The sequence below is a fragment of the Amphiprion ocellaris genome, chromosome 10, assembly GCF_022539595.1.
Source record: "Amphiprion ocellaris isolate individual 3 ecotype Okinawa chromosome 10, ASM2253959v1, whole genome shotgun sequence".
In the NCBI taxonomy this organism is placed as follows: domain Eukaryota; kingdom Metazoa; phylum Chordata; class Actinopteri; family Pomacentridae; genus Amphiprion; species Amphiprion ocellaris.
This window is the reverse complement of record NC_072775.1, coordinates 18,719,707-18,863,885: the sequence shown is the minus strand read 5'-3', so window position 1 is coordinate 18,863,885 and position 144,179 is coordinate 18,719,707. Positions and strand designations below refer to the sequence as shown.

The window sequence follows — 144,179 nt, the reverse complement described above, 5'->3', positions numbered from 1 at the left end:
ACTGCAATTTCACTCGCTCCTTAAATTCAGGTTACAAGTTTAATTGTTTTGCTGATCACCACAGAAGTTGCTGCAAAAACTCCATAAAACAGAACACTCAGTCGAAACCAAATCAGAATAAATTAGTCCCTCAAAGCAAACTTTTTAAAAATAGGGAATATAGAAAGTAGTAAAGAAGTAAAGAAAAGTTAATATAGCCATAAAATAAACCTCATAGCATAACTGTGTCTTTCTGGTTTCTTTCTGATAGTGTGTAGCCCATGAATGCATTAACTGTTGCGATTCACCAGTAATGCTGCCGAGATCAAAGACTGAGATGAAAGTTAACCTGGCCATGATTTTTTCAATATGTGGCACAGCCATAGAATTCATTATGAGAGACTCCTTATGTTGTTGTGTCAGAAGCACAGATAATACATGAACGGCTGCTTATATACAGGTACTAATAAAATACATATACATGGTAAATACAGACAGAAATGACAGATGTATACAGTAGGTGTTACATACAGGTGAAAGTGGAATACAGAACAGTTATAAAACAAAAATGAAGTTGCAAGGCTTTACGTTGTGCTGTTTTCATTCATCGTGTTAATAATTTCAACTTGAGCTGACCATTGAGCTTAACTCAACTGTTCGTCTGTTCAGGAATAATAATACAAAAAAATGGATTTCCATTTCTGCAGACTCAACTCACCAAAAACTGAGTAGATCACAGCCACAGTTATGTCCAGCGGCACAGGTATGTTGGAGTGAAATGCAATGTCTTCAGTCAGCAGACCCATCTGAAAACAGTTTGAAGAGCAATGTTTCAGCAATTGTACAAGCCCAGATTATATTAGCTTTAAAACCTTTTATGTCTAGGGTTTAAAAATTTCAGATTGTGTCGTCTTTGGGTTTCTTATCAAAAAGCTTTTTCAGCTCTGAAATTCATGCATTTACACACGTAAAAGTGATCAGGAAATGCAGATTTCTAATTTTAATAGAGTTTTGTCAGAGGGGAGTCATAGAAGAGAGTTTAGTGAATGACTGTATTAATTGTGTGAAGATTGCTGCTTCCAACCACCACTAACGGAGAGGAGACTGATATATCAAAATGTTTGCAAGATACTGGAGTCATCAGCACTCTCAGTTTTCACTTTTTCATTCTGCTTCAGCAAGCAAAGTCAGATAGTGACTGACAGGCTTTAATCAATGGATGACATGAGGGTCAGTAAACGTGGTTTAATAATAGGTAACAAAGAAACGCACCTCAAACACATCCTCACATGCAACTGTGATCAGACCACAATGCAGAACCATCTGCATTGTTCTCCAAGCCCCAGCATTAGAGATTAACAGACATCTGTACTAATAATAATGTGCCACCAACTGTAATTATGTTCATACACAGATACACATAATTGGTGTCTATTCATTTCACTCTCAACAGTGTAGAAACCATATTTTTCTGGATATTTGTATTTCCAGACCAACAAAACACTTCGACACTCCACACTCTGAATTACACATGACAGATGAGCAGGAACTGCTCAAATGCTAATGTGTTTATCATGGTATTACTGAAATATGGGCCGGTTTTATTTCTTACAATGCAACAAAATGTCCCCCAACCATCCAGAAAATTCTCATTTATAATGGATGCTGTCCTGTCTCAGTATCAAAGAAGTTTACTTGGAGTAGCTGAACATGAAACATTGACTGAGGTGTCAGTTACAGGTGTTCAAAACTATTTTTTTCTCTTTAATGAGCAGTAGGTTTTGTAATTGGTCAATTCTCCCCTACTTTCACTATTGTGTATACATGATTTCATCTTTCTCACCTACTTTCGAACTGCTTCTGTCCACCTGTTGCAGTTTTACCTGTCCACAGTGTTGCCCAGTTCGGAGACAGCCATCACCAACTGTTAACATCAGTTTTGCCACTGCTTTTATGGAGTATCTCCTTCTTACAGAGACAAACTATGTCTTTAGATCTTATTATAATAATGGTGTCAGATGGAGGAAAAAAATGCAAAACCCTGTTAGAGACGTTAGAGGTGTGAACATGTGCACTGTTGGTACCTCTCCAACCTGTACATTATCTGGCTTAATCTGTCACTGATTGGTTAGTAACAGAATGCAGAAGCACACATGCACGGCCATGAGACAAAGGAAGATTGTTGTCATTGGTTGTTGGGTTCATGTCCAAGAAAGAGCGAGGTGGTGAATAAAACACATCCGAACACTTTGTGGTAAAAACAAAGCGTGTGGATCCAAAGCAGAATTAAACATGTGCCTACAGAACACATGATAAAACCACAGATCTGTCTGAGGAACCATTAGATTAGTGCGAAGTTGCACAGTTGTACTTGGTCATTTAATTTTCAGCAGCAATTACAGTCTCCCTTCGTGCGTATAGGCGCAAAAACTCATCCAGACGCGCTGTTACGCACGCTTTACCGGCTCCAAGAAGCTGTGAGCACGGTTACATCCACCTGGATGTTTGAGCGCTTTAGTCAAACGACTTCAACACATTGAACTCGTATAGGAAGAAGGCACAGCTTGTGTTAGCCACCTTCTGTCCGCTCTCAGCAAGCAGAGAACGAGTAGAGGCGCTTGGACAGGATGCGCACGTTAAAGCAGACCGCTTGTAGCTACAGTTAGCAAAACTAAGGTGTCAGCTTTTCGAAATTGAGATAATAGTTTCACTTTCAAATAATTTTCAAAACCAGTAAATTTTTCTTGAGTAATTTACAATCTCCTGTTCCGTATTTCAAGCAAAAGTTTGCGTACGATAGCTTTCCAAAGGTAGAGAGCATTGGCATGGGTGCAAAAGGACAGCATGTGAACCAGACCTTTCTGAAGAAAATCCTATCAGGTTTGGTATTTCTCATGACCAGCACTTCCCCACACATTTCAGCAAACTGTGTCACACACGGGACCCAAATTAACACAACACCATTTTGTCATATCTAAAAACAAATAAAACTGTCTTACCTTTGCGCATAGATTTACCTAAATCCACGTCCACTGCTGCTTGAGCCAATCAAAGTGCCTGTATTTTCCAAAAAAAAATGCCTTTCTTAACCTTCCCCTTAGTGGCTGCTGCTGGCGCCACCCAGTATCTCAGAGGTGTTGAGGAGGAGCAGCAGCAGAGAGCGCAGCACGCTGCCTGGATGTTACTGGATGTGTTAGTGGTCAGAGAAGCAGCAGGCTTCACTAGAACGAGCTGCAGCGTCAGATCTCCACACTGCAAGCTGTTCGGATCAATTCATGACGTCAATTACGAGTGAATTCACACCCACGTAAGCAGGACATTCTCCGAGGAGGGAGGCACTGCAGTTCATGATGCTCCAGGTGAACATCCATCATCTCCAAAAATGAATTTCAAATAAAAATAAACAAAGAGAGTGATTAAGTCAGTGACGCAGAGAGTAAGAGTCCCAATGCATGTTGTTGTTCTGACGGTGTTTCCAAGATTTCTCAAGGGTTCTTTCTAATGCAAAAGTTCCCCAGACAGAATGAGGTTTTTTTTTTTGTTTTTTTTTTTTTTTTTAAATAGAAAGAGAGATTTTTAAGTGGCCTTCTGAGAATCCTCTAAAGATTCCCTCAGGCTACTGAAACAAGATCTTCTGGGATTTTCAAACATAACAAGTTGACTCAGTCATACTTCAGAAAAAATGGTCATTTTGGTGACCCTCATGTATGCTGATATTACACATGAGAGGCACACACTGGGATGGGAAGTAATTCTTGGTTTCCTTTCTTTACCTTTAGCTGCATATGTGGGTCAAAAACGACCTGTTGAGGTCGTTTTCTTGCAATATCTTTGTAATGAAAAGTTTTTATCATTTCATTTTCCAGCTATTCCTCAAAAACATGTTTTTGATATAATTCCATTTAAATCTTTAACTTACCTTTTGTACCTTTAAAGAAATTGTAATGTTTGTATTACTACGCTAACCTCTAATCACTGATACTATCATACAACAGGTGATGAGGGATGGAGAGTAGCAACAGCTGGAGGAAAAGAGTGGAAAAATGTCAACAAAATGAAGGTTGACTTTCTTCTATTGCTGTTCTGTGTAATATTCTTCTTTTTCAATTATCAAAATGTTCAAAATCTATAATAAAGTGAAAAATAAACTATTTCAAACATGAAATCATTGTGTGGACAAAAAAAGCAATACAAACAATAATACAAATGATTATTCTTAACCAAAATGACAACAAAAAACGGCACAAAAACACATTGATTCTTATATGGGTCACTTCTGACCCACTTATGTAAGAGTGTTGGGTTAAATCACTCCTGCATCTAAGGGTTAAACTGTGATATTCGTCTTACTGTGCCTCATAGTATAAGACTAGATTTTATCTCACAAGGACATCATGAAAGTCTTTTCAACACAGAAGTGCAGAACATTGCAATGTTTTTTTTAGGCTTTCACAATGAACTAATTGAACAGCAAGACTGAAAATCACACTGGAAAAGAAATACTGTCAACTTTGCACAAGGAGCATAATGAAACAGGTGCAGTAGTTTATGAGAAGAATTTTTAAACATAAATGGAAAAAAATCCATCATTGTAAAATGCTAAAGAATTTTTGCTACACATCTGACTACATGTAGGGCTATTGCTATAGGCTGTCAATTAAACACAAAACCAAAAAAAGCCCCCATGTACAAAGTGCATCTTGGGTTTGCTTATTCTAAATAAATGCAACATTTACTGTCATTGATCTTGAAATACATGCTATAGTGAATGCAGTTTTATGAACAGCCCCCAGCAGTCCCTCCAACACAAACCCTAAATACTCCAGATGCTATACTTTTATTTACTGCTGATACAGTATCAGCTGTGGTTAATGCATACATCTGAATGCAGGATGGAAGACAGCAATCTTAAATAAGTTTCCTGATATAGTCCTCCAGTATCAGATACACAACAGATCATTTATGGATCCGCTGATTGATGCTACTTGTAATATGACAGCAGAAATAAACACACATCAGAACTACACGGTTTATGAACATAAATAAAATGGAAACATGAATGACATTCATTTTCTGGGTTGGAATATATAGTATCAGTTAATTTTAGCATAACATTTATCACACTACAGTGGACAGTGTTAACATTTCTGTTGTTCTATCTATGTGCTGCTGGATTTTGGATTCAAAATGAAACACGTCAGCACGGTTAAAGTGCCGACCTTCAGCTTCAAGAGCTCTGGAGGGTTTTCATTGGTCACATATAGCGCAGCATTCATAACCCTTTTAAACACACCGTCCCCATCATTTTCAAACAGGTCAGGACACAAAAAGAGAGCTACTCTTCACCCGCTGCAGAGAACTCTCTCAAATCAAAGCTGAAAGTCACCTTACAGTTATCATTCCCTTTCAAGTCCCATGTCCTGGAGCACAGAGCCCAAGCAGCAGAAATGTATGAATGCCCAAATACCTTTGCACTACACTCTACATTTCTTTATTTATATATTTTACCTTTCACCACGTTCTATTATTATTCAGCGTGACATTGTGTAATATCTAATTCTCTGGATTGTTTTGCAATCTTTACTGTTATTTAAATTGAAATTCCTTGAGTCCTCTTCCACACAAGTCAGTAATAAAGAACTTGGTTCTTGAGGTTGAAATGGTTAAATCGGAATCTTTATTGTTTCAGCAATGTATCTCTTTTAGGCAACCTGGTAAAAATGATTTCAAGAGAATTATTTACCCATTGCAGTAAGGAGGTGCAGCTTTTAATTAGAACTCAGTATCAAAATAAACCAACCACCGTGGGTTAGAAGCCCATGCGGTGGCATTTAAAAAATTAATTTTGAATTTGTCTCAGAAAATGCAGAAAAGGGAAACAATCCAGTTTGTCACACCTTGAAGGCCGGGAGGAATTATCTTCAAAAGAGTTGTGCTCAGTGAAAAAATTGCCTCGAATGCCACTTGCTCTCCTTCCTCTTCCTCACATGCATGTATTCACACACACACAAGCCAAGATTGTGGCTGGAACAAATTGAACCAAAGCTGGAGATGAAAGCTCCATGCAAGGTGTAATCGTGTTGTTCTAGAATTAATTGTGATGGCAACACGAGGGTAGGGAGAAATGAATGTCCACAATAAGATAAAACACAGCGTGGACATCAAAGTGGTCTGCTGGGAAGACAGAACAAGCGTTTAGCAGAAACTTTCCCTCATGAGAAAAAGCTGCAGCCTGCCTTCATAGTCATGTCCACAAAGGACTTTGAAGAATATTAATTATGCTTTTTCTAAAACAGTTTTACTGGAAACATTGTGACGGCATGTAGTGTTTCATTTAGGTAGAATAGTACATTTTTATGAGGAATGAAGAGTTACTGACTTGCAGTGATGTAGATGTTTGCCCCATTTCATTCTGTATGTTTCAATTTTAGCTACGTGATAAAAGTTCACTTAGCATCTGATCTATATTGTGATATTGGAATCAGCTGTGTTTCTCTGTTGAGGTTCATTCTTGACTTTAAGAAAACAGTCTCACTACTTGATCTGTTCCTTTATTGTGTCACACGATCATCACTAACTGATGGGATTAAGCAAGCATAGACCAGAGCTCCTTGAAGTCCTCATACAAAATGGAAATTTGAACATTATAATATCACAACAACTGGACTAATACCTTCTGCTAATGAAGATCATCTGGTATCATTAAACTCTGCAGAACAGATGCTAAATGAAGTGTGCGTTTCATTATGAGTACAGGAGAGTCTCTCTTACCTCCACAACAATATGCTGTCTTTCTATTGTAACTACCAAAATGTGTTTAAGCATCGCCCAGAAGGGCTGGAAGAGATATTTTGGGAAATGCTCTTTGTTTTTGCTGGGAGGGAGACGAAAGGACACACAACACTCTCATGTGCACAAAGTAAAAAGGAAGCTGCAGTTAACAGATAGTATAAGTAGAGAAAAAATACATTATTTTGGGAATTATTTATGTCATGCAGGAGTATTTCCTGTCTGGCTTCAGTGATTTTGAAGTGTTTATCATTAGGATCGAGTAAGTATTCATGAAGCTGTTGTAGCTGTGCAGGAATAGCTTGTTGCTGTGGTTTGCTATAATTATGAATGACATTTACGTGCCACTTTGTGAATTCTGATTATCAAATAATACTTTTGTCTCTTGAAGATTAGTTTTGTTTGAAGTAAATTACCAGAGGAGTACATTTGTCCTCTAATTGCTCTTAAGCAGTAAAGAGGGGGAAAAAAAGAGAGGGAAAACAATAACAACTCTGACTGTAGTTGTCCTACAGCTCATCAACACCTTGTATGATTTCCTCTAGAAGCCATCACTGCATTGGGAGTCAGGTAAACTTTATTTTATTACCTCACATATTGAGGTGTTCAGCAGAGGGTCCGAGCACCGAATGGTGCGAAGACTCTATTGAAATGCTAGGGTTTATTATTAGGGTCCGAGCACCGAATGGTGCGAAGACCCTATTGGAATGCAAGGAATTATTTATTAGGGTCCGAGCACCGAATGGTGCGAAGACCCTATTGAAACCCGAGGGTTTATTATTATACTTTCTTTTCCCGCTTTTTGAATTGCATTTTTGGCGGCCTTATCATACCCCAAAATGCGTCAAACTTGGCATGCTCATCAGGACTGGCGAAAAATTTGATATTTTAGGGGAGTTGCACATGTGTGTGGGAAAATGGCTCCATAGCGCCCCCTGGAAAATTGAAAATTTGGTCATTAGGCCAACTTGCACGACGTTTCATCTACAGCTACAAAATTTTGTATGCATATTCAGCACATCAGGAAACCCAAAAAAGTCAATCACGGCCATACTGTAAATCCAACAGGAAGTCGGCCATCTTGAATTAGCTGTAAATTTTTTGAGATTAATAACTCCGTGAGGGTAAGTCCGAGAGATGCCAAATTTGGCCAGTATATGCAACAGCCCAACCTGATAAAAAGTTATCAAAATGCTCTGCAAAAGTCAAAGGGCGTGGCCATGGCGACCCCCAGAAATATTGATCCTTCGCCATGAAACAGGAAGTGGTGTCTAACTCAGCTGTACATGCTCCAATCTACCTGAAATTTTACATGTATGATCAGAGTCCGGCCCTAATCACATCTTTGCACCACTTGGCGGCCATTTTGGATTTCTCGCCATGAAACAGGAAGTGCTGTGTAAGTAGCCTGTACATGTTCCAATCTGCCTGAAACTTTACTCTCAGTTGCAGCGCCTCCTGGTGGATATGCGTGGGCCAGTTGGGCCGCTCGGATGCGAGGACCTGTCCAACGCTGCTTGCAGCTTTTATTGGTTTAGTGGTTGGAAGTCAATAAAACATTAGCGTCAGTCAAATTGAATGCGTCAGTGGATGGAAGTGGTGGTTGCCCTGTGCTGCTCTTCACTTCACTGCAGCTCCATGGCTCCATCTGCTGGACGGACAGAAGTGCAGCAGCTGATGGCAGCTTCTTTGACCTCACGCTGCTGTCAGACCCCAGATTAGGGTTTATTTCAGATATATATAATAGAAAATAGTAATTAAAAAATAAGCTGATGTTGTATTTTTGCAGCAGTGAGTTTTACAGGGTTATGAGCAACCAGTCAAAGGTTATTACTGAGGATTTTAAATAAAAACATTCAGGCAAACAGTTAACATCATAGGGTGCCTGACATGTTTGTTTTTTTTCCGGGTCGATACAGATTTTTTTTGTAATCAAGGAGATCAATAACCAAGATTTGGAATCACTACACATTTGCAGAAAAAATAAAGTTTTTGAACAGCACATAAAGTTAAGTTAAAATTAAAATAATCACGAGTTGCAGCCTTTGCTTATTTATGTTTTACATGCTGAAGTTGTCCTTCAGTGTTTCACTGATCAGATTGTGCTGTGGGCAGGAACAAGATCAGAGGGAGGCAGCTGCAGCAGACCCAAAGTAGTTTCACATTCATTTATCTGATCAGATTTCAGCGGGCTTTTTTTTTTTTTTTTTTTATTTTAAGAAATGGGACCAATAATTGAAAACATGCTAAATATCAGATGGGATCATTGGTGTCATAGGACATCTGCAGACACAGGTCAAAGATTACAAGCAGTTTATTTAACGAATGAAACTAAAACCAACACAGAAAGGATAACTAAACCAAGGTGAAAACAAAAAGGGGAAACCAGACTAATTGTAGGAGAAAGGTTCTGGTTTCAAAGTCTCTGGTCTGGCAGAGAGCGGAAGAATGAAGAACCGGGCCTTTGTGGATTAAGGTGATTGAGAACAGGTGAATCAATCCCCACACCTATGAGAGAGATGGATGGATGGATGGATAGATAGGTACGGAGGTAGATGGACCATAGATAGATGGATGGATAGGTAGATTCTGCAGTGGGGAAATTTTCAGTGTGGCAGTAGCAGATAGGAAAACAAGTAAAAAGAAAAGCAGCACTCAGTGCACAGATATAAATAGATGCTTTCTCCTTAGAGAAGAAATAGAAATGCTTGTAAAAAAAAAAAAAACCTTGTGAAATTGCACATATTGACTTATTTACATTTTATTGCAGTTACTTCATGGGTGATCTGAACTACTGGGAGCAGGCTTGATTGAACACAGTCTGACTGCTGCAGGAAGGAAGGACCTCCTTCAAACATCGTGGGTGAAGCAGTCTGTCCCTGAAGGAGCTGCTGGTGATGGTCCTGTTTCCTGCAGGGGGTGGGAGATGTCCTCCATGATAGACAACAGCTTTGTCATCATCCTCCTGTCTAACACCAGCCCAGGACAGAGCTTGCTTTCTTAACCAGTTTCTTTAGTCTCTTCCTGTCTGCAGCCGTGATGCTGCTGCTCCAGCAGACCACTCCATACAGGATGGCTGATACCACCACACAACCATAAAAGGTCCTCAGAATTGCTCCCTGCACCCCGAAGGACCTCAGTTTCCTGAGCAGGTGAAGTCTGTTCTGACCTTTCTTACACCGTGCGTTGGTGTTCTATCTCTAGACATGTTTGAATGTCTTTATCAATAAATGGTCAAACATATGTTGAGTGTCAGCTCAGCTCTTTGTTCCACACATGTATATGTTCCTATGTGATTGGTGTCTTGCAGTCAGAGTGTAAAGAAATGAAGCTGTCAGAGGCTTTCTGTGGTGAAGAGGCTGCAGGACATCAGCTGCTCCAACAGGTGATGCCTTTGTTCTTTGGCTCCAACCAGAACCAGCAATAAATCAGCATGAGCTGCAGCTTATCCACCTCATAGAGTGTATAATAAAGAAACCAAGAGGTTTTAGTTGATAGCTGTCTCTAGTGAATGACCAGCAGTGTCTTGTTCAGGTTGTGAGGAGAAGTAAAAAGCTTACAGCAGCTGGTATTCCCAGGTAGTCTCCCATCCAAATACTAACCAGGCCCAACCCTGCTTAGCTTTGCAGATCAGATGAGATTGGGTGTATTCAGTCTCAGAAACAAACCTACAATGTAAGTTCTGTACCTCACATGATTCAAATCTCCACTCACACCTTTTATTTGTCCTTTGATTGCTCCAGTACTGATTGATGCCATCATTTAAGCCAATTTACAACAACACCTTGTAGGAAATGTGGTGCAGAGGTAAGTTCTGTGCCTCACATGTTGAAGGTCCATGGTTCAAATCCCCACTCACACTTTTTATGTGTCCTTTGGATGCTCCAGTACTAATTGCTAGCATCATTTAAGCAAAGTTAGAGCAGCATCTTGTAGGACAGGTGGTGTAGAGGTAAGTTTTTTGCCTGGCATGTTGAAGGTCCCCGGTTGAAATCCACTTTAGTACCTTTATTATCTTCACCTCCTTAATAGTTTTGTGTACCATCATTTACGAAAACTAACAGTTACACCCAGTAGGAAGGATAGTGCAGTGGTAAGTTATCTGCCTCTCATCCAGGAGGTTTTTGGTTCGAATCCAGCCCAGGGCTCTTTTGACACTTTTTAAGATAAGATAAGATAAAGATAAGATAAAGTTCTTTATTTCTCCCCACTCCAGGGGGGGGGGCTTTATTTACAATATATACATACTTTGGCTGTATGACAACCTCTTTCAACCATCATTACAACAAAGTCCACGAAGGACCTTGTGTGAAAGATAGCTCACACATAGGTTGTGTGTCTGTCATGTGGAGGGTCATGGTTCGAATCCCCACTGGGAACCTTGCGGAGGATGATAGCGGAGTGGAAAGGTTGTGGTCTGTGGTGTGGAGTGTCAGTGGATTGGAGTTGAAGGGTGGTTCCTGTGAAACCAAGAAGTTGCTGGAAAAGGCAAAGAGGGCAAAGAGGGCAAAGAGGGCAAAGAGGGCAAAGAGGGCAAAGAGGGCAAAGAGGGCAAAGAGGGCAAAGAGGGCAAAGAGGGCAAAGAGGGCAAAGAGGGCAAAGAGCGCAAAGAGCGCAAAGAGCGCAAAGAGCGCAAAGAGCGCAAAGAGCGCAAAGAGCCTTTCAAGAAGATTTTTGGTGAATTTTGCCCAAATGTGAAAAAAAAGCTTGAGCAGAGTGGGGGATTGAACCTGCACTCTCCAGGTTCCAAACCACCATCACTACCTCTGGACTACCGGTCCTACATACCCAAATACAGGCTTTTCTTCTATTCGTCAAGGCGGTGACATCAACACTGAAAGAAAAAGAAAACAATCCACAAAATCAAAAAAAGAACATAATCTACCTACAACTTTTAAAGAACACGCTAAAAAACACAATACTAAAAAGTCACACTCTTCTCCTCATCACTCATTTTTACATTTTAACACAATTTCAAAGCCACACAAATCACATTCTTCATGTCAAAATCACTTCTCTTTCACTACAAATGGGAGAGAACAGCAAACAAATAAAATACAACTTATGGCTTAAATATCTTCAAAATCTCTTTGCTATTCCTCTACATTCAAATTCCTCAACACCACTCAACAATCACCTGCAGGATCTCTTACTTCTTTCTTAGCTCTGACAAAACATCTTCAAGACTCTGAGAAGACAACTCATTTTCAACACATTTGCTGCTTCGTCTAAGTGTCCACACACATCTCCAGTCATCCACAGGCCTCACCACTGATCAGCTGCACAAACTTACATGTTAAACTTCTCCAAAGATAAAATACAGGCCCTTCTGTCTGATCACAACTTTTACTGGTGGCTCATATTTCAAGTTCATTTCCTTGCAAAGTCTTTATTTGGATTAAAGTGGGATCTGTGACCAGGCAGATCACTTGTTTATTCTTAGCATTTGGATTTCACTGACATTCCTGTCATGTAGAAAAATAGAAATATCTTTGCATTGATTCAGCTAAACTAACTGCAGACACTGAGAGGCGTAAAGTTCAACAAATGCTGTTTTTATTTACTTCACTGGTGACATCAAGTAGATGCTTGCAGTGAAACCACCACTGCAAATATTTATGCATTAAAAGTATCGCAACTGAAAACTCCCTACAAACCGTCCACTTCTAACACCACAAACATTGTCCCAGAGGAAATGATATTAGCTGAACATAAAAACATACACATATGTAACTCATCAAGACACACAAAAATGTAATTGACACCCATGACCAAAATCCAACAGGAAGTCAGCCATTTTGAATTATATGTCATATGTTTTGATGATTTTGGGTCATTTTTAGACATTTTCAAAAGCTATAAACTCAAACAGGGTAACACCGAGAGAGATGAAATTCGGCCAGGATGTACTACACACATGGGTGATCAAAAGTTATCAAAATGCTCCGCAAAAGTCTGAGGGCGTGGCCATGGCGGCCTCCTGAACTTTGATGCTTCGCCATGAAACATCAACTGCTGTGTAACCACCCTAAACATGCTCCAATCTGCCTCAAACTTTACATGTATGATCAGAGTCCCGCCCTGATGACATTCACATGCTGAAATACAGCCACAGTCATAGCGCCACCTGGTGGATAGAAGGAAAAGCTCTATAACTAGCCTGTACATGGTCCGATCTGCCTGAAATTTTATATGAGGAATCACAGTCTGACCCTGATCACATCCATTGGCCAATATACACTCTCGGTCGCAGCGCCACCTGGTGGATGGACAGGAAGAGCTCTGTAAGTAGCCTGAACATGCTCCAGTCTGCCTGAAATTTTACGGCTGTGATCAGAGTCCAGCCCTCATCGCATCCATAGGCCGACATGCACTTTTGGTCGCAGCGCCACCTGGTGGACATGCGTGGATTCGCCGGCCAGCAAGGATGCGAGGACCCGTTCAACGCTGCTTGCAGCTTTAATTGTAATAGTTTTAGGAGGCAAAATCACATGAAGATTCTTAGTGTAAAGACTATAGCAACATCAATAATGGTAGAGACCAGTAGTTAGTTTATATGTCTGTGTTCTTTTCCTGTATCACTATAAAGGCATTTGTTACTCTTTAATGAAATAAAACTACTCATTAATATTCTCTGTTGCAGTGTTAGATGGACTTCGTTTGCCTTTTTTATTTTAATCTTCTCTTTTTCTTATCTTTCATGCCTATGTCTTCTTTATCATTGTTTCATCCCCTCCCGTGGACATTTTAAAGCTTTAGTATCTGATATGTTTGTATAACTCTTCCATTTTTTAAAAAATGAATTCTCTCTTCTCTTTGATTGTGGGTGTTTGACTTTAAATTTGATATTTATTGTACCTCATGCAGGATAATTAGGAGATAAAAATATAAACAGAGCCATGGGAAATAAGGGAAAGATAACAGATAGTAATCTCCCATAGATATGATTTTACATTTTTACATTTATTTCATTGTGGCTAAAAAAGACACACATGTCAATAACGTGAGTTTGTCAGTTTCAAGTTAAGACCTTAAATTATGCAGAATTGTTTTCCTAAACTATGATTTTGTCACAATGAAACTGAAACTAGTTAAGTTTGCTTGGCTGAGATATTTATGGTGAACAGTAATGATGCTTCGTCATGAATTAATGTGGACTCATATCCCAATTAGCCAGGAAGAACTGGCAAGAAACCTGCATTTACTGAACAGTCAATGACAATGAGGCACCACCATGAAGTTTTGGCAGCGGCATTACAGTCTAGACTCATCTTCTCGTGGGGCGGCATTAACAAACTGTTGGTAATCTCCCTGGATTGTGGACCACAGCCTGGATGCTGCTAATGAGGAGTAGATGAGCAGAAGCAGGTAAGACATCCATGAAAAAAAAAAGACTGTGCAGTGTTACAATACAGGTCTCATTAATGTACACTATCAGTCAAAAGTTTGGACACACCTTCTCATTCAATGCTTTTTATTCATATTATTTTCTACATTGTACATTAATACTGAAGATTAACATGTTTTTTGTTTACAACATAATTCCATATGTATTCTTTTATAGTTTTGATGCATTCAGTATTAATCTACAATGTATAAAATAGTTAAATAAAAACCCTTGAATGAGAAGGTGTGTCCAAACGTTTGACTGGTAGTGTATTTGCTATGGTTAGATAAGATAAGGTTTGCCAGGTAAGATAAATTATAAAGTGCTGTTACAGTTAGGAGCCTCCACTAAAAGAATAAATTCAATGTTATGACATATTTAATTTTACATTAAAATTCCAGGATACCCTCAGCTTACAAGTTTCCAGAAACAGTAGCCCAAGTAGTCCAACACCTCATCCTCAACACTGCATGTTATGACAGTTTTAAACCGCATGCAAATTAGAAAAATAGGAACGCGTGAGAGATGTACAGATATACATTCTCTGATCATGAGATCAATGAAAAGAGTGAGCTTGTTATATTGAAGCAGCGACAGAAGCGTCGAAGCCTCGCTGAGCTCAAGCTGCTCACAGCAGGACTGATCTGTGAGAGCTCAGTTGATATTACTAACATTAATTCACTGTCTGTAAATACAACATTCATATGCAGATCACGTTTATGTCTCTTTTATAAATATGTGCTTTTACAGGGTGAAACAGAGTATTAAGAACCGAAGGAGGCAATGGCAACAGCTTAAAACTAGATACACATCAGGCTTTCTACATTCTGCTATTAAGGAGCATTTGATTTGATCAACGGAAAGAGCAACTTTTACCAGCCTTCTCTCATGGGAATGAAATTCATGTCATCTTTCAAGTGCAGTGTTAAACATGTGTATCATCAGTATACACAGTGTTTTTCTTTGGCTTGCATGTGCATATTCTCCTGTGTAGGCTTAATTAACTGTGGCAGAGGATCGGCACACATCATACATGTTGACTTCCATAGCATTTCTTACATTACGCATGCACAAGCACGGCTGCATATGCAACACATGCACAAGTGCTCGCATACAAGTTAGCCCAAGAAAAGCATAAAAATGCAACATAAATAATAATTGTGACAGAGTTCAAGAAAATGTGTTGTGGATTAAACCTCTTTTTAAAATAAATTAATACGGTATTTAATGTATGTACACTATCATTAAAAGGTTGGGGTCACTCAGAAATGTCCTTATGTTTGAAGGAAAAGCAGTTATTTTTTTCAATGAAGATAACATTAAATTAATCAGAATTACAATCTAGACATTGTTAATGTGGTAAATGACTATTCTAGCTGGAAACGGCTGATTTTTAATAGAATACCTACATAGGGGTACAGAGGAACATTTCCAGCAACCATCACTCCTTTGTTCTAATGCTACATTGTGTTAGCTAATCATGTTAAAAGGCTAATTGGTGATTAGAAAGCCCTTGTGCAATTATGTCAGCACCAGAATAAAAGTGTGCGCTTTCATTGCAAACATGAAATTGTCCAAGTCACCCCAAACTTTTGAACGGTTGTGTATGTAAAGTATGTGTGTCGTAATTAGCTAAGGTTTAATGTCCAGGCATTCTATTTGTTCACAAAAAGCAAATAAAGCTTTGTAGATATGAATAATCAATAATATATGAGATGGATCTACTGGAATGCAACAATCACCCTCTATTTAACCTCCTCATTATATATCCTACAAGAGTTCTGCAGATACCGTGCAGAGAAGCACAAAGCATAACTCATTTAAAATTCACAACATTTATCAACTAAAGCTGATTGAACACCTAGAAGTAAAGTGGTGAACTAAAGGCCAGTGAATGTAGGCTGCCTGCTAATACGGCCACAATTTCCTGTGAATCATGACTCACCTCATCTGCACACATGCTGGATTTTTTTGGTGGAGATGAAACAACATCAAAAGGTAAACCTTTCTTTGGCACTGCGATACATTGTAAACCACTGGGTATGTAATTGCAATCATTTGCAATTAATTAATAATAAATAATTTAATGGTATGACCTTGATGAATCTTGAGAAGTTATATCTCCTCGGTGTGTTCTGAGCAAGATGAGAATTCAACACAAAAAGGCCAATCACACAGGAAACCATCCGAACAGCCTCGTGCACACATTAACCACACGAGCACACGTGGATCTTTTCTGTGCAATCACAAACTGTTGCTTATCATCTTAAGGTAACAAATTGCCTGAGACTGAATTACCCTTCAAAGACCATCTCTAGGACAAGGCCTTCCATCACACTAAAGTGCATATTTTTTATTTTACACAAAACCTCATAGGTGTTCTACATAAAAGAATCTTCTGTGTAATTCTTTCTGTCTCATTGCTGCTTATAAGTCACAGGAAAAATATGGCCATGAGAGCGAGTTTCATCAGTTCGGCTCCATTAGCTCCATCTATCCTACGAAACCATCATTTAAGTAATATAAAGCAGAGGCCAGGAAATATCGATACGTAATCAGCAGAGGTGAAAATATGCCACCCACCAAAGCACATAAAGTGTACATGAATGTGACAGCTACGTGATTGTTTTCTCCCGGTTTGTCCTAGTTCCACTTTAACCAAGGGCAAAATGAAATGCAGCTTTATGGAGACAAACCTTCCCCAGAACAGAGAAATACGTATGGATGTAGAGAAATGAGTGGTTGGTATTCTTTGTACCAAAATGGTAGAGAAAAAAACTCAACTTGGAAACTGTCAGTTTGTTCATTTTCAGGTTCAGAGAGCCACTTAGACGGGAGCAAAGTTTTTTGGCTCAGACAGTCTGTGGCCTTCAGTCATCGCTACTGCCATCTGCAGGACAGCAAAAACAGTGAAGCCTCAGTGGCCAAAGCCAACTCTGATATAACCTGCAGAAATGCCATCTACAGGTAAGGAGAGCACTAACTTCTGTTATTTTCACACTTAAGCCACCTGCAGGCAATGAGATGTTGCAGCATTGATTGTTGCAGTTGCATTTCTAAAATATTTTGCTGAGCAGCAGTTGACTAGAGAAGTAACAATGTAACCACAGAATTAGAACCTATGTGCCTATTTCTTTGATAATTACACAACTGTTCAGAAGTTTGGGGTCACTTAGAAATGTCCTTATTTTTGAAAGAAAAGCATTTTTTTCAACAAAGATAGCATTAAATTGATCATAAATACAGTCTAGACATTGTTAATGTTGTAAATGACTATTCTAGGTGATTTTTAATGGAATATCTACATAGGGGTACAGAGACTCATTTCCAGCAACCATCACTTCTGTGTTCTAATTAGGGATGACCGATATTGGCTTTTTGCTAATAACCGATATGCCGATATTGTCCAGCTCTCAATTTCCGATTCTGATATCAACCGACACTGATAACGATATATATGGGCTTGGAAATAATTCCTTTTTTTTTTTTTTTTTTTGGAAATAATTCCAAACCACAGACGTATTGTTAGTCAGGCACAGCAAGCTTGTTTTTGCAGCCACACAACTTATTTACACGCTTCACAACACAGTTTGATGATGTGATCATTTGTGTGCCAGTAAATGCCAGCGAAATCCAGGCATTATTTTATCGGTTTTCACGATAGGCAAAAAACCCGGTAACGATATTGACCGATATTACATTTTTATGTCAATATCAGGCCGATAATATCGGTGGGCCAAAATTATTGGACATTCCTAGTTCTAATGGTATATTGTATAAGCTAATGGTGTTGAAAGGCTAACTGATGATTAGAAAACCCTTGTGCAATTATGTTAGCACATGAATAAAAGTGTGAGTTTTCATGGAAAACATGAAATTGCCTGGGTGACCCCAAACTTTTGAACGATAGAGTATGTGCTGCAAAAACATCATATTTATATTTTAAAATACTGGTGCTAACTTTTAAGGCTTTGCGTGGCCAAACACCGCAGTATATTGCCAACCTCCTTCACCCTTACACCCCGAATAGAGCTCTAAGGTCAGGCCAACAAAAACGACTTGCTGTCCCTCTAACCAAGTACAAAACCCGTGGTGACTGTGCTTTCCAAGCTCTCGCATCAAAACTGTGGAATGCTCTTCCTCTACAGCTGAGATCAGTCGACTCCTGTGAAGCTTTTATGAGGCAGCTGAAAACGTTTTTATTCAGACAGGCTTTGGGTTGACCTGTAGCCTCTTTTTTAATTTATTTTTTAATTTTTTTATTTTATTCACTGTTTTTGATGCACTTTAGCTGTTCCTCCCCATGTTTTAACAGTTTATTACCTTTATCATTTTTGTTTTATCCTTGTTTTATTACTGTTGTAAAGCACTTTGTGATTTTGGATCTGTGAAAGGTGCTATAGAAATACATTTTACTTACTTACTATTTCAGTTTCAGTTTAAATGAGCGTGACCAGCTAATGACATTCCAGGACCAGGTTTCTGATAAGCAATTTAACTAAAACATACAGAATAGCAATGTAGCAAAAAATGGGGAAAAAGATGTTGTTGGCAGTTATTGGCAGCAGGTAGGCAGAGTGTAGGTGGCAACACTGGTGTCTACAGTTGTGGGTCTCTTTTCTTTTCTTCAAGGTAATGTGGCACCTTGTCACGTACAGTTTTAAACTGGTGATTAAACAGCTTCCTCTTGTGGGGAATCTAGAGCTTATGGAACATAATAGAGTAGGTTGGTCACTATGGTATGCATTAGTTTTGTGAGGTATTTTGCACAATAATGTGTTGATATTTTTTACATTTTAGTCATAAATATTGCTGCTTTACAGTAAAAGGTCCTGACTTTGATCACGCCCTGATTGGTTTCCTGATTGATTTCAAACGTATTTGCCCGAATTGAAAGTTTCCCTTTAACCAAATCTGCAATACGTTGGATTGTAGAATGAAATGAGACGATCCAGAGTGTTGCAGATTTGGCTAAAGGGAAACTTTCAATGCAGGTAAATGTGTTTGTCTATGTGTTTAGTCTACTGATAGATCATTGATCTCTCCAGGGTCTCGACCATAATGTACATTGTAATGAGCTGCATTTTCCTCAACTTTGAATAGAAAAAACTGTGCACTAAGTGAATGAATAGATGTTTATTCTGCAGGATATAATCCCAATGTTATTGCAGTCTGCTGATACAAAGGAAATGCCATAATGGTGTGTCTGAATAACAGCAGAAACTATGTTATTTATCAGAATTCTTGACTACACATATGCATTTACCTTCTTTTTGCTCTCTACAATTGATCAAAAGGTTTAAAACTCCTTTTGAGAGAAGGTAAAAGGTGAAGTTTCTATCACAGCTGCAACAACACAAAGGACCACCTTGGGTGGGTCCAACAGTGTGCCATCGCATATAGTATGTAGACAATAACCGTAGATTTTAAGAGTAAAACATGAAAATTTCTCCTGTGCGTGGGCAGCTGTCACTTTGCATCTTTGTTCAGCTGTTCAGTTTCTGAGTCAGTACAGTCATGAGGGGACTGTTTTGACGCAGAGTCTTCGTGTTTCTGCGAAGGCTTCTTCTTCGCCATTCAGCAGTCAAAGTAGCACAAAGCAGTGCCAACACTAAGTGTTGTGTAATTGTCTTCTTAACAAGAGACATCACAATCTTCAGCCACTAAGATGGAACAGTTGGAGGTTAGAGCACAGTGGAGAGGACTAATAAATCCAAAGTGATGGTTATCTCTGACAGGATAAAAAATCAGCTTGTAATTAGCTTTGAACTGCTTGATACAGCCCTTAGAATAATAAACACAAAGAGTATCCCAGCAGGTTAAGTTGTCTACATGACTGTTCTGCTGCTCCTTGCAAATGTGTAAAGATTTGTTGACTGATAGCAGAGCAGATTGAAGTTGTTGTGTAACTCGACCACTTAACAGCTCTGTCAGTTATTAACTTGTGTTCACGTGTCTTTTATTTTATTGATGTGTGCTCCTCTCTGGTTTCTGCTGCCCGAGTGTCTGTCAGACATCAGTATTTGTTATTGTAGCTCCCATGCAGAGGGAGATTCATGGACATGGCAGGAAGAAAATCTCCAGGTGTGCTTGTTCTTCACATTCTAAGCCTACTTTGTGCTACTTCCCTTTGCTTGGTGAGATTTTGGTTTTATTTATCAAGATATTGCCAACTACAAACTTCAGTTTCATGTTTGGTTTACTGCAAATCAGTAACATGTAAACTTTTTATTTTTTACTTTCTAGCCCACACCAAAAATATTAGGTAAGTCATTTTTTTTTCAAGCAACAGTCACTTTTTATGGCCGATTTATTCGTAACTTTCTTCAGACTTATTCCCATGTTCGCCTACTTCTTTCACTTACAGACTATGATGTGGACGGTGGACGGGACCTTGACATATTTGACATCAATGAAGGTTTGTAGAAAGAATAATTTTCTTCTTCAAGTGTTCACATTTCCGTTCTGTAACCTTGTAAATCCAAATCTTTGTGCTTGGTCTCCATAGAGGCAGGACTGAATCTGGTGGAGGGGGACATTGTGCTTGACAAGGTGTGTTAAGTGCCTCTTTACTTTCACTTGCACAAGGTTATTTTGTGGAGAAAAGTTTAACCCTGACTTTTTATACTGTTTCAATATTTGTTTACTTTTACTGGCCACTGCAGAGGCAAACTCGGAATTCCATAATAGGGGATGAGTACAGATGGCCGACGATGATCCCATATTACATGGAAGATGACTTAGGTAAGAGTGCCTATCAGAAAATTTAAAAGATCCCAAAAGCTATTGAAGTTCACCTTAATCCAAAGAATGTCTTTTCAGTATCAGTTTAGAAGAATATGAATGGATGTACACAATATTGGCATATAAAGTATTAGCCCTACGGTATAAGTGAAGGAAAAAATATCCACTTTTTTTGTTAGTTTAGCAGCTTCAGTTACAAGCTGCTCCTTCTATTAAGATTGCACATAAACACATAAAAATATAGCAGCTATAAAATGTGTTATTGTAGGTTAAAGGACCTAACATATATAGGAAGCAGATCAAATGTTGGCTCTCCAGGATTAAGATGCTTTTCAGTCATTACAGCATCAGTAGTAAAGATGATAATGACATAACAGAATTAAAGGCACCATCCAGTGACCACAATGATGACTTTTATTTTCAAAACTGTAAGGACATTTTCTGTAATGTTACATACTTTCTGTTAATTTTTGGTTGCAGGGCTTTCACTTGTAAGGAATTATTATTATTATCAGCAGTAAACTATCTTAGTACTGCATCCACAGTATAGCACAGTAATATTCCAGCAAAAAAAAATGCAGGAACATATTTCCATTTTTGTTTTTTATTTTGTTAGTATTTCCTTTTTTAAAAATATTTTTGTCAGACTATTTTTGTTAAATAATTTATTTAAACAAGCTTAACATTAAAACATAGCTAATAACTGTATCTTAACACTAAGACAAACTACTTTGAGTCTCCTGAATACTGTATGTTTTATGTTCAGCCATTTATAAATGATACACTAACTCACACATGGGAGCCTTATGGGAGTGGACATAACCTTAAACCTAGGCAGGCTTAAGTAATTCAACAGTGTATTTACATTTTTTCATTTGTTAATGCAAATTTATCATCGTTTCTGCAGAGATCAATGCCAAAGGTGTGATTCTAAAGGCCTTTGAGCAATACCGGCTCAAGTCCTGCATCGACTTCAAGCCTTGGAGCGGAGAAGCAAACTACATTTCTATCTTTAAAGGAAGTGGGTAAGTAAAGCAGAATCTGATTCCCTGTAGGGTCAGTGTGCTTCATTTCAAACAGCGGGGTGACTCCTACTGAGTTTATTTATTTGGTAAGATGCTTTCTGAGGGTAAAAATACAAAAATTCCCAGTCACATGAAATTCCCAAAATTCAGCAAAAAAAAAATATTTGACAGAACTCAGTTTTGGGTTCCAAAAATTAAATTCTAAACAAAATCTAAGAAAGTGGAGAAACATACACTACTGTTCAAAAGTTTGGGGTCACTCAGAAATGTCCTTATTTTTGAAAGAAAAGCATTTTTTTTAAAAAAACAAAGATGACATTAAATGAATCAGAAATACAGTCTAGATATTATTAATGTGGTAAATGACTATTCTAGCTGGAAACAGCTGATTTTTAATGGAATATCTACATAGGGGTACAGAGGAACATTTCCAGCAACCATCACTCCTGTGTTCTAATGCTACATTGTGTTAGCTAATGGTGTTGAAAGGCTAATTGATGATTAGAAAACCTTTGTGCAATAATGTTAGCACATGAATAAAAGTGTGAGTTTTCATGGAAAACATGAAATTGTCTGGGTGACCCCAAACTTTTGAATGGTAGTGTACATCCTGCATTCTGGCTGAACTGACACAGACTGACCTTATAGTCTGTTTAGATTGCGAGACAGACTGAACTTTCTCAAAGATGTCAGAGATGTATATTCTGTATTCTTATTACTACAAGAAAAGATCTGAATGATTCAGCATGACAGATTCTATGTGATGTGCATTAACGCCTTGTTTTCTGTCCAAAAGCTGTTTCTCCTCTGTTGGAAACCGACATGTTGGGAAGCAGCGACTGTCAATAGGAACAAACTGCGACCGCATCGCCACCATCGAACATGAGTTCCTTCATGCCCTGGGTTTCTGGCATGAGCAGTCCAGGGCAGACCGTGATGATTATGTCAAAATTATGTGGGACCGCATCTCAGAAGGTTCTGAATCTCTCAGTATTATTCTGCCATGTAATTTATAATCAGTCCATTATGAATGCCCATTCATGCTCCCACATATGATTCATCCCTTTATGACATGCCTCCTTCATGACTCTGGTTTTGCATAAGTATGATTATAATTTATAAGATTGAGAAGGTGTGTAAAATAGCTGCTATATGTTACATTTACACTAGATCTGCAGAAAAATTGAAATTCTAATGAAACAGAAAAATTACTTCAGGCCAAGCAGTGCTCAAAAGGTTTATTATGAAGGACCGAAAGAAAGTGCTCAGTGCACTCTGGATTTGATTTACTGCTTCTGTGATAAGCATGTGTTGCTCTCCTGACTGCAAAATCATAACAAGATAAGCAAAGGCAAGGTGCAGTGACCTGTGCTCATCAAATTGCTAATGAGTCTAATTTTATTCTAAAGTCTGATTAAAGTGCAAGGCACTTTGATATGTCAGCAATCATTTATCAAAGTTTTAAACAACTTACTTTTATGAGAAATATCAATAAACATTCCAGAAATCCACCCCCAGTTCAAGAAAATGGATTAATACACTAAAAATGAATTAAACTGCACTGACACTTTAGTTTATGTCTGATCTGCAGGTAAAGAGCACAACTTTAACACCTATGACGACACCACTTCCAGCTCTCTGGGAGTACCCTATGACTACGGTTCCATGATGCACTACAGTAAAAATGCCTTCCGTAACGGCACCGAGCCCACCATCGTCACCAAGATCCCTGCTTTCAGTGACGTCATTGGCCAGCGGATGGAGTTCAGTGACAGCGACCTGCTCAAGCTACACCGCCTCTACAACTGCAGTAAGAGTCAACAACCAGCACCAAAGTTGTGCTTTGTTTCCTGTAATAGAACTGTAAACTTGAAGCACCAGCGCTGATCAGCAGAAATCCATGTGTCATTGCAGTAAATTATAATATTCATCAGATGGCTTATCTCTTGGATGTTTGCCACTGAAAGCGTGGCCTCGCTGTGTAACTGAACAGTTTACTGCAGTTCAAAGTGCTCCTACCTTTGTGTATGTGAGTTGATTAAATGTCTTGTAGCCCAGGGCTCCACCTTCCTGGACTCATGCGACTTTGAACGTGAAAACATCTGTGGTATGGTCCAGGGACAAGGAGATAAGGCCGACTGGGTGAGGGTTGCTAAAGCTGCTGGAGGGCCCGACACTGACTACTCCAACCTGGGCAAATGCACAGGTGAGAGTGATCTCAGAGGGACGACACTTGAAACAGGATGCAGAAACACATTTCTGCATTGAAGGACAAGATCACATATTTACAATTCTGTTTTCAAACACTACTCACATGCTTGTATGTGCAGTGAAAAACTGATCAGGGAAACACAAAGACGGAATTTAGACCTAAGAGATTCTTTTCAGAGTTTCAAAATGCATTTGCTGAGCATCTCTTGCATTCAATTCTTATTTTAAACAATCTCCTCTTAACCCTCGTGTTGTCCTGGGGGTCAAAATAGACCCGTTTTAAAGTTTGAAAATGTGGAGAAAAAAAATTTCACAGTGAAACTTCTAATGTCCACATTTTCAACATTTTTGGGAAATCTTTGAACATTTTTTGGTGGAAAAAAAGAAATGTTAAAAATGTTTCTTAAGAGCATTCACACAAAAAAACCAACCAAAATCCAGCGAATTTTGCTGGATTTTGGTTGTTTTTTTGTGAGTGTTCTTAAAGAAAGTATTAGAAGTTTTACTGATATATATGTAATCACTTTAGATATTTTCAGGATATTTTTTGGGAAGATTTTTACTCTTTTTTTGAAAATACTTACAAGAATTTTCTTGCCAAATTTGGGGGATTTTTAAAAAAATAATACTTTTAAGGGAAACTTTTAAGGAATTATTGGAATTTGTCTTCCTGAAGGCTTTACAAATTTTCAGAAATTTGGGGGCTTTCTTTGCTGAATATTTGGACTTTTTTCAGACAAGGAAACAATATTTTTTGGTGCCCGTAAATGAAGACAAGAAGAGGGTTAATCAGTAAGTGAAGGCATGTGTGGTGGTGGAGATATGGTTACTACAGAGGTGAAAAATCTCTGCAATAGATTGCCTTGAATAATCTTTCCATCTTACCATCCATCTTCAGGATCAGGGTATTTCATGCACTTCAGCACTGGCACAGCCAACACTGGAGATACGGCTCTGCTGGAGAGCAGGCTCCTCTATCCCATCAGAGGTTACCAATGTCTGCAGTTCTTCTACTACAACAGTGCAGGGGCCAGCGACACACTGAAGATCTACGTCAGGGAGTATGACAAAGCAAACCCCAATGGAAAATTACGCTTCATAAAGACCATAGATGGTGAGTATTACAGAATTTTATTACTGTGGTTATTAATGTGACTATCAGGTTCTTGTTGTTTGATAAATTCCGTGCTTACTGTTACAGGATCCCCTCAGGAGCTGTGGCAGCTGCACCATGTGAGTCTAGACACCAAAACCAAATTCCGCGTCGTCTTTGAAGGCACCAAAGTAGGCTCTGGATCCTCAGCTGGGGGACTGTCTCTGGATGACATCAACCTTTCTGAGACCACCTGCCCAGAGTTTATATGGCGAGTGAAAAACTTCAGTCATGTTATGGACAACACCCCAGCAAACACAGCTATCTATAGCCCCCCGTTCACCTCCAAGGAGGGTTATACCTTCCAAATGAAGCTGTACCCCAATGGGACGGAAGGCTACCCTGGAGAGCTGTCGGCCTATGCTAATCTGGTGGCCCGTGAAGGGGACACGGGACAGAAGTGGCCATGCCCCTGGAAACAGATGACCATGATGCTGATGGACCAGAACCCACACATCCAGAAGCGCATGTCCAACCAGCGCAGCGTCACTACCGACCCCAACATGAAGGCATCAGGTGCTGCTACTTTCACTGTCAAAAAGACTCACAACAATTGTTCATAACTTGGAAACATATCATAAAGTGACTGTTTTTGCTGTAATACTGTATTCAGACAGTTTTTTTTCACATTCTTGTAAACAGGCTCTGACCAGTTTTTCTGGGATGATCCTCGCAAGGTTGGAGTTGAGGTCACGGACGTAGATGGATCAAAGTATTTCCGAGGGCCAGGCTACGGCACTGCTGTGTATCTCACCCACCTCAGAGCCAAAAGCAGAGATTTCATTAAGGGAGGAGACGCCATCTTCCTGCTCACTATGGAGGGTAAAAGAACTTGATAACAGGACAAACTCAACAGACTGCAAGATAAAAAAACATTTTATGATATTTAAATGCTTTAGGCTGTGTTTGCTTTTGTTGTGCAGCCACCCCATTCTGGCATATATTGTCAATTATTTATTCATTACACTATACATGGTAGTTCTGCAAACAGCATTCTTAGGATTATATACACTACCAGTCAAAGGTTTGGACACACCTTCTCATGAAATGTTTTTTATTTAATTATTTTGTAAATTGTAGATTAATACTGAAGACATATATATAGATGATAGATAGATAGATAGATAGATAGATAGATAGATAGATAGATAGATAGATAGATAGATAGATAGATAGATAGATAGATAGATTGTGAGTGTTCTTAAAGAAAGTATTAGAAGTTTTACTGATATATATGTAATCACTTTAGATATTTTCAGGATATTTTTTGGGAAGATTTTTACTCTTTTTTTGAAAATACTTACAAGAATTTTCTTGCCAAATTTGGGGGATTTTTAAAAAAATAATACTTTTAAGGGAAACTTTTAAGGAATTATTGGAATTTGTCTTCCTGAAGGCTTTACAAATTTTCAGAAATTTGGGGGCTTTCTTTGCTGAATATTTGGACTTTTTTCAGACAAGGAAACAATATTTTTTGGTGCCCGTAAATGAAGACAAGAAGAGGGTTAATCAGTAAGTGAAGGCATGTGTGGTGGTGGAGATATGGTTACTACAGAGGTGAAAAATCTCTGCAATAGATTGCCTTGAATAATCTTTCCATCTTACCATCCATCTTCAGGATCAGGGTATTTCATGCACTTCAGCACTGGCACAGCCAACACTGGAGATACGGCTCTGCTGGAGAGCAGGCTCCTCTATCCCATCAGAGGTTACCAATGTCTGCAGTTCTTCTACTACAACAGTGCAGGGGCCAGCGACACACTGAAGATCTACGTCAGGGAGTATGACAAAGCAAACCCCAATGGAAAATTACGCTTCATAAAGACCATAGATGGTGAGTATTACAGAATTTTATTACTGTGGTTATTAATGTGACTATCAGGTTCTTGTTGTTTGATAAATTCCGTGCTTACTGTTACAGGATCCCCTCAGGAGCTGTGGCAGCTGCACCATGTGAGTCTAGACACCAAAACCAAATTCCGCGTCGTCTTTGAAGGCACCAAAGTAGGCTCTGGATCCTCAGCTGGGGGACTGTCTCTGGATGACATCAACCTTTCTGAGACCACCTGCCCAGAGTTTATATGGCGAGTGAAAAACTTCAGTCATGTTATGGACAACACCCCAGCAAACACAGCTATCTATAGCCCCCCGTTCACCTCCAAGGAGGGTTATACCTTCCAAATGAAGCTGTACCCCAATGGGACGGAAGGCTACCCTGGAGAGCTGTCGGCCTATGCTAATCTGGTGGCCCGTGAAGGGGACACGGGACAGAAGTGGCCATGCCCCTGGAAACAGATGACCATGATGCTGATGGACCAGAACCCACACATCCAGAAGCGCATGTCCAACCAGCGCAGCGTCACTACCGACCCCAACATGAAGGCATCAGGTGCTGCTACTTTCACTGTCAAAAAGACTCACAACAATTGTTCATAACTTGGAAACATATCATAAAGTGACTGTTTTTGCTGTAATACTGTATTCAGACAGTTTTTTTTCACATTCTTGTAAACAGGCTCTGACCAGTTTTTCTGGGATGATCCTCGCAAGGTTGGAGTTGAGGTCACGGACGTAGATGGATCAAAGTATTTCCGAGGGCCAGGCTACGGCACTGCTGTGTATCTCACCCACCTCAGAGCCAAAAGCAGAGATTTCATTAAGGGAGGAGACGCCATCTTCCTGCTCACTATGGAGGGTAAAAGAACTTGATAACAGGACAAACTCAACAGACTGCAAGATAAAAAAACATTTTATGATATTTAAATGCTTTAGGCTGTGTTTGCTTTTGTTGTGCAGCCACCCCATTCTGGCATATATTGTCAATTATTTATTCATTACACTATACATGGTAGATCTGCAAACAGCATTCTTAGGATTATATACACTACCAGTCAAAGGTTTGGACACACCTTCTCATGAAATGTTTTTTATTTAATTATTTTGTAAATTGTAGATTAATACTGAAGACATATATAGATGATAGATAGATAGATAGATAGATAGATAGATAGATAGATAGATAGATAGATAGATAGATAGATAGATAGATAGATATACACATATATTGATGTCTTCAGTATTAATCTACAATGTAGAAAATAATGCAAATAAATAAAAAGCATTGAATGAGAAATGAGAAGGTGCACCCAAACTTTTGACTGGTAGTGTAGGTAAGGGATGCATGATCACATTTATGATACATTCATGATTACGTTCATGATTACATTCATGATTGATACTTGTGGGAAAAACACTCAAGTTAATCACGGGAAACAATCATTGCCTGTTGATTTCATGTTCAGCATCGCTCCTTTAACTGCTCTCTCATTTGCTGTCCCTCTTCAGATGTGTCCCATCTGACAGAGTCCCAGCCTTTGCCTCCCTCACAACCTCCCTCACATCCTCCCACCACCACGCCCCACCTCCCAACAGCAACTACCGACATGTGCAACCACGTGGAATGTGAGAATGGTGGAATCTGTGTCGTGGATGAAGGTGAACCTACTTGCAGGTGAGCACTTTTTGACTGCACTCACTAAGCTGCAATTATACCTGTGTTCGAGCCCTAAAGGCATCATAATAAAACCAGTGTGAAGTTGGATGTTCAGCAGACATTCAGCTCTAAAGGCTTCTGAACTGCTGGTGTTTGCCATCTCAGCCTCAGTAAGATTGCCTACCCTGTGAGATAATATTAAATGAGGAACCATCTATAAGTTAATGTTTAGCAAAAATGTTACATAGACTTTTCCAAATACCTGTGCTGATTTGCATGAGAATCACAATACAAAAAAACAACTTTATAAAAAAAAAGTAGTCACAGTTTTTGCCAATACATGATCCATGCTGCATCAATAAATTCACACTTTTTGACCATTTTCCTTCAATATCCTCCATGTGAGTTGACCCAGTGGTTTAAAACCTATACTGTGTTTCTCTTTTGAACCTAATATCTGTTTAATATCCAACTTCAAGACAAGCGAAATGAGAAGAAGATACCACTGTTGTGTCTTTTTGCTCAAGATAAGGGAAAAGTTACAGCTAGCAGACAGTTATGTCGGTACAAAGACTGGAAACAGGACTGCTTGCATGGTGACAAAATGCACCTGGCAGCATGTCTGAAGTTAAAAAATTAACAAGTTATATGTTTGTTTAATCTTTACACATATGAAAGTGTACAAATGACACATTACAGTTTTACAGGGGTCATGCACTTGACTCCTGGATAGCATGAATGAAAAAAAATCACGAAAGCATGAAAATCTTGATAATTTAATTTAGTTTTTTAATTGAATAAATGTATCCTTATTTTGAGCTTGTGGTCAGTTAGCCCAATGCCAGCTTCTGGTCATCTGTGGTTCTCCTGTAGCAAGTCAAAACAAGAGAGGACTGTTTCTCAGCCATGCACCGTAACTTTTTGCAACCTTTGAAAAGTGATAAATGAAATGTTTCCTCTTGTTTGTAGTTTTTGTGTAAGAGAAGCTAACCACCTGCTCACATTAGCTCATATTTCCCAAAATGTCTGTTTTTTTTCAACAATTAAGTATTAAAAAAAAAAAAACTATCAAAGCACCATAAAAGATAGTAAATCAATTCCACAGTAATTCCTTTCCTCTCAACCTGCCTAATTAAACTTTGTATCACTGTCTACACATACTCTGAACACTACAATACCTTCCAGCTCTGATTTTTCTTTCTCCTGTTCATCGTATTTTCTCCCCCTTGTCAGATGTATGGTGGGAGAAGACTACTGGTACTATGGAGACCGCTGTCAGTACGTGGGGACTCTCTGGGATAAAACCGTCCTTGCACTTGCCTCTTCTTTGTCTGTGCTGGGAGTCATGATAGTGATTACAATAGTCAGCGTCTGCTGTGTGAGGATGAGGTACAAGAAACGCTCCAAGAGTCACAGCATGATCATGGAAAACATGCATGCCAATGGCAAACCCTGAACTTTCTAATCACAACTTGTTTAACAGAAGAATGTATCAAAAAAGCAAACTGGAAGTAAAGTAAATGAGGACTTTTTGTGTTGAATTTTTGAGCTAAATATTGTATAAACCAGGCTTTGATATATAAAATTATTGGATTTTTCACAACAGTGAATTGAAACCAGAATCCATGATCAAATATGATGTTAGATTGCCCCCTGCTGGTCAATAAATGTAAAAACACGAGTGCAATTTAAGAATATTATTATGGCAAATAAATTATTTCAAACATTCATTTGTTTTCAGTTATTGAAAACAATTCCCAGACACCATAACTTTATATTCACAAATTTAAAATTTATTATACCAAAGACAGGAACATTTGTGTTGTCTCTTTTCCATGTGGATATATTTGTATTACTGAACTTGACACAGTCATGCCGGTGATAACAGTTACTGTAGGAGGGAGGTGGGACTAATATTACCTGTGAGTGTCCATGTATATGTGTTTGTCTGTTATACCTGTATGTATGCATGTGTGTGTGTGTGTGTGTGTGTGTGTGTGTGTGTGTGTGTGTGTGTGTGTGTGTGTGTGTGTGTGTGCATGCAAAGATCTGTCGATCAGTGCTCAATAGATACAGTGATGACTACAGGACATCACAATTATACAAAGTGGAGCAGACTATAGCAACTTAGTGTACTCATAGTTATATTGCATGGAATGTTGGGTTTTCTGACCTGCAATTGCACATTAATACTTGTGTGTGTGTGTGTGTGTGTGTTTGTGTGTTGTTTTTGTGGGTCTACGTTGTAAGAGAAGGGGGGGGGGTGACGCCTCCATAACAGCAAACAACACATCCTCCCCGCCACTAAAACCTTCACCGACATACAGGTACGCAGTTCCTTTAAAAGCATCAGTATACAACATTTCTCTTATTTACAGTCATTGGAAAAAAATCACCATTTCTCTCAGAGAAGATTAGTAAAAGTGACTGAGTCACCATAAAGAGTATGCAACTCCTAGGAGTTAGTATTGCAAATTTCTACAAAAAATTTCTATGCCATTTTACAGGCCAAGAGCCATGATTTACTGAAGAAATACAGTATTTTAAGTGCCCTATCTACAACAGTTAGGTGTGGTATTAATGGTGTACCATTCAACATAGTTCACTGATAATAAAAAGATTATGTGTTTTTAAAAAGTTCTTTCAGCAACTTCACTGCTTTCACATTAAAAGATATGGTAAGTTCTTACAAAACAAACAAACAAACCATGGAATTGTTATCCATATTAACAAGTGTTGAGGCAAGCTAATGCTATTGCAAAGAGACTAGTGTTGATTACATACTCAGCTGGTTGTCTAATGTAAAAATAACGTTCCACAGTCTGTGAGAGAAGGGCACGACCATGGACACAAGGAACTGTGTCCACAGGCTATTCAAGAGGGTTGAGTATCATTAAAGGGCTCATTTGCTTGTTTTTATTCTATGAGTTGCTTGGGTGGAGCATGTTTCTCCAATAAAGAGGCTGTGTAGAGCTCGGGAGGCTGTTTAGAAAAAGCTTGAAACTTCTTCATGTGCATTTTATAGCCTCTTGAGGAAACTCTTCTGTTTGTGTCCACATATGGGAAAATCAGAGTGGTCAGACTGATGAAAAAGGAGATGAGGCTGTAGTTTGCTGTTCAGAGAGGGGTGTCGTAATAATCCGTGGGCTGATCGGTTCCAGGCGGCTTCTGCTGTTTCTGCTGATGCTGCTTCATAATTTCCTTCACCTCCTCTTCCAGCTCGGGGGGGATGATGAATTGGTCATCTGGGTCGGGTTGGGCTGGAGCTGTGAAGTAACCCCCGGACTTCTTAGAGGGAGCGTCGGCAGCCACCTCAATCAGGTTGTGGCTCTTTTCCTGGCGTGCCACCGACCCATTAACCCTCCTCTTGCCTGCCAACTTTCCTCCATCCCCACCGGCCACACCAACACCCTGCCATGAATCCTCCCTCTCAAGCCCGTTCTCTGTCTCCCCGTGACTGACGTCAACTCCTTCCTCTAGAGGCTCCGGGGTGCACGGTGGTGGAGGAGGTGGGGGAAGAGTGAGCAGGGTGCGCTCCTGACTGGAGGACGGTGGTATCGATGTTTGAGGAGATGAGGACAAGGAGGAGTCAGCTTTCAGGCAGTGGACATCCGCCTCTACTTCCACACGGCTCCCATTTGAGAAAACACCAGCGATGGGCTCTTCGTCCTCGCTGTCCAGCCCGTTGTCGGACAGGGCGCTGGAAAAGGTGGCACTAGATAGCTGCCTCTGAAAGGATCCTGCCAAACAGGCAGGATGGAGGGCACAGCAGCTACGGGTAGAAGGCAGCTCTGAAGCTGGGAACAGATACTGGCAGGGCTGGGTAGCTGTGTGGGGCTGTTGGTGCTGTAGGGACATCAAGTGGGCCTGGTGGTGCAGGTGGAGGTGAGGGTGGTGGGGCTGCTCCTGCAGGAGTACCAAGGAGCTCTGTGGAGGCTCATCAGATGAGGCCGTGGAGCCCACTTCGCTACTCATCTCACTGGTGCTGATCTCACTACTGATCTCACTGCAGGAGGACGGAGGCACAGGGAGAGAGCCATCTGAGGGCCGCTCTTTGATGGCAGAGGATGAGGGAGGATAGGGGCCTAAGCCGGGGCTCGGAGGAGGCTGGGGAGGCTCAGAACAGCAGCAGGAGCAGCAGTCTTCACTCACACTCAGCTGGACCACGACAGCGCTGAGGCTGTCAGTGCAGCCGTAGCCCTGCGCCAGCGTGCACAGCTTTTTAGCAGCAGCCAGGCCATCTGGGACGTTCCGAACGGCCTCCACAGCTTCGGTGGGAGACACGGCATCCCAAAGGCCGCGGCTACCCAGGATGAAAAACTCATCCTGAGGAGTGAGCGTGACTGTCTGCACATAGGGACAAGGGATGACAGAAGGGTAGAGGAAGGAGTAGCCCATAATTCGTGTAGAATCAGTCACGCCGTTGACCTTGTTGTCCTATGGAAAAAAAGCAAACAAATCAACGCAGTGCACATCTAAAAAATTCTATTACATTAATGTAGTTTGCGCTGACTAAATCACTCATCGAATCCATCCTCACCTGTAACATGTCAACCTGGCTCAGCTTCCTCACCATCAAACACTAAACTAAAATCTCCTGAATAATAAATCAGGTCAGTAAAATTACTCAAATAGCCCAACCTCCCCGGTGTGAACAGTATGGACGCTCAGTGATGAGGAAAGCCACCCTCATCACTGAGGACCCCTCACATCCCCTCCACCACTCCTTCATGCTGCTGTCATCAGGCAGATGCTGCAGAACCCCACTGGCCAGGAAAAACATCTACAAAACATCTTTCATCCCCTTTGCAATAGCTGCTCTTAATAACACAAAATAGGCTGTACTATGTTGTTATTTTATGTGCTTTACTTGTTTTTATTTATTGTACTGTGTTTTTGATGTGTGAGGGTGTTTTCAGTGTGGTTTTTAAATGTACAGCTGTGACAAAAGATGAATTTCTGTTTTTACTTGGAACAGCCAATAAAGTTATCTATCTATTGCAATGTGGTTGGGATCTCCACCTCAGTGATGATAGCCCTGTGCTGCCGGATCCTGCGGTATTCGTCCTCGAGCCCGACATTGTGAAGCAGTGACAGTGACAAGGGCTTTCCATCACGGCACAGGATGGCCTGGCACTTGCCCACATTAGCAGCTGTGAGGGTGAAGCAGCCACCAGGATCGGTGGGGTCATGGCGAATGTGACATAGAGCTGCCGAGCCACCCAGTTTCTGTCCTGCGGTTCCAAGTTTCCTGCAGGGGCAGAAAAATGAAGATACAGCAAGAGGGACGTTGATTTTGCACATCAGAGTTCCTGTTACAAAGATTTGAAATTTGCAGCATATAATAAATGTTTTGTATAAAAACTAAATGGCAGATTAAAGGAGGAAAAAGCATAAATATGTGTGTCAAGTCTGTCGTGTACCTTTGCATGACGAGGAAGGTGTTGGTCATGTAGTCCTCTTCGCTCTTGGTTTTGTGTAGTTCTTCAGCCAGCACATCGTTCATTGTGCACTGCAAGAGGTAGGGCACTTCCACATTCCTGTCTCCATCAAACACGCCATACAGAGCTTCACGACTCCCACAGAAACTGTTCACTGAAAGGGCTGCAACACAGAGTCTGAAACAAGAGAGGAATGTGCTCTGTGAGGAAACAATGAAGGCTTCAAAACCATGCTAACTCCTCTGTTCACATATTGATTGTATTCTTCCACACACTAATAACCAAGGAAACAATGCGTTCTATGCTTCAGCTGACTGTGCAGCAAAACCTCTGTCATCAACTCATCAAGCATCACCTACAAATATAAAAATGTGCACAGAATATGTGCCATTGCCCAAATCTGTTCTTCGGCATGCATATTTAAGTCTTGATTTGACAAATTAGCCCAAGGCGAGTGCTTTGGCATGTGAAGGTGCATGATTCCTGTTTTCAACAAGCACTGCTTTAAAATTCCCTTCATTAAAATCATGTAACTTTTAAAAAGTGTGGCCTCAAGAGGTTTTGATTAGTGAGGCTTCAATGGATGAGTGCGACGTTCGTGGTTGTTTCATCATTGACTGAATTGTACTTACTTGTTCTTGACGCCCGAGGCCTCTGTGTAACCATGACTCCACACAGCAGGCCCTCCAGATGCCTCATTCGAAGAAAAGGTTGGAGGCGGATCAATACGGAAACAGCGAATGTTACTGGAAAACAAGAAAACACGAAAAAGATCAATTTCACTGTATTGTGCTGAAGCATCAAGATAAATAAAACCACTGAGTGTTGCATTCTTATTTCCACATTACATAGATGTGTGTATAAAATAAACTAAATCAGACGTTCAAACTCAGACTGAAGTGCAAGTTGTATTCTCACTAACAGAATAAGAACTATCACTATCAGAATAAGAATGACATACTTAAGCTGCTCGAGGGTCTTGTGGTCCAGGTTGAGACGAGGGTTTCCAGTGAGGTCCAGCTCCTGAAGCTTCGGAGGCAGATTTTCTGGTAGAGTAATCTCACTCAGCTCATTACAGCTCAGATCCACGCACTGACAACAGAAGACAAGATGTCAATACTCACACAAATTCATATTCAGTGAAAGATTCGGGGCTCACAGATGAGATGTGCTGCTGCTACTGGCTTACTTTCATCTCCATCAGCTGCATGACCTCAGGAAAGACCTCGATAGCGTTAGAGTGGGCGATGAGTGTATGCATTCTCCGGCAGTTCATAATGGTGGTGGGGACGGTCTTCAGCATGTTTCCGCTCAGGTCCACCTCCTCCAGCTCCTCCAACTTGGCCATTTTACTGAAGGGAAAGCAATAGGTAAGCTTATGTGTGTAAAATAGTGTTGAATCACCTAATTAGTTAGTCAGAAGGCAATTAGCTTATTGATGGCAGCTATTTCGGTCATATGACCCTGGCCTTGCATGTCTGTTGTGCAACGGCTCAGCGGAAGCTTCCATGTTCCAGGAAGACAAGATTGACACTGAAGATTTTCCACTTGAACAATAAAGTTGAACAAAAACAAGAAGAGAATCTTCTCATGCAGTCAAGCAATGAAGTCTGACTTGAAAACAAGTTTTCTTATCTCTGATTTTCCACACAGCTGTTGTATTGCCCAATTCTGTCTATAAAACATACGCTGTAAAACCAGTTTGAGTCGACCAGATAAACTAAACTTTGTTGCAACTTGTGGATGTTTGTTTTAAAGCCCTGACTGCGAGTAGAGAGCCTTCTTATAATAGTTATTTTATTCAGTTTAACCTTCAGTGTAGAGTACTCAACCTACTTTGGGGTCCATTTTGTAAAATAAAAACAGTTAGGAATCACTGATTTGTTATTTGTCGAGGAAACATTGGCAAACATTCACTGATTCCACCTTCTAAAATGTTTTCTCTTTTTTTTACACTACTGTAAATTGAATCTCTTTGAGTTTTGGTTTTGATTGTGATGGGATTTGTTCACCATTATCACAAAATAATTACAACAAAATACTAGATATTAATAAGTTGCAGACCTAGTGTAAAATATGAGTAAGAAGCGAGAAGATTTCAGTTCTTTACCTGGCAGGGAAAGTCTGGAGATGGTTGTAGGCCATGTGCAAAACTCTTAAGTGTGTATGGCCTGTTAGCATGGGCACACACTTGTCTGTCAACCGATTATTGGTCAAGTAGAGTTCCTGCAGGATGCTGTGGCTTTCCTCTGATAGAGTAGATGGTGGTAGGTGCTCCAGCTTGTTGGCTGATGCATTTACGCATCGTAAGCTGAAAGCAAAATTGAAAGCACAAACTCATTTTTGTTCTCCTTCAGACTGGGGCATAAAAAAATTGAGATGAATCATTTTAATTCCAAACATCAACATGACATCTCTGACCCCACCATTAAAATATCGCCCTCTTGTTTTTTATTTGCCCGTCATCCTTGCCCTTGATTAAAAATTCCTATTCCTAATTTCTGTCTTTCATCTTCATATACCTGCATTTTCTATACACTTAATCTTCCTGTCAGATATTGGATGCATATTAGTAAGAAAAAAAAATCTCCTCTAGCTAATGATTAATGTTACCTGTCAGATTTGAGGAACAGGTTGCAAGGCAGCTCCACCAGTTGATTGTGCTGTACATCTAAAACCTCCAGCAGAGGGCGCTCCACTCTTTCAGGCAGCTTCTGCAACTGGTTATGTCCTGCACTCAGCTTCCTCAGACTGTTGCTGCATAACAACCTGCAGCACATATACAGATGGTTGGGTCAGTGCTAGAACATGAAAGATAAACAGTTAGACTATTATGAAACTGCAGTGTTAGATAGATAGATAGATAGATAGATAGATAGATAGATAGATAGATAGATAGATAGATAGATAGATAGATAGATAGATAGATAGATAGATAGATAGATAGATAGATAGATAGATAGATAGATAGATAGAGGTTGGTGAACAGGTAAGGTGACGCATGATCTTTTTCAAACACTGGCTCACGACTGAGGAGACTGAGGAACGCTGAAACAATAATGGAAATGAGGATAGTGCAGGAGGACGGGGGTGTGGATGAGGATGGAAAATCAGAAAATAGCAGCGCCTCTAGTGGAGCCTGCAGCTGAAATTCATCATTCTGACACTTATTGGGTAAAAAATAAATCTGCAGACAATGAGGGGTACCAAGAGGTAGAGGTAGAGAGAGAGAGAGAGGTAGAAAGGGGAAACGAAGGGATGCAGAGGGAGCAAGGCTGACAGAGTCGATGTGAGACACCAAAAAGGGGAAGATGTGCATCTGAACTGACCTTCTAAAATGCTATATAAAGAGGAAGGGAATGGACGAAGGCTGCGGAGGTTACAGGCTATCTGTGTGATTTATGGCGCTCTATGGGGGATAGATAGCTGGCTGACAAAGAGCAGGGAAAATAATGCAGCATTGTACTCCATTTACAGGCTTACAGACACATTTGCTGTGAGAGAGAGACTCACCGTGCTGGGAGCTCAGTGATGAGGTTGTGGCTCACGTCCAGAACTTCCAGTTTCTTCGCTTCACACAGCCAGTCTGGCAAGGACTCCATATGGTTCCTACAAGAGAAGAAGGGGTGATGATGATAAATTATGTGTAATTTGGAATGTTCGGTACTGAAATACTGTATGTATGCTACTTCAGATTTGATAGAAAACTGGCTATTTTTTTCCACTTTTTTTGTAATATTTTAGACTTAGTTTACCAGGTAACTGAAGTCTGAGCTTTGGAAATGTAATATAATATTAGGTGTGATACTCTCTCAAAGTGTTAAAACAATTCAGTACAGTACTCTCTCCATTTTACTAACAATCACAAGGTAAGTACGGAAGTCTTTATTTCATTTACAATCAAACATTGTATCAACCTTGTATGGTTAAAGAATGACAGCTTGCTAAGTTGATATTCCACCACACTTGAAAAGATCCTTTTACTGTGTAGTTCCCTTATGCAGTTACATGATCTTCAAAGCATCACTTACACTGAACAAGTACTGCTCTTGTACAGCAAAGAGGATGTACTGCAAATGAGCTACACTTTTTTTTTTTTTTACAGTTTTAATTAGTTTCTGATTAAATTTTTTTTTATACTTTTGGATTTTTCCTCACCTTGAGAGATCCATGTAACTAAGATTGGAGGGCACAGGACTGACATCCAGTTGTCGTAGCTCTGTAGAGAGAAATCCAAACACATTAACCTACAGCAAGGACAGACGCAGTCTATTAAAAAGGCAGGTAGATGGAAAATGGAGGGGAGCATTTGGGAGGGGGGAGGATGTGATGACAAGTTAGAGAGGAATGATGGAGAGAGACAATGAGACTGCTGCACTGATGAGAAAAAATGAATGCATGCCGATAGCCGAGTGTAGGTTAAAGTTAGCATTTGTCATTTTTCAGAGAAGAGAGATGTAAATTGGTGACCTCAGTTTAGGAGTGTGGTAGTGAGAAAGGGATGTGGATCTCTCTTGATTAACCACACGTGATTGCGCCTGCAGATATCTTGAGACCATACGTGCTAAAACTCACCGTTGCTGGAGGCGTAGATGCCCTTGAGCAAGCAACCCTTGGCCTTGAGGCCTGTGATGTGGTTCCTCTCACAGTGAAGTACCTCCAGTCGGGGAAAGACCGATGCATCCAGGTCTGTCAGCCTGTTATCCCTCACGTCCAGCTGGGTCACGTGCCTCAGCAGGTCAGGCTCATCTGGCACCATGATGGAGATCTTATTCAACCTGACAGAGGAGGCAGGGAGGAGACAAGGGTTCATCTCCAATTGGATGAGGTTGAATTGCTCAGGTTGTGGCCTTTTTTGTAAAGAAGGGAACATGCCTTGGGTGATTGCTGATATATTGTGCAGTTTCATTGGTGTGTTTCATACTCAGTTGTTCTGAGTGCAACATTGATGAAAAGAGGAAGCAGGGACAAGTTAATGGATTTGATTTGTAACACGAAATGTGAATTTGTTGCATCGTAAATGACAATCCATATTTGATTATTATTTTGTCTACTGCTAATATCTAAAGTATTTCAGTACTTAGTTACTCCAAACCAAAAACAGATAAAACACAAAAGACATACATGTGTTATTCTACACTATAAACAAACTACAAATTTTGGTTTTCAACATATTTAAACCAAAGCAACAAACAGTTGCTTAATTGGCTCTGTCCTGCTTGAATGATAGACAGCCCTCTACGCTAAAAATCCAGTGATGATTTTCTTCAAATTGTTTTTTGTGCAAAGCTCACAAAAACTGATTTTAAAATGACAAAAAAGCAGGCAATCAAAGAACAGATGTCTGACACATGACTATCAACTCATTACTAACTTTTTAGCACATTTTTAGGAAACAAAAAATCCAAAAACAACCTCATCGGAGATACCAAGAGATCTTCGTCTAAACGTGAGAAAAAAAAATATACAAATTTACAAGCCCCGTTTAAACAAAGCCAGAAGGAGTGAAGTATTAACAGAAAAATAGTGCAAGTCACTGCAGCTCAGTGCTTTCCTAGACAATTGGGAGACACCTGAAGGAGCCACTGCGAACAAATGATTTCTTGACTCCGTGCTGTCTGACTGTCTGCTTGTGTTGCTGGCTTCCTCCTTTTGTTTTTGTTTCTGTCATTAGTGTGATAGCATGTGTCACTGAGAGCAGTGCTTGGGACACGCATGACTGGGGGCTTAAAGAGTTACTTGTTAACCATGACAAAGTTACCAGAGTTCATTCATATAATCTTGCAATAATCTGTCGTCATTCTCGTACCTCAGATCGATGTGTTTGACATGAAGCAGTCTAAAATTCTGCAGGGTGAGTGTTTCTAGGTGGTTGCCAGCCATGCACAGCTTCTCCATGGAGGACAACCGCTCCAGCACCTGGGGCACGTGGTTGAACTGGTTGAAGGAAAGTCCCATGTAGCTCAGCCTCTGGAGGGATCCCAGTTCATCGGGCAGGTCATTTAAACTGTTTCCATCTAACAGGAACGTCTGTAAACTGAGAGAGCAGCATAAGTTTACACGATTAACTTCATTTGTGACAGAGATAATAGGAAAGATGGCATTTTAACGTGGAATTATTTGTATTTTGATTAACAGTGTAGCAACAATGACTTGCAATCATAACCATTAAAGTTAACATCCAGCAGATGGCAGTAGCAGCATAAATGCCCTACTGGCCACTTGAGGAATTTACAGGCATACCAGATCATTCCCGAAGATCAACTTCTCATCTTGCTCTGTTTCAACCACCATACCTGCATGTTTAGTCTAATATAGGTTTGGAGTTGAAGCACATCTACAATCCAAACTAGCAGCTGTGACCCAGATACTAAATGACTCCTTAATCCCTATTGTCATAATGGAATAAAATTGACTAAACGATGCATGGATTTTCAAGTTTAAGACTCTGACAGTGATTTAGGAAAGACTTTAGATCTAGTAAATATTTCTGACACTCCTTTAAAGAGTGAGTAATAGGGCTTTTCCACAGGAAAGGGGGCTGGAACTGGAGCTCGACCAAAACTTACAGTGTTCTGAGCATTCCCATGAGAAAAAAAATGGTACTCGGCCAGAAAAATCTGCTATGTTCCATCTTTTTGAAAGTGTTGGCCTAGAACTGAGAAACAAGCAATCTTTTTGGAGGCAGGGTAACACTATCATCTCAAGTAAACTGGATATCGTCTCTCAGCCACCAGAATCACCGAGTGACAATTCATTTAAAAAATGTAATTCAGTGGTCCATCAAAAAGCCTCAGTGTTTTACTGCCAATACAGGCCTCAGGGGGAAATGCCAATAGCTTGCAAAGAAACCCTAAGGTGTGCACCAGAATACAGATGTTCAAAACTGAACTCTCCACAACAACCCATCATCTTTGTAACAAGGTAAAAAAAAAAGACTACAAAACAGAAATACAAAACAGCGAATGAGTGAATTAAACACACACGCACACGCACACGCACACGCACACACACACACACACACACCAGAAGCAGTCCATTATCAAGGCAAAATGCCAACAGCAATAACTGCAGTTATGATGTTGTTTGCCTTATAGGTTGGAAGGGCAAAACAGATCACTGTGGCTGTTACGACATGTGACAGTTGCTAGGTAACTTGCACATTTGGCTATGTAAACTTTTAATATCAAACAGGCAAAAATGCGGTTGGCTTGTGAAAAGGTTGACTGGATGCCAAGCCATGGGATGGCACTGATGCAAGCCAACATCGGCCCATATCAGCAGGAAAGATCTGGGACAATATGTGTACACGTTGGGTAACTACCGGCATCTCAAGCAGTCAGTAGTAGAAAGACGCAATGTTAATATCAAAACAAAATCAACAGTAAAATAGTGATCAGAAGAAAAATTATTTGTGAACTGTAGATGCAGGTATATGGAGTCTGTGAATTTACTATTGATTGATTTTATTCATGTGACACAAATACCCTTTTCTGAGACTGGCATAAAGATTGCCATTATTTCTTCTGCGTCATCAGTAAGTTCCTCTTTTTTGCTTACTTGGTCATGGCTCCCACAGAGCTGGGGACGGAGGCCAGGTAGTTACAGCTGAGGTTGACCTCCGTCAGGGTGGGGATTTCACAGATAGCCAGGGGGAACTGGCCAAGGTGATTGTTGGACAGGTTGAGGCTCCGTAGACGAGAAAACCTGGAGACAGAGGATAACGTGATTAACTAAAAGAGAAGAGAAGAGAAGAGAAGAGAAGAGAAGAGAAGAGAAGAGAAGAGAAGAGAAGAGAAGAGAAGAGAAGAGAAGAGAAGAGAAGAGAAGAGAAGAGAAGAGAAGAGAAGAGAAGAGAAGAGAAGAGAAGAGAAGGAGGGGGTAGTTGTGTCTTGTCAACATTAATATTGCAGGAAGAGTATAACATATTCATAAATATATTCATGGGTAATGTAGCAAAGTGCAGCTTACACAGAATTATTCAGGTGAAAAAACACAGTTCAATTGAACACACCCATAAAAGTACAGTTAAACTTTCACGTTCGATTGTTGAGCAAACAAGTGCAGCAGAGACGTCTGTGTTGTTCATTTAAACAACAGTGACTAGTGGCATTCAGTATGCTGTCCCATGGCAGACCGGTGACCTTCACAGGGGTTAGATCCTGAGGGAGGAGGGAGTCAAGGGAACAAAGTGAAGCAGGGGAAATGACTCCCTCTGTCTTTATTTATCCGTCTGCACACATACAGACATGCACACGCAACCTGCTATCACCTATCACAGCGAGAGCAGCCGGAGATGAGCCATATTAGCACGGCACTCTGGAGCAGCTGCTAACGCTGGCACTTGATTTTCCACGCTATGTACACACACAGGTTACGCACACTTTCTCACAGTATATCATGATGATGGAGGAAAAAAGGCAAACGAGGTGTCAAGGCTATTGATTAGGGCGGCTGAGCAATTCCAGCTGAGGGTGACTCCTGCAGGCAGTGGGTGGGCTCTATGTGGGAAAATGTCATTCCACTATTAAATCAACCTTTGCAATCTGCTGAGTAATGCTCACACCCCCTCCTCAGACTTTCAGTGTCTGTGTCATGCTCTGTCTGTCCTAGCATAATGTTATTCTGTTTTCTTCTTACTCCTTTCCTAGTGTATTTAAAGCAACACTACTCACTGCATAGAGTCAGTGGAACAACTGCAAGCAAAAGGTTTTGCTTGTAGGCAAGACCTCAAAGAGAATTATCTACCAAATATGCAGCTGTCAATAGTTTTGTTCCCTTTTCTTACTTTAACTTATTGTTTGAGTTTTCCGCCACAAAAAATCCACACCCATTAGCTAATCTCACATTGTGTTTTCTTTCGCCAACACAGTTCTGATGAATGTTCATTCCCTGTCCACTAAATGTCAGAAAGACAAAGCTGGAGACTACCAGATATTTTTCTGGGAAGTTGCTGGAGGACGAAATAGAGCTGAAAGTCATAAACACTCGAGTTATAGTCATCAGATGAACTGATAAACAACTCTAATGAAGGTTGACACTGATAATAATGCTCATAGTAAGTTAGTTATGATGTTAGGTTGCTCAACAACCCCCAAATGAGCACAACAAATCTGATTTAAAGCAATATTTGTGTTGCATTATTTTTCAACTAGCACAGCTCATTGTTTCGAGGATCCAGCTAACAGCTCCACTATCATTAGCTTCATTTATAGCCTGTATGAGCAGCCGTTATCCTTTAGCTAAAGCTCTGACAAACCAATACCTGCCTCAAATGAAACAGCAGATAGACAAATTACACATTAATGAACACATCAGAGCATTGATCAGCTGAAAAACTGAATATCATTCACATGAATTGCTGAAGTGCAAACAAGAGGTAAAGGTAGAGTGAATATCAGATTTATATTCATTAGGTAAACAGAAATACACCTCTAAATAAATGCTAATGTTGCTCTGTGTCTGCTGAATGTGTACATAAACATCACCATAATAACTTGATAAGGTGTAAATATGATAATATTGTGAATCTTTTGCTGCCCCCAATTGGCCTAAAAATCAATTAGTGCAACTTCAATGCTTTAACTTGACCTTAAATAACCTCTTCCGTGCTGAAATTTGTCTTTCTGTCCCTCTTCTGTCTTTCCTCTTGTTCCCATTGCTTTCGTTTCCGCAACTTTTTTGTTCTTCATAACTTGCTAAACGATCATACATATGTAAATAAACAGGCCAAAGGTTCAATTATATGCATGGATCAGGCATTCCCCTCAGTGAGTAGTGACCTCTGTCTCAAAGAGAGAGGCATGCTGGGAAGGCAGTCCCATGCCAGAGGAAAGAGCTGGTATCCCAGACAACTGATTATGCATATCTGATTGGCACATCACCCACCAGTTAGTATTTGGCCACAGAGAAAAGAGAGAGAAGGGGAGAGGCATGTGGCAGGTTCACACATTCCATTGCTCTTGGAAAAATACTACGCACTCTGACCCTATGTTAGATGTCAGAGAGAGCCGGTGTTTATACTGAAACACAAACAGACTCTCACACAACAGTCCACACCAAAACACATACACCCACATTCATAGAGGCTGCATACAGAGCATTATTGTTCTGGACTCCAGCTCTTTTGACTTCAGTCTCTCAAGGGAAAGCCAGTATTCAAGCAACTCTGCTGCATGTTTCTGTCAAAACCCCTCTATTTTCAGCTAACTATTCATCTCTTTCTCATTACTGACCTCTTTTTCTATCATGCCGGGTCATATGCGGATGAGCCTACTTAGGTTTGGCAAAGCTCAATAGATGTTACCTCACTTGACCAGCAGGGGAGCTGTGCATCATTCACTCAGATTTAAATAAACTACTTATTTCCCTCACATCATCTTCTCTTTACACCAGTCATTATCCCAGGGATTAAAAAATAAAGATGATTCAAAAAAAGAAGGCTGTGGTGCAGAATAAAAAAATCCTGACCTCATTCATTCACAATTTTCTATCAGGGAGACTCAAAAGCATGCACGATCACACATACACAGCCACTTACACAAAGACCCAGATTCCTGTAATGCAGCTTTCTTAAATTAAGAAAAAACTAACAAATGCCATACTGTATCAAGACTTTGTATGCACTGACCCCAAATCTGTAGCCTGCAGCCACTATGTCTGTTGCATACAAGCAAGCATCTCTCCCTCTCTTGCACACAGACACTCCATTCTGCAAACACAGCTAACACATAGTCAGTCATCAGATTCACACAATTCACTCCGTTAAATGGTAGGACTCTTCTGGCAGTAATCTTCACAAAGAGACGCTGTGACAGGCGTGTAAGTGTACCAGCGTGTACAGGAATCCAAGTACATGCGTGCACGCACACATGAACACGCATATATCTTGGCTGTGGTCTTTAATCTGGGACCATGATAAGCATGCAGCAGATGGTGCCCACAGAGAGAAAGAGTGAGAGAGGCCAGGCACACTAAAAGCTTCCCTGCAGACACATCTACCCTTCTGGGCTCTGGGCTCATTTGACTTAGCCTGGTACAGCCCTGGCTAGCCTCTTTGGTCTCAGTGTGCCAATGGCCCCAGTCCGAGACTGTTCAGGTCGATGGCTTGCAAATTGCAGGGGTAAGTTAAAGAGGCCCAAACTGTGACCTGCTGTTTCCAGTGAAGCCTAACTACTGTGTCAGTGTCTTGCCGCTCAGCTCATTGCACAACAACCCATCCCAGTACTTATTGTGGCTAAGTTATGTTAAGCTTTTATAAACATTTTCCTGCATCAAGTTTCACCTTGCCCTAACCAGTCCATCCAAACCATCCTGGACTCTCAAGTCTGTCCTTCCCTTTGTTATCTTTCACTCCTTCCTGCCACATCCCGTCTTTATAAATCAGCCTCAGGTGTGTTTACTGTAGATTTATGCAGGCATTGTACCTCTGCAGCTGCTGCAGGCGCTGGTCTGCAGGCAGAAAGTTGTGTTTGAGGTTGAGGTGGGTGAGGTCGTGGCTGTAGAAGAGGTTGGGAGGAAGATGCTCCAGACTGCAGCAGGACAGATCTACCGAGTTGATTCTCTGGGACACCATCTAGATGGAGAAGGAGAAGAATTCGATAAGAGAGGACAGAGAGAGACAGAAAGAAGAACGTGGAGCTAAACAGGATTACTTCAACTGCCCAGGTCTTTACTGGTTTACTGTTTGTGTTTGTAGCATGCGGCTACAGGGTCAAATGTCATTCAGTGGCAATCTCCTTAGGATTAGTGAGTCACAAGAAGTTGAGGGAAAGCCCAACAGGTTAGTGACTTAGCATCACACATTACAACATTGTGTAATTGAGTTAAGTGCAGGTGCATGGAGCAGTGAGCCTGTGATCATTTGATAGTCAAATTCACAGAAACATCGAAGCTGGAATCTAAAATGATATGGCAGCATAAACGTCTGCCTCATCTTAAAGGAGAGAATCTACAGTCTGTGAACTGGAGCCTTTCAGAGTGAAGTTAGCTAGAGGCTCAACAGTCGTCACTGCAGCACGTGCTGCTTCTATCCAGGCTTCTATTCTGAGTGGCCCTCAGGGTGCTGGTGACATGCATGTCCCTGTTAATATTTAGAAAAGAGGTTTTCTGGCTATGGCCTACTTGAGTTCAAATGAGAGAACGGAGAGAGAGCCATGAGTGGTGTTTATGTGTGAGTGCACCCAGAGACTCTTGGGTTATACAATACAGACTGGACAGCAGTGAAATATGTGCAGTTTTTGGTCCACTCAGCTCATATGGCAGTGGGATTGCAGTGGATATGGGGCAGTTGTGCATGTTCTAATATGCTGCAAGCAGTGCCCATGGAGAATATGCTTCTGCTCTCCTTTCCTGTCCATAACCCTCATGCACACACAGTACCTTGGCAGCGTGTCTGTGCCAGCGCAGGTGCTCCGTGAAGCTGTCAAAACTGACGTAGTAGGTTTGACTCTGAGGCCCTGCCGAGCTGAAGGCCAAACAGTGATTGTGCTTCTTCACCTCCTCCACCTGCAGCCAGACACACACAAGAGTGACATTAGAATGTGAAATACTGATATTCCTGATCCTGTTCTGAATATAAATGATAACCCCACGCCTATAGAATCAGAAAAGAAGAGCACAGGAAACAGAGAGGAAAAGCTGACACACAGACATCTCCATAGATGGGTTCTGTTGAAGGAAATAAGATGCTTAATACCTGCAGGGTATACGAATTCAGCCAAGCAGAAGCACATTAATGAAACTATATAAGGCACGCATGATCGCATAACACACACATGTGCGTGACATGAGCAACAATAAATGTATGTGAAGTTGCTTTCTAGACACGCAGAGTCACAAACACTCTGAAGCTACTTTGCGATGAATGGCTGACTACTTTTGTGTTTAAATAGAATACTAGCACGCATTTACACAAACACATGCAGAGACACTGAATGGAAGAATGCTTGACTAGCGGTCATATGCTGTGTGAAATGTTTAGAAACTGGGTGTGGTGCGGAATGGAGTGTCCTTTGTGTCAGGGCAGACAAGTAGATAAGGCTTTTCTGAAAAGCCCTTCGAGCTTATTTAGCAGATACACGCATAAAGCAAAAAACACATAAAGGTCATTTTTAGGGAGGCAATTTGAAAAAGCGAGGACAATATGAGGGTGCTGTTGTGGTGCATTACACTAAACACTACAGCATGTCTTGACTTCACATTAGAAGTGAACAAGACATACATGCAGAATGCTGAAAATATGTAGAGTTTGAAAGACCATTTGTGATTGACCTTGAGCTACAATGAACAAAGCAGTGCTGGATGTCAAAGGAAAAGACAAACTGTTGTTTAAGGTGACGTGTATTCAAGGGTGAACAGAAAGCCGTTTGCAGAGGGTAATAAGATTGTCTTTTTCAGGTCAGTCTCTGGTGACATGGCATTATGGGTTTATGATCTAAAACGGGAATCATATAACGTCACCATAAAAGACTAGGAAGAGGGAAGTCGTGCTCTGTTGTGGTGTGACTTCTACATACTTTTCCTCCAATGAGCGGCAGGATGTGCATCTTCCCAGTCTGGCTCTCCTTGACAGAGGAGACGATGAGGCAGGTGCCACACAGGATGACCTGCCGTCTGGTCCAGCGGTTCACTGGCAGCTGGAGCTTCCCTTTACGAACGTTGTAGGTCCCGGACAGCTGGACCCGCTCTGAGCTCTCAATGCTTTGCGGCTTCCCTGGAAGAAAAAAGGAGAGATTTTGTGGAGTTAGCACTGTGGAGGTGACCTAGACATCGGTTAGCGAAGGACTACAGCCAGACTATATTTAGTGGTTCATGCTAAAAGCCCCCAGTGAGCTTGTTCTTTGCTACTTAGACCTAAACACAAAATTGATGATAATGCTTGAAGAAAATTCAGGAGACTGCCAAAGTGATTGCAATTCATTTTGAGGGGGACATGAATATGGGAACCAAATTCCATGACCTTTCAATAGCTCAAATTTTCAAAGAAACCACAAATGTAAACTAGCTGGTGGTGCTCAGTGAGATATCAAAGGTTCACCAAAATCATTAAGAGTCCTTTTAATCTGGACAAAATGCATACATCCAAACCACATGAATCTACTAAACAATTGTTATAACACTTTGGACAGGAGCTTTGGACCAACCAGCATCGTCATTCTCATAGCTATCCTGCTAGAATGGTTAAAATAATATCTATGTGACCGTCCCTACAGAGCTCTGACCACCATATCATCACAATGCAGTGTTAGCATAAGGTCTTAATACATTCAGCACAAATGTGAGCTCCGGATGTCCTGCTTTACACATGGAATCCAGCAGTAGAGATTTGCATTCAGTGCAGTACAGTCTACATTTCTAGGGTCTCAAATTTAATAGCAGGTGTACCTCCTCTAAATTATGCACTTAAAATTTCTGAGGGTCCTTTCTTCTATTTTACCCATCTGTCTGCCTTTCCTCCATGCCTGGTTCTGTCACTTCACTGCCAGCCTGCCAAACCTGACAGTCAGGCTGCTTATCAGGCGTTCTGTCAGCCAGGCTGTGTTATCGTTCTGTCTAAACATCCACCTGCTTTCTGTCTACCTCCACCTCCGCAAAAACCTTCCTGGGCTGGCATGTGCTGCCCTCCTCCCCTCAGTCCTTTCTTTTCTATCTGTCCGGCTGCCTGGCTTTTCAATTTCTCTGTTCTATCTGTGGTTTTTATGTTCTGTGCTCGCAGCATTCTTTAACCTCATTGTTTTCTCATTCGACCAAAAGAGTCATGGTGTGGTCTAGAAATTTTTCCTCTCCAAGCGACAGATGGCCAGAGAAAATGTCTTTCGTCCTGTGGCCTACTGTAAAGTAGCTGCATCTTTCTTACACTGTCTCCTTCCCACATGTTTCACTTCAGTCTAAACAGAGAGTGAAGCTGGGGTTTGTGTGGTGGGGGTTGGTGGAAAAAGAAGCAGTCAGTAGGGTAAGCAAGTGTGAACTTGCTCTCGCGGCTTTAAATAATTTAGGTTCACATGCCGACTGTAAAGCTGATGCAGCACAGTAGTGTACTGCACACTGCTTTCATACAACACAGGAGGATTTCAAAACATTCTGGCCAGAGGTGGTCTATACGAGCTGATTTGGATAAACCTGAGGTCATCACAATGGACAGCTTAAGATTGTCTAACATATAAACAGCTGAATTCACCTTGTCCAAGACACAGCGTTTTGTGCAATCCTTGGATCATTTTTAATTTAAATTAGCACAACAACTGAGCCCTAACTTCTTGTCAGCGTTACAAGCTAATCTTGTATTCACAGCAGAATCAATACCCTGGTTTGTAAAAGGAAATTTGCTTTGACAAAACGCAGAGTACGTAACACAAAACACTATTGTTAAATGTTGATTAGGAGTCATGCTTGAGCTACTGAAGGGATACAGGGGAGCACAAACCTCTGAACAAGTGCAGAAAGAGTAGAGATGCAGTCGTCTTACTGTTTAATGCAACACCGTTTGACAGCTAATCATAAAACCACATTAGATTTCCATATGAAATAGAAACCTTTCGAAATTACATTTGGTATGTCGTGAAACAACCACAAAAAAGTAAGCACCCATTTGTGTATAAACTTAACACAACTGGGTGGTTCAGAGTAAAAATGATGCATAGTACATATAGTCATAGCAAATCCTGTTCATTCTGTGCACAAAACGGGGAAAATATCTACAACATATGGTATATGGCAGTGTATCATATTATATACATCTAAATGGCATAAAAGAACACCTTTCTTTCATAATTTCTCTCTGTGCTCTGGCAATCAGCCTTGACTTCACAGCAGCGATTTAAAGCTGGCAATTACAATCTGGTAAATCTGAATAAATATGTTTAAATGAGCTATCAGGAGATGAAAGACAACTGTAATATTCCAATTCCCTTTGTTCTTATGCAGAACTTACAAGTCAAAGTGTAAAATACTGCTATAATCGCATTTGGCATTAGATTATCAGCACATTCACCCTAACATCTGAATAAAAGAGTAGTTATATTTGTTCTTTTTTTTATTGGCTTAATAAAATCCTCAATGACATCCTAAGCTATTACAGCGATTACAGGAATCTGGCATCTTCTCTGCTCCTTCTTTAGACTTGGCCCTGACAGTTATGTTAAAAGGGCTGCAAACATTGTCTACAGAGTTTATTAAAGGGGCATCTTGGTGATGTTAGAAAATGATCTCCGCAAAAAAAGTGTTTCGGACACCTTGCGGCTAAAAATCTGAAGAAAGTTAACATCATTGGATGATTTGTCTTATTTACACTGAATGCAAACTGTCCCCTCTCTGTCCCTGCTCCCCTCCTTTCTATAATGCTGCTGATCACCACATTCATTTAACTGCACTTCTGAAACGAGTGGAGCAAATGAAACTGCAGGTTTTCGCTCTCTTTAAAGTGACATTATTACTATCCACTTAAGAGGAAATGCTATTAAATGACTGAGTATTTATGTTACTGTGAGTATGAAGCAAACGGTGGTCAAACAGTGATGTTGTGTCCCAAAAAGGGTTGTGTGGGGATGGTTATGAGGTGGACAGCCATGTCATGGCGCTGTTTTCATATCAAGTAACAGACAAATCAGAGCCTCTCTTACAAACCAGTAAATATTGATCATATTATCGCTAGGAAAAATGCAAACGCATGTCCATTCCAGTCACACTAGTATAGCTCTATCCCCAGTTTTTATATATAAGGAACACATTTTTCCATTTATGTATATCTACATGTAAATTCTATTCCTGTGTCATTACATGTTTCTGCAGTGTTGCAGTGTCTAATTATCATCCCACTGCCTTTCTCATATATAACCCTGTGCTGTGTTTCTTCTTTTTATTACAAACTCTACTACACAAAGACGGAACATAGAAAGAAAACATTCAGGTGACTTCTCCTTGCTAGAATGTCCAGGACGTCTGGCTGACATCCAGAACATCCATGACTTTCATTGTGGAGCTAAAGTGCCTATATTAAGTGCTCACCCCTTGAAGGTATATTGCTGTTCAACATTGGATAATTAATGACAAGAATTTACACAAAAAGATTCTTTCATGTCAAAGTGAAAACAGATTTCTACAAAGTATTGGCAATTAATTAAAAATCTAAAATCTAAAAAGAAAAAGATTGCATAAGTATGTAGCTCCTTCAAGTCAATATTGTGTTTCTGTATGTGGTGGTATAGGTGCTGCCAATAGAACCAAAATGCTATTTTTTTTTTTTTTTTTTTTTTTTAAAAGACAGTTTTTGCATCCCGTCTTATTTTCATAGTTCTGACAATCATTCCTTTTCAATATATTTGATGCACATCTCCATTACTGATATTAAGATAACACACCATCTTGGTGAGGCAAGACACCACATGCCAACCACTTAATTAACTCTAAATCTTATTACCTCATTGCTTTATTAGGAAGTCAAATATCCATTACATTTTGCAGAGCTGCTTCCTGATATAACTTCCACCCAGTGCACCTAGTGATGCACAAAAATAGTATTACGAGGCAACGGAGTCCAATTCCATTTTCAGTTCAAACTAAGAGGTTTAGATAAGTGAGTTAAACTAGGAACTGAGGTTTCCTTTAGAAGAAAACATGAGGAATGGAGAGATGAGAAAGATTAAATAAGTAAGAGAACTAAATATATGATTTTTAAAGGGAGACATTTACTAATGTAAAAGATTTGAAAAAATTTAAATAACACTGATACATTCATGTTATTAGATTTAGGTTTACTTTAAAAAATAAGGTTTGCACTTAATATTTTCCTGATTAAAACACATGAAATGCTACTATTTATGTACCTGCTTTAAACATATATAGAAGCATGATCTCTTGATTGCATGAAATCTTCACCACATAATATTCATTATGCCAAGAGCTATCCACCCACCAAATGCCATCCATATCACATGGATATGGATGGCACCTTGCACACAGACAGACAAATGGACTGGGGTAATGGAACAGACTGGTTACCTCCTTCCCTTCCAACATGCTGACTGGCAGAGGTTACCAGCAGGAGCATATTTTCATGTGTGTGCTTAGGAGGAGAGTATGTGTTGCATTAGACAAATTATTCACAAGCTTTTAGCCTCAATATGTCACATGGGCATATTCCTACTATTTTTAGGCCGTTTGTTGGAGCGTGCTCTCTCCCACACAAGCATATGTGCACGCACACACACACACACTCTTCTCCATGCTGACATCCACACACACACGCACATGGATGTACACCGCGCACACACACACATACCCTCCATCACAGTGACAGTGATTAACCATCTCCATATGTGCATCCATCTAATTGCACCCCCCTCTACTCCCCTTGAACGATGATGGACCAAAAACAGCATGGGATTTTTCATTGGGAGAACAATACAGACAGCTTTGAGTGGGCTGGCTTTGTGAGAAGAGTAAGTTTGAAAGCTGCTCCTGTACTGGATTTACAACCATCTCACATTGACGTGGGCCGACGAGATGGAGGCAAACATTTCAGTCTGGCCATGGGAATGCACATTGGAGGAAACGGGGAGATGGGTGGGACTCCCACGTGAGCATCCTGTTTACAGGGGTGGGCCAGAGAAATGCAGGATCTCTTAGTTACCCTACAGTAGGGGAAGGAAATTATAAGAGACATTTGCCATATTCCAAATGTAAGAACCTTGGGCCACCTACACTTGAAATATTTTGAGCAGCGATGATGTTAGTCATGGTGGTCAGTCATCCCATAAACTATGGGCAATGGAGAAGATCTGAATTCAAAAATAATAGTCAGGCCTTGCAAGGTGGGTGTGTTCGTGTGCAGAAGTCAGTCTATTCCTAGACCCACTGTATGTAGGAGCAGGAGTACTACTGTGTGTGTGTGTTTGTAACTAGAGATGGTTTCCTTCCTTTTCCCCAGGCTCTGGAAATAACAGTTTCCCTTCCACACTAGTTTCCAATACCCATGCAAGCGCACCCATTCCGCTCCAACACAAACAGACATACACACACACTCATACAGGACTAATGAACAAGAATCTAATCTCACTTGCTTTCAATGGTGTAAACTACTTCTGCAGAACTTACAGGCACACTCAGTGAAACACATATGAACAAAAAGGGAGACCAACCAACAACAACCGGTTTGCATTGTCTGGTAATGATGATAAACAGAAATTATAGTGTCTGTTTGCATGAAAGTTTCCAGTAGATGTGGACAAAAACTCTCAGAAGCCTTGGACGGCTTGAACATCCGACTAATAACCTCAGAGCAAGCCGAAGCCTGCAAAAGCAAATTATTTGAATTCATGCTACCATGAGCCCTATTTCCTACTAATCTTATCTGTGATCAGTTGCATTTACAGGCAGGAAAACTTCAAAATGGCAAAATTACACACCCATGAGATGTTTTTAGTGTACTACTATGCCAACATATCTTACATGGTTGTACTTTCCCACAGGAGGGGGGAACTGGCTCTATGCTTTGCAAGTTCAAGTCAGGACTTTCAGCCAATGAAACATGCATTACTGTATAATACAAGAACCAACACGCAGAGGTGTAACAGCTGCTTCTGACACTACGCATCTATCCCCCTCAGAATACTGATACAAATAACTGTAATACATATACAGAGAGAGAGAATGCTTTTTCTCTCTCTCTCACACACACACACACACACACACACACACACACACACACAACCACACTGACTTGAAACAAAAACAATTTCTAGTTGCTATATGTCAGTATTCTGAGCCGGTGTTTCTATAACCATGCTGCAGAATTGACTCCCCGATGCTCTGCTACTCCTGTTCTCCATCATTGTTAGCGATCAGCACCCGAGGCCAACCTCTCTTCATCCATCTCCCCATTTAACAGATCAACGCTTCTTTCCTCTGGATCTTCTTCGTAATAACAAGGACACATCCCTGGTTAATCATCATGCCCTGCTAAATGCAACCTGACATCAGCACACCTCCACTACAGGACTGGGCATGCCATACCGTAGGGCATCACTGACCCACATAAGTCACAGCAGAGCACGAGCATGCGTAGACACATGCTTGTTTATTCTATAGGCGGTGACAGATGTGATCTACCGGCAGCAAGACCCCATGATTTATAAATACTTCTAAGCCCATGCTGGGTTCCTATATTCATTATTTTACGCTTCTTTTGAAATGTACTTCAACCGAGTCATTTCCCTTTATAATACTGTAAGGTCTTGACCTTATTATGTGAAAAGCCCTGGGATAGCTTATGTTGTGAGTTAGCAGTATGTAAATAAAACTGAATTGAAATGAAGTGCATGAATCAGTAAGTACCAAAGTAGCATCTTTGATGAGCTAGTAGACTCATGATTTAATAATGGATGCTGCACTGGAGATAATAACCCACAAATAGCCAACTAGAGTTGAAGGAAGTTGAGGGAGAAGGGATATAGAAACAGACGTAAAACCGAGGGGAGGCCAGCTGTTACTCTGAGACACAAATAGCTGCACTGTCCTTCTGGTTCAAAACACACGCACATGCGCACACGCAATGTCAAAATGCGTCTACTTATAGGTGTGCGTTTTCATGCAAGAGCAGAACGAGCCTCCTGCATCTCATCAGCCCTGCCGTTGCCTAAATAGTCCTATTGCTTTTTTCGTCTCGCTCCCGGATTGCTCTGTGGATGGCTTGAGGTGATTACTTAGATATAAAGTGACAGGCCATGTTAAGCCAACTGTCTGCTCAGGCGGCGATTGACGAGTCTTGCTAGGAGGTGGCAAAGGCCATCACGGGTGACGGGCCGCTCGCTGTGCTCACCTAAGCGCTATGCAGTTTTTTCTTGCGTTACATTTTACCTCTGCAGCTTTCAGAGCAGAGAGCATTGTGAAAAACACGATATGCATCAAGACCTTCTTCAGGGAAGGTCTCAAGCCTGTTTAAACCACACAGTTTCACAGTTTGTGAAATCAGTGATTCTTAATTAGCAGCCACTTAATCCTACAAACCCTCTTTAAAAGCTCCCAGATGTTCTCACACAAACGGGTTCATACAGATAGAAGTCTCCCCCTGAGGGACTGAGGAGGTGTTGATGTGTGAAATGTGTCAAGCTGTCCTTTGTGTAAAAGTGATAAGAAGATGAGGTGCATGTTTGCATGGGAAATAAGTGAGATGTTCCTGCATTATCGCTGTGTGACACTGCATTTGCACAAGTGTATATGGGTGTTCTTAATTTGGATCACGCACAGCACAAACATGCCAGGTCGGGCTTGAGCTGTAATATTTTGACTGCCAGGGATGTTAAGTTAAACAGAATGGTCAGCAGTCAAAATATCAAACAAGGACAAACTTGTATAGATTCATTTTGTTTAAAGTAGCTGTGCCGTGAGAATAAGATGTGATGGTTTGGTCAGAAGGTTGACAACTGTGGTCCAAACAGAAACAAGACTTATGACATTCCATCTCAGCTTCATCTGTATTTTGTATGTGAATCTGAAACGTCACTGTTAGCGACATGGTGAACCTGCAAAACATCAGCATGTTATCAATGTGACGGTGTACATATTAACATGTGGATGCGTTTAGCTCAAGAACACTGCTGTATTTCAAAAAGCCACTCATATAAAACCTCTGGTAAAATAGTATTTTTTTGGTCTAAAAGTGCATGATTGATGCGCATAAATATCAGAACACGAAAATAAATTAGCTTTAATCCAAAGCGTAATGTAAAAAATTGCCACTGCTTACAAACAAGAAGCAATTCTTTAAATAATCAACCAACAGTGAAATTATGATAAACAACTGTAAACTCGGCTTGTTTGCAAAGTGCTACAAGCAGCTGATTTTCGAGATGAGTATTTATCCAAACATCCATGTTGTGGTTTGCTTTCCTTATCTGTAATTAATAAAACAATTAAACATGATTAGATTGCTATGCATTATGGATGAGTTCATCAGTGTGGATGTTAAAAACTGTAGAGGAATACAATGCAGAATTTCAATTCTTTGGAGTACACTAAAACAATATCTACTAAGAATTCAGAATAAAGTGGCAGGTAGTGTTTTTGTGCACTTTTCTTTTTGTTCTCAAGAGAGTGCTGACAATCCTTTAGGAAAAGCTGAGCGACACACTTTGTGCTTGAGACTGTCAGACACTGAACACCCTTCAGCTTAAACAGCAGCTGTGATGATACCCGTCAGCCCCCTAGTATTAAAGAGCAGGGCCAAAGAGACAAGGCGCTCTGGGAAAGTATGTTGCTATGGCTTAGGTGGCCATGAGAGGTTGGAGACATTGCATCCCCTGACAGAAGGCGGACAATTAATAGTTTCGCGGATGCCCTCTTATTCAGATAGGTCCTCTCTTTTAAGCATGTCACCAGGAAGGACAGTCAATAAGAAACGTGTGCACACACGCAGGCAGACACTATACAAAATATCCTCTCAGTCCACTGAAACACATCCTGAATCCAAATGAGGTCACAGCCTGCAATATCTTCCCCATCAAACCATTATTACCCTTTGCCCCTGGGAAGACGGGAACTAAACAGCACTCTGCTATTAAAGGCATTGTACAACTATGGGCTCAGGTCACGGCAGTACCACACACCACCTGTAGGGGCAGTATGGGGATGCATAATGGTACAAGGATGACCTTAGGGGAATATCTAGTGCCTTTAACCTTTCTTCTTTTGTTTTACGTAAATTTGAACCACTTGCGCACTTTGTTGCTCTTCTGCATTACTAACATAACTTAATGCACATTGGTAGACTCTCAGGCCACTTTTTATCTTCCCATATCAGGACATGATGCAAATCAGTATTTATGGGTTTGCAGCAGATGCAAACGATGTATAAATATGCAGCCATAAGTCATACGCCTGACAGCCGGAATGAGGAACTACAAAGGCTCCATAAATGGTTAGTAAATCACGTTGTGCAGCTATGAATTTTTAAACAAATGACTTATGTGCGTTTAAGTGAAAGAAATAACAGCCTTTTCCATCAACAGCGGCATCCTTCACAGCGCCCGCTACACTGAGAACATGCTTCATCATGTTATTTTAACCATATGCACTGAAAGTAAGGACCAGATGCGGTGGACAGAATGGAGAATTCCATCATGGATGCCCCAATTCACAGGTGTTGGCATCAATGTGTGAAAAAATACGATTTTCCCTAGTGATTCCCCCGTCAGTGAAAAGCGCTGCATACTGACGTACATAGATGTGTGCTCCCCCTCTCCTCCGCCTCTCTTCCCAGCTCCACTCCTGCTGCTGTTATATAATGAGTGTGTGTTATGAAACCTTACATTGGAAAACATGAGCCCGTTGATCAGCTAACTCAGAGTGCACACACTCAGACACACATAGGCTCTGGGGATTTTTTTTTTTTTTTTTTTTTACCATTTTCATTTATGAATGCAAATGCTCCATACAGTTTATGTGCATGTGTGAGTGCATACTACAAATTAATTGAGTGCACGAGTGTAAATCTGAATATGATTGCAGGGCTGTGAAAGCGTGCAAGGCTCCCAAATGAATTATTTAGTATGTTTGAAGGGCTGCGTGTGCATGAAATAAATAAATAAAAGTACAGAAAAAAATAATAGTAATGAAGGTCCATAGTGGCACGCTGCTGTGAAAGCATGAATATTGGAAGCTATGCTGGCTGGTTTATGGCAGGCGAGAGGATGATGGAAATGAAGAGAGATCTATGTACGGAATGTAAAAGAAATAAGGTGAGTCTTTGAGATGACCAAAAACTAATGCATATATAGATAAACACACATATGAACAGACAGAAAAGGAATTGGCTACAGGCATAACCTGTCACCTCAGGCAGAGATTCATGGGAGGAAAATGCAATACGGCTTTGTGAGCTAATCTCAGTCAGCTGTAAACCTGAACGAAAGAGATTGCATCCTCTTAGGTTGACAAAATTAGAAAATACATGATAGTATCAAATCGTGTACAGATATTAAAGGATAATTTATGTTTGGGTCTTATTTTTGTACTTTTGACAAAAAAAATTTTTTTAAATTTTTTATAATACAATATTTAAACTGTGTGTGCACAACTACAGCTAATGCAACAAACAGGCGATTTGGGTATTATTTTTGTTTTTTTATCACACAAACAAGCTTGTCTAATGCATGGATTTTGGTTAAAATAATACATGCTATTATATCAAACCTAATTTCTGAGCAACTTTTTGGCTGGCATTTATTTTGCTGTATCCTTTAAACATGTTTATCCTCATTAGACCCCTCACTATACAGCATTTACCACAAACACAAGCTGCTTTCTCTTTTTATGTTGTACTTCTGACAGAGAGGCAGTTCAAAGTGTGTGTCCTGCCCCCAGCAATGGATAAAGGTGACATTTTAATATGAGCTCTGGAGCGTTCTAAGCATTGCCACCAGTGACCAGGTGTCAGCAAATCAAAATGAGCTTAAATCCCAATGTTGATAAGATTAAAACCTATGACATCATTGATGTTGGTGCCATAAATGGTGACAAAAACTACAAAGATATGATTCATGTTTTAAAACACTGGATTTAACCTTTTAAAAATAAAGGCAGATGCCCAGCCCTGTATTGGCAGATTCCCTCAAACAAAAGAAAAGCATATCAGCAGAGAGGCTACAAGAGAATAGTAAAGAAAGCTTTCTCATAGCACCTCACATCGTATAGTGTCAGGCTTATTTAATGCGCATCGTTTATTTTCTTTTTCTTTCTTATCAACTCAGAAAACACTTTGATGCCGCCGTCACTTGCAGTGAGTGTTTAATATCTTGTCAGCTAAAGGTCAGATGTATTCTTCATCAAACCCTCCGAGCTTTTATGTAATACTGCTCCACGTACAGTTTAAATGCACGATAGACTTGTTCATCGGTGTGGAAGAGAATGGCTATTCTATGTAGGGAAATAATAAATTACCAGCAGGTCATGAATGCGTGAGAAACAAATGGGAGGTTGCGCTTTCACACACAAAATAAAACAAGCCTGCACATGTGTGAACTGAGTTACTGTTGTGTGATAGTAAACTGGCAGGAGAGTCATGATGTCCAGTTATGTAATGCCTCTGTCTTACTTGCTTGCCTCACACACACACACACACACACACACACACACACACACCCACACACACACACACACACACACACACACACACACACACACACACACACACACAGGTTGTGACTGAAACAGTTTTAACTATGTGTGTGCATGTATTTAAATGCTTCAGATGGCAAAGAAGGTCTGGGTAGAACTGAAATTCTTCATTTTTCCTCCTTATCTTCCTCCATTATCCATTCCCTGGAGTATTTAACGTCAGGCTTCAGTACCTCCAGCTATCCACACTCTCTTTTCTCCTCTTTTTGCTTTCTTCTGTTCAGAGTTAAAGGCTGAGTAGTTTTATGTGCTGGTCCTTGCAGGCAGGGAATCACCATTTCTAGTTCAGCCTGCTCAGAATCTGACCTCTCTTTCTTCACACCCGAAGGAGGCCTCAGCCCTCTTTTGAAATATGTCAGTACGTGGTCCATCCTGCTTAAGTGTCCTCAAGTCCCAGGATAGTAGAAAGGACAGAGAATGTACTATGTATTATATTAGTGTCTTATTCAGCCCTTCTCAGCGTACCCAGCTTCCTTTCCAGCCCCAATTTGGCCCACCCATCCCCAAACCCCACCCACAGCCCTCCACATGCCAGCGGTCCCTGCAGTGTGTCCTCAGCACAGCCTGTGCCATCACGGTCAAGGATACACTGTTGACAGCTATGGGTCACTGCAGTCCAGGCACAGGGTGGCACACACTCATGAATGATGCAGCACTCGCCTTCAGTCTTACAGCTCTCTCACTAACACATGAGGACACATAATCAGGCCGGCACACGGGCAATGCATGCACAATGGCACAAAGGTGGGCTGCAGTTTGTAGTGAAGCTGCAATTAAAGCCAATCCCAAATGTATGACAACACTGTGACAGCGTCTATGCCTAGAGGAGTTTTTAGGGGAGATACGAAATGAGGCAAACATCCACACTATGAACTCCATTATACTGTATGTATGCCGAGAATAGCAATCTATCACTACAAAATGATATATGGTTCCAGAAAATATGGAGCAAGGAAGAGCGACAACAAACGTCTCATGATGTATTTTCCATAGATCTTTGCCACTCCATTTTAGTGCAAAAAAATAAGCAATCAACCAATTTGTGGCTCAACAAAAACAGCAAAACTATTCTGTTTATCATCCATCAAGTTGGAAAATTGACAAGAAACCACAAGATATCCTGACTTTTAATTCTTCCTGTAGTCTAATTTTCTGTATATCCAATTTCTAAAAATGCTGGATCCTACACTTCTGAAAATGAAACAGATATGAAACTCAACACCTCTCTATCTGTGAGAACATTTGTCACATGCTCATATAATATGTACAGTGAAATGCAAAATGACATCCTCTTGAGGCAGTGCTAAAAAAGGCTAGCGTGCATTATTGCACGCTAGCCTTCATAAAACTGGAAGTTTGTTTCTCCAGACTGTGGAAATCTTTCTCCAGAGTCACATATGATGTTCTACAGCTATTTTCACAAGCTGCAGTATTATTTCCCATGAACTGAACATGATGTGTGAAATTTGTGGACTATTCACTTAAAAAGTTTAAAAAAAAAAAAAAGTCAGGCATTCGCTGGTTCCAGCTTCTCGAATGAGTGGATTTGCCTGTTCTCTCTGCCTCTTTTTGTACCATTGTGAATAAAAAAGTGTTTAATGATTTCTGATCAAGCAAACGTTTAGTTTGAAGACAGTACATTGGCCTTTAGAAAATGCTGATAAGAATTTTTCACTATTTTTAAACAAAATAATTAGTACATGAATCTGAACAATAGTTTTTAACTGACAATCAGAAAAATAGGTGTGATGATGATCCATCAAAGAGTATTTTTTTAAGATTTACTCGAATCATGCAAGAGGTTCCTCTGACACACGTATTAGCTTAGCGTTCAGGACGCTGGTTGCTCATCAGTACCATCACTGTGTCACTTCAGCCTCCGCATTCTGTCACTCAGCAGTTGCTAATGGCCTGTATACAGCAGCAGCCTCTGTCTGCAGCACTCTATACAGCCCCGATAAAGTGCAGCGCCTTATACAGTATGGGGGGGCTTAGAGAGAGTGAGAAAGAGAGAGGAGTGAGGTATTGTCATCTTAAGCACAGTACAGTAACGCCATTCCAGACACAAAGGTTTAGGCTTACCCACCTAGCACTTAGCCCCCCTGGGAAGTGCATCAGGGGAGGGTGAAATGTGAGAGCCGGGGATGAAGGGAGAGCAGCGACGTGGAGCAGGCTGACAACACCTCCCTCTGATACGGGGGCTAAAGAGGGGAGATGAGTACGCTAATTGGTAAGTCGGCGAAGGTTTGATGTCGCGCAAAAGGTTAAAGCTGATTGTGGCGGAGTGCACATGCATGTTCAAACGCGCATATGTGTGTGTGTGCTTATGTCAATGATTAATTAGCTTGCAGGGACTCCCACCTGTTTGTCACCGTAGGTTTCCCTGTTCATTTGTACCACTGCATTAATAATGCCTGTCGCTGATAGAAATGAAGAGGGGACAGGAGCTTGACGTTCTCAGTCTCTCGGTCTTCCTCTTCTCATCACACTCATTGACCTTTCCATAAGATCACAGTAAGGGTGAATATTGCTTTTCACCAAAGGGTTCCAAGAGTTTCTCCTTTCACTAAATTGGACAGAATACTCAAACTGTACAGCAACAATTTAGCACAATCCGTCCTTCCAAATAGGAAGTAACAAGAAAATACTGGTATGACAGCATGACATAAGTGCAATTCAACATAGTTCTGAATTTTTTAATAATACTACTAAGATTTCAATAGTAGCAGACATAGCCATCCTAAAGTTTTCCAGACTCCAAAGTAAAAATCGTGATTTGAATCACCCTCTGTATTTCAACGAAGCCCTCCAGTAACAATAATCTTGCTTAATATCAGTATGTCACTAATTTAATTAAAGAATTCAATTTTACTTTTGACACTCAAAAATGGAGGCTTTAATGGAGACACAACAACAACCCCACTATCTCAGCCTGAAGGCCAACACCGACGCCCATTAGAAACAGAAAATGTAAAGGTCACAAAAGGGTACCGCTGCTAAAGATAATCAGGTGAGTCGCATGAGTCACAGCACCCTGGCAAATGTGAATCTATGACATTTGGTGATTTTTTAGAATAGCATAAATACCCTACTTCCTATTTAATGAGTGAAGAGAAATGTGCATTGTGTAGCTTTGAGGGGCATGCTTTTATTATTTGCAACACTGACAACCCAGAGGAGTTCAAGACGTGATTCAGAGGAAATACACACTGTTACAACGCTAAATTACCGAGATAAGTAAAAATACTAATTACAGCAGCATCAGAATTGCCATTTACATAAACAATATCACTTCTTTCTTCCTCTCCTGCACAATAGTCAACTTATTTACTAGCTGCAATGGCACCAAAACCCTGTTTCCTCATACTTGGTTAAAATGAAGGCTGTGTGCATGTGTGTATGTGTCAGCCAGTCAGTCAAACATGACATCATGATAAGTCAAACACTGAAGGCGTAATAGATGAGCAGAATCAGCGGCGTCACATTTCTAGAGATCAAAAGCATAAAAAATGTGACATTAGTTCTTGGTCTGTCACAGAGAGAAAATTTAGTGCACTTTTTGCTGTGATTACCATCAAGTGTGTGCAAAACAAAACGCTGTTCTGATGTGATGACATTAATTTTCAACGATAATTATGTTAGCCGCAGTACTGGCTTCATCAACATCACTACATGACAAAGCCTACCAAATAAGTGTACATTGTTGTGCTGTAGGAGATAAGACATCCTGTGTTTTGAAAAGATGGCACAGTGATGATCGCAGTGAACAGATGTGATTTTATGTATGTGTGCGCTGAGCATGTGCTACCAATCACGGAGTAGACAGATTCCTGAGTAGAGAAAAGCAGATTTAAGTAGGCGGCAGCAACATTTTCATAGATGCAGTGCGAGAATAGCACTGGAGTGAGCAAGAGACTGGGTGAATACCAGAGCGGTGTACTGTACTGTAAAATCAAAAGGAGAGTGGGATGCATATTATGCTGGGCAGAGTAAAAACTGCAGCCTGCTTGAGGCTCCTGTCTGAACTTGTTTTGTTCAAAACAAGGATATGAAAGTGAAGTATTTGTGCCACTTGCCATTTCAATGGTCTCTTAACAGTGTGCTTGTATTTTGCTGTACTTGAGCTTGTATTGTTAAATGTGTAACTGCTGCTTTTGTCTTGTCTGTAGAAAATACTCTCCATAGACGAGACTGTGCTACACAAATAAAATGACTGACATTATTAGACATCAGATGTACACCAAGTTAACATGTTTTGACCTATAAATATGGAGTTCAATCAGTTAGTCCAGTTAAGCCAAAGCTATTTAATCATACGCATAACACAAAACAACAACTCTGTAACAATGTGTGCTGCTGGTTGCAGTTTTCCAACAAATCCAGTGTCTCCTCCATCATATTGCATTATGCATAAAGCCAGGAAGCTGTCTTTATATGTGCAGTGTGTGGTGACAATGACAGTTTTTATCCCTGATTGATTAGCTCCTAATCCACGATAAAAGACAGTCAAACCACTTTTAGTTTCAAGTGTTCCCTGAGGGAAGACCACAGACACACAGATAAGCTTTTCTTTTGTTATTGTTTGTACTTAACCTCTAATGCCATTCATTATCAGGAGCTATAAATGACTCTCTCCAAATCTGGCAGAGACCCACTAGGAGGTTGCAGATATCCAAGTTGTTCCGGGATATTTTATATTAAAGTCATGTTGTAGCATTCTTTTTACAGTCAAATGGAAAGTAATAAGTATATCCATACGTGAGAAGAGCACAAGTAATAACAAAACAGTTACTGTTATTGTTTCTAATTCAGTTAGTCTCCTGCTCCTGCAAGAAGAATGCATCCGATGAGCTGCAGATGCCTTTGGGTAATTGAGATGGAAGTTCTACATGAAGACAGCAGCTACAGAGTCAGTTGGTCTTTAATCCCACAGAAGGACAGGCCACAAAGTAATCAGATCCCAGATCTGTGGTTAAGGCTACAATCAGTCCACTTCAGTGCAGAGAGAAAGGAGAGAGAGGCATGAGGAGGGCTTTCACACCAGAAAAGCAGAGGGGAAGAGAGAGAGCAAGAATTAAAGGGCTGTGCTCTCCTGATGATGCACAGGGACACGAGTGAATGAATGAATGAATGAGATTGTGATGTTGTTGCACATTCCCCTGGTCCCACGTGCTCACTTTTCTCTTTCTTCTCATTCTCCCTCCTCCCTTCTTCCCTTTCCTTTTGTTTTGTTTAAAATTTAACAAGGTCTGGAACAGTGGACGGCTGAAGCGGGCATCCGGGGTGTTTTGGCTCAGCTTCATGTCACATGCAGGGGCCATGTGAACACAGTGGCACCGAGCGAGAGAGGGGGAGGAAAGGGGAGAGGGGGTGCTAGGGTGGGAGGGCAGTGGGAGAGAGAGCAAGTGAGGGATAGTGAGAAAACTATAAAGAGAAAGTCTTTAACCAGAGGAACTAGGATGCAGGTAGAAAAGCGAGCGGTGGCCGAGTGAGTTAATAAAAAAATAAACTGCACTGTTTATGAGACAGACACCACAAACGAAACAGGAACTAGAGACAGAATAGGACTGTGCCAGACAAGAGCTGGCATGTCCAAGGAGTCAAATCCAAAAGTGAAGGGCACGGTGGGGGAAAATGACAGGGAACTTCCTGGTGCAGCAGGTGACAGCTAAACTTTTCTTTCCAGGACCTGGGTAATTATCAAACTGCACAGCTAACAGCGAGAGACACGCAAATTGCCTTGTTAATGATTGAGACCAGCTGCACGTGGGGTGTTGTCTTCACTCTCTCTGGGCTGACAGTGGGGCTTTCAGCTTGACAGATCTCAGACACAGTGCCATTATGTACAACGACATACCAGTTTATTAGGCACACCTGTGTAATGTAATGTAATGCAATGCAATGCAATGTGATGTAATACTCCTGCAATAAATCTTTATGAAGCAAACGATAGACTTTTTCTTTGCATTTAGCGTTTGATAACTTTGGGGGAATAATATGACACACTTGTAATAATAATCTTTTATAAACTAACGCTCTGAAAGTAGGAAGCTTTTCTGTTGATTTAATACTTTATACTGTTGATTTTTGGGGGGGCTCTTGGAAACAACGACAAAAAGCTGTGGACATAATCTCGTCATGTTGTTGCATTTAGGTTGAAATGGTTAACTTGTAAGCAGATTCAGATCAATAGTAGCATAAATTTGGAGTTCTGTTTCCCGCTATCTAATAAATGCCCAATATCCACTTTGCTTTTTGGTATGATTTTGATCTCCTCCAGCACCTAACAGAAACATCTCGTTTTTAGCTGCTACAGAATCTACCCTTTTCAACATCTAGTGAAAAATGTGTCTGTCTGCTGTTTTTGGAGGCATACAGTGGCTTGAAAACAAGTTATTAGGGCAGTAAGTTAACTAAAGCACCAAAACTTGGGGTCAGAAAACCAATACAAGAAGGATGTGTTGTGGATACACCTCTAGGATCAAAGTGTGGTACCTCTGCATTAGTCATTGTGTTGTGCAGTATATAATTACGCAGATTTGCTCCTGTATATCACTGGGTTTTCTTCCAGTTGCTTTCAAGGTCTTTCTCTTAAAACACTCATTTGCCAATGAGGAAGTACCTTTCTTGTGCTTCAGCATTTTCTGACAGAGATGAACTTTAAACTAGGTCATTTCATATCAACAACTCTGTCCCATTCTATTAGACCAGAGTCCATAGAAACAGGCTAAGCTCCACCCAAATTCACCTTATCTAGCTGTGTCCAGATGACACAAACACAGATTCGGGGACAGTCTGGTTACACTGTGAATTCCATTCACAATACTGTTTGCAAAACAATTCATCTCTTTGGCCTTTTGTTTCTGCCAGGCAGGAACATGTCGCTGTAAAAACAAAATATTCCATATAGAGCTGTCCTTAAAAAAAGGAGCTGCTTCTATCCTTTTGCAATTACTCAGTGAATGTTAAAGAAAATGAAATACTAAGAAACTGAAATTTTAACCACAAAGTGAAATACACTCTCTGGAGACCCGGGCTTTGTAAAACAAATCAGTGTAAGCACCAGTGGAGTGGTGGTATTTAAAAACCTCCCATCCAGGAATTGACACAGTTCTGTCCTGTACACTAGCAGGCAAGCAGGCTGCCTGTTCCCTAATCGGAATTTTTGGGCCTCTTTAATGCTGAGAGTTGCAGATGTTGTCTGGTATTAGGCTGTGCTGCTGCTGATCAAAGCTGTGGATAGTGAGCCCCTGCTGGTCTGCCTCTAATCCCCCCTCATGCATGTGGTCGGGGTAGGGGCTGGTGCTCAGCTCGGGCCTGGGGACAGTCAGCCTACTTCATGACCCTGCTGAAAAGGGGGAAACCTTTTCACTGGCCGTCGCTGGTGAACACCATGTACTCCAACGCTCCAAGGTTTCTGGGGAGCATTTGGCAAGGGCAGCTTGACAGACAGCTGAGAGGCTGGGCTTCTTCCAAAGGGCAGGAAAAGCAACTGCCCTTCCCAACTCCCTTTCCCAATTCCCCATCTAAGATGTGCCGGCTGGCAGACAGCAGTGACATATCAGCATGACATTGCTCAGCCTAGTTTCAGCTGCTTACCACAAAGCAATGAGGTTTTCAATTGCATACCCCTCTGTTTCTTTTTTTCATATTTCCACAGGGGGGGCATGAACCAAACACAGCTATACACCAAAGCCTGCACGTTCACACACAGAGAAAGCAATGAGAAAGGGTGTGTTTCAGGGTGTTAGACCTTCAGAAATAATGAGCTGTTCATTTTTACCCTTTAATAATATATTTTAAAGACAATTATGAGTGTGACCAGCAATTCTTGGAATGAGAAGCAATAAGCAAGGGAAGGATAGAGATATGAGAAGATAAATGGAAACTGTCAGATGGTGTGAGGGAGGAGGAGATGCGAGAAAAGATAGCGAGAGGAGAGGGAGGAGGATCGATCATGAGAGAAATTGAGAGAGGGAGGAAGATTCAGTGTGAGAGGAGAGAAAGAGAGGGTGGTAGGATGTCAGCCAAGAAGGCAATCTATATTAGACAGCAAACAGTTCCCCTGGCTTTAACTGCTACAAGCTGACACCACCATCCTCTCGATGTCCACCTCAGTAGACACACACGTGTAAATCCTCAGAGATACGCACATCCAGCTGAATGCCGAGGCTGTACGGCCACATTTCATTTAAGTCCACTTCTGCACGTGTGATCCACATGTGAAATACACAAATCTATTCTTTGATCACTCGCTTTTCTCTTGGGAACACGCTAATGAACGCAGAAACCACAGCGCACACCGACACATGCGTATTAGATTTGAGCTCTGGAACGTGTGAAATCTGGTTACACAATTAAATAATGACTCAGCAATGGGCCATTTAGAAAGACCATTAGTTGTCAGGCGAGGACATGGATGTGAGAAAGGATGAGGCAGCCTAGTGCCTCACTTCTGCAAAGATCTCCCAGGAGTCTTTCGATGCATGGCGATGCCGTGGTTTCAGCGTGTTTTATGGATTTCAGTGAAAGTGACACTTGAATATTGCAATTCATAAATCCCTGGGGACCAGTAGGACATTATTTGAATAACAAAATCCATTCAAACTAAACCACTGGAAGGGATCCTCATACTGTTAGCAGGATGATCAGTGACCGTTCATAAAAACAAAAAGCAAAACAATGACAAAAAACTGCGCAGACTGTTCTCCTTCTGCCTTTGAAAATGTTTTCATAGAAATGCAAGTGTGAGTGTGGGAGCAATCTGGCACGCTGACTGTACGAAGGGAACGACGTGGCACAGACAAGACAGAGTGAGTGGTGCTGTGCTTAATAGCTGCCACAGAGCCTGCTGGAGAAAGCCGGGAGCTTCATTAAGCCTTTAAACCCTGCAGAGTCCTTTAAGTCATCACGTCACTAGCCGCTGCCTCCTCAGAGACGGCCTGAGGTAAGAGTGGAAAGATACAGTCCTGAACTGATTTTACAAAGGCTTTCGAGTAAATGAACTATTAATGAATACAAACCACAGACAATTATATCACCTGCCATCCACTCAGGACTCTGTTGAGATGATTCTCTTGTTATAACTTGAGTGCTTTTTTTGTACTACTAATTTATTTTGCTTATTCTTTACCATTTGGATTGCCTATTACGGATGTCATCTCTTATGATATACAGGACAAAACAAAAAGCTCTGAAAAAGTGCGGAATCTACAAGACAATTGTGGGAAAGGTGTACAAGTGTAAAAATTCCCCTTTGAAACATCTTTGTCTAAGGCTCAATGGGAAGATGCTGTTTAGGTTCCTTAACTGGGAAACCTGTCATTTAAAGAGGCAATGGAGTTAACCCAGGTGATGACAAAATGCAGAATTTGTGCACAGTTAGCCTTGCTGTTACAGCTAGATCCCAAAGCAATAAAGAGGTAAGTTATTGTCTGACTTTTGTAAATAAGCACCCTGGTAACAGTGAGGCAGTAAGCGTGAAATTATAATTTGTTCTGAGAATAACTGCAAAGAAACTTCCTATTAAAATAATAAGGTAACAAAAAAGAGGGGAGCTATAAAGTGCTATTTTGAGAAACAGAGATAATTCCCATTACTAATGGTGGTAATATTCGGTGAAATTATGTTATTTTTACCATAAAAGTTAAAAAGCTATAAACATTTGTGAGCAGGTGGATTTTGCACTTATGTTTTGTAAAACTGGAACCATTATCGACCTTATCTCTGCTTTTATTAGTTTTGCTTGAACAAATCTTCCTGCTAAGTTCACCTCAGTGCCAGACACTGACAACAACATGGGAATTACCTGAAAATTGGGTGCAGCGTGCTGAAACGGCTATCAACCCTAACTTTGTTTGGCAAAGGCCCAAGCTATAAACCTACATGGTGCTGAAATGAATTAATACCTTGATGGTTTCTAGGCCAGCATACGCCAGTGTTCATTAATTTCTCCCATAAAGTAGACCAAATCTTAGCACCACTTTGAATTTACAAGAAACTGCCTTTCAAACATTTCAACTTTAATAGGGTAAGTAAAGAGCTCACAAAAAGTAGCAGGTATGCTGAAGTGCATAGATGAGAGTGTTTCCAAAGCTGAATGGGCTAATGACTCTAAATAATTCAGTGTGCTGCTTTGGTTTGGTTAAGAACTCCGGGTGCTCTGCGTCCCGGGAAACCCTGTGCCACTATGTGTTCGTGGTTCAGTATGTCATTTCCTTTTCTTGCAAGTTGACACACACCTCTGGGTAAGCGAACAGAGTCATAACTGTCTACATAAGTACATCTCCTGTTGTCTGAGCTCAAGCCCTATTACAGAACAATATTAAGTTGTACCTATACTTTTACCTGGATGGTTATTAAACCACAGGTATAACTCAGTGTACAGTTAAGAAAAACCTCTCATGACCCAAGTCTGTTGAGAAAGTGGACTTTTATTTAGAACTGTGGCATTTCATGTCTGTCTGCAACAGAATGTGCATGTATTGATTAAATGAGTCTGTGTATGTTTTTTTTCTTAAACTATTTTCCCTTGTACTCAAACTCTAATAAAGCTGGCTAGGCATTACAGAAGACTCCTGTGTGGGCAGCTCTGAAAGGATCACTCATCATCCTGCCAAAGAGGACAGCAGCCCTTTGATCTTGGCAGCCTTCTGTACATGTGTGTGTGTGTGTTTGTGTGTGTTTGTGTGCCTAGTAGGGAAAAGTCAGTTCTCTCATCTGGCCACTGCAGAGTCTGTGCACTCAAAGCATGACCTGACCCCGTCGAAGTCAAACTGGTCTCTGAATTGTCCAAAGGATCTCAGAAGATGCACCATAGCAACTCCTCGACTTAACAGCCTTTTCCCATCATTCTGCTGCTCGCCTAATCATGCTGAGTACCTCATCTGTCACTCGTATTAAAGACACAGTCAAGCATGCTCGTTGCTCACGTGCTTAATATCTAGGTTACCATTAAAACTGCATAATGTTCTTATTGAGCAACTAAGTAATAAAACCTAGTTTAGATACTGAACTTTGTGCATCAAAGGCCACTCTGGCAAAAAAAAGGCCTCTCGTGCTTTACAGCTGTGTCTGAGAGGCAAAACATCAGCTGAGGCTGGTACTTATCTCTACTATCTGAGCAGCACAACCATTCAAAGTCAGCTCAACATGTGTCAGCACAAGTATCCCCTCATACGGCCCATCATCCCAACCCCCACACTCCACTTCCTCCTCAGCAGACATGCCTGACATTCTAGAGGAGCCAGCATACATTCCTCACATGCTTCCATCGTGTAAGGAAACAGCGGAAGAGCAGGCCAGACATGTCACCAGGGCATTAGCTCTGCTTTCACTTGACAATGCACACATTTGTGTGTATAAGAGTGCTCTTCAATGTCCTTCTACATGTGGCTGAATGAGAATTAGGCCTCTCGTGCAGACCGCAGCCTGAGTGGTGCGATTGATTGTGGGGGGGCTGACGGAGTGCTCAGGTGACCACAGTTAAGCTGTCTCACATGGGATGTGGAGGCGTAGCCATCAGAGGGGCATCGGGGCTTCTTTTGCAGGCCTTTAGCGGCTGCTGCTACTACTAGTTCATCTCAGCTGACTGCACAGGCACATATAGGATTCTTTTTTCATATAATTGCACATCCACCCACATGAGCGCCAGCATGCACGCTCATACAGCCGGCCAGATGATGCTATCTGTATTAAATCCCTCTAGCAATACCTCAAGCAAGCCAGTCTTTCAACAGCACAGTAGGTTATGAAGTGCATGCAACTGTGAACGTGAACACGTGTGGCCATTTTCAGCTTCATATTGAATAACCTCCAGTTCAACAGCCTCTTGGGACAGGAAGCTACACAGCGTTAGTGTCTCTCCTTCCCACACTTCAGACGCAACAGTTTCTCCTCACCATCCTCACTAGACTCACATTTTCACCGCCCCCCCCCATTTCACTTCCCACAGCAGCAACAGCAATAGCAGCAGTGGTGGAGGCAGTGGCATGGTGAAGAAAAGGGCTTCCTGAGCTTTGGAAGAGCACGTTAACCCAGCTTGGCAGGCAGTTAGTGAGTGTGACAGTAGCCGTGCTGGATGCCAATAGGACAAGCACTGTGCAGCATCTCAATGACCAGAATTCACTGAGTCCACAGAGAGGGTTTATGGTCCTCCCAGCCATACCGCTCCCACCCCTATTCTCCATCCAACCACAAAGGCATTCAGCCTTTTCATTAGGATGATAATGGGGCAAAAGCCGGAAAGGGCCCCATGTCTGAGCACCATAAGTTGTGGCGATGGCTTTGTGGTAATGTCATGCGTGTCCATGGGAGCAAAGTGTGCTGCTACTGGCCAACAAAGACAGTCGAGGCCGGAAGAAACAAAAAAACAGCCCTGAAAATTTAGAGGAAGTCCCTGAGGCAAGGTAGATCTGGAAAATAGCCTTTGGATCATGATCTCACTCTGACCCATTCATGCCAACACACAGTTAAACCGGAACAAGGTAAACCATCACTAGGAAGCATGCTTATGCTAACAGACCTTTAATAACAACTCTCAAAATTGCTGTCGCAGTTATCAGCAAAGGTCTTGTGCTGCACTCAAATTAAGACACAAGCTCTACCTCTCTGTGAAAACAGCATGTCTCAGCAAAAAGGGAAAGAATTTGTTGATTTGCTCTTTTAATACTATTTCATAGCATACACCTGCATGTATGCATTCTGATACAGGTTAGCAACCTGTCACAAACACTCCAACACTGAGGATCTGCACTCCAAACTACGTAGTGTGCAGAAAAAGATGGCCTCAACAAGTCTCAGAATGAGCAAAAACATGCATCATGACAGAAAATCATATCTGAACGTATCATTTCATTTACCTGCATAAAAACGTAACAAGGAGCCAATTTCTGTGTTTAGCCCTTCCTCTTGAACTCTCCACGGGTCCTTAAATCCAAGCTTAAAGAGAAAGTCATTCTGGATCTGCAGAGGCCTCTCATCTGGGCTAAGCCTCCTGACAGCTTCACCATGCAGCTGAACATACAGTGTGGGGCTGGAATCGCAGGAATCTCCATTGTGGTGTGCAGTCAGCCCTGATTTCACAGCACCCTGGACACAGTCCGGATCTTGGATGTCAGGTGTATTACCTGTAGAACAGGCTCTTGACAATGAGCCGGCACTACTGCTGGGTGGCAGGCTGCCCAGACTGTGTGGACTGAGTCTATCTGGCCCCATATTGTTTGTCATGTCGCTTAAATGTCCCATGTTGCACTGCTTGTAATTGGCGGTGACAGCGGCAATGCCATTGGTGTGGTGTTGGGAGATGGGTTCCATGCTCGTGCTTGACGCAGGACAGTCGAGCTCCAGTTCGTCTGAGGAGCTACCATACATGTCATGGCCCTCTGTGGCACTGTCAAAGGAGGGACTGAGGATGGACGCCTCTGTTCCCAGGATCATGTCATCACTGAGGGAGTCCCTGTGTTCACTGAGCCGGGCCCCAGAGCTCAGGTCATCAAATGCACTGCTCTCCACATCTGAGCCAGAATTTAATCCATAGCTGTCCACACCATTCCTGTGCTCTGAGTCATCGTCATTGGGGGTATCCATGTTAGAGTTAGAATGTAAGTCTGACAGCGAGCAGGTTATGTTGTCCTGTGACTCTGATTCTGGTGTGAAAAGTTTTCCATCAACGTCCTGTTGCTTTTGCCTCTCATCTGCATTCTCCATGAGCAGCAGTCTCAACCTGTCACTGGGATGGCTCCTTAATTCTGTGGATTCCAGGGGGGTCAGGTGGTTGCATTTTATACTTGAATCTTCTTTCACCTTACACGAATTATCACTATAGTCATACTTCACATTGCAGTTGCCATTTTGATCAGTCTTGGAGCTATCTTTACAAAAAATGCGCATAACGGAGCTCGACTTGCTGCAGAGTTTACTCAGTCGGAGCGCCACCTCGCCGGCTGTGGTGTCCATAGTGCAAAGGACCGGCCTGGGATATGAGGGCGTCAGTCTGTCGTGGACATGTATGGAGCCCCGGTGGAGATCTGCTCTCACCCACTCGCGATCTGCGGGCTGCAGCTGCATGTTCTGTCGGTGCTTCAGCAGAGACTTCCTATCCAGACTCCGAGTGTGCAGAGACGCAGAGGACAGGGCCGAGTTCATCTTCGCGCCGCAGGCGGCGGTGACAGTTGAGGTGGCGGTAGTGGTTGCAGCTGCGGCGGAGAGGTTCCTCTTCAAGCGCCTCCGTCTTAACAGGAGAGAGCTGGAGTTGCTGGATGAGCTCCGGCCATTAGACGCTACGGCTCGGTTTGACGCACTAGATCCCGCCGTGGAGCCGGAATGAGAGAGGCCATTCCCGTGCCTTGCCTCTACGCGGGAGGGTGCCAAATGTCCACCGCCATCATCCGCTGGAGTCCCCCGGGCGACAGACAGTCCGCTGGGCTTCTTCATTAACTTGGTCGCGCCTCCATCTGACGCGCCGTCCTCAGCGACAGCCTGTACACTTTCCATTTCTGCCAATGAAAAGTCCCCCTCTCTAAATAAATAACGGTGCGCACTTGGTAACACCTACAACCTCTACATTTAAAAGCCTGAATACGAGCCCACCGTGATAAATGTCCGCCGACTGGGCGGTGTTGTTGAGTTATTCCACTAGTCGTCATTCACTACTTGACTTCCTTTCCCCGTCGGAGTCTCCTCCGCTGCTCCAGAAAAAAACATTTTAGTGATTAAATTCGCTGGGAAGAGGCTGGACGCGCAGGGACAGAACAGGGCGGAGACGTGATTGTGCGTCCCATTTGGACCAAATACAGTACTAGAATATGAAATGAACGTCGGCCGACCTCCTACGCAAATACTGACTGATATATATTCATGAGGACACAAGATGGGGTCGCTAACAACAACGCAATGCATTGCGGGAAGTGTATTGTTCCAGAGAGCGGGCCGCCGTCGCCCGCTGCTGTGTCGTAAATACATTTCCCAAGATGCTTTGCTTCGGTTTCAGTCAAGCGAGGCGGTGAACAGAAAGAGGCGTAAACATAGCTCCTATAAAATGTGTGGCGTTCAGATACAGAAGTAGCTTGTCCTCTGTCTGCTGTGCATTTGTCTCCTCCCGCTACAGTACAGCAAACTCTCACACGGCTAAATTAAGCTACACACGGTTTACAAAGTAGGTTACCAGAGTCAATTGTTGAATGTGTGGAGGAACTTTCCGCTGTTGTTTCGGAGTCAGTTTACGATCAGTTGCGAACATAACGGGTATTTCTTGTTAATAAAGTGCTTTAAGTTGCGCTGTTTGGCTAAATGAAGCTTCGCTGTAGGTCTAATTACTTTAGTGGTGACGAGGCACCATCTCATCAGGACGCCATTTCACAAGGCCTCACCGGCTCAGTCCACAGGATCCCATTCTGTTGTATCTCTCGCCATCTAGTGGCGCAAACCGCAAAACTTTGTCCTGTTGAGGACGCAGCGACCCCTGAGAAGAGGAAGGAAGGTGTTCAGGTCACCTTTTCTCTTCTGTCTGACTTCAGTAAATGCAATAAAATCAAGTCAAGGCTGTTATTTATAGCAGCACACTGAGGAAAAAAAGCTGTTGAGCCAAAGTGCTTTACAGTACAGAAATCAGACTTGTATCGCAAATTTACTTAACAAATCCAGCCTTAAAGTGTTATTTATGATGTGACTTTCCCTGAGTATTTTAAATATTTTATAAAATACTATAATTTACCAGACTAAATTGAACTGTATGGTTAAGACCCCAATTTTGGAGTTGTACCTGACTAATTTCAAAATTGGACCCTACAAAAACACCCAATGAATCCAAAAATTTCCTTTAAACGAGCATACTGTAAACAGTAGAGAGGAAGAATTTCTAACAGAGCAAGACCTCTAGCAGAACCAGGCTCAGAGAGAGTGTTCATCCACCTCTGCTGGTCGAGGTGACGGTAAAGGTAGGGAGAAAATAGAGGACAGCAGAGACAAACGGAAAAAAAACAAGAGAACATGACCACTCGACAGGTTGATGGAGTCAGACCAATGCAGCACTAGAGCCAAAAACACCTGCAAAGAGGTACAGAGAGGACAACGCACAAACCTTGGGAGAGAAAAGACACAAAGTTAACGAGAAAAGCACTCAGAGAGCGCAGTAGTCCACCAAGGCTGCTCCGTCGTATCATTTCCGACGGCTGAAATCTTGAAAAAATTTGTGGCAGAAATCACAGCACTATAGAATGTGACCATTTTGTATAGATGTAACCACAAGCAAAATGACGTTGCACTGAGCACAGGCATGTGTTATGCATGTGTAGGTTATGTATGGATACTGAATCAAGTGACCTAAATATGTAGTCAGGAATTGATGGGACTTGGAAACAAGAAACACAGCACTGTATTGTACACAGTACAGTATGCAGATATTTACATCATGTCTGCATCAGTTCTTTCAGCCTGGTCAGGCCAAAGGACCTCATCAACATCACTAGCTATGTTTTCTCTGGAAAGAAGGACCTAGTGTGTCTGATCCATCCCTGACATGCATCAACAGAAACATCATCACATGCCAAGACCACTGATTGATAGAGATTTTCCCAAAGTATGGCTGCTGCTCATATACCATCCACCTCCATGTAGAGAAGAATTCTTCTATAGGATTCAGAAAGGGAGAATATGGCAGCAGAAAAACCACAATAACTTGGGGGTTCATATTGAACTATTCTCATATCAATAGTCCTCTATGAAAACTAACATTGTCCCAGACAACAACAAAAACTGTGTCTTCTTGCCAAACACCCAGCTGCACCCATGTCAGTAGGCCCTCACCAAGTCCATCTAGGAAAGTCAACAAATGCTGGGTGTTGTATGGGCCCAGAACTGCATGACAGTGAATTACTCCAAGATTGCTTATTGCAGCACAGAGGGTTGCGTTTCTCCCACGCTGACCTGGGAGGTTGACTACAGCCCATTGTCCAATGATGTTTCTCCCTCTTCTCCTCCTCTTGGCCAGGTTGAAACCAGCCTCATCCACATAGATTTATTCATGTGTATCATCAGAATCCAATTGAAGAACTCTCTGGAACAAACGCACACAAAACAGAGAAAAAGTCAGTCATGTACACTTTCTGTGATTTTATTAGCATCTGTGAACCAGAATTATGCATTAGATTTTTTTACAGTATTCTCAGAACATTTCTGACTGCTTGTATTGTTTCAGTATAGACATGTCACTGAAGTGACAAACAACATTTACATACCATGTAAAGTGATCCAGGACTAGGTGCATGGGCAGGTCCAGGTTCTGGTTCTGGCCGTGGTCTGGGTCGTCCACGTCCTCTTCTTCCACCGTGACCTCTTGCTCCTCTGACTTCCATTCTGAACAGCTAATTCTGCTTCCCAGCAGGTTTTATAGCGTGCAGTTCATTGGCAAAAGTGTTTTCAATTTTGACCTGTTGTGTCTTAATTGTGACAGCAGTGTTGGAACAGTGTCCCAATTCTGCTTCCTAGTGTTCACTTTTTGAAAAATGTGTGCTATGAGTGAAAAACTGTGTTCAAATTAGCAAAAAACATGTTCAGTCTTTTGCAAAAAGAGTGCAAGAGTTTTGAAAACTGTGTGCAAACCACGAATAGTATACAAGGTTTTGACAGCAGAGTCCTGTTTTTGAGAAATGTGTGCAGTCAGTTGGTGGCTGTGTGCAGTGAATGTAATTTAGTGTCTTATCAATTGAGAAAAAGTAATATATAATCACTTCTGTTAGGTTGAGAATTTTTTTTAAGTAGATTGTTTTTCTGTGGCTTTTCATCCTGCCAGCATGCTCAGCTTTTGTCTGTGAATCCAGCATTTACAAGCTGATGTTTGCATTAAGAGGCCTGCAAAAATTAATTGGAGCATTATGGCAAGTCACAGCTCCCTCGCTCTTTTAAAGGTGAAGAGGCTCCAGCTCACTTGTATGCATACAGATTTATATTAATAATTTTTTAAAAAAACCAAAGATGATTAAAATTAAATCTGAAAGTTTATGAAACAAGCCTGTACTCTCATACACTCTACAAAGTAATTCAGACACCCTGTTACCCCCACTTAATTGAATCCATGGTTACAAAATAAAACTAAATCATATTTATGGATTTAAATAAACCCGTTAAGTTGAAAACATTGTTCTGATGAGTTGTTTTCACACATTAATGTTGGTGATTAATTAGTTTGATAACTTCATTTTTACCCTTGTGTTGAAAATTTCAAATCTTGTATTTATGCAACCAATTATTAAGTCACTGGTCTTTGAAAAATAATGACCCTAACTCAACTTAGTGTTACTGAATATAATTTCATCTGAAGTTTCCACAACTCAAAAAGATTTATGCAAACTGTTGCAATATTAACAACTAAACATTTGTTTTTAAAGTGTAGATACTCACATTTTCAAGTCTGCTTTAAAGTAATATTCATGTCCATATGTTCAGTGAAGTATTTTTTTCTTTTCCTCCTCTGCTTGTGGGTCATTAAAAGATCCCCTCCTAATGGATTTCCACTATGAGTAAGTAAATGTGCTTCGATCATGTTCACTTGACTGTATGATATACTGGAAAATTGTGCACCTTTCCTTCAAATGAAAATGTCAGACACAAACTTCTTTTTCCATTAGAGCTGCTGAAGCACCCTGCTCAACTGGCTATGTTTAAGCATGCAAAGTGTAGCTACTGTTACATTTTTTTCATATCTAAATGGCTCAATTATTTGCATTCAGTGTACATCTTCCTCATTTACTTGGAACAACCGTATGCTTGAGGTTTAAACTCTATAGTGTGAGTGCCAATAAAGAATTCATGAGGAATTCTATCATGATCCAAGACTGATTTATCAGCTAAATTAAGTTCTAGGCTATGGGTTACAGCATATTACAGGACTAATTCTATGGAAACTGTGTGAATATTTAGGAAAGAGAAAATGGTTCTACATCTATTTTAGGGGCAGTTTATCAAGCAAGCTCGGTGTAAAAGAACCAATAAAATAATATATTACTTTTCACACTGAGCCAATGAATGCAACTGAGTTTGTAAGAAGTTCAAATGCTGTATGAGTAACTCTATGGCATGAGCCTAACAGGTACTATACACACATTATATTTAAGAAATTCTGAAGTTTAGGTACAATGACTTGTGTTTACAAGTTATAAAAGTGTGCTATATATTGAACAAAACAATACGGTTACTGTAGGAAAAAGGAATCTGTTAAAAAATTGAGAATAATGCATACAATGCAAATGCATTCGGAAATGGAATTTAATCGGCATGAAGTATCCTTTACATGGTATTCCGCATTTCAAAAATGAAAAAAAGGACTCCTTTCAGATTTGCTCAGTCGCTCCACCAACATGTAAAAGGAAACAGATTATTGCTGAATTCATGTTCCTTGATTCCAGCAAAAATGGGAAAACCTCATGCTCAGCCCACCGTCTCTGGTTGTTACTTAAGAGCTGAAAATGAGAAGTGGATCGTATTTGTAGAACTTCATTCTTATTATGCTCTGTGGTACTGAACCTGTGGATGGATATTCATTCTTAAAAAACGGCGTGATGCCTGAATCATACAGAAGCTTGTTCTAACACAAAAATACCTCATATGTCCAAGTCTCTGCGATTAGATGACCCAATGAAATACCGGTATTTATAAAACCGTCAATGTGACAAGAGAACAACCTGTGTGATTCTCTAGAGGAACTGGTCGAAACATGGACAAAACACCTATTATTTCACATACAAACCATGCAGTGCAAAACAAATGTTATATTATCAATTCCCAGATTTTATTGGGTCATCTATCACTAGTCAAGACCTTGAAAATAAGGGTGAACACACATTCCTTTGCAGGAAAGATGCATTGTAGTAGGTGGCCAACAGCCTTTCACCTCTACTACTTTTCTTCATCTGACAAGAATTTCATATTGCAACTTTAAAAGTAATACAGTAAAAAATACTAAAAATATTTTGTGCACATAAAGCTTATGAGCGTTGGAATACTGGTGTAGGATCAGTGATCAGGTAACAAGACCATTAAAGTGAAGAGACAAACTGGTTACAGCTCAGAAATCCAACAATAATTTACACATTTGGACCCCAATCTTGAAACGATGACCATTGTAAAGCCATACTCTTTACAGTGCAAAGAATTTATGCAATAGAAACATTTAAAAATCCTGACTCAGTGAATCCACTAAAATCAGTGCTCATCTTTTTGAATTGAATGCATCATTGTTTTCAATGACAGTTTGATCAAATCTTGTCTTGATGTATCGGTAAAGCTGTCAGACAGGCAGATTTTTAGGTGGCTCAGTCAAGAAAAATGCTGAAAAAGTTCTTCAGAATAAAGCCTTTCTAAAGTAACATACAAAAGAAAACTTAAAACCCTGAAGTGTAGGCATAGTGTATATGCACAGTAAAAAACAATGGTGCGGGGATATACCTGCAGTTTAACCTTTTCTCTACAAACAACGGGTATTGCTTCATCAAAAGCTTGAGTGACACGAGTATAAAAGTAAAATGTATAATACAATGCACATTATGAGCGAAGATCATTAACATACTGCCTCAAAAATTAAACAACAACAAAAAAAGAACAACGTAGCAAGTCATCTCTCTGTAACTCAAGTTCAAAAATCACACAATTCAAAGCGCTGAGATGTGGAAAGACACGAAAATTAATGGTTTATGATCCCAAGAGTCTATAATAAAAACAAAATAATATAAAACAGAAAACTGTTTCACAACTGGAGCCAGAATACATCTGCCAGCTGCAAATTTTTACATTAAATTCGTAAGACTGTGACATGACTAAAACTTGGTTCAGCGTGAGTCTTCTTTAAACGTAACCTTCCTTCTTCAGTATAAACAAAATGTACATTTGGAGAGAGCGCAGGCATTCACCCAAACTCTCAGATTCACAGTTAGCAATTAGATGTCAGCATTGTCGGTACAGTGAGAATTGCACATATGAAGAAACAAGTCAGGACTACATAGTAATGACACAGAGGAAACTCCAGGGGGTGCTATAGTCTAGGAAAAGCAGAAGGAAAAAAAAATATTGCACATGATTCTAATGTTGGATGCGTCTCCCTCCCTCCTGTGGGGCTTTCTGAGCCATTTCCAAAGTCCCAGCAGGTGCAGTAAAGATGGAGCTTCTGCTGACAGAGTGAGCTCAGAACAATCCACTCTGTATCCTCGCATAGAGTCGCCCAAGAGGGCTAAAGGAGTCCAGAGTGACAGCATAATCACGAAGAGGGATAAAAACATGTCCACTGAGATGAGTCCATTGATGAACCAAGGTACAGCTGCCCTCAGTTGATGTTGCGAGTGTCAGTCAATTGGAAAACAGAAACTCTTTCGCTGTCCGACCACCACAGAGCCGAGCGCTTGCCTGAGAGCTCAGCAGAGAGGTTTGAGGAGACAATCGAGCGAATTCCACACTGGGGCAATGTGAATCAACTGGAGTCATTATGTGCTACTACAGTGGATGGAGTAGTGGGTGTCTGCATCTTGTGGCGTAGTACCGACTCAGTTGTGTGGGTCTTGAAAAAGGCATTTCAGAAGACATGGCCTTATTGTAGAAACGGGCACCATTTTACTGTCCAGCACTTAAGGTTCTCAGTGGAGGAGAGCGCCGGTCCGGCACTGCTCGAGACAGTGATGGTCTACTATGGTCTGTGAAACCTAAAAAACACAAACAGAATGAGGACTGCTGTAGACATTTCATCACATTTCATCACCTCGGCTTGAACTCACGTTGCACAGCCAATCCCCAGCATGTGAATGTCTTCCGAGTGTGTATAAGGTGATATTTAAGCATGCACGGTCACATGCCAACTAATAGTTCTGCACATTACCTGGTTAAATGGCGACTTGACTCGTGCACTTCCATCTCATTGCTCTTGAAATCGTTGAGTTCCTTCCTTATAGCTGCCTGCAGAGGACGAATAAGGAGGGAGATTGAGAGAAGCTGCAAAGGCTTAGCGCACAAACTGCAGCCTGTAAGCCCCGACTCCATCTCCTTTTAGTATGCTTCATGCATTATTTACGTTTATCTCAAGACCATGAATGATTCTGTTCAATTCTCTTCTCACATCACAAGAGGCTTCAATTTCCCCTCTTGAGACAGCCAACAGCCCTAATATAATACACAATCTGTTGCTGGTGCACTTGGAGCGCCAGCTTGTGTTTTAAACTATGATGAACTGTTGATACCAAGGATTTACATATATTAAAACATATAAGGGAAAAAAAACACTGAAATGGTATTTTTAGAACATCAAAGCTGCATTTAGGTATTACAGTCCTTAGATCACACATTTATCTCATTTTCAGCATGAAAATGAATGCAAGTAATGGAAAGACTAGACATAAAACCTGTCGTACTGTTATCTTCCACCAGGGGACACTGTGGTGTAATTGCACATTAAGGCCTCATCTCATCTTTACAATATATTTTTTTGAAATCTCTTTTCCAGGAAGGCTTTTGTCTATCTCATTCATGTAGGTATACATATTCATATTTGGGACAATGCCCAGTGAATCACAGCCTCCAAGTATTACCAATGGAGCAGCAGAAGACTCGGTGACATGAGTCTTTTTAAAAAATAAATAAATAAATAACCTTACATCCTCTCTAAAATGCCACATATGACAGCAACCCGAGGGGTGATGTCACTGCTTTTACTGTTCAGCATGACTCAAGGGGATGTCTCCAGCCGCGGGGAGGATGATTCTATGACAGGAGAACAAACTGAATTCTAATCTGTGCTATATTGTGGAAGCAGGAGAAGGGGAAAAAAAAAAACGTCAGCAGAGCAGAGCCGCGGCTGGGGGCTCCGGAGGCACTGCTTGTCCAATTACGTGCTTATATAAGAGGAGCTGTTGCATAATCAAAATGCTGAATCCCTGCGATTTTCACATGAGTGGTCCTCAGGTGTGACCTGGAGTGTTCAGAGCTGCGCATCACCAAAGCAAAGACGGCAGAGTATCTGCTCAGCAAAAATGTAGATCTCATTAAAAGTCAGAGGCATAGATCACCGGACATTGAGCAGCAGGACTGCTTCAGGGTGTTTACTCACAAAGGGAAACCAAACAACTCAGGAGGAACTCGGCGTAACAAAAGAGGAGGAACACATCCTCCGACAATTACTCTCCTGCGTTATAAGTTGCGTCATATGAAGCACAAAGGAGGGAGATGAGCTTAATGGTACTTAAAAAATGGGAAAGCAGGAAATGAGGGATCTTGAGAACATTAAAATATTATTTTAATTTAACTGAGATTAGTTGAAGCAATACTGGCCTTGTCAGCTGCCGTGAGCCGGGTCCAGGGCTTGTCTGCACGCCTGTCATAGTCCTGGGCATCTGACACCTCCACATAGTCACTGAAGCGGATGAGAATTTTGGCCTGTCTCAGCTCCTCTACAGTGGGCCTCTGGCTCAGCTGGAGGAAGAGTCAAAGAAGAGTTACGGAACAGAAGACCATGTAAAGATTTCAAAATTGCCGTCATGGTTAGCAGCTTCCCAGAATTCATATATATTCAAGTTTTCATAGAAAGTCTTGCATATCCAGTATTTCTTATGCAGGGGCTTCACAGAGGAGTTCAAGATCACACTGCTCTGGTATTCAGGGCATTTATGGAATAAGTAGGTCAAAGTCAACATTCCAGCTCCTACACAGCCTCTTCGGTGGGTGACGTCATCAAAATCATAGAGAATAAACTATTAACTTTGTCATTTGAGCACCTCTCTGGCAGGGTTGAATTCATAGTGTCATATTGTATCACTGAATGCACTAATTCCATTTTTTAGAAAGCACTTACGTGCCTAATGAAAGCAGGATCATGACAATAGACAACATACACAAGAGACAACAATCACTAATTACAACAATCTTTAAGTGGATTTTTCATTAAACAGCTCAGCACTTCAACAGACATTTTGTAACAAGCATATCATGAACCTCTTTCAGATTCTGCAATGAACAGGATCTCTCATTGCATGTACTGTCAGCACAAGTATCTAATTAATACATTACAGCAAGGCTGATATTTACTGATTTTAGATCAGTGTAGGTTTGCATAAAGACTGCTAAAGGATAGGAAATGCCAAAGATATGTCTGTACTTGTTTAGAATTTGTGACAGTTACATGGTTTGTTTATTTTTCGGCTGTAAAATGTCCTGATTATTATATCACAGTGTAAAACACAAGATGTACAAATTCTATTCTATAGTTATTCCATCCTATACACATATGTCCTCCAACAGCTGTGAGATGTTTGTTTTGAGCAGGATGTCTGCAGGTGAGCAAGAGTGTTATTCTGTAATTGATAGTGACAGTAACATGCTCAACACCTCCCTATGGGGTCAAAGGTTTTGGCAGTCATCATGCTGCAGGGCCAAGGGCAACAAGGACATGAGAGCCTCCTGGGGGAAAGCAGAGAAAGTACAATACCGGGCCTGTAACGGACCAGATATCACTTCTCACAACAGATGAGTCACTGTCACAGTGTATGTTTATTCTGGCTTGCAATTTACCCCCTCCAGGTGCTGAAAGAGCAAGTGTGGGTTTGCACCTTTGGAGCTATTTTGGACTCACCTTTCGTGTTAGCCTTCGTTTTATCTCCCTCTTCTCCTCCATTTCTTCCTGCTCATTGCGAGCTGCACAGAACGAGAGGATCAAGTGTTACAGTTTCAGTGCAGGCAGGCAAAAACAGTGGACTCTTTGTGAAATGCTAAGAATATTTTTGAAAGGGGAACAAACACACTATTTGCATAATGTGGCTCATTAGATTCACACTAAACTGGGTAAGTTTGTCGAAGCTTAAAATAGTTTCCATTACGGGCTGTTTACTGCTATTAGGGTTGGGTACCAGGAGAGAATGATTTCTTTGTTCCTTTCAAGCTATCCTGGGTCTTTTGGGTCCATGTTTATGATCACGTGATTAATTCATTTAAGGATGAAAATGCACTTCTCTTAAGGGGGTGGGGGAAACACTGATCACATTTGCGTGGCTCTCTGCATTTGTCTATGTGTTGTACTGTAGATTTGGACTCAATTATAGAGACAAAAACCTCAGAGGAGCGAGTTAAGGAAGCAACAGGAGCTATATGAGGACACTGCTTCTGTTTGCAAAAGCTTCACCTGTCAAACTGTATTTGCACTGTGCTGAACATGTACCATATCTCTAGTGCTACTTGCAGTTTTGCATTCTAGATGGCGCCTCTCTATAAAAGCGAGTCCTGTTTGTTTAACCTTGGTACCGTATATGCATGAGAGACACGAAGGACATGACTTGTCACTCATGAATTCTTAGACTGTGTTTTCCTGCTGCACTCTGCCAATCACGCAGGAGCCTCTGGGAAAGCAGGAACTGCTGGTAAATCAGCCTTTGATGTGAGAGCCGCAGAGTCCCAGGCAACAGAACTGCTTCTCTCTGATACTGCATGTGTTTGAGTTAAGAATCCAGCCTCTCTAGACACGACTCCTCGGGGAGCCCTGTTGCCTGCCTGCCTGCCTCACATGAAACAGCAGACCAAGGAGGAATAAAGGGAGAGATGTATGCCACTAGCTCTCACATAACTAGGTCTCCTGAATCACCAGGCTGCACTACATGAGGTCTGCATGCACAACGGGCTGCTACAAATATGGGCTCATGCTACAATGCAGTGTTAAAGTGATATTTTTGTTGAACTTTTCACATTTAGGAATCTGCTTTTGCAACTCAGAGATAATGTTAAATACACAAGACACTCACGTTTCAGGATGTTCCTCTGTTCGAGCTCCTCTGCTGTGGGTCTCTGACTCAAGCGCCTGATGAGAAACATACGTTTACTGTCAGCAAAGTCAAGAGGTTAGCAAGGCAACACAAAAGCAATATGAAGAAAAACAGTTCCAATCCATCCAAATCAACCTACTCTACAATAACTTTGCAGCCATAAATGTTTCGAAAGAAAATCTGTGCAAACATTTCAGTGGGTATTCAAATAGCAATATGCACACTTAGAAAGAAGTTTATTAGGAATCACGAGTCCCCATTATAATGCAGAAAATTATACAGAATTCTTCAGTTTTTGCTTGCATTGAATGTCAGAATGAGGAGAAAATGTGACCCCAGTGTATTTGATTGTCGGCGCCAGATGGGCCATTGTTGATTTTCACAGACAACAGTCAGTTAACTCAAACTGGTGCAAAAAGAAAACAAAAAAACTCCTGCACTTCTACAGAGAGAAATGCCTTGTTGATGAGAGGCCAGTGAAGAATGGCCAGCCTGGTTAAAGCTGAAAGTGAGGCTACTGTACCTCAGATAACCACTTTTAACAGCTGTGATGAGCAGAAATGCGTCTCAGAACATGTTGAGATGGATGGTCTACAACAGCAGAACACCAAGTTGGGTTCCATTCCTGTCAGCCAACAACAGACATCTGAGGCTGCAGTGGGCACTGGCTCACCGAAACTGGACAGATGAAGACTGGAAAATGTAGCCGGATCTGCTGAATTTCAATTTCTGCTGAGGCACGCAGATGGTACGGTCAACAGTGGTGGTGTGATTGTACAGAGAAATGTTCTCGTGGTATACTTTGGGCACCTAAATACCAATCAATCATTGTCTGAATGCCACAGCTTGTCTGTGTATCACTGCAGACCATGTGAATCCTTCTCTGGTGACAATTTACTTCTCTTGTAATGGCTACTTCCAGCATGATAAGACATCATGTTGCACAGCAAAGCAAAAGTCAGCTCCAATAGAGTCCAACAGAACACCTATAGGAGATTTACAGAACTTATGTGCAGCCAGCAAATCTGCACAAGTTATATGTTGCAATCATGTCAACATGGTACAGAATCCCTGAGGAATGTTTCCAACATCTTGTAAAACTCTTGCAGCAAAAGGAATGAGGCTGCTCTAAGAGCCAAGCGAGGCCGTTCACATCATTAGTATGGTGTTCCTAATAAAGTGCTTGGTGAATATAGTTCAGGTAAAGCTGCTTAGTTTTTCTTTTCTTCTCTACATTTTGCCCTGCATTCATATTCCTGCTTCGACAACAACTCCCAGCAAGGTTATCTCATTGGCATTTTGGCTCACAGAACTTTTATACTTGACAATGCTGTTGTTCAGAGTAAAGCACAGTGTCTTAGCCCCAAACTGGATTAAATATAGATTACTGGAATTGTAATTCTTTCTTAACTCCTGTGGAAGTTATTAATGAGGAACACAGCTCTAAGTTGTTCTTTGCATAGATGAAAAGTTTGCATCTTATTCCTGATGACAGCTTGACAGGTAAACTTCCTAAAACTTCAGAGAGCCTTGATCACTAATCCCCTCTTCTTCTCATTGAATGACACTACGATAAAACACTGCATCAGTGCAGGAATAAGGCGAGAGCCAGAAATTCCTCAAGAGTCAGCTCTCATCTGGTGCTGAATAAGGAAAATGTGATTATGACACCTTCAAATGCCAAGTGAAAGGTTTCATCTACTGCACACATTTACACAAAGGAATGTAGAACGGGACAGTCAGACACGTCAAGTTTTCATTTAACGCCCCATCTAAAGAGGTACGCTGTGTACAGATTATCTCCAACTTCCTAAATTTGTAAGTAACATGAATGCCTAAGGCACTTAAAAGCAATAAGGTTATCCGAAATACATTCAGATGGGGACTCTGATTACAGCAGTGTGTTGGGACGCAGCAGCAGACGACCTATATGTAGGCACTAAATCAATAACTGTCTCCATCTGACAGCCATCTGGAGCTGCTCAGTCTAATAAACTACTGTATGCAGAGTTGCATCTGGGATCAGACAAACTTGTCTCATATCATTTTGTGTCATTTCTTCTCCCATCTGAAATTTATTGTTGGGGAAAAGTTGGTTCGGAAACTGAGCTGTGCTCCTCTCTGCATAGTCTGAGCATTATGTCAGAATCATGTCAGTGAAAGTCAACAAACAACCATAAGAATGACAAACAATCCCAGAAAATGTCCCAAGTGAGGACTAGGAAAATGAGGAGACTGAGATTATATTTAGATATACAGAGTTCTATAAAGTAACTGCTAACTTGGAATACTGTATTCAAAGCTGCACTAATCAATATTTTAAAAATAACAATGGACCAAACCACTGTGTGTAGAGTTAAGGCGCCACTATTACAACAAGAAAAGCACTCAGAGAGCGCAGTACTCCGCCAAAGCTGCTCAGTCATCGTATAATTTCCAATGGAGGAAATATTTAATAAAAAAATTACCTTACACTGAACATAGCCACATGTTATGCATGTCTATGTTATGCACGGACACCGAATCATGTGACCTAAATATGTAGCTGGCAGTGGGAATTGATGGGACTCAGTAACACCCCCACAATTTAATCAATTGTTCTTTGTATGATTTCCAACGGGTAAGTCCCGATAAGTCCACACCAGTAGATTTTTAGTAGGGTCACAATATCGCAGTGCCGCTATCTGGCAAGCTTTAACAAATCAGTGGATCCAGATTATAAGCTGCATCACTGCCAATATCTAATCACTTGGTCCTTGTGTCATTTCTGAATTTCCCTGACAATTTCATCCAAATCTGTTATTCCGTTTTTGAGTAACATTGTTAACAGTTCCTTGGCAGTATAAATCCAACTTTATAGCATCCTTCAGCTCTCTGGAGCAGTTTAGCATCATATAATTTACTGTTTTGGTTATTGCCCCATAATTTAATTGTATCGGTTCATTCTTACCACGGTTGTTTATCTCATTTACAGTTTTCTGTGAAAAAGAACTCATGCAAACCCACTGCACAGTCTGCCCACTACCAAACAGCTAATGGACACCAACTAGATGGTAAACACAGAAAAACATGAGCTTCTGAAGACCTAGATGTGTTTTCAGTGGTAGGGGGAGCTCAAAAGAGCTTAATGTCATTTTGATGTTAAACACAAACAAGAAGAAAAACAAATCCTGGCTATAACTTCATATTTAACCGATACCAGAGTGCTATCAGTCTTCCTATCTGACTCTCTCTCTTTTTAGGAGACACAAAATAAATGTTACGTAAAATGCATAGAAGATGATAAAGTTTGCAAAAATTAAGGGCAACTTTCTCAGGGGTAAAAACTGAAACACTTCCCTTCACTATCCAGGGTTTTGCCAGTAAATCAGGCCGACACAACTAAGTTGAGGCCAGCATGTCCTAGTTTAGCATTACCGTGATCAATTCAGATTGGCCTGGCACAAGCAGTGACTTTGCAGGACAACAATGCCGCGGGTTAAAAACAGAACATAACTGGGAGGTGTGCATTAGATGACACTGTGCAAAGGACACTATCACAGAGCTTTTTGGGAACATGACAACTAAGCAGGCAGGCCGTCTGGGAGCACACACTGTGTTCCAGTCGCAGTGGGGAATAGTGACTTCTGTGCCAGTGTCTCTAGATAATACTCTGTCAGTCCCTTACAGCCACATTTCCTCCAACTCCTATGTTATTAGATAAAACAGGCTTCCATTTTTGTATTCACCACTGGCTTGTTGGTGCTTTCTCCTCTCTGTACATCATTACGTCGCTTTTATTTAGTCACAGATTGAAATCAGATGAGACCTGTTATCTACTGGGGAAAAACATTATGCTGTTTGATCTGTTCAGTTACTAGAATTCACACTTGTGACCTCAACATTCAAATCACTATGATTTGTACATACTGCGCCAGTATTGCGTGCCTGTGTGTGTAAACTGCTGGTATGAAATGGACTGCGTGGTGCTGCTGTGTGGAGGAGTCGGGTGGAGATAGTTTGGCACATGCATCACCGTGGTGATTCAGTGAGCGAGGGAGGAAGTCAGGCAGGAGGAAGAAAGAAGAGAGAGAGAGAGAGCGGGAGAGAGGGAGAGAGAGCACACTAGAGAGAAGACAAGAGAAGGAAAGGAGAAGGGGGGGTTTGATGCATCACTGAAATTAGGTCAACTCCATTTTCAGAGACTCATTTTAACAAGATAAAGCATTTATCCTTATCGGATGTTGAGAAGGAAAAAATGGAAGGATATGAAAGCGTTTCAATAATAAAAAGTAAAAAAAGCTCACATTGGCTTGGGACTGAGACACAGCTCTATCAGCCAGGATACTGAGCATTGTCAGCCCAAAGTATGACAAAACGCTCGCTTTGGCTGAGAGGAGCCGGTGCTGCTGCCCAGCAGCTGCTGTTTGAGTTGGTTACAGCAGCATCAAGCACGTTTACTGAAAATATTTGGCCCAGAAATTGCGCATGTATCATAAATGTATTCAGGGTTAAAAATGCATGTGTGGATGTGTCTCACCTGGTGAGTTTGGTGCCTATCTGCTGCCTAGACTCCAGTCGCTCCTCATCTGTCTGCATGGGCAGGATGTTTTTCTCCTCCAGCTCTCTTTTGGATGGACGGTTACTCAGCTTGATGGCCAACGAGTCTTTTCTTAGCACCTTCTGAGCCAAGGTACCTAAACCCAAATGCCATGAGCAAAACATGAGAGGAGCTGCAGGCAATAATTGCACATTGAAGTCTATTTTAACAAAATGGCTTTTAATCTCTCTATTGTATTTTTCTATGTCTCTTGATTGTTTCAAAACGGTTTATACCATGCATTTATACGTCAAGAATAATCTTCAAAATGTTAGATTTATATAAAAATTAAACACAACTTTAAGCTTGCAAATAAATAAACACTAAGACTGTTGTTTTTCTTTCATGAATTTAACACTGGCATTTTAAATTACAGCAATTTGTAACTGTAACCTGATGTTTTCTGTAATTGCAAAGGCTTGGTACAATATATCACATGCACAGATTTGGTTGAAAAAAACAAGATTCTACATCAAATTTCCTACACCTTTAAGGATTACTCATACTTCCAATGAGCCTTAAAGCCTTGACGTGGCATATTGACCAATTCCATCACACATGACCAATCACAACCTTTAAAAACTCTAATGTGTCAAAAAAAAACACAAACCATTCTGCAGTTCAGCAGTTCTGCCAAATGGAGGTGCATAAAGGTGTTGGGCGACAGCATGATGCTGGATAGACTTCTGTGAACCTAATTTTGTCCCCGCTTTGAAGGTCAGTTTAGTTCAGATCCAAGAGCCTTCGTGTGAAAATAGCAGCACTGTCGATTACGATCACTCAACCAAACATGTCACTGTACCTGTGAACAGGAGCTGACCGACAAAATAGACAAAGACAGAGTCTCCGTAGGGGCAAACTCTGTTCTTTCTCTTTATCTTTGCTACTCTCTAACATCCTGTCTTCATCTTTACTTACAAAAAAATAAAAATTGAAGGATTGTAAACCCTTCTTAACTCTACGAATCACCAAGAGACACATGGAAATTACCAGAAGGACATAATTTTTCAGAGCCAGAAACTGTAATAACAGAAAGATTCATTGGATTTTTTTGTTTAATCAAATAATCAGTTTGCTCCAACAAGATTCTGTAAAAAAAATTCAAATAAATAAAATTCTGTCCTCCATAGTGCAGCCATTAATGATTCATTTGTGACTAACATTCACGTGACAAAAACTGTGGAACTTTCTGAGTGAACTGGGATGAACTGCAGACTGTGTTTACACAGAGTAGATACGAAACATCGACAGAAAGAGAGTAAAAATGTAAGTAATAAAATATTTATAGTTTGTAGAGTTTTCCTTTCTTCAGTATTTGTAACATCTGTGAGCACTTTGGAAAATGTTACACAAGTTGATTTCAGGTTTTATCCATTTTTGTAAAAGAAATTCAACTGCTGTTCTTCCATTTTTGTTGATTTACTGCATTCTAACTTTGTTACATCATACAGAAGACATTTTTGAGTCCTCTCTACTTCCAACTATGGTTGTGTCACTGGATTCCACATTGGAGTGAAAAATGACTCCACAGTGAGTCAAAATGTGACAGGAGCTGCTTAGGGTTCAGAGGGTTAAAAAATACCCATGGCTGTCTGATAATCATGATAACATTAGTCATCAAAATGGCAGCCTGGCATTAGACGGTGATGGTAAAATAGAGAGTGTTTAGGTGTCTGTTAATGTGTTTCTGGATCCACAGTTTTTGCAATTTCAACATTTTCACTCCTCGGTGTCACTGTGACCGCTGCCACTTACTTGTAAATATGGAGTCGTCATCTTCATCATCATCCTCATCATCATCTACATCATCGTCCTCGTCCTTATACATGCTGGGCAGATCTTCGTAGTCGGACTCGTTGGGCATATTCTCCTTGTCGTCCTCATAGTCGATGATCACAGATGGCACTTCTCTTCTCTCCAATGGAGCACATTGACCACCACCATGCAGAGCAGAACTAGTGGAGAGAAATGCAGTTAGGTTATGAATGTTTTCACCCAAATCTTATTATTATTTCAGTAGGTAATATCTGTGGCCAAATCATTTGGCCTTCTAAAAGGAAGCTTGTGCACCCCCTGAAGGCAAAACTCTAGTTTAAATGGGGAAAGGATCAGATTTCATATAAATCACCTTTCAGCGAAGTTTTAAGCATTTAGAAATGAAAACAGTATTATGGAAACAATAACGCTGGCAAAGCTTCTCCAACCAGAAAATGGAAGTGGTTTAAAACAATAAATGAACCTTTGGCTTCTGGTAGAGAACATTATGATATCTCAGTGTGTTTTTAATCCAAGTACAAAGGGAGAGGAGGCATATAGCTCCAGCTGAATGAAACTGGAGTAAAAAAGGAGCTCCAACACAAAACAAGTGTAATTCTGTGCAACCCTACGCAATGTCATACAATTCTCTGAACCACACAGAGGAAGACAAGAGTAACCGATTGCACGGCTTGAATAATTCAAAAACAATGCCACAAGCATTTCATTAGCCACAAGCACATGGAGAGATATTTGATAGATTGATTAATAGCAGTCTACTCGAAGCTTCTTATGATGTTACGTAAGCATTTCTAGCTTTCAGACTAATTGTGCGCGATGTCAGGACCACTACTTCCTTATCCCTGCCCAAATAGCTCTGGTGAAAAAGAGATCCTAATGTAAGAGATTATATAATGTGCAATCCACTACCGTGTCCCTTTTCTCTAAACAAGAAGAAACGCAGCTCTTCTAAAGAGCAGCTGGCCATGTTATGTCAGGCCAACTGCTGGAGGGACGCCTACTCCACGCGCCTGTGCCCACACATACACACATTTACTTAAAAATTAGGCCATGCTGCCCTGTGAGGCAGTGGGCTGATTTAGACCTGTATAGCAGTGCTACAGAGCTGGCAGGATGCAACCTCAGTAACACCAGAATATGTTTGAAAGCAGTGGACAACCAGCAGCCACCAGGGATACAAGTTAACAAACAGGCTGCTCTATTCTAGTTCACCTTTGCATGATTAGTGCCGTTTAAGCAACAGCTTTTAATAGCAAGAGTTTCATTTTCTCTCCATGACTAATCAAATAAAAGGTAAATAATGTCGTCACCAGCATACCCTTTGGGAATTCTGTATTAAGCTATAGGTCTGTTACATAATATCTATCTGTGTAATTTCAGAAATACACATATACCATCAAAATTGAGTCATAATCCAAGCAAGATATTATGTGAGATGTGCAGACAGACAAATCGAGAGCGATCCATAATCCCTGTCTGCTTTCACACAGTCAGATTTAATGACCTGAGTGCTGATAGCTACTAACCTTTCAAACCTCTGCATGGAGAGCGCCAGGGTTTTATTGAGCTCCTCGATGATCCGGCTGGGGGCATGTAAGCTGCCATACTGGAGCTGAAGTGGGTGACCGTGGCTCTGGTGGAGAGCGGAGAGGCCGGCGAGCTGAGAGGGCAGCAGGGTGCCGTGGTGGGGCGGCATGCCCTGCGGAGGGGCACACTTCTGGGAGAGACTGCTGAGGGGATTGGGGGATGGAGATGGGGTGGAGGAGGAGTCCAGACCCCCTGGAGGCACGCAAATCATCACTTTCTTGGGTGGCAGAGGTGGAGAGTGCTTTCCCCCGGGCATGCAGGGCAACTTCATTGGCTGGCAAGAATCTAGAGAGAGGGAGGACAGAAAGAAGAAACATTTGTGGTGGGTTCACTTGAGTTTAAAGCATCTCCCGCAGTTTGTTGGTGCAGACAGATAAAGAGAGCTCATAGGCGATCAGATATGGCTCAGACGTCAGTGCACAGTGGTGGGAATTAGGCCAGAGTAATGCCACTTCCCTCTACTGACAGATTGACAATGACAGAGAGAGCCCAGCTGACCTAACCGCAGGGGAATTTAATGAGACTACTATAATCCTCTGCACATGTGTGGCAGCGCAGGTACAGATTGAAGCAAAAGCGGTCACGGCTCATCTATCAAATACTCAGAATCTACATGTGAATTTCAGTTTCAGGGAATACAGCAAAAACTCAGTACTGTGCATAGCAATAAATAAATAGAAAGCAGGTTACAGTGAATAGTGTAGATTGGCTTGGAGAGAGATCAAGGAAAAAAGGCCACGTGAACCCGCAGCTGTTCATGAACTAGGATAACTGACCTGTGCTATGGTTTGGGATCCTAGAGAAAGGCTTTGGAGGGAGAGCAGGAGGCTGCTTGTGGTAAAGCGGGGGCTTGGCAGGTGTGTCCTGATGGTCACCTGGAAAGGTGACAGATTTCTTGGTGGGCAGGACCATGGATGACTTCATAGAGGGCTCCTGAGTGCAGATGCCGTGGTCCATCGAAGATCGGAATTCAACAGTTGCTAAAACAAGAGGGAAGAAACAAACAAGCTGACAAGCGTCAAAAATGTCTCTGAGTGAATATGAAAAGCGCTTCCCAAAAAGACTGTTTAAAGTTTAAAATGAACTTGGGGTGTTTTTGAGACAATGGGGAGTAAGGCTGTGTAACAACCCGGGGGCTTTCTATCAGCCCACGCCAGACTGTGGAACGCTGGCAGACGAGCAGTTTGACAGAACTTCTGCTTCTTAATGCTTTCACAGTTCTGAGCCATTTGATGGTTTTTGCATGATCACATTTTAAAGCTGACACTACAAATCGCAACATTGCTCACATATTCTGACTAACAATGTATTGATGCTGTGTGCTTCCCCCATTCCCAAATGTCATCTAGCCTGAGCAGCCTTTCAAAAAGAAAAGCACAAGAAAACTTAGCCTGACAGGACTTTTTAACATACATGAGGTCTTCCCAGGGAGTTTGTTTTTCATATTTTTGTGTTACTAACTTCAGATATTTAAGTCATAAATTGTTGTAATGTAACAAGCTATCATATGCATGGGCCATTTAAAGGCCTTTGTTTTGAAATATATCCTTCAGGAATAATACATGTACATGATGCTGAGGTTTAGTCAGTGAGATGTTGGTCTCTGCAGCAGGGAGAATTAAGCACATCTGGCCTTATTAATATCTCAGAAGTGGCACAGATAGCGGGCAGAAATAAGGAAGGCACCTATTCATTTTATCATTTGCTGACTGAGGCAGACAGCATTTGCATCTCAAATGTACACGTGACTTCAAACCTTAGATTCAATGAATACACATTTTATTTTTATCCGTTCTTAGTTTGAAACAGATTTGTCTTATCTTTGACATCAAAGAGTCTTTTTACATTTGAACTTTGTCCAAAAAGCTTTGTGACACAATAAAAATATATCTTATAAAAAGGCCCCATATTTCTTTATTTGCCGTCTTCACATCTTGGCAAGAGTCAGTGGACTTTTCTCAGCTTCTCTAACTTTGTTTTTGATGCCCCGCAGCACATAACGCCCCCCCCCGCCGTCAGATACACTCTCAAGCTTTGAATGTGGGATGTCTAAGGCACGTCAAATCAAGATCAAAGAGTTTAAAAACGCTACAGAATTTCTATAATGAAAGATTATATCTCTAGATACCCGTTGCCAAATCTTGAAGAGTGCACATCAGAGACTACTGATTAATGAGGAGATGAATAACTGAAGACCGTCCAATTTAGCGCCCCACGTCTTTCCCTCCTGTAGTTTCTACTTAAATCTGAGACAGTTTCCAGCTCGGATAAATCAGAGTGTAATTGCATGAAACCAGCTCACCTTTTTCAAAGATCTCCTTCAGCACTCCTCTCTTGATAAGCTCATCTCTGCTCTGCCGCACTGACATCTTCCTCTCCAACGCTGATAGTGTAAAGAAGCAGAATGTTACAGATATTTTTAGATTGTAAGTTGTCATCCATCCAAGTATCATACAGCCGTTTAACCCTGGTCAACCCGTTCACTAAATCAGCATTTACCAACATGGGTGTTTAACTAGAATGAAAAAATAATAATAAATCAGTCACATTTCGATTAACCATGTTATATTTCCAAACATGTTAAAATAGAAGAAACAGTTAATCAGAGAAGCAAATGAAAAATATGACCTGGGGCTTGTTCCATTAACAACTTTACCAAACAAGAAAAGCACTCAGAGAGCGCAGTACTCTGCCAAAGCTGCTCAGTCGTTGTGTTATTTCCAACGGATGAAATCTTTAATAAAAAATGACCTTGCGGCGAGCACAGGCATGTGTTATGCATGTGTACGTTATGTATGGATACCGAATCACGCGACCTAAATGTGTAGCGGGCGGCGGGAATTGATGGGACTCGGAAACACCCCCTAACCCTTGTATCATTTCAGACAGATAAGTCCCAATAAGTCCGCAGCGGTTGATTTTTAGTAGGATCACAATCATGTGATCGTCAGCAAGCAGCTGACATAATGTTCACTTGTTGTCATAGTTACAGTGATGCTGTGTCGCTATTTCACAATGATACAGAAATCTTTAACAAATCCGTGGATCCAGACTATAAGACGCATCACTGCCAAAATCTAGTCAGTTGGTCCTTGTGTCATTTCTGACCTTCCCTGAAAATTTCATCCAAATCCGTTAGTCCATTTTTGAGCAATTTTGCTAACAGACAGACAAACAGAAGGACAAACGTACGCTGATTGTCACATAACTCCGAAGCTTTCCTTGGCGGAGTAATAAGCCAAGCTTATTTCAGTTAGTCTGACTTACATTAAGGTTATTTCAAATTCAACGTAGTTCAAATTCAGTTCCTCTGGAAACTTATGCTGGTTAACTATCAGACTGAGCTGTTGCTAAACCAGAGTTCCTGTAATATTCACCCAGTGGGAAAGACATCATCCCGACTGCTTGAAACTGTGTCAAATTAGCCTGATTGCATGATCTTGATGGGACCGGTTTACCGTCAAATTAAGGTTGGTGTGGCAGTTTTGTATGCTTTTTGGAACAGGCCCTCAGGTTTGTTTCTCTCAGCATAAGTTAACAGTAGTAATTTGCTTTATGGAACTAACATAACCTCACAGTAAGTCAGACTAGTTCAAATAAGCCTGATTTATCTGGTGAAGTTGCTTTATGGAACAAGCCGCTGGTTTAAAAAAAAAAAAAAAAAAAAAGGCTCAAAGAAAAACCTCAACATAGTTTGACACTAATGAATGTGAGCTGACCAGCAAAGCTAAAATCCCACCAAACACTGCTGTTTTCAGTGGAAGACAGATGTTGCAATCCAGCTTTCTAACAAAACGGGATATGTCAGAAGAGGATTTCATACAGTGCAGTAAATAAGTAAAACAAAAAATCCTGGTCATTGGTAGCATTCACTGTGGTACTTTGCCTTTCTGACATCACATAAAGGCGACGTGGCTCTCGCACCCATGGAATGCAAGAAAACAAGACAAAAATATTGCCTGCCAGTGGATTCAGACTTGTGGGTGGTGCTCTCATCACAGCAGCAGCAGCAGCAGCATTAAAATGCCTGCAACCTTCTTTACCTTTATCTTGTTTGTTTGTCCTTGCAAGCCTTACATAAAAGTGAATTTTAACTAGGTAAGAAAAAGGAATAAATGCATTCAGCAGACTGGTATATGACATCACAGCTTGTCACATGGAAATGAAATTTAAATGTGAAACCGTTAAAGCTGATATGTGGGGCTTTGACTGAGATATTTGGGAAGCACTGCACTAAAAGAAAGGAAAACCATAGGATTTCTAATTCATTACTAAAAGCTGTGAGCAGATCTCCAGTGAGTAGCACACGTTCCCAGGCAAAGCAAATAGTTCCTCTATCATGAGCCATAGCTTTTAGTGGATTTTCTGGATTTTCACAGATGATTATAGCAGCAAAGACTCTAGCGATAGCTGGGCAAAGCAGTGAATTAACTCTCACAATGACACTCCAAGAACTTTCTGGGGTCACACTCCTTTTAAAAGGTGTATTACCAAAAATTTGAAAACCAAATCTGCCTGATCAGCCCAAACATGCACGTTTCTAGAGTTTCCTTGCTATTACTTGAGTGCTTATATGCGATGTGTTATCTTTCATTGTGAGTTTCATCTCTTATCAGACAAAACAGCAGTACTAAACCCTAAATTTTTGCTGTAAAGATAATCAGCCAAGCGGTGAACAGTTCAAGCTAAAAAGCAGGGCACTGATTCACAAAGATAAAGGATAAAAGAGATATTCCAGCAACACTTCCCTTCTCATAGTAATACATTATGCACAAGACGGCATGTCCCACAGCTACTGTTTGCTTCTATTTTTAGGCTTCAAAAGTTGAGCCACTTAAGATCTGATATCAGGAGGCTGAACGAAAGCAGTTAAACATCACGTTTGTTTGCAAAATCTAGCCCTGCATGAAAACCAATTAGGAATGTCAAATGAGGATGAGTAACAACACTTGAGCACGGAGCGCTGGAGACTCCCTGCAGGCCTCTTGTGACTCCTGCTTATGAGGAAGAACACACATTCTGCCATGTGTGCTTTACATATGACCCAGGAGTCCTGTCCCTCCCTGTTCTTTTGAGAAAGATGTGTTCAATGCTAATACATCCTTTAAAGTAGAACTGGGAGAATAATGTCAGCTGAACCTCTTCTTTCCTTGCCCTTAGTCACAACACAGCAGATTTAAAACCAAATGCCGAGAGTCCAAAATTAAAAACACAAATGAGAGTCACACAAATACCAGGCTGGAAAGCCTGTGGGGCACAATTTTAGATCCTCTGTCCTTCGGTGTTAGAAACTACCACAGAAAAGCATGTTATTATTAAACACTATGCTCCATTATGAGGTTCCTCCAGGATACCAGATGTTCAATATCACTCCACACTTCAAAAGTTCTCCAAGAGAAGCTGTTTGAGATCAGCTCTAAGCCAAGAATTAGTTAGGCAGCGAAATGTCTTTTTTTTTTCTCCCTGGGAAAAAGACGTGATCGAAATACTAGCAGTATGTCAAGCACAGAGTCATCTCCATGAGAGCCCTAGGAGCTGGGAAATTGAAGACAGTGTGAAATCAAAGGAAATTGTGCCATTTTCGACATGCTATTTTGGATGCTAATGCTGGCAGTTCCATCAGAAAGTGATGTTTCCCCCCAGAGGGAACAAATTTAACATTAGGTCAAGTGTATCAAGGGGATAGTAAATAGACTTATCAAAGAGCTGACCCAGAATCAACATGGAGGATTTTTCCTGACTGAAAGCAGAGCTCATTCTCATGGGCGTTGGGAGGAAGTGAGCTGTAACACATTTGACATTCGTGTGCATTCAAACCTTCATGTCAGTTTTCAACAGCTCTGAATATGGCATTGTTTCTCTCAACAATAAGAATAGTGGACCTTGTAATACTCAGGAAATGTAATCAAAATTACAATCATTGCATCTTGGCAATTGATTTCCAAAAAATTACCACGATCATCTAAAGAGATTTTCATTTTAACATCCTCTTTTGGAAATTACACCATTTAAAAACAAAAATATGCCACACAAAGGTGAATATTTTCAGTCAGATTTGCTTGATATGATTAGAAAAGACAGATTTTTAAATGTATATTCCTTTCTATTCTGTTTATATTACCTATTTTCCTTCAATTCAATTACACATAACTCTGACCGTAAAAATCTGGCATGAAGTCAACTTTTACATCCCTCTTATTCCTTACATTAAGAATGTTTGAGGAGCCCAGATAGCTCAACTGGTTGAGCAGGCGACCCATGAAGAGAGGATGTAGCCCCTGATGCAGCGGCCTGGGTTCAATTCCAGCTCACGGCCCTTTGCTGCAGGTCTACCCCCCATTCTTCTGCCTACTACTAACCTGTCTAATAAAGCCAACAAAAGGCCAAAAAAATAACTTTAAAAGGAATGTTTATGTTTTCATTCTCTCATTTGACTGAACAAATGTTCATCAGCTCTTTGCCAGAGCGGGGAAACCCAGGGCCAAAAGGTCGTCACTCGACTGGCAGTGCTGTAATATGTTCAGGGATTATACTGCTGTTTCATCCAAAATGAAAAGTAATTACTCAAAGCTTTATGACATAACTGCGATGCCAAGGGATGTGCCCAGTTATGCAATACCATTAACTCAAAAGCCCTAATGAGAATGTCATGTCTTCAGATTGGACAGACAACAGAGTGCAGTCATAAAAACAAAAGAAGATCGGTCAAATTGGATAGGACACGTGTCCAATACTAGCTAAGCATGAAGTAATGAGATGAAACATGGGCCAGACTTGCTAAAAAACAAGTTCGCTAAATATTTAATGATTATACTATTAGCGTGCCAGAACTAGAGTTTCATGTTCGTTTCATCAGGAGGGTCGTATGAGGATTATGCGCAAAAAGACATTCAAAGCAGATGAAGAAAAATAACATTTGTACCAAAAATCTGACTTTGATGCTGAGAATTATTGACTCGAGAACGGTGAGTCATCACCTGCCAGTTGCCGTGACATCGACTACTCCTAGGTAACTTCAATGCGCGGCTGAAGCACACAAATTAAAACATCACAACAAACTTTACTATAGGTCTTTCAGTGCCAAAGAGCACAATGCAGCATTCCATACAAGAGTACAGAAACCATCAACTGCCCTCTAAATCACCTTGAATATTAACCAACACCTATTTTAAATGTCTACCACGGCCCAAGTGGTGTCATGGTCCAACAGTCCAGCCATTCAATCTGCACCAAGATGAGAAGATCAGACATTCATTGGGGAGGCTCAGCTGAGAGCATATTAAATGAAACTGGCATATCTGAGTACAGCCTCTATTGATCTGAGAACATTACACTTAGTTTTTTTAGAAAAAAAAAATCCACTGTGAAGTGACCCAGATAGTCAGAACACATCCTTCCAACCCTGAGGCTCAGTAGCTCAAAGTGGAGGCTTTTACTGAAGCAATTCTCTCAGCCTGAGCCTCACAAAAACTGTATTAAAACTTTCATGGAGTCTTTCATCAATGAGGAGCTCAAGCGTTAAGGCTCATGCATGAGAAGCTTTGGGTATAGCTAATCAAGACCTTGACACCGAGAAGGACAAAGCGGGTTTGTGATAGGACTTCTACTTTTTCTGTCATGCTGTAGATAATCAATGGACAGCTATGAAATCTGCCATTTACGTTAAAAATCATTCTCCAGAACAGTTTGCTGGGATGGCTGTTGTTCAGACCGAGATCTGCTAATTAGATTAAATATAGATGCCAAGATAACATCAGACGACGTTCTCTTTTGATACATCTCTGCTTACTGAGATCTCTTCCTGATACGAGCCGGCTATGAAAATTTAGCGAGCACAAGAAGACATCCAACTGTCAGGCCCTCGCTCCTTCCTTCCTGAGGTGAAGAGTACAGTCTCCCAGAGCTACCCTTCATCTGCTTTATTATCACAACACATTCATAATCCTCCACTATGCTCAGTGGCCAATTATCCATGGCAGCATCTGCATGCCCAGTGGCTGCTCTGCTCCCCGCTGACACAGGAGACATAATCAACAGCAAGGTATCACAGACAACCGCAGAGACGAGAAGCATTTAAGGCCAAGATTAGAGCAGTGCAGCAGGAATCACGAATACACACTTAACATCAACTTTGTCTTTAATGAGATGGATGCAAAGTGCAACCGCAGAGCACATTTCTCCCCGACTGCTTCGGCAACAGGCTGACAAATGACCAGTAAGACGTCTCAGAGACTTCAAATGCAAACTCAAGCTGCCAACTGACAAACTATTAACACAACAAACTAAGTTTAGAACTTGTCAAAGTGTGTGGCAGCAGCTTTCTTCGAGCTGTTAAAATTAGGTCAACTTATTCTACGCATTTGGGAAGGCAATAAATAGGCTGTCATCTCGGCGATGGCTAATTAATTTAAGGCAAATAAAAAACATGCACGATGTTTGGCTTTAAATACACAGATTTATAATGAGGCAAGAGGTCAGATGGAGTCAGTACAGTTCCCTCGATGAGATAAGCTGAGGTTTCTTTCGTTAAACTCAGATTTCATAAAAAAATAAAAAATAAATACATTTTTAAAAAAAATAATTAAGAGATGACTACAAGTTGAAATATGACTAAACAGGGCTATCTTTCCGGTCTCATAAACAGTTACAAAAGGTTATTTTTTTTCTCCAAGGGGTAAGTTTTACTTATCTTTTACATCTTATTTTTCTCCTTTTTGCTCAGAGTTGAGATAAACTTCATTAAGCATGCCTTCTCAAAATCAAACTCCCCATTTCACCTGGTTGTTAGCTTTTCATACACAGCAATGGATTCAGGCCTGATGCTTTTCAAACCACGAAAAGGAAAATGGTCTCCTATCCAACAACAACAACAGGATGCGGTGGATGTTTAGGCAGTTGAACCTGTTCACATACACTACCGTTCAAAAGTTTAGGGTCATCTTTGAGAAAGTTCAGTCTGTCTTGCAATCTATGTAGACTATAATGTCAGTCTGTGCCAGTTCAAACAGAACACAGGATATACACTACTGTTCAAAAGTCTTTGGGTCACCCACTCAAAGCTCACATTTTTATTTATGTGCTAACATAATTGCACAAGGGTTTTCTACTCATCAATTAGCCTTTCAGCACAATTAGCTAACACAATGTAGCATTAGAACACAGGAGTGATGGTTGCTGGAAATGTTCCTCTGTACCTCTATGTAGATATTCCATTAAAAATCAACTGTTTCCAGCTAGAATAGTCATTTACCACATTAACAATGTCTAGACTGTATTTCTGATTAATTTAATGTTATCTTCATTGAAAAAAAAATGCTTTTCTTTCAAAAATAAGGACATTTCTAAGTGACCCCAAACTTTTGAACGGTAGTGTGTACCAGCAAAGATAACTTTCTAATTTGCAAAATACCGCAAATATAATCCTAAAACCAAAAAGTACAATTAACTGACATGCAAAGCTTTTACAGTTAGGATAACTTTGGCTCTCGTGGATTGTAGGTGCACAACTGACGTAAAGAAATCTTTACTGTGAATCATTAACATCCTAAAAATGAACATTATATGCAAATGTTACGGGCTTATAAAGCTGAAAGGGCTAAAATGTGTTAATTTTACACAAACTGCAGATTCTGAACATTAGCATTCACTGGGAGTCGTGTTTCTATCCTGACAAAATTCCAATATCCACTCTCCAGCTAACTGTGTTTGGTTCAGTGGCTTGAGAGATTTTTTTTTTTTTTTGCAGTGAACAGGCAGCATTCTGTGGCTGGAAAAGAGGATGATGAACAAACCAAAACAATAAGGTGGCAGCTATAAACCCCAAACAATGAGCTTAAAAAATAAAAAAGCCAAATCTCTGGATAGCTGAAGGGAGTTTTGTGGCTCTGTCACTATGAGAAACACGTCATACGTACATGGACATTTGAGCCAATGATTAACGCAGCTTTAAACCTCTATAGAAGTCTTGTTCAATTTGCTGCTAGAGTTCCAAATCCCTGCGACACTTCCTGCCATTTGAATTTACTGTACTGACTCACACATGATTTTTTTTCCCCTCCGCTGCCTGCTGCAGAGGCGAACTCCCTGCTCCATTTATTTGGGGCTGTAAGAGTTGGGTTCATGCTTCACGCTAAAACGAATGTGACAGAGTATGGACATTTTTAGAGGCACCACATTGGCTGAAGCACCTGTCCGAGCGCTGGAGCTACTGTGGCGCTGCATACCGCCAATAACCACGCAGAAATTCAACTACGAGGCAAATCCGGTTAGATATGGCCCTTCATAATCGGCCCTCAAAGAGGATCGAATAGAACAATAGTAGCAACGGAATTATTTGGAGACAGCAGCATTATGCGAACAAAACAAGTGGGTAACAAAAGCAATGAAAAGAACTGTTTCTCTCGGCTCCACTGTAACAAAAAAAAAGCTTCTTTTGTTGCTCGGCTCTTGATGATCGTCCTTCACCATAACAGGGGAGATGCTGTTATCATAGAGCATACGTGAATGTACCGATGAACTGACAGAATCTCCGTGATTGTTTTATCAAGTACACACTCTATTAAAATGGCAAAAAGTCGAGCATCTAAAGCTTAAAAGTATGTTTCATCAGCATTTTTATGTCTAACTATAAATACCAGAGTCCAGAGAGACTAATGAAGAGCCAGGGGACCATGTTAAGAGCGGAAATACAAACTGGAGCCAAACATCACTCTGGGAACAGTCAAAGCTTAGCTGAAAGGTATTACGAACCAAAAAGTCTCTGACAAATGATGGAGACAAGACATCACATTAATTATTATGATTAAGAGACTAACAGGACCAAGATTTAAATGGAAGCCACAGAAACATGATCGAATCAGACAGAATGAATCATTCAGCAAACTCACACCAGGAAAATGTTAATTCAATAAAATCACTACATCAGAACATCCTGTCCTGATCAGATCAGATTCGGGTCTAATGTGCAATTGCTCATCCTCTACAAAAGCAAGAATTCTGCTTCCAACCCGTGAGATACAGTCTGACAGAGTGCCTCCTCCTGTCCAACAGGCTGACGGTAGAGTTCAGGATGTGTCAGCCGAGCAAAATAAATACAGCCACATCTGAAGAGAACATGGCCTTCACTCGCTCCTGACAACACTGGACGGCGAGATCAAAGAAACTGTAAAAAGACCTCAAAACACGAGACTCCAACACTGCACTTTGGCTCAATCAATTTACTGCATTTTCAAATCACCCTGGAGACAGAAATTGAATAAAATTCTCTTTTGACCAAAAGATATACATTGAATTTCTTTGAAAACCAAACACAGTGCAGTCTTTACATGGTTGTTATGGACCTTTTTTGTGGTGCTCACATTAAAATAACCTATAAACAAAAAATGCAGCATACCTGCAGAGGTCTGCTTGAACTTCTCGCTCTTCTTCTTCCTCCATTTCCAGGGCTTGAGGAGCCGACCGAGAGTAGCAAACTTGCTCCTACGACGGATGGGGGGAGTGTGGGTGCCAGAGACCAGGGACTCAGAACGCATGGCGGCCAGCCTCTCTACCTCCTCAGCTGTAACAGAACCAAGAAAAAGAAATGGAAAAGTAAAAACGGGATCTGGTGGTTTTCTGGTAAGCTCTCGTGCAGGAGAGCTAGTGGTGGGAGCAGCAGACATTTTTGCTTACAAAGATCAGAGCAGCAAGAATCTGTGCCAAGTGGCCTCCTGAATTCCCTAGTAGCTGGATGAGGCTGAACGAGAGGACAAACAAACCTGCATATCAGATTGCATTACGCAGGATACGCTCCGAGTCTAAACAGTTTGAGGCTGCATCATACGGAGCAGTTGGCATGACTTGCCAGAACACACTAAACAGACTGATAAACACCTCATTAAGAGGGAATCTTTCTGCTCTTCATGAAATATTCACAAGGCCCAGCCCTTAAGACTTTTATGTACTGTTTGATATCAAAAGCAAAGAATGTTGAGCATTTTGTTCAAACACAAACCATTACATCAAGAATTTGATCCAAAAGGCTACAATTGGCCCCACTTAGATAAAACTAAATGCCAAGGTGCACATTTCCCGATGTGATCAGAAAACCAAATACCACAATAATTAAATGGCATTCAAACTGAATATACAGATTGTGAACATCTTTTTAAAAGCTATGAGCAACACTGGCAGCAATCAGACCATCATGAGCTCCTCTGGTCTCTTCACTTAAAAACTTAATGAACACAGTCTTGAAGAAACATCAGTGGAGTCTCTCAGAGGCATAATAAAGTAACATTCACTGACCAGAATAGACATACTGCTCAATTGCAACACTGTTGCAAGAGCAGAAAATGAGCAAAAATAAAGGAATTGGCCTCACTGTTTCAATACTTTTGGAGGGGAGTGTAGCTTCAGAAAGAAAGACCAAACTTATAAAACCATACAGATCAATCAGTCCAGTTCCATGCCATTCAGCCCACAGGCGATCATTTCCCTCCATCTAATCTGATCTTTTGCTTTCTGAATTGTGACTGGTGCCCAGTGTAGCCATGATGTGAGTTTGTCTATTATTTTCATTCTCTGTCTGCCGCGTCCTCTCTTCCCATTCATTTTTTCCAGTTGTGACAATATATTCCAGTGTCTCTTTCCTTATGATGTGTCCAAAAAATGTTGCTTGCATTTCCTAATTTTGATAAATAGTGTATAATTTGTGTTTAACAATTTTAAAATATCTTCTTTGCTTATTCTGTCCGTATAAGATATACGCAGAATGCATCTGTAAAACCACATCTCTGCTGCAGTGATTTTGTTTGACATTTTATTATTTATGCTCCAAGACTCCCATCTGTACATCAGAAAGCTTACTGGTAGGATGTAACAGAGTCCTCATACGGATGCTACTTGCTTTTTTCTTATTTGTCAGTATATTTTTCATTTTCATAAATGCCGTTCTCGCCATTGCTATTCTACATCTGATATCTGTTTCACACCTCCCATCTGATGTCATCCATGCACAGAGATATTTGAAATGATGAACCTGCTTCGGTATTTCTTAGTCTACTTCTATGTTACAGGTTGGGATGATAGTTTTCTTTGAAATTACTATTACTTCTGCTTTCTTTTTGTTTAAAGACAGACTTAGTTTTTGGCTCTCTGTATTAATTATGGATACTATGGTTTGCAAGTTTTCTTCACTGTTCGCTATCAGCACTGTCATCTGCATAATGTATGATATTTATGTTATAACCTCTGATGTATACTCCCAGTAAGCTTTGTATTTTCCTCATCATGTTTTCACTGTACAAAGAGAACAGGTCAGGTGACAGCACACATCCCTGTCAGAGTCCTTGTTTGATGGGTTGTATACATGCCATACAGATAGATTTCTCAATGCAATTTATCTTTTACTGTAAGATGATTGCTTCAGACGGGTGATCATTCATCTCTGCTTTAGCTTTGTCAAAATACTTTATCGTAGCTTGATAAATGTGCAGACTTTTGAAATCCATCGGTACATGCAAATACTTTGCAACAGTAACAGTCATGCATTCCAAAATGTGAGGATATGTGGTCATGTGTGACTAGAAAACTGAAAAACAAGATACAGAAATCACTCAAAGAGCTTCATGTGTATATGATTTGCTGCAACATATAAAAATGAGCTTTTAAGTAGTGAGCATAAAAGCAGGGAATAGAAGAATAAAAAACAGCACTCACAACATAATAGTGTTAAAAGTCTAGAGTCTGGATGTATGATATGTCCTCTGGCACATCGTGTCATGTCGGTTGCCAGTGTCAACACATTGCATCAGGTGGTCATCCACAACATACTGCCAGGGAAAGCATGAGGCACTCGCCTTGAAATAATTACATCACATTCACATCCGCGATGTTTGCCAACAGAGACATATCACTTTACAGGCCGTCCACCTCCTCGGGGCAGTGGGACAGCATGGTAAATAATGTGACAGTAATGCAGTGCAGAAATCAGTCCCACGGACCCATTACTCCAATGCTCTGGTGCCTCAGAGCCAATCATCTTAGCAATCTTGCCACCATGCCACCCTATAAATAACTCTACAGTCGATGCTAATTGAATCCAGTAGAGATTCAGATTACTTCATTAGAGGTGCACGGGCTCAATAAAGACAAATAGACGACCAGTTCTGACGGTCTGCTGTACTGATTAAAAGATTAAAAGAATGATGGTGTTGACTAATTTTTAAATAACTTTAATAAAGCTTAGAAATTGGTTGAAAACATCAAACACTCCTTTGTAGGCGGCTACAAAGCCTTTACACATTACTGAAATATGTACTGCGTTGAGAAAACGAAGCCTGGTTTTGAAAATAATTCTGTCAAAGCGATTTAGGCGCCTTCTGTGAAGATGAGTCCTCTTTCTTTACCCAAAGGCCTGCCTGTCTGTCTATCTGTCTGTCTGTATTTGTGATCCACAAATACTGCATTTAATAGCACCCAATCTATTTCTTTTTCTGCTACTGAACCAGTTTCAGGCTGGTAACACAGAACCAGAAAGCCTATATTTAAACTGTGTGATGATGCAGTTCATTACAATCTTGGCAGAGGAGAGAGGAACTCAGTCTGAAGAGTATAAAGAAAAAAAGGAACAAATGAGAAAATTCTCTTGCAGGTATCCAACTCATTAAAATGTTGTAGTGTTTTCAGGGGGAGCTGATCATCTCCCTGACGCCATACAAACACCAGGATTCTCACCACGTTGCACACATTCTCTACCACTGTAATGCCAACAGCTTCAAGTGGCTGGTTTTAATTAAAAACACTTGTTTGCATACCAAGATGGCTGAGTGATGATGTAATGACACTGAACTGGAAATGGCTTTGTGCAAAAAAAAAAAAAAAGGCAAAGAAAAAACAGCCTGTACAGCTTCATCTGTGAGCTAAGTAGGTCAATAAAAACATCCAGATGAAGAAGGAATTCATCAGCACATTTAGGGCTGATGCAAACCAACAGTGAAGCCACAGCCCAGCCCTGGGAGAAGTTCTGATCCAGTCATAGGCAGTTTCCACAACAGCAACAGTGAATCACTCCATGTTCTGGTGGTCTCATTTTAACACTAAAACATTCACATCGACCCACTGAAAATGCAAACACAGATCATCAGTCGTGAAGCGTGGACAGATATGCGCTTACTGTCAAAGGGAGCCACATATAATAAGGATCCTGGATGCTGCAAAGATACTATGGGTGAAACCACAGCAGCTTTAGGAGGCTTTTACTCACCGTCCTGCGTGTCGTTCCCGCGGCTGCAGTTGCTGCAAATGTGCTTTATCTCTTTGCCGATGTGACAGTGGATCGTGAAAGGCATGTTGTTGTTGTGGTGCGGATGCTGGCCGTGGCCCTTCTTGTTGCTCAGAGACATGATTTTGACCAGGCTGAACGCCTTCTTCTTGGGTTTCTCCACGGCCACGGGCGTGTTTTCTCGGCACCCCGTGGTCAGCCAAGCCCCGTGCATGATGGTGGGCGCAGGATCCACGGTCGGGTAATTGGCCGTCCTGAACATTTTGGACGCTGAGAGGGGGGGAGAAAAAAAGACGGAGGCTTCCGAGCGGCGCTGTGGTTACTACGGTGTGGCTTTTAAATTACGAGGGCCATCAGTTGGGAGTCCTACCTGACCCAGCTTCTGTCGAGCCTCGATTTTTTTTTTTCTGTATTCCCACACCTTTACCTGAGATCCCGATGTGTGCAGCCCACTGCGTTGCGCAACGCAAAAGTCGCCGTTTCTGCTGCTGCTGCTGCCGAGAGAGAGAGAAAAAAAATCCCTGCTGCCAGATCCAAGTGAGCTAATAATAAAATCGAGGGTGAGTAGTGAATGGCAGTGAATAGCTCTCCCTCCCAGAGCAGTAGACTGCAGTCGGTTGTGGCTAATCCACGATTAGTGGAGCTGAGCAGTGCTCGCCTCTGATTGGCTGCACGGTGCGCTCTTCTAATAGGCCAACGCGCACCGAGGAAAAGTTGCTCCACCATCTACGCCAGGGGTGTCAAGCTCATCTTAGTTCAGGGGCCACATACAGTCCAGTTTGATCTCACGTGTGCCGCACCAGTAAAATCACAGCATAATTATCTATAAATAACGACATTGCGACATTTTCCCCTTTGTTTTAGTGCAAAATAGTACATTCTGTCTTTCTACAAGGCATGAATGAACAACCTGAAATTTCTCAAGTAAGTGTAATTTCAACAGTATTATGCCTCAGTTTATCATTTACACATGTGCATTACAACTTACAGATCACAGGGTATCTGCAAAGGCAAAGGACAGATATAAAATAGCAGTTACTTTTGTTACGGCGGAGTTATGTCACACGTCTATCCATCTGTTTGTATGTCTGTCTGTCTGTTAGCAACATTACTCAAAAACAAACAAACGGATTTGGACCAAATTTTCAGGGAAGGTCACAAATGACACAAGGACCACCTGATTAGATTTTGGCAGTGATGTGGCTTATAGAGCCACGGATTTGTTAAAGATTTCTATATCACAGCAGCATGGTGTCACTGTGACTTTGACAACAGGTGAACACTACATCAGCTGCCTGCTGACAATCAAATGATTGCGATCCTACTAAAAATTGACCGTTGCGGACTTTTCAGGACTTATCCATCAGAAATGATGCAAGAAACAGTTGATTAAATTGTGGGGGTGTTTCCGAGTCCCATCAATTCCCGCCGCCCGCTACATATTTAGGTCACGCAATTTGGTATCTGTACATGAGGTACACATGCATAACACACGCCTGTGCTCAGCACAAGGTCATTTTGTTTGTGGGTACATCTATATTACACACATTCTGTGGTGACGTGATTTCTGCCACATTTTTTTTTCAAGATTTCAGTTGTCACAAACGATACAACAACTGAGCAGCCTTGGTGGAGTGCTGTGCTCTCTGAGTGCTTTTCTTGTTGAAAAATTGCAGTTCATGTCTTCTCTGTAATTTTTACGCTTTGCAAAGTCATCCTGCAGGCTGGATTAGACCCTCTGGTGGGCCGGTTTTGGCACCGAAGCTGTATGTTTGACACCTTTTATCGACACAATTCCAATAAATACAAGTAGCATTAAATGACAAACAATTTCTGTATGCAAAAACAACATAGCAACAATAACTAAGCAATAAGGCTTCTGCCACAACTACATTTCAGCACAGTATCTGCAAAACAGTGCATTATGATAACCCTTGTTCAACATTATTATTACTAAGAGAAGATTTTGCTAATGTTTCCCTCTGAATATTGATAGATTTATCTGTAAACTGAGTCTGAGTTTACAAAAAAATCAATTTAGTGAGAGGAGTAGAAGGAATAGAGCGAGAAGAAGTCAAAAACAACTGTTGTGAACCAAGTAAATGCAGAAAGTAAAGGGGAGAATTAGCGCAGTCTCCAGTTCCAAACAAGCATGACAGTACTGCTGATGCTGTTACTGATTTGGTTAAACTAAATTCCTTCCGAAGGTATTTCTGCAACCATGGTCCATTGTGACAGCGCAGAGAGAAGAGGATGAAACAAAAAAGGAGCAAACCTCAAAGCATGGGTAGATAACCAAGTGCCAGAGATAATTTCTGCTTAAGAACTAGAACAGAGTCAGTGATAGCCCCATCAGGCGCTTAAGGCACTTAATTAAACGAGATAGTGTAAAAAGCCTTGTTGAAGCTGTTCATACTGACTGTATGACACAATGGCAGGTTAGAACAAACACATGTAAATCAGCTGATTTAACCTTTGTACATGAATAACAAATTAAAGAGCACTTTGAGAGTGTGTCCTTCAGGTGTCCTTGCACTCATTAATTACAAAGGCAGAAGAAGAGAAAATGGCATTTCAAAATTTAGATTTAAAACACGTGAAGGGCAAAAATTACAACATCTATTTAATTTGGCCGTAATACTGGACAAGCTCGGAGAATTCAAATCAAAGAAAATACAATAAAGGCACCATAATTGGTAATCAAGCACAATACTTTGAATAAGAGAGCTCAGCCTAAAGAAATAAAAAGATATTAAATATTCTTTCCTTTACATCAAAAATCCCAGATAGCCACTCGGTTGCTCCCCAGAGTTGCACGCATATTCTGGTGTAATTGATAATATTAATAGGCAGTTAATGAGCCACTAATCATGGAAAAGATAAGGGACCCCACGGCATTTCCAAACACGTTTCCTACAGAGCAGAGAATGGTTGTGGACTGAGGGGGTGGGGATCTTTGATGTTCCTTCAATGAGCTGCAGCTTATTCCAGTGACATCAAAGTCCTCTCTGAAATGAGGGACAGAGGCACGCAGATTTATTTCCACCACGCTGCAATGCAGCAGTTGCCCTCAGTTGCCTCTTTCTGGTGCAAAGTTTCACTTTCTTGCACTGAGATGCCTTATACTTAAGGGAACTGGTAAGAAGGAGCTATTTTTATGCATAAAAACAGTTTGCAACAGAGAGTCAGAGGCTAACAGATGAAGGATTAAAGTATTTGTCATACACAAGGAAGATAGTACTGCAGCAACATGTGTGCTTTTGAGAGAAACGTGGAGCATGAGGCTGTAACAGGCTTGAAACTCCAGAGAAACCTGAGCTGCTGTCTCGCTGCACCACTGCATCTATTAATGAGGACCTTTCTGTCTGTTTACATTCACACAATTCCACCCAAAACAGTATCTTATAATGAATGCACTTAAATCAGAACTTGGCTGTCAACAAGGTTCAACTCTTGTGCAGCTCTGATCTTTGTGCTTCAGTTTCTTAGTAAGTGATTCTGGGAGGAATCAGATCCTCAAAGACAGCTCGTGTCGTCTGTGAGACAGACTGATCGATTGTGGCAATGCAGTTACATAACCACTTTGTCAGGCAGTGCTGGTCAGTGCACATCACTCAGCTTTAATCAGCTGACCAGAGCTGATGTTGTCTGGAAAGGAGAAACCTTCCTCTCTGTAGCCACATTTAAATCATACAGGTGAGATTATAGATTTTTTTAAAGCGTCATTGTTCTGCTGTTCATCATAAGTCATGCATCTCAGTTTTAAATTAGATTTACAGTGACGCTGAACCTAATGTAAGCTTGTTGCCGGATTTATTAAAAACAATAATATTACAGAAACCTATGAAAAACTGTACAATTTTTATTTCACATGGATGCTTCTTTCTGCACGTCTGGATGGTAGGGTGATGATTATATTCTCCATTTGTGGTGGCATATTTGTAAAATATTTTTGTCTTTTTGGACTTTTAATGCCAGTTGGCCTTGGAGCTAAACTGGGAGTATATTTTTTTTGCTTTTGAACCTCTTTTGGCCCTTCTAAAATTTCTAAATCTAATGTTTTAATAGAAAATTGCCAGTTTACCAATTTTAAAAGCAATAAAATCACATCTTTCACCAAGTAAATCAGTCCAGTGCAACAGACTCGATTAGCAGTGACATTCAGTGACATGAGATGACACTTGACATAAGCACTTCTGTGGAATTTTTGAGGGAAATCTGGACTCCACGTGATTTAGCATAAAATCCCAGTACAGCTGCTGGTCTAAGGTATGCTTCCATGTGCATGACAACATACCTGACACTTGTCACAAACTGCCACAATAAACTTCTACTGTCGCAGTAAGCTCACCCAAAGCTGCTGAGAAGTATATGCCAATCCTCTCTGGCTCACATCTGATGGACATGCTGACTCACAGTGTTGTTGCCATGAAGCTTCAGTAAACGTTAGTCCTCATGTACAGCTAAGACAAGCCTGGATTCCACAGCCCTTATTAGAATATCTTTTAATAAACTGCAAAATGGGCGGTGTTTTCCTGGAGGGAGTGTTTGCCGTGCCAGTGATTTAATATTTTGGATTCTGGTTCAAACTGGTTTCCATGGCGGGTCTTAGGCTAAACAATCTTGCAACTTCCGACCGAGCAGCCTGTCACTACAAATCTGCTGTTCCCTTTCTCCATGCATCTCCCTGTCTCTTCCCATCTGTCATTCTCTCTCTGCATTATTATCTGTCTTTGTCCCTCATAGTAAGACAGCAGCAACATTTCCTTGATGCGATCCGAAAGATAACAACACGGTAAAAGTCCAGCACTTCTTAAAGATTTTTAAAGATTTTTCTGTAGGAACATGTGAATAATAGTTATGCAATTTTAATCTGAGAATGATTACTCACACCTCTTTTATGCACTTCCTGGCTCCACCTTCAGCACTAAGCTTCATCTTCTTCCTGACAGGCAGGAGAGTAATGTGACGTGATTATGTAAAGTCCACAGTCTGCAACACTTTTGAAACAGTGATGTATTCATTTGGAAAAGAACTCAGACACACAGTGATACAGCGAAAAGGACAGACAAATGTCAAAGCAATGTGAGAAAGAAATGTACCCACTTGTTTTTTTTTTTTTTAAATAGCTGTGCACCTCAACAACATCCCCTCTTGACATTAACAGTCACTGTGAATATTATTCAGCTCAGTCACTGAAGCCAACAGAAATGTTCATACAGTTCTGTCACTGACTGTCAGGGATTGTGGTAAGATGCTTGTGACTACACTTCCAGGAAACTGTACACAGATGACTGTTCACTTTTCATCTCTGTTATATTGCACTCCAGACTGTCTTTCCCCTTCTACTCTTATCTGTCTTGTGCAGTTTAAATTTGCTTTCTGTACTGCTGGATGAATTGACTGCTACAGATGTGGTCAGTGGTATCATTTAGGTGATATATTGTGTGAACTGCCAACAAAAAATGTCACCTTTTTTGAGAAGTTGTTGAATGTTTTAATTTTCTAATAAGAAAGGAATACTTCTGATAGTTTATCGTGTTTCTAATGGAAAATAGCCAGTATCAACTTTTAAAAAGTGTATTCTTTAAAGTGACAGTCCTGAAAAAAATGTTATAGGTCAATTTCTACTGTTACATTCCCACTCTTGTGGCATTTAATAGGAATGTTAGATAACCCTATAGTGCCCAGCGTAGTGCTTGCACTACAATTGCATATTCATTTTAGATTGGTGGTAGATTTGAAAGCAGATAAGGTTGATCGATCATTCTGTTTGCATATAAAATCTGGGAAGTTACACTAACATTTCACACATTCACCATGTCTCAGAGCGCTTTTTCGTTGCAGTGATGGGTTTGTAAAAATACACAATGAAGCGCACATAACAAAAATCTTTATAAACGAGACCACAACAGATTGTGCAACTTTTTTACATTTCCTAATTTGAGGGATACAGCTATGGAATTTCTGTATTTTGAAATATATGTGAAAAAAAAAAAACAAAAATGATTTTCATTTACTTTAGGTTTAACTGCACTTTTAAGCAATTTATTGTAGTAGTTAGGACAAAAGTAAACACATATTATTAAAACTTGGGATATAAGGGTTATATTGATGTAAAGCAAATGTAAAGAAAAAAATACTTCAAAAAATTGCAATACAGTATTTAAAAACGTAAGAATATGTCCTGGTGGACTTGCACAATTGTAGGGGTTAAAATCAATCATGAAAACATACCAAAACCAACCTATACCTTTGCTTTGTTGTTAACATGTCTATATGGTGTTTTTTTTTATATAATGGAGCACACATCATGAACGAAATATGCAGTCAACACCATTGCAGAACATTTTCACCCTAATATTGTGGTGTACATTGGGAGTCTCAGAAACACTGATTCCTTCTTCCAGCGTTTCACTATGTAACAAAGGGAAGGAATCAATCCTATCAACTTGCAGGGTTGGACTTTTCATGTCTTTATTCTTCTTCAGAATCAGTTTCTGGTTTGAAAATGTGTGGCTGAGTTATTCCAATATACTAGTCTGTTTGAGCAGAGTGGTAGATGAGCTGGTGTGCTCGAGCTGCAGCAAGTGGGAAGGGGTGAGCAGAGAGAGAGGTGTGGACTTCATAGATCAGTTTTAATTCAGATTGTAAAGGGAGTAACAGTGTAGAGTTACATCTAAGCTATTATAAGGCAGGAAGGGATCATTTTCACAGAAAATCCTCTAAATAAGTAACTTTAATACACAGAGATGAGTTTTTACAGGTTTCACTAACGACTACAAAGGGACTTTAAATATGAATGTTGATTGCACTATAGACATAAAATAAAATCCTTCTAACATTGTTAGGTCCTGTTACATTTTGCACTGTTTACACTAGAAGCTGCAATATACATCAAGTCAAGTTACTATTATTTACATAGCACATTTAAAACAACAGCCATTGCGCTAAAGTGCCTACAAGTATAAGAATATAATTGTCAAATGAATTAACCTGGGGTTAAGACCCTATGGGTTAGTCATGGTGTAATTTACAGATGCAAATGCTACCTTAGCATTAATATAATAAATATTAAGGTAGGAGACAACAGTTTTAATAATTATGGAGATTGACCTAACTAATTTAAATATATGACTAAAACACAAGAATATTGTTATTTCTTTTGGAGATTACCTGGAAAATACTTAAAGTTACCCTACATACCCTACAAAAATATACATGAGAAGGATTACATGGCTCCCACATGAACAAGCTTTCTTTCTTTTTTTGTGTTAGTTTGTGTCTTTTTTGTTTTATATTTAATGTAATATAGTTTTATAAAATTTGGGGATCAAAATGGACATTTAAAAAAAAGATTGTATTCAACATTACAAAAGTAACTTTAATGTAAAAATGCATCTTAAAAGAGCATTTCCTATTTCAGTGACAGAAGTGTTGCACAAATATTGACCAAGCTATCAAAAATAAATACTGTTTAAGGAGGCTGTCCCTCACATTGTGATTTCATTGGCAGCCCACATTCTTCCTCGCCTGCACCACAGAAAATGGAGCCAGGAATTAGCCTGATTCTTAAACCCAGTGAACATTTACAACCTCATTTTCATTCCAGATCTGGACCATATACTGCGACACCCACACTTCGTTTTAAACCTGCAGTGATTAAAGGCTATGGATTAGTTTACTATACAAAATGCAAGAACACAAAAAATACAGAGAGGCACATTAAACATTCAATTAAAAAAAATCTTCTTGGTTTTTAGTTTGAAGACAAAGCAGCTGGTGTGAGGTATATCTGCTGTAATAGTTTCAGTGAGTTGGAGGAGCTTATTCCATGTAATGGTTGCTACAATGCCGCCATCTAGTGGTCTCTATTGGTAATTTGTTGACTTAACAGCACAATAGACAGGCACAGATTGAATAAAATGTCCCTCTCTCGTCACTAAGTTGAATCTACTGAGCCCAGTGCCCGTTATGCTCTCTGAATACCTGGAACATTATAACGAAAACTGTCTATTAAAGCGGAAGATGCTATGAAATAAGAAGCATCTTCACTCTACATCGGTACGTAATGACGTAGTACGTACACGCACGTCCTAAGAGAAGCGTGTTTCACGTGGCTTCCATATTCCAGCCAGACGTTTTGTTATGGCTAACATGATATTAGAAAGTCTTCACTGCTAAAATTATGTCCATAGCTCCAAAATGAGCAACACAGTCACCGACCATGGTAAGTGTTTAACACTCAACTCCACCTTACCTCATATTAGCTCGCTTTTTCCCACAGAAGCTAGCTTAAACTCAACAGCTAATGCTAACGGAGAGTGTGCCAAATAATGTCGCACTGCAATAAATATGCGTTTTATTGTCCCTCTAGTGTTATTTAATGAGCCTTACATGTGTTCCCTCAGGCTGCCTCCCCCTCTCCTCTCTCCGTCTCCTCGTCCCTCCAGTGCAGCTGCTGTCTGCAGCTCTGTGGCAGATAGTGAAGCAGGGAGCTGTGGAGTACTACGGTCTGCTGGAGGAGTTCATTAGCACAGTGCTGGAAACAGTCCCTGAACTGCTCACTGACACAGAGGCAGTGCAGCTAGTTGTGGGCCTACATGCAAAAGTAAGAAAAAGATGCAAGATGTCTTTAAAACCCTGTATCCCTCTACACATTTGTTCTTTTTCATAGACTGGGTTGTTTGAAGGGGTGTAACGTAACTGAGTGCACTTACTCAAGTACTAATTCTGAAATAGTTTAGTCAAGTATTTTCTGTTCTCACTAAATACAGTTTTCACCTATAGCACAAGACCCTCAGTCAGTTACTGAAATATGATGATTTCTTCTTAATTAGAGTCAAAATCACACTGATTTATTTGCAATATAAGATGCACTACCATTCACAAGTTTGGGGTGACTTATAAATGTCCTTATTTTTGAATGAAAAGCATTTTTTTTCAGTGAAGATAACATTTAATTAATCAGAATATTCGGATCTCAAAATTAATATCCACATACCACCATCGGACTGAATATTCGGGTCCAGCCCTAGCAACAGGTTGAAGTTTCATGGAGAAAAGTAAGCAATGGAATTTTTGTCAAACTTTTCAGAGAATAACTGAAAACATACTTTATTGTGGTATATCATGATATATATCGTTATCGTGATTCTAAATAATCCATATCGTGATATCTGATTTTTTTCCATATCGCCCAGCACTACTACATGGGGTGCAGAGGCCTATTTCCAGCAGCCATCACTCCTCTGTTCTATTGCTACATTGTGTTAGCTACTGGTGTTGAACGGCTAATTGATGATTAGAAAACCCTTGTGCAATTATGCTAGCACATGAATAAAAGTGCGAGTTTTCATGGAAAACATGAAATTGTCTGGGTGAGCCCAAACCTTTGCATTGTATTTAAAAAGCAGGTGGTGCAAGTCAAATAAACAATAAGCATTACAAGACGAATAAAAAACAGGTGTAGCATATTAAAGGTATTCTAAAAGTAGTATAAATATTTACAGTGCAGTGTTTAAGTAAGACAACTGTACAGATTGTGCGGAAATGTACAAATTGTTTCACTGGGAATGTGCTAAATCACACAGTATGCAGTGTGGATTAATTAGTTAAAGTAGTTGACATTAGGTCCAATTCTCACAGCTATATAATAATAACATTTTGCAACGTTAAAGTGCTCATAGTGAGTATGATTGTGATTTTTGTACTTTTAAGTAAAGGAGGTGACATATTTTTTCACCACTGTTTGCTTGTTTGCTCTACTAGAACGACAGAAGGAAGAACCCTCATAGATAAAAGACAAAATCTGGTTAATTTCAGATCAGCTATAAAATAAAGTTTTACTACAGCTTACTGCACATTATCATAATGTGTGAAAAGTATGAGTACATCAGACTACCTCATTAACACGACAAGTCAGAGTTTATGAAGAATCACACATTAGAATAAGTCATTGAAGGCAACCACAGCTCCATAGTCTGAGTAAATTAGGCACTTGACTGTTTTATATTGTTATTGTTATTATACACCAAACTGAGGCACAGAAAAATAGAATGAATTTTCATTGCAGACATTGTTTTGTTCATGATGCTTGAGCAGTGTCAACTTCTGACTGAAGATTGAAAGGATCATTTGTGCTAAAGCGAGTAGGATTACACTCCTCAAATAAGATCAGTGTAAGCATCATGCACATTAATATTCTGTAAAAAAAAAATCCAATTCTCATATCAACACCCTCTTAAAATAATGGCATAAGTCATCTTTTCAAGTTTTTCAGGAAACACAAAAAACTGAACCACGCTACACTGAACCTTGACCTAGGCCGTCACACTACAGGGGTATGATCGCATGATCTGTTCAACTGAGGATTTAGGCGATTTTACCAGAGGTGGCCAGCATCATGAGGAGATGATTTAGGCAAAAAAAAAAAAAAAAAAAAAAAAAAAAATGGCCACACCTCCTCATGCCACTAATGGTAAGCTGGGAAAATAATGCCTTCACTAAATCTGGTCTGTTGATGTGCCAACAGGTGGTGCTAGAGTTGTGCTGCAGTGATGACTTTGCCAGACCAGAGAACATCCAGCCTCATCTGAGTAGAATAAACACTTACATAACAAAGCAGGATAAAGAGGTAAACAGTTTTTTTTTTTAAATCTCTATAACTCTTTGTGCTGTTTGTCCTTACTTTGTGTCTTTGTGCTTTGTGTTTAAGACATCTAGCTTTGCTGTAAAGGCATCCATGACAAACTTCCTGAAGCTTGTCCACACTCTTGTGGATGATCAACACCAGAGGGACATCTTTTATCAGGTAAGTTCATTGGTTCTAGTTGATATAATTTCAGAAAGAGATGTTGCTTCATGCAGTTTCACTTTATGGTTAATACACGTAAGTATAACTTTAAAGATGTGAACAGTGGTGGAAGAAGTACTCAGATCCTTTAATTCAGTAAAATACCAATTCACCAATATAAAAGTGCTCCATTAGAAATAAAAGTCCTGCATGAAAATACAGAAGTATTAGCAACAAAATGCAGTTAATGTATTTAAGTACAAGTAGTCAAGAGGTTGTCGAATGTTTAATGGGAGAGGAAGAAAAGATAAATTTCTGATATTCTAATCTGTTTTCAGTTCTTGGGCTTTTTCTCTTCTCTCTGACAATTAAGAGGTTGGAAGCTACTGTTTAAATCTCCAAAAGTATGTTGTATTTTTAAAGCTTTTTATATTATCAATTGTGTAAAGTCTATCCTAATTTCAATTCAATGCAGGTTTGTTTATATAGCGCAAATTCACAATGTATGTCATCTCATAGCACTTCACACAGTAAGGTAAAGACCATATGAATTTTAAACAAAGAACAGAGAACCCAACAAAAGTTAACTTTGGATTCCCTATGAGTAAGCAGTTGACGACCCCTTTAACGGGGAGGGAAAAAAAGAAACCTCCGACAGGACCAGGTTCAGGGAAGGTGGCTTCGACCAGTTGGGGTGAGAGTGCAGATGAGGGAGTGGAGCTCGCAGGATAGCAGATTAGCAGCTGTCAGATAAATGTTGTAGAGTAGAAAGTACAATATTTCCCTCTGAAACGTAGTGAAGTGCAAGTATAAAGTGGCATTAAGTGCAAATACTCAAAGAACTGCACTGGAGCAGTTCTACTTACTTAGATATTTACCACCATTGGATACGCAGTAGCATTCAAAGCCCTTTTGGTCATTTATGAAATATAATGAAGGTTTTTGTCTTTGCCTTGTTGTCCTTCTTTTTGTAGAAAATCTTCCCCACAGTGTTTGGCGATAAATATGACTCAGCCCTGCAGACTCTAATGAGAAAATTCCTCTTTAATCTTCAGAAGCTGCTGCCTGTTCCCTCCCTCGAACAAGTGGGTACCTGACATACACTAAATAATGCAATGACAAATAGGTTTTACAGCTACACCTGCTAAGTGCTCCACTTGTTAGCACTAAGTCAGACCAGAGGCAAGTCAATGCTGATGTTGTTAGTCTTTCCCTACATAGCATGGACCTTTGTATACCTCTTATATACTGTTTACCTAGTGGATTAAACATACAGCATGTTGATAATACAGTGATGCTGAAATGTACGAGAGAATTGCAGTTTTTTGTAAGTGACACATAAAGTCTGCTGTAGAATTATTTTAGTGAAATAATCACATCCACGCGGATAAATTAAATTGTGGTTACTGGAAGTTTTACCAGTTTAAGAATATAGCATTAACAGATGTACACAGTGCTGTTCATGAGAAGATTTTAATAGTAATTTTATTGCAAAAAATATCCCTTTTCATCTCCAGTGCAAAGGATGAAAAAATAATGTGAACATACTGTGACTGCTGTCTGATTTTGTTTTATCACATTTCCAGACTTCCCTTTGGCTCAGTCTCTCCCCTCCTGTCTTGAAAGAGTGTGTAGACTTTGTGAGTCAACCTGAGCATCTGACAACACTTATTCAGCATCACAAAAATCATGGGCATGAAGTTCCACAAGGTAGCTCTCTGAGCAACTTTCACTTAATTCCACAGTCATTTGTACCATTTCATCCATCAGTTTTCTGACATTAAAAAATATTTTGTTTTTTGGGGGGGTGGATGTGTCATTGTTCATAGCTCTGCCTTCCGCTGGTGATGACTGCATCCTTTCCAGCCTGTCTTATCACCTAGCAAAGATGGACAATGATGAAGGAAACACAGCTGTCAAATCTGGATCCGACTGGCACAGAGAGAACTCACTTGGAAGTGTGTCTGAAGAGGACAGAGAAGAGAACTTTGAGGAAATGGATTCAGAAGTGGCGATGATTGAAGAGAGAAACGGGCAGCAGCACACTGATGATCTGACAGAACATGAAGGAGCCTCTGTTGAAGTAATACTTCAACCTTTTTATGAAAGTGATCCTAATGACGATGAAGACATGGACAAAAAATGGTTTCAACATTTAAAAACGCACAATAGGACATCTGCAAAAACCTTTAAGTGTCTTGCTTGTGGTCAGGAGTTTTGTTCCTCTGGAAAACTAAAAAGGCACAAGATGACTCAGAGAGGTTGCTTGATGAACAAACTGGGTCAGTCAGATTCTGCTCACCAAAGTAACATCCTTAAGAAGATTAATTTACATCCTAAACCTAAGAGTTGTATTGAAAATACTGCTTCTAAAGATGAGCTTTCAACACATAACCCATCTAATCCAAATAGTCTTCGTAACTCTGAGCAGTCTAATGATCACTGCAGTCTTGTTTGTCATGGTTGTGATAAAGTTTTCACTTACCCAAAGAATTTTGACAAACACCAGAGGATTTGTGTGGTCAGTGTTAAACAGCATACCGACCCACTGTGTTCTACAAGCTTAGCTCATCACTCCAAACCAAACCCTGTTGTTCCAACCAAAGAGCCTTTCTCTAGTGAAACTGAGCCTCTAAGTGTTGCGCCCCAGGAACTGATAACTTCTGACTCGGGTAAAAGAAGCAACCGCATCAAAACATGCTCGATTTGTAGGGAAATATTCACTTGTTCTGCTGACTTGACAAGTCACATGAGATGCCACACTGACCAGAGCCCTTACTTTTGTTTCCAGTGTGGGAAAGAATTTGACAGCTGTGAAGACTGGGAGACACACCAAGAAGGTGAATGCAGAAACCACCATCCACATGTAGAGAGGGAATACACACAGGAGAATCATAAGAATTCAGCTCTTTCAAGGGCTCCAGCTCAGATCCAAACAGTCATAGATGTAACTGCAGACTCTCAGGTTTGTAAATCGCCTTTGACATGTCAGGAATGTGGCCAAGCTTTTGCCTACTACAAGAGTTTTGAGAAGCACCAAAGCAAATGTTGCAAAAGAGCTCCTCAAAGAAAAAAGCGAACAAATTCGAATCATTTCATTATCAGTGCTTGTAATTTCCAATCAGCCGACACAAGTTCTGAAACAGTGGAAAGTGAGACTGTAGCACCTCAAAACTCTGCAAACTGTGCAGATGGCTCCCTGAATACGTCTCGCATCATCAAGTGCACCATGTGTGAAAAGAACTTTTCAGATATTGTCCTCATGAGGAGACACTATTCCAAGTCCCATAAAGTCAGAGGCCCATACCCGTGTCCTCTATGCAAGAGAACTTTTGTGAGGTTGTGCGAATTGGTTCGACATCAGCAGAACAAAAAGCTGTACCAGTGTGCTGCCTGTAAGAAATGTTATGCAAAGCCAGGAGCACTGAACGATCATGAAAAGGTTCACACGACAAGCGCAACACCACACGTTTGTGAAACATGTGGGAAGAGCTTCAGATCTCTGCCTTATCTGATTCTGCACCAGAGGAAGCACAGAGAGCGGCAGCCCAGAGAGCGGCAGCCCAGTGTTTGTTCCTACTGCGGGAAACAGTTCGGTACAAAAGTCTGCTTGAAAGCACATATGGTGAGGCACACGGGTGGGTACCCATGCCAATTGTGCGGGAAGAAATTCTATCAAAAAACATACCTCAAATGGCATCTGAATAAACACGCAGGGCAGGAGCCGTACCTGTGTGACACCTGTGGGAAAGGCTGGCCGAGCGCAGCGCAGCTCGAGCGTCACATGGTTCAGCATACAGAGGAAAGGCCGTTCAAGTGTGAAGACTGCGGTGCTACCTACAAGAGAGGATCCCATTTGATGGCTCACCGAAGAGCCAAGCACATCAGGTTGAGGCCATTTGTGTGTGACGTTTGCAGCAGAGCGTTCAGGTTAAACAGCGAGCTGAATAGGCACATGATGATTCATACAGGCGAGCGGCCGTTCGCGTGTCTGAGATGTAGGAAAACCTTTACACGAAAATCTCACCTCAGGGAGCACAGAGAAAAGGCATGTTTGTAAATGAACGCATTGAAAGTGCTAGAAAGCCTCATAAGCCTCGTTAGCAACGATGTCTCCATGCTGTGTATGTATGACAACTTTTATAGTGTAGCGACAGCTTTGTAAACATAGTCCAACACTGTCTGACCAGGTGGATGACTTTCATTCACTGAGAATACAAATTGCTGTGCAACACAGCACGAGTCTTTGCTTAAATATTCAGATCTTTACAAGATTATACCAAACGCTTCAAGAGACCCAAAGTTGTATACAGCGTTACATAATGCTACAACATCTGTACTGACTTTGAGGTACATTTTTCAAGCAAAAATGCAAAACATTTTGTAGCTTCAGACAGATTTGTAAATGTGAATTTTATGTGTTTATTTACTGCTCTAAAACATTGTATGTCATGAATGTAAATTTGTTGTGTCTTTGTTACTGTTAGTCCAACAACACATTCCCTCTAAAGAAGTCAATCAGGGCTTTTGGGAAATTGTGATGAACTTTTCCAACATTATATGATATTGTGGTAACTGATTTTTCAGAAAAATAATAACCAAATTAAGTGATACAGATAATGCTAGTGGTCATAAATATATATGGGTAACAGACAGCCAGAGAAGGATGTATTGAAAATCATTTGATGAAGGACAGTTGTTGAAATTGTCTCTATAAATAGTCAAATTCAATATATTTCTGTTGAAACTTTAGCAGTATTTGCATTGATTTTCATAAACTTTTTTTTTAATAAAATGCTTTGCAATCGATGATTCTTTTGTCTTAAAGCAATCAGTTGCTGAAAATTTGGGAAAACGGCTGTAAAAGTTTCACAAATCAGGTTCTGATGTGTTGTCAGTTTATAACAACGTGAATGTCAAGAAAATCAGTTGTTGAAGTGGTTATTGGTTGTTTTTTCTAATCATTTATCAACTGATTTTCCAGGACATCTTTGCTACATCTGCATGTGCATGGACATGCAATCATATGCAGCAGCTCCACCAGGGAGCAGTGGTGCTCCAGGGACTGACAAACTGTGTTCTCTATACATTATCTGTCATTTGGTTAATTTACAGTGTCAAAACAACACCTCCCATGAGATTATGTAAGAAAATACTTTAAATAACTCTTTGACCATAGACAATTTTGGTAATAAAAATCGCCCTGCGTGACTGTAATCTTCTTTATGTTTCAGAGGATAAAGATGTAACTGTATGGCATGAATGTTAAATCTTTGATTACATCTGTTGTCTGTATATAGACATATTTTGTCTGTGTCCCTTTATTATTTTCTGCCTCTGCATAGCACAAAATAACCTAGTTTCAGATTTATCACTGTATCTGCTTTTCAACTTTGACTTTCATTTAATTAAGAAACAGTGTTGCAGGTAAGGTGACAGATGGTGACTGATTGCTGCTTTTTTTTTTTAGAGGCGACTCAACATCTCTGCAACAACTGCACAGTAGGTGTTCATTGTGTTTAATGAACGGTGAAGCGATGGAAAGAGGAGGACTATATATGTAGCTGTTCCTCTGAAAATTCAAGACTGTGAACAGGGTGAGTGTTACATAAGCGATTCTTGGGGTAATAAGGTTTTGTTATATTTTCACAAAATCAAACTACTTGACAGCAGGCAAGTGAAAATCGAAACAGAGGAAATTCCAGAAAATAAAAGCAATCTGCAGCGAGCTCTGCGACACTTACTGGTCGGCAGACTGCGACTCCTCTGGATTGTTCTTGCTGTATCTGTCTGCAGAGACAATTTTTCTCAGACTGAAACTTCAATCTGTCCTTTTTCTATGAACACCACACTGAGAGACTCAACTAAAGCGCTTATAGGACCCTTCTGGCCTCCTCTGGTTCTGCTGAAGTTAAGACTATTTAGGTTTCAGGCGCAAGTAGTTTAGTATTATATAACACATCATATCAAAAAGTACTGTTGACCTGTGACTACTGTCATATTTCAAAATTTCAGGTGTTCCTAATTCCCCATAGTTACAATGTTAGGCTGGTCAATACAGAATAGCTTTAAAACTTGAACACATGATGTGCTCCCAGTTGGTCTCTGACCCCAAACTCCTTGAGTATAGACAGGAAACTCTAGCATTTTAGTATTTAAGAAACATTAACTGGCAATTTTCCATTAAAATACACCTAGTGGTCAAATCTAGTAGAATGTTCTTACATATAATTCATTGATTTAACTGTCATGTTTTAAAACAAAATAAAATTGATGCTAAATGTGCAGAATTTGTGCAATTGTACTGCAGCTGTGTTTTTAGAGATAAAAATAGACTGCAGGGAAAACGACTGCAGTCTGTGCACTATTTCAACCCTCGTCCTACCAACATATTTAGCATGCAAGGACTACTAACAAGAATAAACCACTATATTGCAAAAATATTAACTTATGTCTTCTCTAAACATTGTTCATATTTTTTGGAAAGCTGTAGTTAATTTGCGTTTTGTGTAAAACAAAGATAGATATTTTACTTGAAAGGAAAACTGCAGCTTTTACCCCAAGTACAATCCACACCCGGTGTTAAAAGATTAATTACCATTATTTGTATTTTAGTATATATTAATTTTCAGGAATTTCAAGTAAATTTACGTTCAAATCTGGCCTATCTCGATCGGCTTGCCACTGCTGCCTCAAAAACCAACACTGATGTCATACTAAACGATAACAACAAGATATACTGTGTGTTTGTAATAGTCAAACACATCTTGGAGCTCTGAGAAACAAATCTTTTAATCTTTCTGTGCTCATATTCATCCTTCCTCCTCTCTCTGCAGCCTCTACATTTGCGATTTTCCCCACACTCACACCATGTCCTGATCATGCTCTGACTGCATGACGCGCTATTTTAGTCTCATCTTCCATAATAGAATATAAACATTTAATTTGATATTCATAAAGCATTTCATCTCGAGCTTCTGTTTTGTGTTTGTGACTTTGAACATCATCTGATTTAAGGAGGAGCAGTATGCATAGACAGAATTAGTTCTTTTGACTGGGGACCTGAATACATTGTTTGGTAGGAAAGCAGTAATTGCAAAGTCATGAAAAATTTGAAAACACATCTGATATGACTAAAAAAGTATAGCTCTGGGATTTGAGAGTACCCCAGAGCTATATATTTTGCAGGATGAGGGTTTATTTATTCATGGTATTGTCTGGTTTGGATCTGTGAGGAGAGGAGGAGCTGGTAGCTTTTTACAGACTTATGGCACAAGTTTATCTGAATGTATCTGTTGTAGCCTCACTGTCACCTGGAAGAATGTACACTACCGTTTAAAAGTTGGGGGTCACCCAGGCAATTTCATGTTTTCCATGAACACTCACACTTTTATTCATGTGCTAACATAATTGCACAAGGGTTTTCTAATCATCAATTAGCCTTTCAACACCATTAGCTAACACAATGTAGCATTAGAACACAGGAGTGATGGTTGCTGGAAATGTTCCTCTGTACCCCTATGTAGATATTCCATTCAAAATCAGCTGTTTCCAGCTAGAATAGTCATTTACTACATTAACAATGTCTAGACTGTATTTCTGATTAACTTAATGTTATCCTGATTGAAAAAATGCTGCTTTTCTTTCAAAAATGAGGACATTTCTAAGTGACCCCAAACTTTTGAATGGTAGTGTACATCTGCAGATGTTGCCCCTGTATCTCCTAAGAGCTACAGTATATTTCATTTTGAGTAGCCACAGGTAACATTTTAGCTCTGACAATGTTTGAGTAATGTGATATGATGAAAAAAATCAATTCTACACTGGATCTATATTTTGTAGAAAGAATGGGAGCAAAGTGCCTCCTTAGTTTAATCACTTAACTTCACAGAATTATTTTGCTTCCTCAGATCCTAGTTTATCCTGCAGGCTATTAGACGATCTTTACACAGGCTTACATAACTGTCTGAAAAGTGCACGCATTATTTAACATACTGTTTTTTGTAGACAAAACACTAAACCTCTCGTCTGTGTTGCAGTTAATCAAATACGGTATAATAAGGCACAATAATCTATTACTGTAAAGGATTTTATTTCTCCTATCAGTCAAATAATAGAAATAATAACCTGGGTTCAAAATGTGAGGGTGAAATGAAGCTTGGATTTATCATTGGAAATAGGATACAATCCTGAAGGAGTGCTGAGTGGTGCAATGCAGCTTTGATTGAACTGAGTCCCAGGTTTGCAGCAGTGTTGAGGGGATTCAGACTCTGTGAAGACACTTACTCAGCAGAAAGGTCCTAAAGAGCTGGTGCACTATGGGAACGGCGCTAGTGACACCTGCAACAAATGACTGCCTTTATACATTCATCATCTCCACTTAATGGATGACAGTGTATGCCCCCCAACCGCCTGCCATTATCTGCTGAGAATATACATATAATTGCCATTATAGATGCCATTCACTCATCCCTCAGGGAGCATACTGGATACTGTGTGCAGCCTGCTTTGTTTTATTTCTCAGAGCCAGACAGAATGCATGTTTCTTTAAATTTAGTAAAAGCAGCCTTAGAGAGCAACAGTGATTCAGGCAGAGCTCTCTCCTCCAGTATTATTGGTGCTTGGCCATGCTGCCGTTTCACATTGCGGTGGAATCTTTACCCCTCTCTGCCCAGCGTGCATCCATACTTACTATAAATATGACCCACAAGCACATCGTCATGCAGATTTCTTCAGCTTGTGAGGCTTTTGAAAAAGGCGTTATTTCTCAGCTGGCGTGTGGAAAGCACATCACAGCCAGAAGCCTTTCCCACACTTCCAAGTGTGACAGAGAGAGGGAGAGAGATGAAAAGAAAGCAGAGAGAAAAGCCAGAGATTGCAGGAAAGAGATGCTGCTTCCTGAAGGCTCTCATAGAAGACATCCGCTTGCCTTTTTTCTTTTAACCGTCGTGCTCCCGAGGTTGGCAGGTGGTCTGGTCAGGTGACACCAATGGCTGATTGAACTTTTATGCAGCAGGAGCATCCAGTAAGAGTTCTGGATGTAGCATTGCTAGTTTTTGCTCTGATTTTCCCACTCATGTTTTATTCAGACCTGGGATGCTTCAGCACATGAAGGCCTATTTGCAACCACGTAGGGAAGATGGATGCTCGGTTTTCTTTTTTCTCTCAGATGCAGTGTGGTTAGTATCTCCTATGATGGTCTGACATGTCAGGCGTGTGCTGTGTGCATGTGTTTTGGAGATGGGAGGCTATGAAAGAGATAAATTGGAGGTGACAGAGACTGAGAACTGATATAAATCTCTAGCCACTAATTATCCTCACTTTGTTAAACACATTTGCTAATAGCCTCTAGTGTCTCTACAAACAGCTAAAAACATTACTAATTCAACATCCTCTGCACTGGCTCTAGCCCAACTAGTTAATCAGAAATTCACTTTGCCTTTGAAAAAAAGAGAAAAAAAAAACAGACTGACAGCTTGAATCGGTGATTGCAAATTCAGTCGGTTCTTGTCCTTGCAGCAACCTTTAGCTGCCTTTTAAATTCCAACAAAAACGACATAATCTGACCAGATCTTTCCTCATGAAAGTGAATATGCAAATCATGCCAAAAATGCTGAATAGTCCAAAGAAAACACAAAATGTCTGCACACATCCTGTCAGAAAAGCCACAGTTACATTTCTTGCCTATGAAATGTTTCTCTGACATGCTGTAAATCCTCAGGTAAACCCAGCTGGCACACAGCGCTCTGCAGCAGAAATTTGCCCCGTCCCACCATGCATCTGGTGTGTATTGATTGTACTCTTTCGGACAGCATTGCTTACTGTGCACAGGCACTGCAAGACAGAAGGAGAGGAGCAGGGAGTGGTGGGTGGTGAATGATTCGAGTTTAGCTTTTTTTAGCTTAATATGGCTGCAACACAGAGCCGGGTTGGAACAGCAGATTCAGAGAGAGCATGCACATGTAATATGTTTAAGCCGCATCTTTTTGCACGTTTGCATCTGTACTTACATCTATGTTTTAAGGCAGGTTTAAATTGCGACACAGAGACGGCATGCTGTGTACGGTTAAGGATTCAAAAACACATTTGCACAAAAGCCAGGGAGGGTGCCTCATATTATCTGTCCTTAAACATCTGCAGTGCAGCCAAGTCTGGAGTCAGCTTTGTCTGTTTGCGTGCAGACCAGGTATAATGGTAGGTGCTAAAGCCATTGGCACAACTAACACATGTGCAATCGGTGTGCTGTGATTAAAGTTCCATATGACAGAAAATCTAGAAGATACGAAACCTATGAGAATAATCTGGCCTGTGTGTCAAAACTGTAAGGTGCATAGAAAAAAACAACTAAATAAACACATAGAGCTGCATTCCAATTTGCAATATGCCATTGATGGCATATTGATGGGTCATTCTCAAATTCTGACATGGGTACAGGAAAGCTCTGTGTGTAGAAAATTTTTTATTTTATTAACGTTAAAATATGCCCACCTAGATTACCCTTTGTTTACTCACAGTAGGTCTTCATCTACAATCTACAATGTGCAGCCTTCACAACACAACCATACTGTAACATCACTATAATTGCACCAATCAGTCAGTCTCTGTTTCTCATATGATATAGTGACAGTATCAAGCAAAAAGAGCGTAACCATCAATTAGAGCCATGGAGAGTATTAGCACCAAAGGGTGACTAATGAAAGGAATCAAATATGGAGACAGAAGGCTTGGAGACACGGAGTTAAGGGGTTAGGTTGATTGTGTGAATGAAGATGTTAGGTGTCTAATCTCTTTGGCAGAGGTACTTTAGTGGAAAATCAAAAGCGTGAGCTCCTGCAATTCGGAGAGTTTCTCGCATGAAGCATGAGTCTGCAGACAGAAAGCAGGGCTGTATAGCTGAGCTGCTGAATGACGGACACATAAAAACAGGCAGGAAGCCTCTTCAAGCGAGACAGATGCTGTGTCAGCAGGCAACATATAGGCAGCGCACTAACAAGGAACTGATATCTATGCACACTTTGTTCTCACAGAAATGCATGTTTACAGGAGCTCACATGGACGTATCTCTTCTTTTTGGCTAGAAATCTATAGAAATTATCTTTAGCTGAGCAGTAATAATTCTAGTTCCACAAAAGCTGTCATCATTCAGATGCTAGTCCAGATTCCTGAGTGTGTGTGTGTGTGTGTGTGTGTGTGTGCGCGCGCATGTATGTATCCTGCTGAAATAACAATCTCAAGCTTCACACCAAGCAGTAATGATGGAAATCAAACCTGTCATTGAGGTCAGACATCCATCTACACCTACGCCCTTTAATGTTTTATGGCAGATGGCACAATCGTTGACAACTGTGTAGTTAATGATGCCATTATATGGTTATGTCTTTGTGACTGTGCACAGGGCCATTTAACTGTGGGGCAAATTAGATTAGTGTAGACTCCAAACAGGTCAACGCAATAAAGCCATGTTTCATACACGCTCTCTGATTTCATTAGAAAACCCACAGAGTATCTGTCATTTGTATGCTGCCGCCTTATCTCTGTAAAAGTCAAAGTTGTGGCACACGCTGAACCCCCACAGGGATGACTGATCCGTTCACAGGCCAAATAAACTTGTTTCCAGCATCAGGGAAAAGTCAAGGATGAGCTGAGATGGCTGTGAGTCTTGCATTTATCTTCTAATCATCACTCAGACAAACTCAGTGTCATGTAATCAGATGCCACTGTCTTGATAATAATCTGATTATGTTGGATATAAAAGTTCATTGTCTGCTCTTTGTGAAGATGCAGATCATTTCTGAAAACACTGATTTAGTCATTAAATATCAGTTACAACAATGAATACGATTATGAATATCATCCTTTTAAGGCGTCACAATGGCCCTGAAAAAAGAAAAACATAAAGTGAAAACAGAGCCATTGTCTTATCATGAAATACACAGAGATAATTGCCCAGTTCTTGTTTCACATCTCTGGCAGCCTTGGTCATTTATCATTATTAGGCACCTGGGTGCACAACCACTAGACTTTTGGTTTCCTTGGCAATAAGCAAGCTAAATCCTGCTCCACTTCTTCAGGTGGAAGTGAGTCAACAGAGCTGTTGTACAAATCGCCCCCGTACATTCCTCATGCATTGTGCGAGCTTGTTGTAGAGTAGGGAAATAGAAAAGAAGCACAGAAGCTAATGACAGTCTCCTGTCATCGACAACAAGCTCGTCTCCACAGGCCAAACACTCACTGGCACGAGCAGAGAAGAGCCCAAAACTGCCTTTTTTTCATTCATTCAACCAGGAAAACACAGCCGAGCACTGTTTTGCTCTTTTCCAGCAGTGTCCGGGCTGACATTGCACACAATGTTGTCTATACAGCCGCTACATCCTGGCAAATGAGAAACTGCACTGGAGCCTTGACTCTCCTAATTCAAGACAACACAAGCTCTGCTCCTTCAACTATTAAATACTATTGACAAGAAATCACGAGTTGATGATTTGTTGTCAAGTTCAGCTTTTCAGATGTGAGCATTTGCTGCACAGCTTTTCTTAAATTTAATATCTGGCATTTGGGACTGTTGGCTGGAAGGAAACAAGCAATTTAAGGATGTCAGTTTGGGCATTTTCACTAATTCATGACATTTAACTAAATGATTAATTGAAACATTACTAACAGATGAATTCATTATGAAGTGACACGCTTCCACACGCTTTGTCAGAATGCTCGAGGCGCCTTCCTCACATCAGCATATTTTATCTAATGTCATCAAGAGGATGAAAAAGCAAAATATGTGACATTTTGACGTTTTCTTCCCCCTAAAAATAGGGGGGAAATGAGAAACAAGGACAACTGGACAGCACACAAACACCACAGACTACAGGCTGGCACTCATCTCCTACATTTTGCAGAGTGGATGATGGGTGTGACTCCAGCTGCAGGCTGATATAATGGGATAAGAACATTTCTATTAAGCTGCGCCAGCTCTTAGGACTGTTCTTTTCTATCCTATATTTCAGAGGCATTAAAGGAACGAGCGTAGGACTTGTGATGTCATTCTAATTATTAGACATGTGGGCACACTCAAATCCTCCCAGTGAATGAGACTAACGGGAGAGAAGCACATTTATGACAGTGATACCTACAGATATCAAAGATCCTTTAGAGTTTTAAATGACTGGCAGGGATGTCGGTTTAACAGACTGCTGGATGCTGGGTGGATCTTTATTACACTGTAGTGCAAAAAGATCCCAATCCTGTTGACTCAGTCAGCATAAAATGCCAAGTCACCATGGTAACAGGGGATGCAACACACTTTGTTGAAGGGGATGGAGACAGAAGACTGGTCGCCACGAGTGTCATCGCAGTTAGATTAGAATCTGAGGAATAAAATACATAACAGAAGCAGACATTTCATCCGATTTTGTGCACCACAGCGAAAGCTCGGGCTACTACAGGTCACATTGAGGCTTCTTCAGATTATGTAACTGCGTTGAAATACAGCGATGGCAATTACCAAACACTGACGAAATCTGAATTCACACATGAACGGTAGTGAAAGCTGGGAAAACACGAAATAATCGGCTGCTGTTTCGTTCCCAAAACTCCGCCAGTGTTTTGCGCCATGCTCGCCTGTCATCCCTCCGCCGCCAGTCTACAAAGTTGCATAACATTTCAGTCACAGCTGCCTTACAAGAAGAACCACGGCGATCCATTAATAAAACTCGGCAGCTTGAATGCCACAGCGAAACTAAAACACAAGTCCACGAGGATCACAGCCCGGTGGTCATTTTTCACCTGCGTAAAAGCAGGAGACTGTCATCCCCCTCCAGTTTAGCCACAACGACACATGTAATAGGAATGTTTTTGGGGGTGTAGAATGGAGAGATGTGCGCCTACCTGTCCGCAGGTTGAAGGAGAGCCGGGCTTCGACCAGATATGGGGTGTCGCTCTTGGAGCGCAGTCTTCGGATGGGTCTGCGGTCTGTGCTGCTGGCTGGTGTGGTCGCCATCAATTTGAGCCAGTGTCCAGGGATGACTGCTGGCCGACTGGGGCAGATGCGGAACCACGGCCACTCACACGCTGGGAGGTAGCTATTGATGGAGGGGAGGGAGGAGGGAGGAGGCAGTTCAGAGAGAGAGAGAGATGTTGATGTTATGTGGCTATATAGGGCCTAGTGGGAGGAAAAATATGAATAAATTACAGAAAAGGCTCAATATGCACTGCCAGTCAAAAGTTTGGACACACCTTCTCATTCAGTGAATTATCGGTATTATTTTCTACATTGCAGATTGATACTGAAGATGAACATTTTTTTATTAACACATGTTCCATTCATAACAATTATTATTTACAATATAATGTTGATTAAAAAGAAAGGCTCCCACAATTAGAAGAGACACCAATGAAAAAAATAATACGAAAAAAGGAGATTTAAATTTCATTTTAACTGTTTTATTTGAGATTCAATCTGGTCATCGGGGAGTGGGACAAGGGAAAAATTTCATTATGTATTGTTTTATAGTTTCGATGTCTTCAGTATTAATCTACATTGTAGATAATAGTACCAATAAATTAAAAGCATTGAATGGGAAGGTGTGTCCCAACTTTTGACTGATAGTGTACATATGGGTCATTCCAGAATTGGAAGATATTCGGGCTACGAAATATTTGAAAAATAGACCTTCTCTTTTACAATTTTCTGTTACATATTCATATTCATCAGTAATAGGTAATAAACTATCAAAGGCTTGATTGGCTCAGCTTACACATCAATTGTACCATTTTTATTCCATGTTTTATTTGTTGTTTGCTATCCCTACTCTAATCATAGTAACAGGATTGCAAATCCATGCTAATGTTAGCGTTTTCTCAGGAGTAGAAGCTAGATATTTAGCCAGATGTTACTGCTGACCAACAGGACAAACTTTCTGATGGAAAAAAGTCAAGAAAAAGTCAAAAGAATTTATGTTATCCTGATAACATTGGCATTTTTAATATTGTTTTGTTATATATGTACATTTGATTTTATTATTTAATGTTGATATTTTATTACTTATTGCTTGTTATGCATCGTCCAGTGGAAGCTATCTATATTTTCGTCATGCCATGTATGATGACAATAAAGCCATTCTAATTCTAATTCTAATTCTAATAATATGAGGTAGAGTGAGACATTCAATCAAGGCTGACAATATTATGAAAATATGAAAAATAAAAGAGAGGACATAGCTTTGTCCTAGTCATTCTTTTGGAAAACTAAATCAGTAATCGAGAGTCTACATGATTTACAGGAAACAGAGTTTCTGTTAAAGCCAGGATTTTTACATATTTTCATTAAGGTTTCCCAAACTTACTCATGTTTGTGTCTGTCTTTCAGTATATAAGTTATTCTTTCCAGTGAAAGGTTTGACTTGTTTTTTTTGTCTGATGCAGTGTGTATTATACTACTCAAAAAAATGAAGGGAACACTTAATCATCACAGTATAACATCAGTTCAGTTAAACTTCTGGGGTAGCAATCTGTCTAGTTAGGAAACATAAGTGACTGTGAATCCCCCCTTCAGTGGGTTCATAATTTTGCTTTCCACTGTCCTATCATTGATATACACTATGAAGTTTATTGAGAACAAAATGACATAGAATAAAGTGTTCTCTTAATTTTTTTTGAACAATGTACTTGGTTTGTGTTTTTTTCTTTTTACATAACAGAACTGTTAAAAAATGCATTTTAATTCATCATTCAAATTTAAATTAACATGTTTGCAGAAAAAACGACTGGCTAATGTACTAGAATACATTACATAATTAAAGAAAACTATTGCTGCTGTGGAAATCCTACAGAAAGTAAATCAGTGTTTTATGTATATTGCAATAAACCCTACTTATGCCTATGAGATGCATGTCTTCCATGAACAAGAGCCAAAGGAATAAAGTCCCAATCTTATAGGGAGGTTTGTTGCTCATACTCCTTACAGAAAAGGGTAAAAATAGGAGGTCAATCTCTTGTGCTTTTGGCAACTGTTCTACTAACAAGGCCAACTAATAAAGCTGGTAACCTGGTACAAACAAGAGGCTGAATTTCCATCACAGTTGCAAATAGATAATAAGATAAAATGAGATGTACAAAGGCAGATTTTGAGGGAGGCAGACTGGTTCTGTAATATTTCAGTCCAGGTCTTTGTGGACCCATGAGAAGGACATTAAATAAACACAGTAAATCTACAGCTAGAACCTTCAGTGGTAATGTGTAAAGATTTTTTTTTCTGAATCTATTTTTATTTTAGAATTATTGTGACAGTGTCATACTCTTTCTATTTTATTCTGAAGCTGAAAACATGTCTTCTTTGTAACATGAAGCGCTGCTCCAACTTGACAATGAATGAATCATCCCGAATGAATCACAGTACCTGCTGTCTACCAGCAGATGGCTCTCCTCACCAACACTTTGTTTTCTCTTTCTCCACGTCCAGATACTGAGCATTTTTGAGAGCACGATTTACGACAGTGTGACGCGTTTACGGCATCTCTGTTGTTAATTACAGCGACGCGTGTAAACAAGCAAACTCGGCGTGTCTTTCTGCTCTGACAGCGGGAATATCACCCAGCGAGGTAAGTGGCATACAACTGCTGAGGCAAATTCCTTTAAATACGACTTTTCCCACTTTGTTTGCACTTGATGTCGACTATAAAAAACGCGTTTGGGCGGTAGTTCCTGCTTATGTGACAGCGAACACGTCGAGGTTTGAGCCCAGCTAGCTTAGTTCATGACGTTAACGAAGCGCTAAGTCAGTGTTAGCACATCCTCGGAGTTTGGAGAGGATTTCACAACAACGTCTGCCGTCTCCTGGTGGATTTTAGGTACGTGGTGGCAGGAAAGTGACCTACAAACAGCCGTAACAGTAAATGTAACATAGCAGGACGTCTGTAGGTGCTCAGCTCCAAGGTGTCCTCCAAGTGTAGTCCTTGTAAGTGTAGTCCTTGTTTTGTGTGTTTTGCTGGGCATGCTGTCAAACCTGTTCAAACACATTTGATATCAGGCACACAGGCGCGCCCAGCTGTCTGTTAGAAGAGAAAAACTGTCAGCGTATTCCTTTAACCCTCCTGTTGTCTTCATTTACGGGCACCAAAAAATTGTTTCCTTTTCTGAAAAAAAAATCCAAAAATTCAGCCAAAAAAAATTCCACAAATTTTTTGAAAATTTGCAAAAACCTTCAGGAAGAAAATTCTAATAATCCCTTAAAAGTTTCCCTTAAAAGTTATATTTTTTTAAAAATCCCCCAAATTTGGCAAGAAAATTCTTGTAAATCTTTTTTAAAAAATAGTAAAAATCTTCCAAAAAAATCCTTAAATGTCTAAAGTGATTACATATATATCAGTAAAATTTCTAATATTTTCTTTAAGAACATTCACAAAAAAAATCTACCAAAATCCAGTGAAATTCACTGGATTTTGCTTGATTTTTCGTGAATGTTCTTACAGAAAAAATTTTTTCCATCCCAAAATGTTCAAAAATTTGCCAAAAATGTGGACATCAGAAGTTTCACTGTGAATTTTTTTTTTTTTTCCACATTTTCAAACTTTAAAACTGGTCAATTTTGACCCGCAGGACAGCACAACAGTTAAAAACTTACTGCACATTCCTTGTCAGTACCAAAACAACCCACACTGTGCCAGTTTTGTTGCAACTGCAGGCTGCATTTAAGACCCTATGATCACTGCTCTGATTGCACAGTAGCTATATCTTGTATTCATTTTGATATGTTGCAACTATACACTATATAAACAGACACTTGCACTTGCTCACATTTCCTCATTCTCTCACTTGCATGAAGCCTTAGTGTTACAACTTGGAGCAAAAGGAAAAAGCATTCCCTTCGTCTTATGCTTCGTTGCAGCTACAAATCAAATTTTTAAACTCAGTTGCATTTGATACAATCAGGAAAACTCCTTTACTTGTAAACAGTGTATGTGAGAAAGAATTAGAATAGACATTAAAGGTAAAAAGTGTGACTACACAGAAATTTGTCTTCTCTTGCATTCTCTCATGTTTTTCATGTGTTCATGTGGTGTTTTAGTGACAATGCTTCTCCAAAATCGAGCTGTCTTTACACTTGGCCTTCGCATGTGCTCCACACATGTGACGAAAGGACCGCTGATTGACACAGCAAGACCCAGTTCAGGTAATTCAGTTCAATTCAGTTTTGTTTATATAGCGCCAACTCACAATATATGTTAAAGAAAAGCTTTGGTCTGTCATTAAACACAACACAAAACATGATTCTTCCTGACAGGCACTGAGGAAATTATACAGTGAAATGTTGGGATTAAGTGTTTTTAGTTGCATTTCACAGCAGAGTACAGAAATATTGTCGTATCACAGTCATGAGTAAGAAATCAATCAAGGATTAAATGCTAGTTAATAATAAACAAACAAGTAGCTCCTGATTAAGTGCAATCAGGAAGTAGATCATGATAAGATAAAGGGGAGCATACTGCTAGATTCCATGTAAATTAACCACATAGAAATATTACTTATCTGTAAATCTGCTTACTTATATCTTTCTCAATTCTAATTCTACCACTAAATTTCACTTACAAGTACTACCGCCTGGGGTCAGAACAAACTAGTAAAAGAAACTATCATGATTTCAAAATAGTAACTCATTACTTTTCAAAAATATTACTAATTATTCAATTAGTGTAGCCTGAAATTATTATATAATTTCATATATCAGTTGAAAACAGCTGCTTTTCTTTAAAAATTGCAGCTTTTCAATTCACATTAGCACTTAAACTTGGAACCTAACCCTGATCCTTTGCGTGTGTTATAATATGTTTTCAGTGATTTAAAGAAAGCATTATTTGTGTTCAAATATCTCATTGTTGCCTTGCAAAACAACTCAGGTGGCATACATCCATTTTGTATACATTGCTTTATCCTGTAGAGGGTCACAGAGTTCACAAAAGCAGGGTAGGCTTTGGCAGTCTATCACACGACCAACACAAGGAGACAGACAACCAAGCACACTCATAGCAAAAGCCAATTTAGATTATAATTAACCTCAGCATGTCTTTGGACTGTGGGAAGAAGCCAGAGAACCCAGAGAAAACCCACACAGGCACAGAGATAACATGCAAACTCCATGCAGAAAGGCCTCGGCTGAAATATGAGCCCAGGACCTCAGCTTTATCCCAGCCAAAGACATCCTCCTCACATCTTTCTCCTCACATACACCTCTTCTCACCTCCTCCCTCGGCTGATAACATTTGGGCTTTTTCCCCAGCACTCACACCATGTCCTGATCATACTCTGGCTGCATGTCAGCTGTATGCATAACACACTGTTTCAATCATAGAACATTTAGAGGTGCTGTCAGAACACATGAGGATATTCTGAGTCTATATCTTTCAAAATGACTGACAGATTGCCCCTCCGTATCCCTGGTGATGCTAAGTAAAACTTTAAATTTGGATACATGACAAACAGGAACTCAATACATGGTTCCATCCAAAAAATAACTGCATAGGTGGAGTCAGCAGTCACCCATAGCCCCAATATGCTGGAAAAAAGCTCAAATTAAAATAGAAAACAAAGGCATTAGGTGCAAATGATTAGCAAAGCCAATGGAAATTTGAATGGTAGTATAAAGCACAGGTGGATATGACGACAACTATAGCTCAGGGGTCCGTGGGTATGTCAGTCAGTAAGATGAGTGTTAAATCAATTGGAGGGATATCCAGAAACCACTGACTGTAGTGCTAACTGATATACTGTAGCTTCCAGATTTCCCTCCTCTTCGTTGTTTTTGTGTCACTTGGAACATTGCTAGTGGCAATTCTAAAAATGTATAGCAATCAGACATTTGGAATTTGGATGGCACCTGGACTGATGATAGTTATACTGTAATTTTCCTAGATATGTCTGAATTCCGCAAGGCCTTTGCTCAAGCCAAGCACATAGCAATCATCACAGGGGCTGGTGTGAGTGCAGAGAGTGGCGTACCAACCTTTAGGGGCGAAAATGAGAAGTGGAGGAAATGGCAGTCTCAGGTAATTCATAAAGAAGCAAAGCATTCACACACTCACACTTCTAAATAACAATTTTTTTCTCCCCCTTTTTTTTTTACAGTCAAAAATTGTGCTTAGTCTGTTTGTGTTGAGTTGATATGAAATGGGAACATTTTACTGTTTTTGTAGATTGATCTCAGTAAAGATTTAACAGTCATTCTTAATCAAATAAAAAAATCCCCCTCCCTAAATGTGGTGTTTAAACTTACTATATGCTGCTCTGTTGTCTCTATATAATGTGTCTAATTCTTGCCTCTGAAATCTATGCTTTTGATTGCTGCCTTTGAGCTTTGTCCTAAAAACATGCCCATGTGGATTTATCCTCAGGACCTAGCAACTCCAGAGGCCTTTTCTCGCTACCCATCTCGGGTTTGGGAGTTCTACCATTACAGAAGGGAGCTTGTGTTGAACAAGAAGCCCAGCGCCGCCCATTTGGCTATAGCAGAGTGTGAGGCCCGGCTGAAGAAGCAGGGACGCTCAGTGGTTGTTATCACCCAGTGTATAGACGACCTGCATCGACAGGCTGGGTCCAAACACGTGCTCAAGATTCACGGTGAGAAGCCAAGTGGGGCTAAACGTACAATTTACCATTAGAATTACGTATTGAATTTATGTAGAACACGTATCCAACACGTAATTGTTGTGTTTATTTTAAGCAGGTAGAGCTTCATGTTATGCTGAATCTTACAGTTGAAAGAAGAATTCACTCTGTAATTTCCATACATGCTTTATTTTTTATTTTTTTGGTAACTTACTGGGCAATTAGATTTTTTATTTTTTTTTAAATTGAACACAAATGTAGAGGATACATTTTCCCATTGGGATTAATGAGAAAATATTTGGCCATTGTTAAGTTAAAACTTATCCCTAAACTGCTCCACAATTAGTAATTAATGGAAAGTTTGACAGCACCATAGTGGTTTTACTGGGATACAGAAACATGTGATTCATTGCTGTTGGTCTCTCAAACAAGCACAGGCCCACAGAGTTAGTCACTAATTTAATGTAAGTGGACCAAGTCCAGGAAGTGTCTTGCTCAAGTGTTGATTCAGTCTTATGGAAACCACTTTGTCTGGCTTTCCTGTTTTCATAGTTTTTTTTGAAGAATTGATCGTCACTAAAGTGGTGCTGAAACGTTTGACTTGCTCGCTAAAATCTTCCTTCAGTTGAGCTGGGTAAACGTTAGAACAACAAGCTACCACTATCAACTAACTGTGGTGAGCAGGAGATGCTTTTTCTAACTCTGACAGGCTTAAATAATTAAACAGCTTTGTTTTCGGTATACAACTGCAGGCAATCTGATGGAGACACGCTGTGTGAGTTGTGGGGAAGTGACTGTGAACAGGCGAAGCCCGATATGCGCGGCCTTAAAGGGTAAAGGGTAAGAGGCTGCAGGAATATACACAAACTGATAAGCATTATCATGATAAGTTATATGATCCCTCCAGTTTGACCTCTGCCTGAGTAAAGTGCTATTTAACTCACTGTGTGTTTGTTTTATTAATGTGCAGCGCACCTGGCCCAGATGTTGCTGATGCCAAAATTTCAGTGGACAAACTGCCAAGGTGGGATTACTTTGGCTTTATATTAATAACACTGGGAGGCAGATTTACTAAGCTTTTTGTTCTGCATTTTTAATGCATACAGATCAGTCAGACACAACATCTGGACATGCAGTTTGCACAAAATTCTGTATTCTGCATCAAAATTATGGACAAAACGTCGCTAAACTCACTCCTATTTGCATATGGGATGATATTACAGACACGGAAGTATCTGTATTTTGCTTAACTGATTTTGAATTCTGCCTTTTGCCTAATTTTGTGCGGAAAATAGCAGGTGCAAGTTTTTTCTAAAAACAAATTATTAAAAATGAAGGAAGACGGAATGTAATAAGAATGAGCAGTAATAAAAAAAATCACATTAAATGAATAACTTACAACACCAAAAAGTAATACGATGCTAGGGAGTTCAATATATGTATTTGTACCCACTGATTACACACTTGAGAACAGCATGCCATTTCTAGTACACAGTATTTATTTTTTATTTCAATTATTTTGGTGTCCTTAGGAGAGTTGCATTAACAACCATCTCCATCCTCTTCTGCTTTGTTTTAAGTATTTGCTGGAAATACTGTTTTGCATCTCATTAAGCTATCCCTGTTCTTTTTCATCTCCCTAAAAGTTAATGAAATCTATATAAATGCACCTGCAGATTTAGTGACATGACCCAGTCACAGAATGCTCCTTGTAGCATTGAGCTTCTGCTCTCGTAGCTTGGTTCCCCTTTTCTCTTGTAATGAAGTCTTTTCTTCCACTTGGGGGCAGTGGTGTGCAATGAATAGTTCAACTTCATTTTGGGCTAGCAAGTTAAAATATGGCTGACTGTTTCACATTGACATTTACCAAGCAACAGCTAGAAAACAGCAGTTTTGTAGTTTTATACGTGCTGTGTCTATCTTTATCTATCTAGCATGTTACTCCTCTGATCCCATCACTGAATATTTATGCTTGGAATTACGTTTTTGTCTTAAGCCAGTTACTTTGTGTTGAAGGTAATATGACAAAACTAATACGAGGCCTGTTTGATGCCATATCAAGGTGTGATGAAAGAGACTGCCATGGTCTGTTGAGGCCCAATGTAGTGTTTTTCGGGGAGACTCTGGACTCTCACATCCTGACCAACGTGGAAAAAGAAATGGAAATCTGTGATCTCTGCCTGGTGGTGAGTTATCCTTATTTCAATATGTGTAGATGGCATATTTTGCTCCTGTGTAATACTATTATGTAATAGAATATTTGTTCAGAATGTGTCAAGGACTCGACCTGAAATGCGATACTGTACAGTCGATTTAACGGTGACACTGGAGTCATTGCTCTCTGTTATTTACCTATAGGTGGGCACATCTTCCATTGTTTACCCAGCAGCCATGTTTGGGCCCCGGGTTGCTTCCAGAGGCGTTCCAGTGGCAGAGTTTAATACAAATACAACACCAAAAACAGAATATTTCACGTAAGTCAGTCGAGTTCATGTTGAAGACAATAAAAGTAGACCACCTATCTTGGTTTTAGAATGAATGAAGTTAACATTTAAAGAGGCAAATACTGAACTCAGTGCATATTGGTGTAATGTAGGTCCAGGTCACTGTGTTCTTAACAAAATATCTTATCAAACAGGGTCCCACTCCAAAGTCCGTTCAACTCAATAAGTGACCTTCTAACGTAAAAGTCTGACCCTCAGTGTCTTCTTTGTTTTTGTGTGTGATGTGGAACAGGTACCATTTCCAGGGTCCATGTGGAACAACGCTGCCTGCAGCTTTGGCACAACATGAGTCAGAAGTTTTCTAAGAGCAAACAGACTGGGGTTTTTTTGTTGTTGTTGTTTTTTTGTTTTTTTTTTTTTTTTTAAAAAACATCAATCAGTAGCTTCTTCCACAGTCTAATACAATCCAAAGTTGTGGGATTTCACAACAGTTTCCCAAATCTTTGTCTTATAATATTAAATTGTTAATGCTTGGTAGAGGTTAAACCTGTAAATAATTTAGCTTTGCAAAAATTCCAAGATGGATCTGTTAATACTTGAAAATGTAGGTAACTAACTGGAATCATACTGGGTTAAGATTTTGTGTGTTGTACAAACTTGCTGCTTAGAATTAAGCAGGAACTATGCAGCTTGAGAAAAGAAAGGGAAAGCACTATGTATGTAGTTCTTTGCATAGGAAAATACCTCCCTAGATATGACAGGATATTGATTCATAGTACATGCTGGTAGCAGGTTGTTATATTTTAGAAATACTGTGCTCTAAAATGATGCTGTAGAACAGAACAACATATTGCTTCTGGTGCCAGTGGAAAACATTCCTCTTTTCTTTTTCCACCAAATGAGCAGATGTACAGACAGTAACATAATCTTGTGCCTTTCCAAGCTGTTTACACAACCTTGACTAAACGCTTGCTTTAAACCTCAAGTACAAATCGACTAATGTTACAGAGATTTGGTCGAGTGTACGGAGGTTGCTGTTGGCCAACGACAGAGATGGTAGAGACGGAAAATTCAACTTAGTTTGAATCGGCATCAATTACTTCTCATGCCGTTTGACCGTGTTTATTGACATTGTTCTAGAGACGTGTCATTCATGACACATTTGGTACATTTTTGTACTTTTCAGTGTCTGTTCAGTCCAAGAAAAAATGTAAGTGTTCAACCTCAACATGGAACTTGTCTAAAATTTAAACCAATTGTTTAAAATCGTTTTTTTTCTACTGGCTTCTCTGTCCACAAGTGTTACGCACAATTTTGTAAAATGTATTCTATTAAAACTTCAATGCATTTATACAGAACATAATCATTAAAACACTAAACTGATATTTGATGATTTTTCTTTGATTGAATGTATTTTTTAAAAGCATCTCCGTCTTTTCTTGAGCCACAGCAGAGGATACGGTACTGTACGTGCCCGAAGTGAACAGTAGATGCCAGCATGTAGCTTTCTGTGTAACTCTGCTCCGACATAGAAAACAGCCTTGTATCCACGCAGATTCTTCTCAGTGTGCACGAGTGAGAGGAAATATTAAGTAGCCCGAGGCCATCAGATGACTTGAGCAGAGGAAACCGTATCAATCTCAGTCATAATACTGCTGAAGACGGAAACATTTTGAAATGGAAAGTAGACAAGATGTCTGTTGTCCGAACTGATCTCTTAGAGGGATCTTGATGAATTACATGTGTTGTTAACACACTACTACTTGGGTGCCTTTTTTGTTATTCCTTTTTGACTAAGTAGAAAAATAGTCTTCACAACTGGGGTTTTATCCCTACCTTTTTTAGGTTGTGGTTTAGTACAGTGAACAAACATTTGATAAACTCAATTTGTGGCCGTGTGTCAACAGTTACAAACTGTATGTCTACTACTAAAGAGTGACGCTTCGCAAGGATAGCCACAAAGATAACGCAAAA

General features: G+C 40.5%; 6 protein-coding genes across 9 annotated transcripts in view; 3 read left to right on the top strand and 3 right to left on the bottom strand.

The window, feature by feature from the left end:
* The window catches only part of opn7a (opsin 7, group member a), an 11,073-nt gene extending 7,560 nt beyond the window's left edge, over nucleotides 1-3,513 (bottom strand). The window contains exons 1-2 of the mRNA XM_023270449.3: nucleotides 2,979-3,513; nucleotides 698-785 (exon numbers count right to left, since the gene is read on the bottom strand). Coding sequence (XP_023126217.1) covers nucleotides 698-785 — 88 coding nt within the window. The 5' untranslated portion in view covers nucleotides 2,979-3,513. The remainder of the gene's footprint in view (nucleotides 1-697; nucleotides 786-2,978) is intronic.
* A 16,640-nt stretch (nucleotides 3,514-20,153) lies between these two features.
* mep1bb (meprin A subunit beta b) lies at nucleotides 20,154-30,509 on the top strand. The gene is made up of 14 exons (XM_023270461.3): nucleotides 20,154-20,292; nucleotides 20,402-20,420; nucleotides 20,523-20,573; nucleotides 20,664-20,707; nucleotides 20,821-20,899; nucleotides 21,807-21,924; nucleotides 22,721-22,899; nucleotides 23,516-23,734; nucleotides 23,978-24,130; nucleotides 25,034-25,249; nucleotides 25,337-25,804; nucleotides 25,931-26,110; nucleotides 28,634-28,799; nucleotides 30,015-30,509. Exons 1-14 carry the CDS (start codon nucleotides 20,212-20,214, stop codon nucleotides 30,235-30,237), a joined length of 2,196 nt encoding a protein of 731 aa, XP_023126229.2. The 5' UTR covers nucleotides 20,154-20,211; the 3' UTR covers nucleotides 30,238-30,509.
* A 246-nt stretch (nucleotides 30,510-30,755) lies between these two features.
* Nucleotides 30,756-74,195, bottom strand: phlpp1 (PH domain and leucine rich repeat protein phosphatase 1). The gene is made up of 17 exons (XM_023270467.3): nucleotides 72,253-74,195; nucleotides 47,740-47,936; nucleotides 46,604-46,729; nucleotides 45,649-45,797; nucleotides 41,783-41,929; nucleotides 40,032-40,259; nucleotides 38,798-39,000; nucleotides 38,381-38,441; nucleotides 37,736-37,831; nucleotides 36,836-36,991; nucleotides 36,333-36,533; nucleotides 35,412-35,574; nucleotides 35,184-35,314; nucleotides 34,855-34,968; nucleotides 34,205-34,399; nucleotides 33,804-34,032; nucleotides 30,756-33,218 (listed from the first exon to the last, which is right to left on the bottom strand). The coding sequence occupies exons 1-17, from the start codon at nucleotides 73,883-73,885 to the stop codon at nucleotides 31,899-31,901; spliced, it is 5,349 nt and encodes a 1,782-aa protein (XP_023126235.2). The 5' UTR covers nucleotides 73,886-74,195; the 3' UTR covers nucleotides 30,756-31,898.
* Nucleotides 74,196-78,634: 4,439 nt separating this feature from the next.
* LOC111568692 (phosphatase and actin regulator 1-like) lies at nucleotides 78,635-133,239 on the bottom strand. Of its 2 annotated transcripts, none has more exons than XM_055014244.1 (12): nucleotides 133,051-133,239; nucleotides 104,505-104,669; nucleotides 95,415-95,495; nucleotides 93,889-94,092; nucleotides 93,052-93,397; nucleotides 91,505-91,704; nucleotides 89,690-89,846; nucleotides 85,150-85,205; nucleotides 83,991-84,052; nucleotides 82,690-82,834; nucleotides 81,249-81,321; nucleotides 78,635-81,075 (listed from the first exon to the last, which is right to left on the bottom strand). In XM_055014244.1, exons 1-12 carry the CDS (start codon nucleotides 133,160-133,162, stop codon nucleotides 81,060-81,062), a joined length of 1,617 nt encoding a protein of 538 aa, XP_054870219.1. In that variant the 5' UTR covers nucleotides 133,163-133,239; the 3' UTR covers nucleotides 78,635-81,059. The 2 variants fall into 2 exon arrangements, with proteins under 2 accessions (XP_054870219.1, XP_054870218.1); XM_055014243.1 differs by lacking the exon at nucleotides 133,051-133,239 and adding an exon at nucleotides 108,357-108,986.
* LOC111568691 (zinc finger protein 11-like) lies at nucleotides 116,463-124,472 on the top strand. 2 transcript variants are annotated; one of them, XM_035948288.2, is made up of 8 exons: nucleotides 116,463-116,604; nucleotides 116,786-116,985; nucleotides 118,909-119,010; nucleotides 119,092-119,187; nucleotides 120,144-120,254; nucleotides 120,756-120,879; nucleotides 120,999-121,252; nucleotides 121,961-124,472. In XM_035948288.2, exons 1-8 carry the CDS (start codon nucleotides 116,580-116,582, stop codon nucleotides 123,227-123,229), a joined length of 2,181 nt encoding a protein of 726 aa, XP_035804181.2. In that variant the 5' UTR covers nucleotides 116,463-116,579; the 3' UTR covers nucleotides 123,230-124,472. The 2 variants fall into 2 exon arrangements, with proteins under 2 accessions (XP_035804181.2, XP_023126224.2); XM_023270456.3 differs by having other exon boundaries at nucleotides 120,999-124,472.
* A 2,363-nt stretch (nucleotides 133,240-135,602) lies between the features above and the next one.
* LOC111568703 (NAD-dependent protein deacylase sirtuin-5, mitochondrial-like) lies at nucleotides 135,603-143,590 on the top strand. Of its 2 annotated transcripts, none has more exons than XM_023270475.3 (9): nucleotides 135,603-135,761; nucleotides 137,228-137,332; nucleotides 139,069-139,202; nucleotides 139,548-139,773; nucleotides 140,514-140,601; nucleotides 140,732-140,785; nucleotides 141,824-141,947; nucleotides 142,120-142,235; nucleotides 142,498-143,590. In XM_023270475.3, exons 2-9 carry the CDS (start codon nucleotides 137,233-137,235, stop codon nucleotides 142,568-142,570), a joined length of 915 nt encoding a protein of 304 aa, XP_023126243.1. In that variant the 5' UTR covers nucleotides 135,603-135,761; nucleotides 137,228-137,232; the 3' UTR covers nucleotides 142,571-143,590. The 2 variants fall into 2 exon arrangements, with proteins under 2 accessions (XP_023126243.1, XP_054870220.1); XM_055014245.1 differs by lacking the exon at nucleotides 135,603-135,761 and adding an exon at nucleotides 135,965-136,010.
* The last annotated feature ends 589 nt before the right edge of the window (nucleotides 143,591-144,179 follow it).

What these genes read in the sequence shown, in the direction of transcription:
- mep1bb (XM_023270461.3), top strand. Translation starts at nt 20,212, where the DNA reads ATGGACATGGCAGGAAGAAAATCTCCAGGTGTGCTTGTTCTTCACATT. An exon ending in TCTATCTTTAAAGGAAGTGG is followed by an intron (nt 21,925 to 22,720) that starts GTAAGTAAAGCA and finishes TCTGTCCAAAAG; the next exon opens with CTGTTTCTCCTCTGTTGGAA. An exon ending in CAACCTGGGCAAATGCACAG is followed by an intron (nt 24,131 to 25,033) that starts GTGAGAGTGATC and finishes ATCCATCTTCAG; the next exon opens with GATCAGGGTATTTCATGCAC.
- phlpp1 (XM_023270467.3), bottom strand. Translation starts at nt 73,885, where the DNA reads ATGGAAAGTGTACAGGCTGTCGCTGAGGACGGCGCGTCAGATGGAGGC. An exon ending in CGCCTGCAGCAGCTGCAGAG is followed by an intron (nt 41,930 to 45,648) that starts GTACAATGCCTG and finishes CTCTGTCTCCAG; the next exon opens with GTTTTCTCGTCTACGGAGCC. An exon ending in TGCAGCTGATGGAGATGAAA is followed by an intron (nt 35,315 to 35,411) that starts GTAAGCCAGTAG and finishes TTCTGTTGTCAG; the next exon opens with TGCGTGGATCTGAGCTGTAA.
- LOC111568692 (XM_055014243.1), bottom strand. Translation starts at nt 108,636, where the DNA reads ATGTTCAGGACGGCCAATTACCCGACCGTGGATCCTGCGCCCACCATC. An exon ending in GTTCAAGCAGACCTCTGCAG is followed by an intron (nt 95,496 to 104,504) that starts GTATGCTGCATT and finishes TTACACTATCAG; the next exon opens with CGTTGGAGAGGAAGATGTCA. An exon ending in TGACGACTCCATATTTACAA is followed by an intron (nt 89,847 to 91,504) that starts GTAAGTGGCAGC and finishes ATTTGGGTTTAG; the next exon opens with GTACCTTGGCTCAGAAGGTG.
- LOC111568691 (XM_023270456.3), top strand. Translation starts at nt 116,580, where the DNA reads ATGAGCAACACAGTCACCGACCATG. An exon ending in CAACACAGTCACCGACCATG is followed by an intron (nt 116,605 to 116,785) that starts GTAAGTGTTTAA and finishes GTGTTCCCTCAG; the next exon opens with GCTGCCTCCCCCTCTCCTCT. An exon ending in CTGTTCCCTCCCTCGAACAA is followed by an intron (nt 120,255 to 120,755) that starts GTGGGTACCTGA and finishes TCACATTTCCAG; the next exon opens with ACTTCCCTTTGGCTCAGTCT.
- LOC111568703 (XM_023270475.3), top strand. Translation starts at nt 137,233, where the DNA reads ATGCTTCTCCAAAATCGAGCTGTCTTTACACTTGGCCTTCGCATGTGC. An exon ending in CACAGCAAGACCCAGTTCAG is followed by an intron (nt 137,333 to 139,068) that starts GTAATTCAGTTC and finishes TAATTTTCCTAG; the next exon opens with ATATGTCTGAATTCCGCAAG. An exon ending in TCAGTGGACAAACTGCCAAG is followed by an intron (nt 140,786 to 141,823) that starts GTGGGATTACTT and finishes TGCCATATCAAG; the next exon opens with GTGTGATGAAAGAGACTGCC.